Source organism: Aotus nancymaae, unplaced genomic scaffold, assembly GCF_030222135.1.
Source record: "Aotus nancymaae isolate 86718 unplaced genomic scaffold, 86718_ANA_hifiasm-v0.15.2.pri h1tg000032l_0, whole genome shotgun sequence".
NCBI lineage: Eukaryota > Metazoa > Chordata > Mammalia > Primates > Aotidae > Aotus > Aotus nancymaae.
Window position 1 is genome coordinate 15,201,888 of NW_026988445.1, and position 144,179 is coordinate 15,346,066.

Consider the following 144,179-nt stretch of genomic DNA (forward strand, 5'->3'; position numbering starts at 1 on the left):
ATACTAGAAATGAGTGTTTTTCCTTCCAATCTAGCCCTATCCTGTTTCTACATACCCCTAAGTTATAAAATCAGGTTCCCCTTAGAGATCTGTTTCCTATTCTGTAAGTAGAATGTATGTATTTGTTCAACAAGCATTGCCTGAGCAGCTTCACCTGGAACAGAGCACAAACTCATTTTCTCCCAGAAACTCCCTATTGGTCGGCATCTAGCATCCTGTCTGAGATGTTCATGAACATACACTACCAACTTGGTTGCTGGGAAAGAACTGGAGTTTGCCCAAGAGCCATGCCAAAGAACCAGAAACCCTACTCCCAATCTGAACACAGCTGTGCCTTGGACTCACGTAAGCTGACATCGCTCTATCGCCCAATCAAACCCAGGATTGGGGCCCCGTGGACTAGCAGGGGCGGTAGGCGCAGAGCAGTGGAGCAAGCATCTGATGGGGCAGGGTGAGTGCCTCGCCAGAGCTGGGTGTGGCTTTGTCACCTACCATTCTAGGATAGGCTTGACGTGTTTCATGGCCTCCTTCACAGCTACGGAGGCTCCCTCTGTAAGGTGCAGTGCAGGGTTAAGGGGTGCGGATTGATCCCAAAACAGAACAGAGCTGGTCTTGATAGAGGTTGGACTTCCCTAGAGCCCAGGATGTTGACACTGAAAAGCAGTCACAGGGCAGGGGTGCAGTTCAGGGCAGCTGGGCCCAGGTCAGCAGCAGCTCATGACCAGTGACCTCAGTAGCCTCTGATCCCAGTGACGGCATGACCAGTCTCCCCTAGGAAATGGGTTCCTTTGAACTTTTCAAAGGTATGAAGGAGAGCCTCCCTTTTTATGAGTTCTGCTGTAGGCAGAGGAAGTGGCTGTGTGCAGAGAGAGCAATTAGAGGCAAAGATTGGCAAGGTGCTCTCTGGCCAGGCATGCTGCAGCCTGCCAGAGATGGACGGGGTGTGGGCCAAGGCTCTAGTGCCCTCCTGTGGAATCTGGGCCGGGGAGGGGCTCCTGGACAAAGGCAGGAAGCCACTCCAAGGCATCCCCATTTGGGATGAGTCCACTTTGACCCCGCTAGCCGCAGTACTCTGGAAGACAGAGGCTTGGTCCAGCTCCCTACTCATTAGGTGTTGGGAGAAACCTCGAAGTAGCAGCAATATCAATTCTGGTGGTGGGACATGGTTAGTTCATTTTTCCCCCAGCAAGCCTGCGTCCCCAAGGGCCCTATCACATCCTAAAGCCGCATTGCTTTCCTGCAGGGATCTAGCCCGAGATTGACACATGATGTGATACATCCCACCAGTTGCCCAGGACTGAGTGTCCTCCTGGGAGGCAGGACTTTCAGGGCTAAAGCCCGAGCAAACCGGTCACCCAACCCACATGACCCTTATACCCCCAGAGAGAGACCCAGGGCTTCAAAGGAAACAAACTAAGCTACCCCTGTGGACAGAAGGCCTCTAGACCAGCCCTCCAGGTGCAAGACAGACCCAGAAGCATTTGAAGATTAGAGGTATGGAGCCTTCCAGACCTGTCCCCAACTAAACCACTGGTGCCAAGCCAGGCCTGGATGGTCCCCCAAGTCAGGCTGAGCTGAGCCTGGGCACTGAGCCCCACTCTCCTCTAAGCCAGCTGAGGTTGTGCCCCGTTCCACCCACCCACGCTCTCTGGGGTCCCAGGTCCCTCCAGCAACCCTTCTCCCAGCTGCCCAGGTAGGTGATCAGGTACGATGGGTATGTACGCCACCCAGGGTGATGTCCACATGGCACTGCCAGTTCTGCGCATTGGGCTATAAAGAATACTCTCGTGGAGTTTATTTTTGTGATGTCTCTCAGCCCTGGTTGGGTGGAGTGGGGTAGGGGGTGGGTGCAGTGTGAGCTATTTATGGCTAATTTTGTTTCTGCTGACCAAGAGACTAGGTGAGGTTCACAGAGTGCATCTGAAAAGCTGAGGGGAAATGGAATGGCATTTCCACTGGCCTTTTCATCCTACGGGTGCCCCAGCCTCCCCTCTGGGTATCCCAGCCCTATGCAGACGGAGGCTTCCTCGTACCTGCAGGCATTGGTCTCAGGCCTGGGAAATGAAGAGCGGGGAGAAAAAGTGAGTCGGAAGGGAGAAGAAAAGGTGGTGGATGGGTAAGGAGAGAGACGAGAGGGGGCCCCCGAAGCTGCCTCAGTGCCCCAGTAACGATGCTTCCCATTTCCTAAGTACCCCAGCAGCTGAGAGCTCTGCATCTATCAGCCACATGCTGACTCCCCAACATCTCTAGGGGCCAGGCTGGGTTCTGCCCCGTTTTTAAGTAAAAAGAAACTGCCTGAGGGAAGTTGAGCAATATGCCCACAGTAACACAGCTGTCAGTCTCACCACAGGGAGGTGTGACTGCAAAGCTCTCAGCAGCGATAAGATACAGCTTTCTGTCTTTTAAACTTCTGTTTGCAGAAGTACACGGTGAATCTCCATGCCAAGGAAGCTTTCTATCCTCCTAAACTGAAAGATCTACAGTCACTGAACTCATTAACAGAAGCACCTGGAGAGTCAGAAACCCTCGCCTGAAAGCTGGGAACGGCTGATGTGCGCCCCCTGCCGGCTGTTCCGAAAACAATCAAATAACGTGAGGCTGGCAGCCTGGACAGGGACGCTTCACAAAGAAACAAGAAAACGGCAGCCATGCTTAGACTGTGCTGGGTTTGGAATATGCAATTCTGGAGACGAGAGAGAAAAGACAGGAGCAATTCAAAACGGCCCGTTCCCTAAAGGAATGTTTGAGAGAGTGGTTCTGAAATGCAAATGGTCTTTCAGCTTGAAAATGTGCAATGGCTGGTAGATTCACAGAGCCTGAATTCAGAACACAAAGAAAAGACGAGAAATGAGATGGAATCCTTGACTAAAAATAGAAACAATAGCCATACATAGACAGACATATAGAAGATGTTGACGAAAACAAGAGTGCTTACTAGGAGCCAAGCACCATTCTAAGAGCTTTACCTTTATTATCTCATCTAATCGTCATAATGATCCTATGAAATAATACCAACTTATCAGATGTGGGAAGTAGGGCATACAGATGTAAAGCAACTTGTGCAAGGCCAAACAGCTAGAAAATAGCAGAGCTGGGATAGATACAGCAAACAAAAGGCAGGTAGAAAATGGATTACAGGTTGCTCTTATCCAAGGTGTTTGCAACCAGTGCAGTGGCATGTGCCTGTAACACCAACTCCTTGAAAGGCTGAGCTCAGGAGTTTGAATCCAGCCTGGGCAACAGAGCTAGACTCCCCCGCAACCCGCCCATCTCTAAAAAACAAACAAAAAAATGCCAGGCACGGTGGCTCACACCTGTTATCCCAACACTTTAGAAGGCCAAGGTGGGAAGATCACTTGAGCCCGGGAGTTCAAGATTGGCCTGGACAACATAGCAAGATCTCCCCAACCCACATCTCTACAAAAATTTTTAAAAAAATTAGCCAGGCATGGTGGTGCACCTGCAGCCCCAGCTACTCAGGAGGCTGAGGCGGGAGGATCACTTGACCCCAGGAAGTTGACGCTGCAGTGATCAAGCCACTGCATTCAGCTTTGGTGACAGAGCGAGACCCTGTCTCAAAAATAAATAAATAAATATGCTAGGGACCAGAAATATTTCCAATTTGAGATTTTTTTAAATATATGAGATATATTCCAAAGTCAAAATTTTAAAAAAGATACGTAATGAGGTATCTTGAGATTGAACCCAAGTCTAAAGACAAAATTTGTTTATGCTTTATATATAAATTCTTATAAGCACAGCCTCCAGGTAGTTTTATACAATATTTTAATAATGTTGTGCATGTCCGGGCACGGTGGTTCATGCCTGTAATCCCAGCACTTTGGGTGGCCCAGGCAGGTGATCATGAGATCAAGAGATCGAGACCATTCTGGCCAACATGAAGAAAACCCGTCTCTACTAAAAATACAAAAATTAGCTGGGTGTGGTAGCACACGCCTGTAATACCAGCCACTGGGAAGGCTGAGGCAGGAGAATCGCTTGAACCAGTGAGTCAGAGGTTGCTGTGAGCAAAGATCGTGACACTGCACTCCAGTCTGGCAACAGAGGGAGACTCTGTCTTAAAAAATAAATAAATAAATAAATAATAATGTACCTGATGTAAAGTCTTGAATACTTTTTGACTGATTTATCACATGAAGTTAAGTGTGGAATTCGCTACTTGTGGCATGATATTGCTGCTCGAAAAGCTTTGGATTTTAGAGCATTTTTGATTTTGGATTTTCGGATTAGGGATACTCCACCGGCCTATACTGCGGGAACAAATATGCTGCCTTCCGGCGTGTGGGAAGTGATAGTGGTTTCCAGGAGCGATGAGGTATTTGAGCTGCCTGTTGCTCCTTTTTTATTCCCATACCTCTTGGAACCAAAACAAACCAACCAGCCAAGCATTTGTAAGGCTGATGGCTAAGGTTGTTGTGTCTGGCCACAGTAAAGAAGTCCAGCCAACTCCCACTCCCAGAACAGGAATTTCTGACCCCTGCACCATGAAAAAACATCACCTCACCTCCTGAGCTGAGTAGCCACAGAGACAAAGAGGTTACCCTTAGGCTTGGGGCTCTTTCCTATACTTGTGGTTTTTAAAAGGAACTGGCATTCCTAGGCAGACAAGAATGCAAATTGGCCAAGGTACAGAGACACCTGAATCCTGTTCCTCAGACCCCAGGAGCCGCTGGCAGGTCACATTTCCCACTTCGTTTTCTGCTGTAAGACGCCATCGTCACTGCTTGCCTAACAGAAGTGGGTGAGTGAAGGGGGCAACGTTCCCTACTGCTGACCTCGGTGTGGTTCTAGTTCCTCCATGCCTGCTGGAGCATGGAGCTGAAGAGATGGAGGGAAATCACTGCGCAGCTTTTGGAGTCAATGGCAGGTGTTCTTGCATTATGGAGGGGCGCTGAAGACTCCCTGGACCCCAAGTCTCCACCCCAGTTAGAGGGAGGAGTTGATAAACCAGGGGTGGCTGCAGGGAGTAAGTTTCAACCTCAACACTGAAAATCGGCCCGGGGATCTTGGCAGGGCTTTAGCCCTCACATCTGCCTTCGGATGAGGGACTTCCAGCTGACCTTCTGACAGTGTCCCCCAGTATTATGCAAGGGCAGAGTTAAGCTTTTGGCAGCAGGCAGGAGCACAGAAGTGCCAGGGACATTCTGTTAACAAAGCACAAAGGGGAGAAGGAAGGAACAGGCCATTCTTGTCCACTGTGCAGACTGAGCTCCATTGTGTTGATCTGACATGACAGGATCTGTTTCATTAAAAATTCCCTCATCACCACCACTGTCAAAGTCAAATCCCTCCCAAGACCAGAACCCAAGCCCCACTATGGAGCAAGGATTCTGTGGCTCTCCAGTCTGTGGATGAAGCCTAAAGCTCCAGCAAAAACTCAACCGCCTGGATCTGCAAGCTGTGGGGAAGGGCAGGCCATGTGGCCATAACCCACCCACTCGAGGAATCGCTCCTTTCCACTTGTCTGGGCAGAGTGGGAAGGAGCGCCTCCAGAAACCAACGGGGAGGAAGTCTGCGGGGCTCCACTGTGCTGTGATTTATGGAAGCCTTTCAGGGCCAGAATGACACCACTTCCTGCTAATTCATATTCTCAGAGCTTTAAATCATGGTGACAGCCCCTCCAGGTGCTCTGATCAGTTGAGGGCTTCCGGGACCCCGCGGGCCAGAGCACCCCACAGCTGCACTGCAGGTTACACCCCCACCCGCCCCAAACACATCCCAGCTCCTGCTGCTCTCGGGCCCTCAGCTCAATCAGATAATCCACGGAGAAATGACCTTCTTTTCACTGATTTAGAAGCTCTCTCAACTGAAAAAATTACAGAAGTTAGAAAAAATAATTGACATTATGACTCACCCCACCTCCTTCTATTGCTAAGCTGCAAAGTAAACACCTACTACTGTAAACAGAATTAACGTTAAATCACTAAGATCTTTTGTTTAACAAATTCTGCGACACCACTGCAATCTTGCTGGGCTGGAGGAATTTTCTGATCACCCAAAGCATCTTGAGTGTCCATTATTTCCACCCCACCTTTAAATGTGGGACCAAACCTTTGAAGTATACTGCCTCTTGCAAAAAAAAAAGAAAGAAAACCACACACTAAAAAGCTTGATTATTTCTGAGGAACACCACAGTAGCTCACTCTCCATATGGTAGCTACAGTCAAAAGCACAAAAAACAAAGCAGGTAGAAGCAGAAATTAGGCAGGAAATAGAGCCCAAGCTGGTGAGAAATTGGAGAAAGTCTTTCCAAAGCAATGTGACAAGGAAAAGGGAAACTTGAGGTTGATTTTTTTCTCTGAGATCAGAGCCGTACTCCACGGTCAAAGTTAAGGTGAGCCCTGCAATTGTCAGGCAGTCAGTAAGCATTTATCATGTTTCCAGTACACGCCTGTCCTTGTATTTGGAATTAGAGGTCACCTCTGACTTTACCTAGGCTCTTCTAGAAAAAGAGATCCATCCTTACAAATTTAAATTATCCAGATTGCTATGTGGCTTTTCCTGTCCTGCTTCTTGTGACACAAGGGATTCTGTCTTTGAAACAAGGAGGCCAGAGATGTACTGTGATCCATAAATTCAACTCGGGATCAGACAAGAAACTCAGGATCCTGGGATCTTGGCCAGGACATGCCCTAACTTGCTTCATGTACAATGGGCTGTCGATTCACTGTTCACTCAAAAACTCCAGACAGGAAGTAAGGGTTGTGATTGATTTCAAAGCACAGAGCGGAGAATCACGCTGCCTGGAAAGCAGACCACAGGCATTGCCTCCCAGGGAGTTTGGTTCGGAGTTGTTTTTTTTTTTATTGCTTTTTAGGTTTTGGGGTACATGTGAAGAACATGCAAGATTGTTCCATAGGTATACACATGGCAGTGTGATTTGCTGCCTTCCTCCCCATCACCTATATCTGGCATTTCTCCCCATGCTCTCTCTCCCCAACTCCCCACCCCGCGCTGTCCCTCCCCTATTCCCCGCCCCACCCCGCCCTCCCCACAGACCCATTCTAATGTGATCAAAGCAGTAGCTGGGGAATAGGGCACTCTAAAAAGGAGGTATCTGATTAGGACTATGTGAATTTAAATTCTACTTCCACTTGGGAAAGTATGCATTTAAATCATTGACAGCTCCAAAATTCTAATGATTCTGTAAGCCACTGGAATTAGTAAGAGACTCATCAAACCAAGAATAATTAAATGACCAGCTGTGGGCAGTGTGGGACTTCAGACAAAGCAGAGGTCTGCGTAAGAAGGCACGGGCTTGGCCCTCTGTGGGGCAGGGCTGATGTTGGACACGAAAATGCACCAGCACCAGCAAAGGCACCACTGCCAGGGGATGCTGTGAGCCAAGATGCAAAGCAGAAACGAGGCCAGTAGGTTTCCCAGGACAGCGTGATCAGAGCGATTAACCCAGTGGTGAGGAAAGTTTGTTTGAGGGAATGATGGAAGGTAAGGTCGACTGAGATCATCAAGAGTCTAGGCACTGTGGGGATAAATAACGGAGAAATCCAGATTTTATAACAACTCTTTTACAAAGATTATTCTGGAATCAAAGTATAGGAAGGACAGGAGTGAAGAAAGAGGAAAGGCAAAGAAAGCTCCTGCTCGGCCTATGACATCACCCAGATAAAAGGCCTGCAGAACTGGAAGCAGATAAGAGAGGGTAATGGGAGAGACACCTCGACATCCAAAAGGTTGAGATTCAGTGTCTGGGTGATGATGGCAGACAGAAGGAAGGGTGAAGAGGATGTGGATGGGGTGAGCCTCTGTGTGTCCGACTAGCAGCTTCCACGGCTGCCACCCTGGTCATATCCAAAGTCCACCTTCAAATCAGAGTCTGATTCCTACAAGTGATGCAGGATGTCTTGCTCCTTAGTTCAGCTAAATCTGGGTTCTTATCTCACAACCAGGAAAAATTAGGCACATGGACACATTGAAAGGTGAGGAGAGCAGAATTTATTAAGCAAAAGGAAAGCTCTCAACAAAAAGAGGGGTCCTGCATGCGGGTTTTCCACCTCACAAATTGAGTGCCTGGCCACCACACATGAGTTGAAGAGGCCAGGCATGAATTCCTGATGGCTTCACCCCTTCTTCCAGTGCACATGTGGGCTCTTAGTCTGGGCCACTCCACATTAATTTCTCTCCCTTACTGCGCATGTGTTAAGGGACGGAATTTTTCACCGTGGGTATGTTTAGGTAAGCCCGCTGCGCAAAATGTCCTGGGCGGGTGAGAGGTTCTCCAGGGACCCTTCCCTATTTGCCTAGGCATTTGACTGTCTCCTGCCTCTAACACAAGTAGACAGGCCACTGAGACTAAGCCACTGAACAGCTGGGGAAAATGGGGCCTCTCTGGTGGCTTTTTCTTTGGGGTAAGTTTGAAATCCTCTAACAGAGACTCACAAGAATCGTGGCTTAAACAAGATAGATGCCTATTGCTGTCTCCTAATTGTCCAGACAAATAGTAAGTGAAGGCTGGAATGGCAGCTGCAGAGGATCTAAGACCCTGGTTCCTCTTTCCAGTTGCTCTGCCATCTCTACGGTGCTGCCCTTGTTGGCATTCTCCAAACTGGCTTCCCCACCCCCAGAATGTTCTAGGCAGCAGGATGGAGGATGGGATAGAAAAAGATCACACCCCTTGCTGTTAAGGATATGATCTAGAAATTACATACAATAATTTCGCCCACAGTCTTTTGGCCAGAACTGAGTATGTCGTGACACTGAGAGACAGGGGCATCTAGGAAATAGAGTCTTGACCCTAGGCCACCCAAATGCAAATCCTATCACTATGAACGAAGGAATGGATGGATATTGGGGCTCCACCTGGCAGTAACTGCTACCCGTAGCACCTCACCTAAAACAATACATCACATCATTTTCAAGTAGTGTACAAAGAATGGCCCGAGAAAATTGTGGTATTCAAAAACCACCTTTGCAAAAATTATAACAGTGAGAAAATTATGACGGTGAAAGAGATCTGATCTAACCAATCCCCATCTTGCCTTTCAAATTGCCTTTGGTCCTTCCTAGGCTTGGGCCAAGCTAACTTTGGGAGTTATAAACTTTAGTTTATAGTTTAAGTGATAACAGTCCTTCCCCAAAACTAAACTGCCTTTGTAAAACAAATAAAGGACCACCCAGTTAGAAGGATGTGAGAAGCCTGAATTCTGCTAAGATGTAGGTGTAAACAATTACCAGCCATTATTCCATAGATCACAAGATTTGCAACTTCCCCAATTACTCCTGCAGATAACGTCACTCTTGTAGAACCTAAGCTTGGTCTTTGGAGGTGTCCTTTCAGGATTTTACATTTCTCGTGACCAGATGATGGGACCTCGACTCTTGGCACAGCCAGTCCTGTGGACCCACCCAGAAGCAGACTCAGTGCACCAAGACTGTTTTCCACACCCTTATGATTGCATCCCCAACCAATCAGCCGCATCTGTTCCCCTCGCCCCCTGCCAGCCAAACAACCCTTGAAAAATCCTGGCCTCTGAATTTTCCAGAAGGTTGACTTGAGTAATAACTTCATTTCCCATATAGTGTGGCCAGCCTCATGTCAATTAAACTCTTTCTTTATTGCAATGCCACAATGTCAAAAATTGGTTTTATCTGTGCAGTGGGCAGGAAGAACCCATCAGGAGATTACAATGTCATTATCAGAAACAAGAGGAATGGGGAGGGGAGCCAGCAACTGAAACTGGATTATTCATTTCAGATTGTTTAATGGACCTCTGAAGGGACATTGGCTCGGAGAGCTGGCACTTTAGCTCAGGGGAGAGGTCAGATTTGGAAACCAAGGTGGCAGTCATGCTGGGAGAGACCAGGAATGTCCTCCAATGGTGAGAGGATGTGCCTTATCTGGGACTGTCACAGTACTGTGGATATGTTCTGAAACTGTCTCCCCAGAGACACCGGACATCCTGCTCTCCAGTAGTATTCCTTGTTCTAAATGACACTAGTGTTTAACCTTGGGGGAAAATGTGTTCCTCTTTCCTATTGAGTCTGAATTTGAAGACTTGATTGGCAATGACTCCTCCTCACTAGGTGAGCTGGCACCTTCTTGATGCCAGTCCCTTTTAGCAAATATGTACACACTGGTAAGGGGTAGAGGGGCAAAGACAAGGAAAAAGAGAAGGGCTGAGAACGTCCAGGTCACCTGCTGCAGCACAGGCTGGCTACCTTTTCTCTGGCAGTTGTTATTAAGAGCATTTTCCAGAGTCCTGAGATTTTCATCCCCATTCTTCAGCCACCCATTTCTTAAGAGTTAGCATAATAAGTGGATCCAGGGTTAAATGGACCGGGTACCAGCACCTCAATCTTGGTGGTAGAGATAGACGTCTGGCTTTTGGGAGTGAAGTTGGTTCTAGAGTATAAAGTGCTGCCAACACCCTACTCCAGGGCTGCTTAGAGTGAAAGAAAAGAAATCTTGGGACCCCAATATCACTAAGCCAAAGGGAAGAGTCAAGGGAACTGCTTAGGGCAAGCCTTCCATTCTACTCCTAAAAATGATAGCTACTAAGATTTTTTAAAAAAAATAGAGTCTTGATCTGAGGTCACCCAAATGCAAATCCTATCACTGTAAGGCAGCAATGGATGGATATTGGGGCTCCACCTAGCAGTAAGTGCTACCTGTAGCATCTCACTTAAAACAATACATCACATCTTTTTTTTTTTTTTTTTTTTTTGAGACGGAGTTTCGCTCTTGTTACCCAGGCTGGAGTACAATGGCGCGATCTCGGCTCACCGCAACCTCCGCCTCCTGGGTTCAGGCAATTCTCCTGCCTCAGCCTCCTGAGTAGCTGGGATTACAGGCGCGCGCCACCATACCCAGCTAATTTTTTGTATTTTTAGTAGAGACGGGGTTTCACCATGTTGACCAGGATGGTCTCGATCTCTTGACCTCGTGATCCACCCGCCTCGGCCTCCCAAAGTGCTGGGATTACAGGCTTGAGCCACCGCGCCCGGCCGCATCACATCATTTTCAAGCAATGTACAAAGAATGGCATACATACCTTCGTCACAAGGAATTTCCTTTTGGACAACAGACAGAACTCAAAGTCACCTCTCTGTTCACTGAGAGTGCCTCCTTTGGAGAGGCTAATCAAAAACTCAAAAGAATGCAACCATTTTGTCTCTTACCTACCTATAACCTGGAAGCTCCCTCCTCACTCCGAGTTGTCCAGCCTTACCGTACAGAGCCAATGACGGAGTGGGAAGATGACCTTCCCCTGGAGTCTAGACATCCAGCAGCCGAACTCCCCACTGACCGCCCCCAGCCAGACACCTCGCAGTGCTCAGACGTTCCTCCTCTTTCTCCGCCGCACTGTTCTGCTGTTCGTCTGCTTGTCTCTTCGTCTCCTTGTCTGCTTCTGGAGCCTGGGGTTTGTGGTTTATATGGGTACGAGATGGCCAAAAGGCAAATTTTGGTATGAAAACAGGAACGTCTGTCCTCATTAGGGCTTCAGGGTGGGGCCTTTGCCAGAGAACTGCCCTCTTCCACCCAGTGTTTCCCTGTCTCCTGTCCCTATCACTAGCAGATGCTGCCTACTTTTGTGTGTGTGTGTGTGTGTGTGTGTGTGTGTGTGTGTGTGTATGTGACAGAGTATCATTCTGTCGCCAGGCTGGAGCACAGTGGTGCGATCTCGGCTCATTGCAACCTCCACTTCCCACGTTCAAGCAATCCTCCTGCCTCAGCCTCCTGAGTAGCTGGGACTACAGGAGCGTGCCACTACGCCCAGCTAATTTTCTTTGTATTTTTAGTAGAGAGGGGGTTTCACCAGGTTGGCCAGGCTCATCTCGAATTCCTGACCACCTTGGCCTCCCAAAGTGCTAGAATTACAGGCGTGAGCCACCGCACCCAGCCTGCCATATTATTTTAATAGAGCAGGAAGGACAAAACTTAGAAGGTATTGGATACCATTTTCCAGGTTGACGGAGCATTGGTAAGACACCGTCAAAGAGAAACGCATCACATACACACGAAGAGGAACCATTCGTGGGTGGTATATACAAGGGCAAAATTAATCAGAAAGGGAACATACCCAGAATTTTTCATTAGAAAGTGTTGTGTAAAATCTCGAAAGTAGAATATTTCTATAAAATGTACTATCTATAGATCAGAAAGAGAAGACATAAAAAGACCTATTTTTAAAACTAAACAAAATGAAAATGGAAAAGCAACATTAATATTATATGTGGCATCAAATTAGCTTATTAAAATAAATATGAAATCTAAAATCATATTAACTTATTAAAAGAAATATAAAACCTAACAGAAAGACTAAAAAGAGGATAGAATACCAAATGGCAGTGAAGTTTAAAGCAACTGGAACTCTGATACACTGCTGATCAGAGTATAAATTTTTTGTTGTTATTTCTTTGAGAAACTATTTGACGTCATCTACTCACGCTAAACATATACTAAAAAGCTAAACATCTACTCAAGCTAAACCTGCACTCTGACCTAACAATCCCACCCATAGGTAAACACTCAAAACAAAATGAATGAGTGTGTCCCCGGAAAGACACACACCTGCGCATTCACAGCAAGTGTATTTATGATAGCCAGAAAACAAAATAAGTCAAGTATCTGTTAACGGTAGGTGGATATTTTCAGTCTCTTGGCTTTAAAGGCCTTCCATGATTTCCTATTGTTTTCTGATCAATTTTATTTCCTATTCCTTTTACCTAAAAGTTCACAGTTTCAAACAGGCAAGACTCCTCGGTCTCCACTGGATGAAACAAGGAATACGTAAGTGACCCTGCACATTCAGGCAGCTGGGTCAAAGGAGGGACAAACCGTGGGGGTTAGACAATGAATTGCCCTGGGCGGGTCTCTGCAGGTTTATCTGCCTGGAGCAAGATGTTTACATTTCAAAGGGTAATAAAACCTGGATCCTTTCTCTTTGGTTTGCCTTAACAATCCAGGGACACCGGTGCTGTGACTTAAAAGAGGAAGCAGCCAATTCACAAAAGAGTGAATAAACATATTCAAATCTCCAAGCTCACCAATACGGACAAAAAAATACAACACAGCTCGGTAACATTTTTCGTTTATCAATTTGGCAGAGTTTAAAAATTTTTTAACAGCCAGTGTTAGAAAGGTGCAGGTGAGCCATCTCACACACTGGGGATGGAAGTTATTTTGGAAATAAGTTAAACGCCTTAACTCACACACACCCATTGTTCCTTTTTAGAATTATCTAAAGGAAATATAGTGGACCCATGAAAAGATGGAAATTTCAAGAGGCTCATCACAGGGTTATTTGTGATAGAAAAACCTAACAGTCCAACAATAGGACGTTGGATAAATAAGTTATCATGTATCTATCCATTTTGAAATGCTGTTAAAAAGTATTTAATGACATGACAAAATGTTTATAACCTATTGTTTAAAGAAGAACAAATTATAAACAATATGCAAAGTATGTGAATATATAGGTAAATACTGTATATGTGCACATGCATATATAGTATCAAAGACAGAATTACAACACATTTTGTTATAGCTCTCATTGACTTTTACTGGCAACTCATGAATCAGGGCAGCCTCCATTCTACAGAACAGAATGAGAGCTTCCACCAGGCAATGGCAGAACCGTGGGTTTTGTAAGGTGGAAGCGAGGAACAGAACAGTAGGAAAAGGCTGATTGGTTAACATCAGGTTACTTCCGGTTGCTTTTGTAATAAGGGTTAAAGCAGAGGGGACTTCCTTATATACTGCTGACTCAGGAAGGCTGGAAATCTCCTGTTTTCAGGAAAACCTAGTCTGTTTTAGAAATCTATCTGCTTCCTTAGAGTTTTAGTTTGATTATGCGGCATTTAGCATGAGTGACTTCATTTTTATTTGGTCTGGTCTATTGGGGCATAGGTGCAGGAGTTCAGTCCAAGACACTGGCCACTCATAATTTTTCCTTAATAATAGAAAAACACTGGAAACCTATATTACCAAATTGGTGGGAATATGGGATATTTAAATTTTCTTCCTTGTGCTTATCTGTATTTTCTAAGTTTTCAAAAATGAATACTCATTAATGCTGGATTAAGAAAAAAATAAACATTATTATATTTAATAACACAAAGGAGCCAAGTGAGAACTGGATACAGCTTGGTGGTTGCCCAGTCAGGACACCGTCCCAAGCTGAGCTCCTCCCCAGCATCCCTCAGCCCCAGAGCCAGCCCTTCCTCCCGAGCCCCCTGTCCTGGGATTCTCAGGCCTTGAAAGCCACAAGTGCAAGTGTTTGGCAGGGCCCTAGAGTCTAGGCATATCCATTTGGTTTCCCAAGTGACCACCAGTTGACTGGTCAATACCTAGGATCTCTTTTCTTTAAATGCTCCATAATGAACATGACTGTACCTATCAATCATCATCCTAAGAAAACACCATTTTACCAAAAGAGAGAAGGGAGTGATTATCCCCTAAAGAAGGAACCCCTTAGGCCCCCTGTAAGTATTAATTGTCTCCTATACCTGCTTTAGAATGGCTTATTGAGATAAGCTCCCAGACCAAATCAGGGCCCTGAACAGTCCCCAAGACTAGGGGCCAGCAAACTATAGCCCAAGGGCCTTTTTAGAAATAAAGTTTTATTGAAACACAGGCACTCCCGTTTGTTAACTATTGTCTGTGGCTGCTTTTGTGCCGCAGTGGCAGATGCGAAGAGGTCACATGACCTGCAAAGCTGACATGGCTTGGCTCCGTGTCCTCACCCAAATCTCATCTCAAGTTGTGATCTTTAGCGTTAGAGGAACGAGGTGACTGGATCATGGGAGCGGACTTCCCCCTTGCTGTTCTCGTGATAGCATTCTCATTAGACCCGGTTGTTTGAAAGCGTGCAGCACCTCCCCCGCCCCCACTTCCTGCTCTGCCACGTGAAGATGTGCCTGCCTCCCCTTCACCTTCGACCATAATTATATGGTTCCTGAGGCCTCCCTAGTCATGCCTCCTGTACAGCCTGCAGAACTCTGAGTCAAGTAAACCTCTTTCCTCCATAAAGTACTGGGTCTCAGGTATGTCTTTATAGCAATGTGAGAACAGACTAATACAAAGGGTAAAAATATTTTCTATCTTGCTCTTTACAGACAAAGGTCACCAACCCCTGCTCTAGACAGTAGAAGGCTGCTGGGGCCTGTCTTTTGCCCAGACATAGGCCCTAGTAGTTTCCCCAACACTCACATCACCAAACCTGTCTGCTGCTTTTGGAGGAGAGGTATGGAGAGGTTAGGAATGTGAGGGAGGGGGACTTACTGGAGAAACGAGTGAGACAGAAATGAAGGCAATTTAAAGTCTTCAGAAAAAGAGAAGGGTAAGATGGCAACAGAATAAAAAGAAAAGAAAAAGAGAAGGCATCTAAAAAATGCATAAATTTATAAGAATATATAATTAGATATACAAAATTATCATTCTAACATAAAGTTTTAACTAATACTTAAATCAGAATACATCTCTTACAGGCCAACAGGCATAATAAAAATTACAATAACAATAGTAAACCACCTTGGATTTCCACAGGGCCTTTCTTTTAGTAAGTTCAAAGCCTTTCCTTCTAATCTCTCATCTACTTTTATAAAATTTATGAGAATTGTTCTCATTTAACAGATGAGAAAACAGGTTAAACTATAACAAAATTGGATTTGAGGTTTCTTAACTTCAGATGACCGTATGATTTTTCATCTAATAAACCAGTGCTCCTTTTGTGAGCAAATGGGGAGGGTGCAATTAATAATTACACCTGGACAACAGGTGTAAGCCAAAACTGTCCCATGCACATATTAATTCTCACTTTAATAGTCTGCATTCCAGACAGAAACTAAAATGCGGAGAGTTCTGTTTATATAATTTTCAGCAAGTCAAATATCCACAAACTTACTTCTTGGGAGTTTAGAATGTAAAAGACAGAGAAATGAGATTGTTGTATAGAAACTTCACAAGCCGGCCAGCTGTGGTGGCATGCGCCTGTAGTCCCAGTCATTTGGTAGGCTGAGGCAAGAGGACTGCTTGAGTTAGGACTCTGAGGTTGCAGTGAGCTATGATTGTGCCACTGCACTCCAGCGTGGGCGATAGAGCAAGACCCATCTCTGAAAAAAAAAAGAAACTTCACAAGCTCAGAATTCTAGGAAGCAGCTAAGCTGCCCACCTCTAGGCCTGGGGCCACAAAGCTATTAGCCTATCATCGACTTGTCATTAGGGCCAAAGCAGGAAGAGTTCTGAGGAGGAAAGAGAAGGGAGGTGGGAAGAAATATCTATAGCCAAAGGCACTCCGAAAGCCACAGCAATCCAGGCCTCAGTGGGGAGCCCAGGCCCAGATCTCAAAGCCTGTGTTCCTTGAAAAGGTGGCACAGTGGAAACTGATTATTCAAATGCTTCTCATGCTTTGGCAGAGAGAGGAAGGAGGGAGACAGGAGGGGAGGGTTATCATCAGCCTTTGTTGGTTATTCATCTTTCTGTCATACAGGAGACACCTCATAAATGTTGGATGAATGAATGATTGATTGAATGTATTTCCCTGAAGCAAACTTAAGCAATGGACTTATTAGCTTCAAATATTGGAATAACATTTGTAGCCACAAACCAAGGTTTCAGAGAACCCCACTACTTGTACTGGTTTCTTCCACTTCCGTCCAGATCCCTCTCCCAAGTCCTGTACAATTTGGATAACATAATATGTGTATAATTATATTACAGTGTCAATGCGATGATTTAAAGAATTAACATATATAGGTTGCTTAGAATAATGCCTGCCCTATCGTTACCATCATGTAAGTGGATATGATGATGATGGTGGTGGTAATAAAGGTGGTGGTTGAGGCAGAGGGGAGATGGTGATGGGGGTAACGAAGGTGGTGTAGGCGATGGTTGTAATTGTATTGACAGTGGTAGTGGTGATAAAATCCAAGCACCATAAAACAATTTCAAAAAGTCTAGCATACATGCACTTGGAGTCCCAGAAAGAATAAAAAAGGAAGAATAGGTTAAAGCTCAGTAATTCTAGGGGAAGATAAAGAAATAGGGCAGAAGAAATATCTGAAGACATAGTACTCAAGAATTTTCTAAGATTAAACTAAAACAACAAAACCACAGGTCCCACTTTAGAAAACCCTAAGTAGGATCAACACAAAGAAAAACACACCTAAACATTAAAGCCAAAGCGCTGAGAACTCAAAGATAAAGAGAAATCTTCCAGGCAGCCAGAAAAAAAAGTTAATTATATGGGGTAAAAAGGGATAATAATTACAGTTGACTTCTTGACAGAAATCATGGAACCCAGCAGCGTTGAAGAGACAGCTTTATAGGACTGTAAGAAAAAAAACCAGCGACCTGGAATTCTATACCAAGCAAAAATCTCTTTCAAAAATGAAGGTAAAATAAAGATTTTTTTTCTTCAAACAAGCAGAAGCTGAGATAATGTATTGCTGGCATGCTCTACAGAAATGTTCAATAAAATTCTTCAGGGAGAAGAAAAATAATACCAAGTATTATGTGGGATCTCGAAAAGAAGAAAAAAGGAAGAAAAAGAGTGTCAAATGTGCTAAATATATAGGTAAATATAAAAAAAAAGACAATATCGTGTTCTTTCTGATATAATTTTTTGTTACCTAAAGCAGGGATCATAAACTACAGCCCACAGGACAAATCCTGCCTGCTGTCTATTTTTGTAAATAAAGATTTTTTGGAACACAGCCCTCACTTATTTCTGTCTTCTCTATGGCTGCATTTGTGCTATAAGAGCAAAGCTAAGTAATTGCAATAGAGACTGTATAGAGTGAAAAATATTTACTATCCAGCTCAAAAAGGTTGCCAACATCTGGTCTAAATGTATTGTGGGGGCTGGGTGTGGTGGTTCACGCCTATAATCCCAGCACTTTAGGAGGCCAGGGGAGCTGGATCACCTGAGGTCAGGAGTTCAAGACCAGCCTGGCCAACATGATGAAACCCCATCTCTAGTAAAAATACAAAAATTACCCAGGCGTGGTGGGACATGCCTGTAATCTCAGCTACTCAGGAGGCTGAGGTAGGAAAACTGCTTGGACCGGGGAGGCGGAGGTTGCAGTGAGCTGAGATTGCACCACTGTACTCCAGCCTGGGTGACGGTGAGATTCTATCTCAAAGAGAAAAATAAAAAATAAAAGTAAATGTATTGTGGGATTTGTGGTGCATGTAGGTGTGTGATAACTACAGCACAAAGAAGGAAAGGCAGAAATGAAGGTGTCCCGCCGCACAGTTCTCAGGCTACACGTGAAGGAAGACTGGGGTAAGTGAAAATGGATGTGTAGACCCTAGAGTAACCAGTAAAAAATGATAATAGAACAAAGAGGCATGGCTAGTAAGCTAAGAGCCGAGATAAAGTCTAATTAGAAAAAATACTCAGTTGGGTGGGGTGGCTTGAGCCTGTAATCCCAGCACTTTCTGGCCTGTAACTAGATCTCAATACATTTAAAATGATTAAATTCATGCAAAGTATGTTTTCTGACTGCAATAGAATTAAATTAAAAATTAATAGGCCAGACATGGTGGCTCACTCCTGTAATCTCAGCACTTTGGGAGGCTGAGGCGAGTTTGACATGGCAAAACACAGCCTCTCCTAAAAAAACACCAAAATTAGCCGGGCATGATGATATTTTTTTTTTAGTAGAGACGTGCCTAACTAATTTTTGTACTTTTTTTTTTTAATAGTCCCAGCTCCTCAGGAGGCTGAGGCATGAGAATCTCTTGAACCCAGGAAGCAGAGGCTTCAGTGAGCCGAGATCATGCCACTGCACTCCTGCCTGGGCAACAGAGCAAGACTCTGTCTCAAAACAAAAGAAAATTAATAACAGGAAAAAAATTGATACTAGCCAGGGTTATCTATAGTCTGGAGAAACTGACTCTGGTATGCTGACAGGAAAATTGGCATAAACTTTCTGAAGGCAAATTTGGCTCTATGTACCAGGAACTCAAGATGCACATCTCTCTAATCCAGCCATTCTAGTTCTAGACATTTATGCTAAGAAAATAGCCATGGATGTGGATAAAGACTTCAGTACCAGATTGTTTAAGGCAAAGCTATTGGCCAGGTGTGGTGGCTCGCTCTTGTAATCCCAGCACTTTGGGAGGCTGAGGTGGGTGGATCGCTTGAGCCCAGGAGTTCGGGACCTGCCTGGGCAACATGGTAAAACCCCATCCCTACTAAAAATACAAAACAAAATACAAAAATTAGCTGAGTGTGGCCATTTGTGCCTGTAGTCTCTGCTACTCAGGAGGCTGACGGGGGAGGATCACTTGAACCCTGGAAGCAGAGGTTGCAGTGAGCCAAGATCACACCACTGCACTCCAGCCTGGCTGACAGAGTGAGACCCTGTCTCAAGAAAAAAAAAAAGACAAATCTATTGCTAGTAGCAAAAAAAAAAATTTTTTTTGAAGTATCTTAAATGTCTAATAATAGTAGATTGAATGTTTTGATATGTTCAAATAGAATACTACGTAGTGATTAAAAATATCTTTATGGAAAAAAATATTAGCATGGAAAAACATTCACCATAAAATGTTCACATGAAAGTAGATTATGAAACAATACACACGCTATATCCCAATAATGTGTGTGTGTGTGAATGTAGAAGGCTAAAGAGCATATATTTCTGTTTTAGTCTGTGCTGCTATAACAAAATATGACAGACTGGGTAATTTATCAACAATAGAAATGTATTTGTCACAGTTGTGGAGACTGGGAAGCCTAAGATCAAGGCTCCAGCATGTCTGATGTCTGCTCTGTGAGGGCACCTTGTGCTGAGAGAGAAGACAGAGTCTTCATGTGATGGAAGAGAAGAGTGGTCTGAACAGGCTCCCTCAAGTCCCTTTATGAGGCACTAACACAACCACAAAAGCAGAGTCCTCGTGGTCTAATCACCTCCTAAAGACCTCACCACTTTCTTAATGCTGTTACACTGGGGATTATCCTGCTGCCTGAATTTTGGTTTTGTTTGTTTGAGACGGAGTCTCATTCTGGCACCCAGCCTGGAGTGCAGCAGTGTGATCTTGGCTCACTGCAACCTCCGCCTCCTAGGTTCAAGCGATTCTCATGCCTCAGCCTCCCGAGTAGCTGGGATTACAGGCACGCACCACCACACCTGGCTAATTTTTTGTATTTTTAATAGAGACGAGGTTTCACCATGTTGTCCAGGCTGATCCAGAACTCCTGAGCTCAGGCCATCTACCCGCCTTGGCTTCCCAAAGTGCTAAGATTACAGGCGTGAGCCACCGCGCCCGGCTTCGACATGAATTTTGGAAAAGACACAATCATTCAAGCCAAAGCAATATCCTTATGTTAATTCCAGTTATCTCTGACCATGGAATAATGGATAATTGTAATTTTCTTCTTTGTGCTTCTCTGTACAATTCAGTTTCCCTCTACAATAAATAGGTATTGCTTTCATAATCAATGAAAATAAGTTGTATCTAAGAAAAAAGATTCTCTTGTTCCCAGTTTGGAATACATTTTATTTAAATTGACATCTATTGCCACATTATGCAGAGGTGCAGAGGTTCTGTTTCTTTTTTGTTTGTTTAAATGAAACAAGTAACTGTTCAGCAAGTGGCTAAGAATAACCTCTCCAGGTGGTGGGAAGAAGTAGGAATCAGGGAAAGAGAGAAAAGAGCTGCTCAGGGTCAGAAGAGGCATGGACAGCGCTGGGAGTGGGGTTCAGAATGCCAGGGTAGCTGCCAAGGTACAGAGAGAGAAACACAGAAACAGAGAGAAAAGGAGGGCGAGACAGAGAAAGTGAAGAGGGAGGGAGAGAAAAGAGCACGTGTGTGCTTTGACCAGCAGGCCAGGATGGGTCTGTTTTCCTCCCCTCTCTCTGCCCCAGCCTTGCAGGATCATTTGGAGACATTGCAGGACTAGCTTAGCTCTGCCTGAATCACCCCCCAACAGTAAACTTCTACCAACAGAGTCTCTCCTTTCGGCTAAAGAGTTGCTTTATAGATCTCACGGTTTTTCAGTTAACAGCCTCAGGATCCCCACTTCAGCTCCCACCTTCTCTCCCTGGGTCGGGCCTCCCTAGTCCTGGTTCTGACGCTGTCACCCTATTTCCTTCACTCCTTCCCTCCAGCTTTCTCCCAGATTCTTCCCCATGTGCATCTGCACCCCGCGTGCATCTGTACCTCGGCTTCCCAGTGCTCCATGTTCACTTGGCTCATCGCTCGGGCTTCAGCAACTCTAGTTATATAGGTTGATAATTCCCTATCAGAGAGCCACTCGCCCCTGAGGAAGAAAGGATAACTGGATCCAAGGGAGAATCCAGAGGTTTCTGGAAAATGCAGGAAGCAGAGCAGGCTGGAATGGAGGATAGAGGCAACTGTGAACACTGAACACATCATCTGTGCAGGCCTGTTCGTACTGACATGTGGCTTCACACCAAAAATCTGGGCATTGTAATGTCATGCTGTAAAGGAGTTTGTGTGCCTCGAACAACTACTCCAGAGATGTTTTATATGACAATGACAGAGTAGAGGAATCTTCTAATTTCTACCAAATTAGAGGGGAATTCTTCCTTCCTTCTTTCCTGCCTGCCTTCCTTTCTTTCTTTCTCTACTTCCTTTTCTTTCTTTCTCTATTTCCTTTCTTCTCTTTCCTTCCTTCCCCTCTTTCTCTTTCTTTTTCTTTCTCTCTCCTTCCTTCCTTCCTTTCTTCCTTCCTTCCTTTCTTCCTTCCCTCCTTCCTTCCTTCCTTTCTTCCTTCCCTCCTTCCTTCCTTCCTTCCTCCCTTCCTGACAAAAGGTCTTGCTGCATCTCCCAGGCTAGAATGTGGTAGCATAATCATGATTTACTGCAGCCTCAACCTCCCGGGCTCAAGTGATCCTCCCACCTCAGCCTGTCAAACTGCTGGGATTATAGGTGTGAGCCACCATGCCCAGCCTTTGATTCTTAATAGTGTCAGCAACTGAGAGATAGAGGAAAGGAAGCCTGTTTGGTGTATCTGCTGCCTCCCCAAAATCTTCAGCCTTTGTGGGACACTGCATCCCACTGTGCAAAACCAGAGGATATATTTTGTGAGCCCCAGAAGTAACTGTCTGGAATAGACATGCAGGGGCTTCTACTGTCATCTCTTATGCAACTGAGCTTCCTAAAAACTGTGGTGTTTATCTCTTCCATTGCTCAGCACTGCTGAGACTGGGGCTGCCAAAAAAAAGCACCCAGGTTTACTGCCCTTCAGAAATGACTGTCTGCTCAAGGAGATAAGCATATACCTGACAGAATGTGACAAGATATTAAGCAGAATGTGATCAGAATTATAGGAGTATATACAAAAGATGTGAACACTGAGAGAGGTGACTACAACCACCTGCTTTGTAGAGGAGATGACATTTAGCCTGGGCTTTGAAGGATGAGTAGGAGTTGGCCAGGAATGGGGAAGGGGAGTAAAACCATGGGGAAGTATACAGGTCTGGCATATTTACAGCAAGGTAACCAGAATATACTGGAGGCTACTAGTAGAGGAGATTGGAAAGGAAAGGGCCAGATTATGAAAGGATTTGTGTATTATGCAAAGAAGTTTATATTTGACCCTTGTTTTTTGGACAATCTGGCATTTAGCTTCATCATAAAATAAAGATCTCTCAATGCTTCACTTAGAAACTTCATCTGATCTCTTAAGAATAAAAAAATGACTTTCTGGGCTTTCTTTCTTTCTTTCTTTCTTCCTTCCTTTCTTTCTTTTGTTTTTAATATCTCGCGTATACTTTAACCACCATAAATTCAAGTTTTCTCTTACTCTGACATGAGTTGCTTAACAATGGAATAATTCATTTCTTTCTTTCACAACATTGCCCTTTTGAGGGTTTTAGGTTTTCTAAAACTCTGAATACTTTGGGCTATCATTATCCAGGGAAAGCTGAAGACACTCCAGAGCACAAGGACAAAAGAGAGCCTGTCAGAGCTCATTAAGCGCTCCAGCACCGGGGGCACAGGGAGCAAGAGAAAAATACAGAGTCGGAGACTGAGCTGAGTGCTACGCTGGGACCGAGTGAGGCCTGCTTCACTGGGGACTGGGGCAGGGAGGCCTTCATCTTGCTCTAAGCTCTGCAAAGTACCTCCCACAATGCTAAGTGGAGAGCTACTCAATAAAAATTATGCAATGCAGCTGGGCACGGAGGCTCACGCCTCTAAACCTACCACTTAGGGAGGCCGAGGCGGGTGGATTACCTGAGCTCAGGAGTTTGAGACCAGCCTTGGCAACATGGTGAAACCTCATCTCTACTAAAATACAAAAAATTAGCCATGCATGGTGGCAGGCACCTGTAATCGCAGCTACTCGGGAGGCTGAGACAGGAGAATCACTTGAATCCAGGAGGCGGAGGTTGTAGTGAGCCAAGATGGCACCATTGCATTCCAGCCTGGGTGACAGTAGGAGACTCAGTCTCAAAAAAAAAAAAAATACAATGCTTAATAAACTTGGTCTTCTCCTGATCCTCGTTCCTCTCCTCCTCCTACCACCACCACGTCTCTCCTCATTCCAGGTAGCTCTAAATACCATCTGTGTAATAAAGCCTCCTACATTTATTTCTCCAACCTTGGCCTCTGTTGACTCATGCATCTACCTGCCTACTCAACATCCCTGTGTGATCATTAACAAGCAGCTCACACTCTACAAATCTTGATTTCTGCATCCTTTATGTGGCAGACTATATTGACCAAAGATGGGCACAATACCTCCCATCCCACATGTCCTTCTACAGTGTGACATCGACACCTTCCCATCCAGGGCCAGGGTCCATGTCCCCTCCCTTTGAACTCAGACCAATCTTTGTGACTCCTTCAAGCAATAAAGGACAGCAGAAATGAGACTATGGGACTTCTGAGGCAATGGTATGAATATATCACGTGCTTAATCCATTGTTTTCTTGGGAGTCCACTTTTGGAGCCCAGCTGCCACGCCGTGAGAGAGTAAACCCCAACATGAGGAGGTGCAGGAGTTCTGGCTGACATCGCAGCTGGGGGCCCAGCGGACAGCCTGCATCCACAGCCAGACGTGAGTGACAAGCCTCAGATGGCTCCAGGCAGCCTCTGGGCTGCCCTAACGAATGCCACCTGCAGCCATCCCCACTGAGCCCTGCCCAGACTGCAATTGGTGAGCAAATCAAATGATTGCTGATATTTCATGCCACTAAGCGCAGGATGGTTTGTTACTCAGCAGTAGATAACTGAAACGCATCCACTGAAATCTGCTCTGGTAATAGAACCATTATCTACTCCATTGCTCGGGAAAAACCCCACTCTTCATCGCTCAGCAAATCCAGTGAATTCTGCCTTCAATTATATCCACAATCCAGCCATTTCCTGTTGCCTCCCTCCCCATCCCCTACAAGCCTCTATCATCTCTCAGGATGGGCAACAGCCCCTATCGGCTCCCTTTGTCCCCTACGGCCTGGTCTCCATGAGTCTTTAGCATCCTAGTGCCTCACGTGAGTAATTTTCTTGTGCCTTGTCCCTTAATCACATCAGATCTCACTCAGAATTTAAAAAAAGGAAAAATGCTTTCAGTGGCCGACAAGCCCTGTGCTCTGCCCTTCACAGCCTGGCTGACCCCACATGCTGTGATTTCCCTGCCCCGCCTGCTGTCCCTGCATGCGCCCCCAAGTATGCTCCCATCTCAGGGTCTTAGTTTTCTAGAGCGCTCTTCCCCCAGATACCACAGCCTTTGCTCCCCCTTCTCCCTTTTGGTCTCAGTACAAATGAGTCCTTATGGAAGAATCGTACATGCACCCTACTGAAAGCTGTGCTCGGCTTCCCTGCCCTGCCAGCAGGCCCGACCCCCTTACCATTCATTTTTTCACTGTACTTATCACCCCTGATGTGCTGTATATTTACTTCTTTGCCACATCTGTCACCTCCCACATGCAAGTATTGCTCCACAAGGTCAGGAAATCTGAGTTTTTACTGCTGCATCCCCAGGAACCAGTACAGCGCCTGGAGTTAATGAGCATGCAATGAGTACTTGCTGAGCATAGGTGAATGAATTACTTTGAAACTGACGCCAAAGGGTACAGTCAACACAGGTGAGTGAGTTAGAACAGTCCCACCTTTGTTCCTGCTCCCTTAGGATAGCTTTTCTTTACTTGACTTCTTTAAAAGAAAATCCATCAACAAGTTAATAACAAGGAAAATACTGAGGGATTTTCCTCACTGCCGGACACTTAGAAAATACTCTGCATGTTTCTCCTGCCTCTAGGCTTCCTGACATTCCTTGAAGATGTTAGATCTAAACAAGCACCTGAGACTTCACTGAACTAAATGCTGGTGAGTATAATCTTGATGAAGCTGCCTTCGAGGTAGAATTGTGTACCTCAAAGTTACCGAGACTTTCTGCTACTCTAGAAACCACTTCCTGTGTTAAGTGCAAAATATGCATGATTTTATCTGTGTTCAGAAAGAAAAGCCAGAAAATTAAATTACAGTGACAGTTTATCTTATGCACTAATGCACAGGACATTTTTTTTTTCAACAACTAGAAGACTTTAAAAATCAAATATAAAATTTATATACCATATAGAAAAATTTTAAAACATACATTGAAAAGTAAATAAAAATAATTTAAAATCCCAGAGGCTGGGTACAATGGCTCACGCCTGTAATCCCAACACTTTGGGAGGCCGAGGCAGGAGCTTGGGGCCAGGAGTTCGAGACCAGCCTGGCCAACATGGTGAAACCCCATCTCTACGAAAAATACAAAAATTAGCTAGGTGTGGTGGTGTGCACCTGCAATCCCTGCTACTGGGGAGGCCCAGGCAGGAGAATGGCTTGAACCCAGGAAGTGGCCTGGGCAACAGAGACTCCATCAAAAAAAAAAAAAACAAGAGTTCAAAGATAGGTAGAACCTTTACAAGTCTTCAACATTGTCTGTGGGGAGAAGATCTCAACACACACCTCAGGACATCCAGCTCCTCGTCCCTATTCAGCACAACATTAAATGACAATACCTTGGGTAGAAACACTTTCACTCTCAGAGTTTCAGTTTCTCTACCTGTTAAAATGAGACACAACTACAAAAGCTAGGCACGGATAAACTCTGTGGCTTCTCCCCTGGGGTACCAACATGTTAAAGCTTAGAAAATAGCAGACTATTTTCAGGTGTGGCATCACACTGCCACCCCTAGGCTCATTAGAGATGTCCTATAAAGACTGAAGCCTCAGCCCTAGATCCTAGCTACATTTATTCAAAAGCTGGATAGTTTACATGCTAGGGGGCATTCTTACAGAAAATGCCGTTCATTCATTCATTCATTCACTCACTCAACAATTATTCAGTGAACACCCATCCTGTGAAGAGCTAGATTAAAAAAAGAGTTAGAAAGACATGACTGATACTTGCCTTCAAGAAATGGTCTAGGGGTAGTAAGTATATAGGCAAGTACATGAGAAATTATGACACAGCCTGGTGGTTGCCATGGAATAGGTAAAGGACCACTGGAAAGTCACAGTGGGGCTGCCCCTGTGACCGTGTAGTCCATGAAAAGCTCATGGAAGAAATGACACCCTGAGTCTTGAAGAAGGATTAGGACATCAGAGCACAATGATGAGAGAAGGTTGGAGAAGGAGGATGAGATGCGAAGAAAGGACCTTTAAAGTAGAAAAAGCTTCCTGCACAAAGCCCACAGCATGACTGGAAATGATGAGTGGTTCAGAAGCGCCAGAGCAGGAGTGTGCCTCAGTAGCCAAGAAGGGGCGGAGTGGGATGGCCAGGCCTGGAGGTTCACCAGCTTCAGAGTCAGAAGAACCCAGGCTCCCCTAAACTCAACCATTCACTTGGGGGCGGGGTGAGGCAGGTGCTGAATCAGCCAGATTTCAACTCTAAGCTTCTCTTTACCTCTAAAATGGAATCATAAAACCCACCCCTTGCAGGGTTCTTCTAAAAATTAGAAAGAGAGCGTGAAAAGTGTCTGCCAAGTAGAAGACATTCCATGTGATGATAAGGTTATTGTTATTAAAAATTAGTTTGGAGTCAGATCACAGCATGGTAAAGAGGTTTTTTTATCCTATGGGCAGTAGGGGTCATGGCAGGATTTATACAGGGAATTACACAATTAAATTCACGTTTGACAGAGTGCTCTGTGGACCTGATTGGTACTTAATCTTGGAGCCCCCTGAAATTCTATCTAGGATATTCTGTGTAAATGCCTATGTGTACTTTATTCAGGGAGAGTCTCCAGTTTTCATCAGGTCACAGGCTCACTGGCTGAGCCATACAGGTTGAGAATCACTGACAAGAGGAAGAACATGTTGGGCATGGTGGGGTGGGGAGGAGGGGGGATGGAAAGAATGAGGAGACGCCATATTGTAACAATACTCAAGCAGACCTGTGGAGAGGACCACATGGGGAGGAACCGAAGCCTCCTGCCGACAGCCACGTGGGCGAGCCAACTGGGAAGTGGGTCCTCCAGCCCCAGTCTAAATCCCAGGTGACTGCAGTCTCACAAGAGGCTCCAAGTGTCTAAACATCCTCACAAGAGACTCCAAGTGAGAAGCACCCAATTAAGTTGCTCTAGATTCCTGATCCACAGAACTGTGTGAAAGAATAAGTGTTCATCATTTGAAGCCACTAAGTTTGGGAGTTTATTCTAGAGCAATAGGTGACTGATATATCCCTTTGAGTTACCACAACTCCATTCCTGGGCAACACTGCCTTTGGCTCATTTGAGAGTCAAGTTTTCATGAGAAGCTTCTTTGTAACATTTCTACTCACAGACCCTGGCAAACTGACCTCAGAGTCTAATTATTTTTTTTGTTTTTTGTTTTTTGAGATGAATTCTTGCTCTGTTGCCTGGGCTGGAGTGCAGTGGTATGATCTCATTTCACTGTAACCTCTGCCTCTCGGGTTCAAGTGATTCTCCTGCTTCAGCCACCTGAGAAGCTAGGATTACAGGTACAACAAGCCTCGCTAATTTTTCCTTTTTTTTTTTTTTTTTGTATTTCTAGTAGAGATGGGGTTTCACCATGTTGGCCAGGCTGGTCTCAAACTCCTGACCTCAAGGGATCCACCCATCTCAGCCTCCCGAACTGCTGGGATTACAGGCATGAGCCACCGCACCCAGCCAGAGCCTAGCTGTCAATCACTCTGCTCTACTACCTCCCACCTCATTTATGTAATAAGATCACAGTATACAGTGCTGTACAATACAACAAAATATTTTTCTATACATAGTCACACTTCACCTTCACAGGAACCCTGAGGCCGGAGAACAGTCAGTTTTGTATTTCTCCATTTTGCAGTTTATAAAACTGAGGATCAGAAAAATTGAAATTCTTTGCTCAGGGTCATACAGGTACTAAGTGGTAGCTGAGATTCAAAGCAGTTCTTCTGACTCAAATCCTAGGTTCTTTCTATAATTGTCTGCTTGGGCTGCCATCACAAAGTAGCACAAACTGGGAGGCTTAAACAACAAAAATGTCTTGTCTCACAGCTCTGGTAGCTGGAAGTCCAAGATCAAGGCATCAGCAGGGTTACAACCTTCTGAGGGCATTCTGAGAGAGTCTATTCCACGTCCCGCTCCTGGCTTCTGGGGGTTGCTGGCAATCCTTGTGCATCCCTCAGTCTGCAGATACGTCACTCCAACGTCTTGTCTCCACTGTCACATGGCATTCTCTCCTTGTGTGTCTCTCTCTTCCTCTTTTTTAAATTTTGTTTTGTTTTTCTGAGTCAGGGTCTCCCTTGTTGCCCAGGCTGGAGTGCAATGATGTGATCATAGCTCACTGCAACCTCAGACTCCTGGGCTCAAGCCATCCTCCCACCTAGCCTTCTGAGTAGCTGAGACTACAGATGCATGCCACCATGCCTGACTAATTTTTAAATTTTTAGTAGAGATGGGGTCTCAATATGTTGCCCAGGCTAGTCTCAAACTCCTGGGCTCAAGCCATCCTCCCACCTCAGCCTCCCAAATCGCTGGGATTACAGGTGTGAGCCACTGCACCCAGCCTCTCCTCCTCCTATAAGAACACCAGTCATACTGGATTAAGGGTTTACCCTAATGACCTCACCTTACTTCATAATTACATCTGCAGAGACCCTTTTTCCAAGTCAGTTTGCATTCACAGGTACTGGGGCTCAGGGCTTCAGCGTATCTTCTGGTGGGGGATACATGCAACCCATAGCATTTTCATAACTCTTATTTTCCCTTAGCGGACAATCTCTAGAGCATTGTTGGACTGGGCCTAGACTGAAATTCCTGGAATCACCCTGCTGGTGCCAGCTTTGTCACAAAGCACAGCCTGGGAAACGAGTGTTCCGGAAGAGTGTATCAGTCAACCCACCAGGGGGCACTACGTGACCAGAAAATAATCCCAAAACACAGTTTCATTAAATTCCATCCTGTTAATGAATTTTGTTTCTTAACCTCATTTCTTAAATTAACTCACACCTGTAATCCTAGCACTTTGGGAGGCCAAGGCAGGCGGATTGCCTGAGCTCAGGAGTTTGAGACCAGGCTGGGCAACATGGTGAAACCCCATCTCTATGAAAATACAAAGAAAAAAAAATTAGCTGGGCGTGGCGGTGTGCACCTGTAGTCCCAGCTACTCAAGAGGCTGAGGCAGGAGGATTGTTTGAACCTGGGAGGGGGAGGTTGCAGTGAGCCGAGATCACACCACTGCACTCCAGCCTGGGCAACAGAGCAAGACTCCGTCTCTGGAAAAAAAAAAGAAAGAAAGAAAGAAAAAAAGAAGAAGAAGAAAAGAAAGAAAAGAAAATCAGCATCTTCACATTTGATAGAGAGTCAGAGATTTCCTGATGTTTGAATCACAGATTTCCGAGCAGCTTTAAAACTCATTGTTCCCCCTTACGTAGCAGTGGATGGCTAGTAGCCCTACCAGATCCTTGAATCTCTCTGAAATGCCAGGTGGAGCTAAATTGAGGGGTCAGGAACTCCTCACTGGATCTGAGATTCAAGTGAGATCACACATCTAAAAATAAGTTGAAGAGCAAGATAGCCAACCTCTGCAGGGCTGGGGTCAATCTATCTCCGGGAGGTAATGTTCAACTCTAAGCAAAGCTGCACGAGAAATCTGCATTCAGCTGCTGCTTCCTGGCTGGCCCCACCACTCCCCGCTTCCTTCCTGTTCAGACACACATCCCACAAACTTGCCCCCAAACCCCACTGCCCACCAGGTCCCAAAGAGGCCCCAAGTTCCAAAGCCACTTCCCCCTCAAGTACAGTTTCCAGTTTCCTTAAAGTCAGCAGTAGGGAAAGACCTCTCTGTAACTGAAACAAAATGTGAAATTCTTTTGGGCGAATCAAGAAGGGACCTGGAAGGAAAACCCACAGGGAGCCTCAGTATCAGCCGTCCTGAGTCCTGCCCCTGCGTGGCAAATCTGTTCCTTGGGATTCTGGCATTTCACCTTAACACAGACTGCGCTTATCTGGGCTGATTAAAAGGCTTGGCATATTCTCTCCATGGTCATCCTTGCTGTGTGCTTATAGGGGGTGCCAACACTCATTTATTCATTTCACAGATGTTTGTTGGGCACCTAAAATGTGCCTGACACCGGGGCAGATGCTACAGGAGAAAAAAAAAGAAAAGAAAAACAAAGCTCAAGTCTCTCCCCTCACAGATTTTACATTCTCAGCTCAGAGGGCTCCAAACTCCTTGCTCAGCCAATACTGAACAATTCCTGCAGAATAGGGGCAGGGCAGGGGGAATAGATTTTTAAAACCAATGGAACAGATAATGCTTTAAGGAGGAAATCAACCATCTCAACAGGGAGGATCAAGGAAAAGTCCTGAGTTGAGATCCTCCCTAAGAAAGGAGGGAGAAGGCAGGGAGGAGAATGAAAGAGCAGGGGGAGTTGAAACCACCCTTTCTACCAGTTTTCAGAGGCAGCTGAATTTGGGCCACTTCCTCTGGATAGAAAGCCCTGGTTGGCTGAAGGAATACATAGATGACTCCTATAGGGAAAGGGAGTGACCTGCCCCTCCCCGCCAAAAAAAAAAGTATAGCTTAAAATTTAGCCCATAGTATGTTTCTAACACATAGATATTTCTAACAGAGAAATAACAGAGAAACATCTCCGGGCAACGTGTCCTCACTGCTCAGACATAAGGATTTTCTCACTCACTGCATTTAATGCTCTATTCAATCTCTGCTGTTCGCTCTTCCATTTTTGACAAGGGGCAGTGCCTGTGACCTTTAAGAACAGAACCATTCCTCAGCCCACAGCCGGATTTCTCTAAATGTGGGACCACCTTCATTAGAAATACATGGGGTCGGCCAGGCGAGGCAGCTCATGCCTGTAATCCTAGAACTTTGGAAGGCCGAGGCGGGTGGATCACCTGAGGTCAGGAGTTCAAGACCAGCCTGACCAACATGGCGAAACCCTGTCTCCACTAAAAACGCAAAAATTAGCTGGGCATGGAGGCTACTTGGGAGGCTGAGGCAGGAGAATCGCTTGAACTTGTGAGGCAGAGGTTGCAGTGAGCTGAGATTGCACCATTGCACTCCAGCCTGGGTGACAAGAGTGAAACTCCATCTCAAAAAAAAAAAAAAGAAGAAGAAATACCTAAATACCTGGGGTGCTTATTAAAAACTGTGGGTTCCTAACCCCTAGCGGAGATGGGACACGTGAATTTGCATTTCTAACCCGTCCCCCAGGTGATTTGCATGTGGTCTGCAGTTTGCGAATCTGTGTTAGTTTGCCCTCGTCTCTGGCCATGGCCTATACAAGTGCAAGGCCTTATTGTGCACTTTTATGATTTTAAATCTATTGGTGATGGAAAGTCTTGTAGCCTGAGTTGTGTTCCCCTCAAAATTTATATGCTAGAGTCCTAACCCTCAGTGTCTCTGAATATGACCTGGTTTAGAAATAGGGTCGTTCCAGTTTTAGTTAGTTGAGATGAAGTCATTAGGGTGAACTCTAATCTGATATTACTAATATCCGTATAAAGAGGGAAAATGTGGACACAGACACGCGAGTAGGGAGAATGCCACATGAAAATGAAGGCAGAGATACGAGCGATGCTTGCTGGGAACACAAAAGATGGCCAGCAAAGAACCAGAAACCAGGAGAGAGGCCTGGAACAGATCCTCCCTCAGCTCTCGGGGGGAGCAACCCTGCTGACACCTTGACCTCGGACTTCTGGCCTCCAGAACTGTGAGACAACAAATTTCTGTTGTCCCAGCCACTAGGTCTGTGGTACTTCGTTACAGCGGCCCTGGTATCCTAATACAGGAAGGTGACGTGGTACACCACTACAGCGTTTGACTGCATGTCTGCTGGCCTGGCGGCTAGTCCACACAATTTCAGGGAAAGGAAGAGAAAGTCTAATGACTCTGACCTAAATCTCTCCCTCCTGTAAAGTCACAGGGGACATCGATAAATCCAGGAAGCTTTTTCTATTAGGTCTCATTAGTCTTCCATTAAAAGGCACATTTCGCCAAGCTGATGGATGGAAATGGTATTGGCTACTGTCTGGGCCCAAGTAAGAAGCTGGCGGAACACAAATGAAGATGTCTGAAAGGGCAAGAAGGACAGTCTGCTAAGAAGTATGGAGGTGGAGGGTACGGTGGGTGGGCTATGCAGTGGGGAAATCCCCACCCCAATTTCAGAGTAGATTACATTTTCCTATGTGAAAGCCTATAATTCTGTACCAAAACTTCTCAAAATCAGCCCAGAAAGGGCTGCAAAAAGGCATAAAAGAACTCTTGAGGGTGACAGAAAAGTTCCATATTGGGATGAGGTTGAAGTTTTTGCATGACCATGTACATTTGTCAAAACTCATTGTACACTTAAAGTTGGTGAATTTTGTTGTATGTAAATTATACCCCAGTAAAGCTGATTAAAATGTTAAAATCAACCCATAAAAGAAAATTTCAGTTGGTGGTGTTCAGGAAGAATTTATTTTTAAAGGCAGTTGTTTTATAAACTGCCTTTGAAATAAGAAACCAGGCTGAAAACAGGCTGTTTAATTTGAAACACAGTATTGAAAATAAATAAGTAAAAAACAGATAATTCTATGGTATTTTTTTTCAGAATATGGGGGAAACATACAAACATAATTAAAAAGAAAAGAAGAACCAGAAAATCCTTTTTTTTTCTGAATATAAAACAAGAATTTAAATGACTCCGGTGAATAATCCCTGGGCATGAGTGCTGTTAAATGCAGAAACAGGCAGAGAAGCATCCCCACTAGAACTGATGAAGATTAGAAGGTGAAGGTAGGAAATTATATTACTGAACTCAAGAACTCTATCCACAACTCTAACAATAAGCCTTGGCTTATTGTTGTAGACTGTTACATCAAGCATTTTTAGCATATTCCTGTTAGATAAACAAAATCTATATGCTGGGGGATGACAAACTCAAAGACTTGAGTTTAATATTAGAGAACTGGATGTTAACTTCAGGACTGTTTTCTACCTTAAAGCTAACCTGAGCTTATGCTGAATTTATGGAAGCGCTCTGGGGATGTTTCCTACCGTAAACACTTTCTCATCTGTGTTTCCATACTTACTTGGCATCGCAGTGCAATAAAGAGCCTGGTTTGGATGTCCCCTTGACTGTAATATGAAGATAAGAAAAGCAACCTTGTCAGGTACTGTAAGGATCAAGGGAAGTGACATAAAGCACCCAGAACAGGGCCTGGCTCAACAGAGCATTGATTTCCTTCGGTTCCCTTACATTAAATAATTCAGTGCCTTTTGAGATCACAGCTCTGTGTGTTGGGCATTTTATACTGCATTTTTAAAAGGAGATGTGTCAGTTTGGTTTGGCTTGAGAGAGAAATTCCAACATTGATACATACTAGCTATGAAAACTGGGGCAAAATATGTAATCCATTTGGGCTTCTGTTTCTTCATCTGCAAAATGGGATAATACCTCCCTTAGAACTCTGTTGTAAGAATTGGGTTTTATAGTACATGTAAAGCACTTAGCACTATACCTACTGTTTATCAAGTACTCAGTAAACTATACTAGTATTAGATGATACTTTAAATAGTTTTATTATAACCTTCCCACAATCATGTGGTGACATATAAGAGCTCCTTTTTTTTTTTTTTGAGATGGAATCTCACTCTGTCACCCAGGCTAGAGTACAGTGGCATGGTCTTGGCTCACTGCAGCCTCTATCTCCCGGGGTCAAGCAATTCTCCTGCCTCAGCCTCCTAAGCAGCTGGGATTCCACCGCATCCAGCTAATTTTTGTAGCTTTAGTAGAGACAGGGTTTCACTATGTTGGCCAGGCTGGTCTTGAATTCCTAACCTCAGGGGATCCGCCTGCCTCTCCCAAAGTGCTGAGATTATAGGCATGAGCCACCAAGCCCGGCCAGAAATCCACTTAGAAATTTCCCATAAATCAACGTATTTACAATTAAGTTCATTACATTAAATTAAATCCATAGAGAGCTGCAGAGTTTTATTTCATTCATTCACTTATTCAACATCTTCTGAGCGATTGAGGGTTCACTATGTGCCAGATACTATTTTAGGCATGGGGATAGAGCAGCGAACAAGGCCAATGCATTGCCTGCCCTTATAGAGCTTATAGTCTAGAAAGGGAGCACACAATAAACTAATAAAGGATTGTATGTTACCTGGTGTTAAATGCTATGGAGTGGGCCATAGAACAAAGTAGGGGGCACATGAAGTGCTGGGGGGATGAAATGCAGAGGGGTTGCTATTTCATATAAGAAAAGAAAAGCGTCGGGGGCATGGTGGCTCACGCCTGTAATCCCAGCACTTTGGGAAGCCAATACGGGTGGATCACGAAGTCAAGAGATCAAGACCATCCTGGTCAACATGGTGAAACCCTATCTCTACTAAAATACAAAATACAAATAAAAATACAAAAATTAGCTGGGCATGGTGGCACATGCCTGTAGTCCCAGCTACTCAGGAGGCTGAGGCAGGAGAATCGCTTGAACCTGGGAGGCAGTGGCCAATACTGTGCCACTGCATTCCAGCCTGGCAACAGAACAAGACTGCATCAGAAAAGCAAAGAAAAAGAAAAGCCTCCCTGATGAGGTGCCCTGCGAACAGAACACATGAGGGCTGTGAGGGCCATGTAGACACCTGGGACAAGAGCATTCCAGGAAGAGGGAAAAGGCATATGCAAAAGTCCTCAGGCCAAAGGCTGCTTGATGTGTACAGGAACCGGCAAGAAGGCCTGTATGATCAGAGTCAAGAGAATGAGGGTGTGGGGAAGCAGACCATGGATGGCTTTATAGGCCATGTGAGTGAGATGAGGCTTTTGGGCAGAGAGTGGTCTTAATGGGATTTATAGTCCCCTCCTCCTCCCAACACTGGCTGTTTTAAAGGAGAATTGTTCTTTATTTTTGGTTTTGTTTATTTATATTTTAATAGGATTGCTCTAGCAGCTGTGTTGAGAAAGACAACACAGGGAGACAAGCATAGAAGCAGGAAGGGGAGGTAGCTGCAAAAGGCAGGGGAGAGGTGAGGCGGGCTGATGCAGGAAGTGGGGGACGGGAGGCAGGAGTAGCGAAAGCAGATTCAGGATGCTCTGACAGTAGAGCCTGCAGGCCTTGCTGATGGATCAAATGTGGGTGTGAGAAGTCAGGCAGGACCCCAAGGTTTGGCCCTGGAGTGGTGGTTAATATTGTCAACTGATTGGATTGAAGGATTCACAGTATTGTTCCTAGGTGTGTCTGTGAGGGTACTGCCAAAGGAGATTAACATTTGAGTCAGTGGATTGGGAGAGGCAGACCCACCCTCAATCTGGGTGGGCACAACCTAATCAGCTGCCAGAGTGGCCAGAATAAAGCGGACTGGCTGAGTCTTCTGGCCTTCATCTTTCTCCCGTGCTGGATGCTTCCTGCCCTCTAACACCAGCCTCCAAGTTCTGCAGCTTTCGGACTCTGGGACTTACACCAGTGGTTTGCCAGGGCCTTTCAGGCCTTCGCCCACAGATGGAAGGCTGCACTGCTGGCTTCCCTACTTTTCAGGTTTTGGGACTCAGACTGACCCACCACTGGCTGCCTTGCTCCTCACCTTGCAGACAGCCTATCATGGGACTTTACCTTGTGATCGTGTGAGTCAATTCTCCTTAATAAACTCCCTTCCATATACACATTTATCCTGTTAGTTCGGTCCCTCTAGAGAACCCTGACCCTGACTAACGCACCTGGCAAACTGCCATTTACTGAGATAGAAAAGATTGTAGAAGGCACTGTTTTGGTCAAGAAATCTGGATGTTTGGTTTTTATTTTGTTAGTATTAAGAAACCTAATAGACTTTCCTCCAAGTGGAAGTATCAAGTAAGTAATTATACATAGAAGCCCAGGCAAGCTAGGAATTTAGGAATCATCAGCTTTAGATCATTGAAAGCCTTAAGACTGGATGAAATGAATGGGCAAGTAAGTGACTGCAGATAGAGTGCGACACACTGAGCTCTGGAGTCAGACAGGAGGAGGAAGCAGCACTCCTGAGCTGGGGCTTGTACAGTCATGCAGAGAGAGAGAGAGAGACAGAGAGAGAGAGAGAGAGAGAGCGCGCCAGAGGTTTGCAGAGGGGTCCCTTCAAGTCTTCTACTGAGCAGTGCAGGCAAGTCAAGAAATATCTACATCTCTCCTACTGTGGTAGGCACTCCTACCCTGTGCCGGATAAAGAATCACCTGCGAATATTAGAGAAAACAATCTCCAGAACTCATGCACGGCCCAGAGAAACTCCTAATTCTGCCAATCACGGTGAAAACCTTCATAACTCAAGGACTTATTGAGTAGAATGCTACAAAGGGGCCATCCCACAAAAAAAGTGTAAAAGCAAGACCTGAAGCATCAAGCAAGATCTTTCCAAGGAACTTATCTCCACCCCAGAACAAAGCTCAAAAATATTTATAAAAATAAACATTTTATGTTCTTAAAGTAAACTTCTCAATGTCTGGCATTCAATACAAAATTATCTGGCTTGGAAAGTAGGAAAATATTACCTACAATGAGGAGAAAAGCCAATCAATATGAACAATCTCAGAAACTACTTAGATGATCAAGTTAGTAGAGATGACATGAGAACCACGAGTAGAGCATGTTCCATATGCTCAAGAAGCTGGAGGAGGGCCTGAGAGAATGAGTAATAAACACAGAAGTCAGAGGACCCAGATGCAGGTGCAGACACTGAATGGAACCTCTGCAGATGAAACGGCGATGCCTGAGAGGAAAAATACGCTGGATGGAATTGACAGCGGATTAGAAACTACAGGGAAGATGAGTGAATTTAAAGACATAGCCATGGAAATTACACAAAAATGAAAAACAGAAAAAGACTAACAAAAAATGAATAAAACCTGAGTTAGCTGTGAGACAAAATCAAGTAACCTAATATTTGTGCAGCAGAATTGCCAAAGGAAAGGAGAAGTAGGGGGCAGAAAAAATATTCGAAGAATTGATGGCTGAAAAAACTCCAAATGTGATAGCAACTATAAAATCAAAGACCAGAGAAGTTCAGTGGAACTCAAGGACAAGAATGTCAAAGAGAATCAACAACTAGGCACATCATAATGAAATCTTAAAACCAAGCAGAGATAAGAGACACATTGCATAAAAGGCATAAAGATAAGAATGGCAGTTGACTACTTATCAGAAACAAAATAAGCCAGAAAACAGTGAAACAGTATCTTCACATTAGAAAAAAAAATTGAAAAACCTAAAAACTGAAATTGAGCAAAAATAGCTTCAAACACAGAAGTAAAATAAAGACTTTTTTGGATATATAAAAGCTGAATTAGTCACCAGCAGATCTGCACTTCCAGATCTGTTAAGGAAAGCCCTTCATTCGAAAGGGAAATGACATCAAGGAAATCTCATCTGCACAAGAAAATAAGGAGTCCTAGATATGGTAACTACGTGAGTAAACATAAAATACTTTTTTTCTAGTTGTTTATTAAAAATAATTGGCTGAAAATGCAGTACATACATACAAAGTATTAAATATTATTCAGTCTTAAACAGAATCGAAATTCTGACACATTCTACAATGTTACATATGAAACTTGAAGGCATTATGCTAAGTGAAATACGACAGTCAGGAAAAGACAAATACTGTATGACCCCATTCATACGAGGCACTTTATCTAGAGAAGTCAATTCACAGAGACAGGAAGTAGAATGGCGGTTGCCAGGAACTGTGGGGAGAAGTGAATGGGGAGTTGTTGAACGGGTATAGAGTTTCAGTTTTGCGAGATGAAGAGTTCTGGAGATGGATGGTGGTGATGGCTGCACAACAATGAAGATGTACCTAATGCCACTGAACTGTACGTTTAAAGATGATTGAGATGGTACATTTTATGTGTAATTTACCACAGTTAAAAGGAAAAGAGAGAATTAGTAGCTTAAGTAAAAACAGTAACAACGTATGTGTGTGTACAACATATGTAGAAGTACAACATCCTCCGCACAGATGCTAGGGGAGGGTAGAGGTAAATGGTTGTGAGTTTCTTATACTCTGTATAAAGTAGTGTATTATCTCTTGGAGGTGGACAGTGATAAGTTAAAGACCTATACTATAAACCCCAAAACCACCATAAAAGTAACCTCACAAGAAGTTATTCTAAGTAACAGTAGCAGTCCCCCTGAAGCAGCAAGCACAAGTGTACACATATGTCAAAAATTATCAAAATGTATACTTTAAATATGTGAGGCCAGGGGTGGTGGCTCACACCTGTAATCCCAGCACTTTCAAAGGCCGAGGCAGGTGGTTCACCTGAGGTCAAGAGTTTGAGACCAGAGTGGCCAACATGGCGAAACCCCATCTCTACTAAAAATACAAAAATTAGCTGGGTATGGTGGCACGTGCCTGTAATCCCAGCTACTTGGAAGGCTGAAGCAGGAGAATTGCTTGAATCTGGGAGGCAGGGGTTGTAGTGAGCTGAGATCATGATACTGCACTCCAGCCTGGGCAACAGAGCAAGACTCTATCTCAATCAATCAATGTAGTTATGCCTATTATACTTCAATAAAGTTCTTTCAAATAAAAGCACAATGAGCTCCCTGGACAGATGAAAATTCCAGTGGTAGTCATAATGCCTTTCCACATACTTTCTCTTCTTTCTTTCAGGGACATAATAATATTGCATTTCCTGTCCTCTTTGAAATTAGGTGTTGCCTCGTGACTTGCTTCAGCCCATGAAATGTAAATACAAGTTTTCCTAGCAATTAATTCCTGGTAAGTGCTTCTCTAGCTAATACACAATCGGTCCTAATGCATAGCCACTCCTACCTGAGTGATGGTGGAGATGTGTTTAGATAAAACACATTTGGTCAGCGTGGGTCTATGAGGGCCCATGATGAGCGAGTCTCTGCTAGTGGGAGTGGACAGGTAGTCTGAGTGAGGAACTTTGCTGTGTAAGTCACAAATGGGTTGAAAGATCTTCATTACTGCAGTTAATCTAGCCTATTCTGACTGAATATTCCCTAGCAACAGAGGTATCTGATCACGGACATCGATTTGTTTGACAGTGGAAGGTAAACTGGCCCAGTGACCTCTGAGGTCTCTACTTTCTTGAAGATGTGAGTTCTATGTCATAGTCTCCACCAGCCTGGGTGTGGAATTGAGCTTCCATTTTCAAGTCTCCACTTGTATGTCCAGAATTTGGCTCCTTCTCAAGGTAACACCCAGGGATTGCTGAGTTCCCAAGTGCTCAGACACAAGTCCACTCATGTTCTTCAATTCTAGTTACCAAAGAAAGTCACCATTCCACTGAGGCTGTGACCATGCCCTCCACCAAGCCTAGCTCCAAGAATCCCATGCATCAAGCCCCAGGGTGCCTCACATTGGGCATTAGATGTAAGGTTCTGCCAGATCCTTCGGAATTGTCAGGGAGTAGGAAGGAAAGTATCAGATACTTGAAGGACCCACTGACCTGGAAAAAAGCGGGATCTCCTTTCAGCTCGAAAAAGTCCTTCTCCATAATTATATTTCCCTTAGACAAATCTCCAAAATTCCTAGGCTTTTGTATATCTGTTTTCACTGTCACAAACCTCCCCCAAAGAGAAAGGAGATGATATCTGGAGAAAACCACAAATTAATTTTGCAATAGTTTTTTCTTTCATGCAATCAGTAGTGCCTCAGAATCAAAGCGGTCTCTAAGAATATTTTGAAGAAATTTATTTTCATTCAAAGATCCAAAGTTACTGAGATGAAAAGAATCTTCCACAGTATCATTCAAGGATACTGAATGGCTCCTTCAAACCTCACCCTTGCATATTTCTTCTTCAAGTTGTGATACTGCTATTACATGTGCAAACTAAATGATCTCTTTGGGTGGTTTTTCCAAAATAAATAGTCTTTCCCAAAAGCTTACCTAAGTCTTCATTTTCCACAAAGTAGAAAACTACCCACAGCTTTGAAAGAGTAGCATAATTTGTATTTCTACCACCTTGTCCAGGTTTCGGGGATCTCCAGTCCAGTTTCAGTCCATAACGCTAACTATCACTTTCTTGTCCATAGCTGTATTTGGCAGGAAAAAAAAAACAAATCTAACGAATGGGAATGACTTCAGGTAATGCTGTTTTCTTCCCACTTCCTGGGATCACTGTCTTTCCTCTGAAATGGTTTTAATCGGAACCAATCTGTTGTACTCAGGAACCTAAATCAAACCTGACATGCAGAGAGCCGAGCGAGAAAGCAACAAAAGATCTGAGCCATTGAACAAGGAATATATACAAAACAATTTTAGGAAATTACAGCTCTCGCAACTTTTCAGCATGAGGCCTTCTCTGTAATTTAGAAAAAAGTGCATTTATTTGTTATTAGGATCGGAGAGAAGAGAAAAATACCCACCCAAATAGCCACTGGGGAAGAGGGAAGCTCTGATAACAATTTATGTGGAGGATGCAGCCAAATTGACTCAGAAAAAAAAAAATGTATGTACTGGCATTTTCCACACAATCCAGGTCACTTGGGAACTTAGCCAAGGATATTTTGAGCATTAGACTACCTATTGTGAACAAGGTTGGGAACTATGAGGCGCTACGTGGCCCTGATCAAGCTCAGATGGGCCAAATTATCAACCAAAATTCTCTTTCCCATAAATGTTTATCTCTACATTTCCCACAGAAGGGGATTCAAACTCAGTTTTGCTTCTGAAACCAAACTATCCAAAGCCAGGTGAGATGACTCACGCCTGTAATCCCAGTAGTTTGGGAGGCCAAGGAGAGAGGATGCTTGAACTCAGCACTTCAAGACCAACCTGGGCAACATAGCGAGATCCAATCTCTACAAAAAATTTAAAAATTAGCACGGTGTGGTGGTGTGTTCCCCTAACCCTAGCTACTCGGGAGGCTGCGGCAGAATTGGCTGGGCTGGGCTGACAGAACCAGACCCTGTTAAAAAATAAAAATAAAAATTCCTAAATTTGGAAACATCCCCAACCGAGGGCCAAGAGATACGTTTCACCCGTAACCCAGAATCCTGTAAAACGGGATGTGGAGAGGCTACTGTCTGTAGGCTTGTGATGACCCTTCAGCACCCGGGCATCTTGCACTTCTGTCGATCCGCCCACATCCGCTCAGCTCCACCCAAGAGGGCCGGGCAGTTGGGAGTGAAAGCTTAGCTTCCCAACAGGTGGATGAACCTGACTGCCACTCCCAGGGGTGCCTCTGGCCGGACAACTGGGGCCTGCTGCCTCCTTGTTACTCATTAACCAAGTTCTGGCCTCGATAGTAACAGCGTCAGGGAAGTTTATTCCCTGCTGACAGCCACAGATGATGAAGATGGACAACGTCTTAACTGAAACGGGCCAATCTGGCAAATGGACTGCTTTCCTCTCCAGTGCTGGCACCTTCCTCCTCTGTCCGGCAGCTGGACCCCACTGTCCTCAGCCCTCTGTCACCCCAAACCTGCCCACCGCCCGCCTCTCCCCGACCTTCCCTGCGGGAAATCCGGGTTCAACCCCCAGATCCCCCAGCCGCAGCTTGGCACGCCCGAGCGCACACCGCCAGGGGGCCCAGCCCCTGCACGTGCTTGCGCCGCGCGCCGAGGTCCCCGTGCGCCCCGCCCCGGCTTCCCCGTGCGCACGCGCAAACGCAGGCCCGGGCTGGCGAGGTGGGAGGGGGGCGGGCCTCGCGTAGCCCATCTCCTCCTCCTCCTCCTCCTCCCGGTCGCGGCCGGACTGAGGGCGGAGGGCCGTGCGCCTGCGCGGAGCCGAGTCCGGCTGGGCTGCCGCGGCTGGGAGGCCGGCAGTTGCCGTGGGGACCGGTCGGGCCCTTCCCTCCTCCGATCCCCCTCCCCAGGTCCTTCCCCACCGCGACGCGCCGGCGGACCGCAGACGAGAGCAGCCGGTGATCCGGCGAGAGGCGGCACCGCTCCCAAGATGTCGCAGACGGCCATGTCCGAAACCTACGGTACGAGGCCCGGACTGGCCGGGCGCGCGGGTCGGGCCTCGGGGGGCGTCGGCGGCGCTGGGCCGGGCCTGGGCTGTGGGGGTCTTGAGGGTGGCTGTGGCACCGGCCGGAGCCGGGGGACGGATCTCCAGGTGTCAGCGCTTGGGACTGGGATGGGGGCGCGGGACGCGGGGGGCTCGGGGTGGGGTAGCGGGTGCACGGGGCGCGGGCGGGGCTGTGCACAGCGCATTGGCGTGATTCGCCTTTTCAAGTTTCCTCCTGCTCTTTCTCCGCGCTTGCACTCTTAGCGTTTTCCCCTCAGTCTAATGTAAATAAGTGAAGGTTTGGAAAGCCAGCTTGATGTTCCGTTTCAGCTGCGATATTATCCCCAGCGAGCGGTGTGAAGGGCTTGGGGCGACGCCTGTGCTCCTCAAATACTCCAGGTTGACCTTTCCTGGTTTGGAATTCCTTGCTTTACATTGGGATTACAGTGAGGAGTTACTGATAGACTAATTCAGCTCTTCCTCCGGAGACCTCTTGCTTCGTTTATTTCTCCCTCTCTCTCAGTGGTTTTTAGCCTTTTCTGGATTGCATTTTGGCTATTTATAAACATGTCTTGTCTCTTGTCTCCTTAAGACCGTAAGCGCCTTGAAAGCAAAGCCCTGGCTGTTTAATCTTTGTTCCCCTGCAGCACCCAGACCTGGAGGTGCTCGACAAATACTGTTTTGAATAAGCGAAAGCTTTCCCAATGCATATACTGTGTTTTCTTTCTCTTTTATTTTTTATTTTTTATTTTTTTGGCCTTGCGTGGCAAGAATAAACAACTTGTACTTTGTATCAGGGTTGAATATTAATAGACATTTACCGGTCCCTAATCACTCTTTCAGATGTTAGTTTTCTCAGATTAAGACTTTGATTTGGAGTTTTACAATCCCAGAGAGACGCTCAAGTTCAAAATTGCATACCTCAAGCCAAATTAGTCCTGTCTCCATCTGTTCTGGCGTGCTGCTTTCCTTCCCTGCAACAAATACTGTGGAAGCAGGCACCTCGCTGGGAGGGCTGTAAGTACTGCAGAAACACCGCAGACACGGCTCTGCTCTCATGGAGCGTACAGTCTGTTGAGGGAATGCAGTATTAATCCAATTGTGATACTAATGAGTGAATAATTTAAAACCAGGCAAGAGTTCTGAAGAAATGTGGTCTGCGAAAGTGTGTTAGAAACAAAGTTGACCCAGACAGGGGTGTCAGGGAGGCATTAACCAGGCAGCACACAGAACATCTCAGGCCTGTGGGAAGGGCAATTCAAGAAGGGTGTGTTTTGAGCACCACGCTGGGGAGATGGATGAGGAGGCAGAGAGAAGAGGGCCTTGAGGAAGGCATCAGTCTGTCTCCTAGAAAACAAATGAAAAGAAAAAAAAATGAGAACTTTTGGAAGGGTTTCCATGCTGGGGTCACAGTGCATTTGGTCCACCTTAAGCGAGTGACTCCTGTGACTGGTACTGTCCTGCTCTTGGTGACACAGGGGCATGACATCTGTTCCTAGAAGGCTTAGGATATCTTCCGGTAAGTTGATGCCTTCATCAGGACAAGTGTTTGCAAATGCTTCTGCAAATGACAGTGGTCTGGTTCTTCCTGTAGAGAACCACAGTCAGAAATGTAAGGAAAACACTCTAGCAATTTTTGGTTACAACTTTGCACTTCTTTCAAGTGCTCTTTAGCCCACACTTAGTTTCTTTAACCTGAGTAAGGAGCAGGGAGCACTAGGGAAGGGTGGAATGTCCAAATAAGAAAAGCAAATGGGGGTCATGAATCAGTAAGAAAGGACTGGAACAGTTCAGGAGATAGAGCTTTTAATGTTTCATTTTTCGTAGACACAGTGATAACAGCTGATAAAATAGAGCATATCTTTGGCATCTCCACTTCAGACACAGTTAACTGAATTTCTGAGCATCACAGATTGACTGATTAAATTCTAATCATAAGGCTTTGACCATTAGTGTTCTTATTTCATGGTAACTTTCAAATATATTTTTACTTTTCAACTCTAAATTGAATCTTTTCTTCTAATAGAGGAAATTAATCAAAAACTGGTAGAAACTAATAAATAGAAAATGAGGCCGGACATGATGGCTCACACCTGTAATCCCAACACTTTGGGAAGCCGAGATGGGCAGACCAGTTGACCTCAGGAGTTTGATACCAGCCTGGCCAACATGTCGAAACCCCATCTCTATTAAAAATACAAAAAATTAGCGGGGTGTGGTGGCACACTTGTAATCCCAGCTACTCAAGAGGCTGAGGCATGAGAATTGCTTGAACCCAGGAGGCAGAGGTTGCAGTGAGCCAAGATTGTGCCACTGTACTCCAACCTAGGCAACAGAGTGATTCTGTCTCCAAAAAAGAAAAAAAAAGAAAGAAAATGAGTTTGAGAGAGAGCAAGCAGGACAGTTGAAGTTTGCCAAGCTAAAGTAAAAGTCACCTAGAACCAAGTCCTGGGCTGTCACTTTCATTTATCATTGGCCGTATTTATACAGCATTGTTTCTTCAAAGTGAAACAGTCAGGCTCCCTTCTGGACTTTTGCCTCTGAGCTGGTGAAAGAATGTTTGCCTGACCTTTAAACTCCTTTGTAGTCTGTGCTCATTTTCTCTTCTGTAAAAGGAGGCTCTGTATAGCTTGACAGAGAGATGAGGAAAATTAAGAGCCAGTGCATGAAATGAACTGGTGTGGTTTGGCTTGGTTTTGAAACAGGATCTCACTCTGTCACCCAGGCTGGAGTGCAGTGGCACACTCATAGCTCACTGCAGCCTCCACCTCCCCAGCTCAAGTTATCCTCCCACCTCAGCCTCCTGAGGAGCTGGGACCACAGGTGCATGCCACCACACCTGGCTCATTAAAAAAAATTTTTTTTTGTATGTTGCTGTGTTGCTCAGCCTCGTCTTAAACTCCTGGGCTCAAGTGATCCTCATGCCTCCACCTCCCGAAGTGTTGACATCACTGAGATCACAGTCATGAGCCACTGTGCCCTGCTGAAATGTACTGTTAATGAGCTACCTCTCATTAATATGCTCACTTAATATGCCTTTAACATATTAAAGCAATATTTCACCTTCCATAGACTGAGTAGCATTCAACATTTTTGTGGCTTTGAAGTCACTAACCACATGAAGATTGTACTTTATGTAATATCATGAAGCAAATTGAAATCATAGAAAGGTTTCAAATGAAACCTGTAATCTGAATATTAGAAGGAAGATTCTCCCAAATGTCATCAGATACACAACATTCTTAAAGCTCTGGCCAGTTAGTATGGCTTGGGACTTCCCAAGGAACTCTGCTTCAGCCATCTGAGACCTGGGAGATTACAAATTGGTTGAAAGTAATTTTGATGCCAAGCAGTGATGTTCAGAAAGGAGCTAGAAAGTATATGTAGTGGGAAAATGCCAGAAATTTCTTTCAAAATTTAAGTGCTGGGGCAGTTTGAGAGTGAGGAAATATCTAATACAAAATCTCTACATATTAGAGTTTATGCCATCTACAATGGGAATAATTTATGAAACAGAAGAATGTTAACTCAAATTGCTGGTTCTATGCTCATTTTTATAAAATATACTCTTAAAGTTTTTATTTTGTGCTTCATTTTGAAAACAGCACAGGATTAAAATATTTACTAAATAATTTTGGGAATTATCAGAATAGTTTCCTTGAAAAATATAGCATTGTAAGCTATTTGGGTTGAATTGTGTTCCCCAAAATATCTGTTAAGGTCCTGACCCTAGTACCTGTGAACATGACCTCATTTGGAAATAGGATCTTTGCAGATGTAATCAAGTTAAGATGAGGTAATACTGAATTGTGATGGGCCCTAATTCAGTGACTGGTGTCCTTATAAGATGAGGGAAACTTAGAAACAAATGCATTCAGAAAGAATGAGACGTGATGATGGAGGTCAGGATTGGAGGATGCATCTACCAGCCAAGCAGTGCCAAAGGATGACTGGCACCCGCCAGAAGCTAGAGAGAGGCCAGGAGGGATCCTTCCCTCTAGCCTTTAGAGAGAGCTTGACCCTTCCAGCACTTTGAATTTGAACGCCTGGCCTCCAGAACTGTGAGACAAGGAAATTCCTTTGTTTCAAGCTTCCCAGTTTGTGGTTCTTTGTGACGACAGCCCTAAGAAACTAATACATAGGCTTTGCTCGTCAAAATAAGATTCATGGGGAAATTTATGGATGACAAGGCAAGATGGATTGAGGAAGATATCCTTGGTAAAGGAAATAGCATTTCAAAGTCACGCAGTTCCAATAAAGTGTGAAATAACTTGCTGTTAGGGAAATCATCCCAGTCGCACTTCACTTTAATTTCATGAAAGATAGGACAGGTAAGCCTATCAACAAAGGGATCCTTTAACACCAAAACAAAGGACATTTCTTCAAGTTGAATAAATGTATGATTGTAACTGTTTGTCATTTTCTTTTTCTCTTTCACTGAAAGCTGGTGAACATTTCAGGTACCAAAGCATAGGAAACCTTGCACCAGTGCTTATCAAACTCATGTGCACAGAGTCCCCTGGTGTGTTAAAATGTAGATCCTGACTTGGGGGGTCAGGGGATCTGCATGTGACCAGCTCCAGGGTCATGCAGGTGCTGTTGATCCAGGGAGGCATGTAATGACTCCATGCTCGAGAACTTTGAAAACATGGTTTTTTTGGGGGAAAAAAAAAAAAAAGTTTATTATTCTTTCTCGTGGTCATTTGAACTGTAAAGTATTCCAATCCATGCCTGTGACTTGACTGCTGATGCTCTGATGACTGTAACATCTATATTTCCGGTCACACCCTTCACTCAAACCGAAGACCTTATTTACAGCTCCTACCTAACTACATTTGGGTGGCCTACAGGCATCTGAATGCAATATGTCCTAAACCCAACAAATTACTCATGTCTATACCTCTGTCTTCTATTTTTCCTGTGTCTGCCTAAAAGAGAGCGTTAGAGCCCATTTTTAATTCTTTCCCATCCTTACCTCCTGGGTCTATTTGGTTTCAAAGTCTTTTGAGCTGACTTCTTAACATGGGTTAAGTTACTGTTTACCCTAAAAGATGCAAAGGAAAGTTAAATTAGGGCCAGTTTGCAGGATTAAAAGGTAAGAAAATTGAGTTTCATTCCAAAGTTATTTGTTGCAGTGACTTGAGCCACTGTGCTGACTGTCTTGCAGCTTGCCACACAGTATCTGCACCACTGCCCGTAGGCAGCTTCCAGAGCACCTAGGACCGGCGTTCATGAGGATGCGAGAGCCTCCTGGGCCAGGATGGGGGTAGTTTTCTGCTTTAGAAGAACAATTTTGTGTGTATACATATATATATAATAATTATATATTTATTATTATTATATCAGTGGAAAGTAACAAAGAATCGGCCTGCTAAGTAACTGGCTTCTCCACATCAGCCTCCTCAGTGCATGTGATCCCAACGAGTGGGTCAGGAAAATCACAGACCCAGTCGCCAGCCTGAAGCAATTGTTGGGGAGTCTGTGCTGCAAATGTTAAATTTACAAGGGTCATGGTTCCACTGTGCCGATGTTTAATTCAGTCTTAGGTAAACCGCACTCCCATGGCACGCTGCAGAGTACCATGATTAACTTTCACTGCCTGTTCCACTTCCTTTGCTTCGTATTCTTCCTGCTCCTCCACAGGTCATATTCTCTTCCACTGCCCAAACCTTCCACCTCTCCTAACCAGCATTTCATCAAGGTTTCTACTGTTCACTTCCTCCCTGACCATTGTACCAAAACTTTTTGTCCATTGAAGTATATGTGATCTGTCCTCTGCCAGCTCCTCATTGCTGTTATCTGATGACCCTGGGGATAGTCCTTATTCAACAAAGTCATCTATCATATGGTCATGCTCTTTGCTCCAACTTTTGACTGATCCTGGGTGACTGCAGTGTCCTTGCAGAGGTCAGTCAACAACTCAACTCCACAGTTCTTTACTTTATCTCTAGTCAAGATGAAGTCGGGTCTATTTTGCTGCCTTTTCAGATACTTCCCTGGCTGCTCCCTGGACTTCGTCACCTATCCCATTCTGACCACTCCCAACTTCATCCAGTCTTCACCTTAAGAGCTTCAGGTTTCTGGTCCATCTCCTCCCTTTCTTCTTCTTCTTTTTCTTTCCTTTTCTTTCTTTCTTTCTTTTTTTTTTTTTTTTTTAGACAGAGTCTCACTCTGTTGCCCAGGCTAGAGTGCAATGGTGCGATCTCAGTTCACTGCAACCTCCACCTCCCAGGTTCAAGTGATTCTCATGCCTCAGCCTCCTGAGGCACTGGGATTACAAGTATGCGCTACCATGTCTGGCTAATTTTTGTATTTTTAGTAGAGAAGGGTTTCGCCATATTGGCTAGACTGGTCTCAATCTTCTAACTTCAGGTGATCAGCCCACCTCAGCCTCCCAAAGTGCTGGGATTACAGGTGTGAGCCACTGCACCTGGCCCCTTTTTTCTTTTCAGGCAATGAGCTTCTCCCTCTTCAGATAGGACACCCATGGCTTTTCCTTCCACCTCATCATGCTTCTTTGTCTTTCAACTACACACTCTTTGCACAGCTCCAGTCCTGGCTACCCACCCATCTGCCTTGCCTGGTGCGCAGACAGAGCTCCTTTTAGATTGAGATCATTGCAGATGTATGGTATCTGCTTCCAGCTGGGTACTCAGTAATACTTAGCAATCATTTTTCTTATCCTGGCCATCTCTCCCTTTCTGCACACCAGCTATTTTAGACCTTCACGTATCTCAAGTCCATTCTCACTCCCAGTAGATGACCAACCAACAGTAGATGTCAGGAAAAGATGCCGTGTCTGCAAACTTGCTTACCTCATCCTTAACCCTTTCCATGTCATCTCAGAAGAAGGAAAGTCTCTCTTGTTTAAAACTCACCCCAGCCTTCTACTTTGGACTCCATCTCTAAAGCTTCAGGTCCCCACTTCAGCCGTCATATCTGTTCTCTTCCCTCCCCTTTCCACTGGTAGCTTCCTGGCTTTGTGCCTTCCTCCTTTAATTACCTCTGTCTCTCCTTTCCCTCACAACTAAGCTGCTTATTATAAGAGCTGTCAGTACTTTTTGTCAACAGTGTCTTCCTTCATTCTTCAACTGACTGTAATTAGGATTTTGCCCCTGCCTGAAGTGATGTTGATTTCACCAGGGATGCTGATGATCAGTCAGTGGAGACTTGGCAGCCTTTATCTTAGCTTCTCTTTTCATACCCAGCCCTTATAAGAACTGCTTCCCAAAATCTCCACTGTGTTGGCTTACAGGTATTTTCAACTTAATCTCTGAGTTTGCAATTCATTCTTTTGCCTTAAAGTTGTTCCTCCTCAGAATCTTCAACATCTCTTATCTCAGTTTTCATAATCACAAACCCTAAGCCTTTAATTCCTAAAGAAGGAATCTTTCTTTAAATGACTCCATTCTACCCAAATTCTAATGCTGTATCACAGCACTTAGCCTCTTCTGCAAGGAAGTAAGACACATTAAATGGATCATACAGTCAGAGGCCATACATCTGTGATTTTTTTTCCTGATATTTGGAAATCTTAAAAGCAAGGCCACGGCTTGGGGAAGAAATGAGGAAGGCAGAGGTCACCTTGCTGAATATGGATTAATTTTCTTGAACACTCAAGGTCATCATTGACTGTCGACTGCTGAACAAAATGTGCTGTGCTATTATGGTCACTTTCTGGCTCATCCCCTGCTGTCCCCAGCTCACAGTCCTGTAGCTCACAGTCCTACTTTAGTATATACTTTTGATCTGCTGTGCTTTGGGGTGTTAGGTAATAGAGGCTGCTTGAAGTGAATGTAAAACAAGTCAGTCAATTCCAAATGAGGTGTCTCCTGTTGAGTTAATCTCTTTTGGCTTTATATTTGCTATTTCAGTGGCTTGGAGGCCATTTTTTTCTGGTCTTTATTTTGTCTGTGTTCCTGAATGGCTGACATTTGCCCAAGACTGAGTTCTAATTATTTGATACCTTTCCTATTACCTCATTTAACATTTCTCATATGAAAAGTTAAAAGTACATGAGTAGGATGTATCTGTTTTAGACTTTCTATCTTGGGGTGTGTGGTCTTTCCCTTCAAGTTTAGTTCATTCTGCAGGAAACCCTTATCAGGTGAATGTGATTATCATAAAGTGAGTTTTTTTGTGATTTTGAGCCCTCAAGTTAACATTCACTATAATAAACACCAAATCTAATTAAAGTAGGCACAGTTATTTAACCAGTTCACATTTAGTTATCTTATATAAACTACCTAGGCATTTTCCTTTCATTAATTAACTGTAATATGGCTATTCACCTGTTCCTGTTAAGCCTTTTTGTAGTTGTTAAGCACTGTATACAACATGTAAGACATACCACATAATATGTTGTATGTATGTCGTCCACTGATAAGCAAGGAAAAAGAAAAACACAGATTACAAATACAAAATAAACCCGTAAAACTAGTACAGATTCTACCATATTCTGACATGGAGTCATGGCAAGTGAGATCATCATTGCTGCAAACCAGCAATGATTTGCAGACACTGAACACTCTGAGAGAACATAGTGCCATACATTCCTGCCAGAATGATGTCTGTGAAATCTAGGTAATTCAGCACTAACTGAAACTCATGAAGTTAGTTGGATTTCGTCATCTACCAAGGAATAATTCATTGTCCTTTGCCATGCTTAGTTTTATCTATGTTATCCAAATACGTGTTATCACCACACAGAAAAAGAACTAATGGACAGCTGGCTGCTTATCTGCTGCTCCTTCCTTCTGGTATTGTTTCCTTCTTGAATCCTTTGCTAGTTCTTCCATTCTGGGGGCTGTGCGTTGTAAACTTAAGAGAGTCATTGTCTGATAATATCACCTTTTTTTTTTTTCAGTTAAGCTTTCTGTTTTGAGATCATTGTAGATTAATACACAGTTTTAAGAAAAAAATACAGAGCTCTCATGCACACTTTTCCTAGTTTTTCCCAATGTGAAAAGCTTGCAAAACTATTGCAGAATGTCACAGCTGGGATATTGATGTTGACAGATACAGGACACTTCCATCACCACAAAGATCTCTCCTATTGCACTTTTATACGCACAGACTTCCTTCCTGTTGCCACACCTTCCTTAGCCTTTGGCAACCACGAAATCTGTTCTCCATTTCTATAATTTTGTCATTTTAAGAATATTATTTAAATGGAATCTTGCAGTTACAATTTTTTTAGGATTGACTTTTTCAGTCAGTATAATTCTTTGGAGATACATCCAGGTTATTGCATGTATTAGCAGTTTAATCCTTGTCATTGCCGAGTAGCATTCCTTGGTATAAGTGTACCAAAGATTGTCTAACAATTTACCTGTTAAAGAACATCTGGGTTGTTTCCAATTTGAGGCTATTACCAATAAAACTGCCATAAACATTCGTATACAGGGTTTTGCATGACTCTAAATATTCATTTCTCTGAGATGAGTATCTAGGAGTGTAGTTGCTGAGTCATGTGGTGTGTTAAATGTTTAGTTTTATAAGAAACTGCCAACCATACAGTTAACATTTTACTTATGTTAAAATCTTCAGCTATAATGGTGGGTTTGTCTGTTTGTCCTTTTAATTCTGTTGGTTTTTGCTTGACCTATTTTACAGCTGTTTGGTGTGTATACATTCAAGATACCTATATCTTATTGGTAGGTTTACTCTTATGTATTAATAGTTATGTAATGGCCCTTTCTGTCTCTGGTTATTTTCTTTGTTCTGAAGCCTATTTTATCTGGTATTAATATAGCTGGCCCTGTTTTTCTTTGATTAATGTTTGCATGATATATCCTTTTCCATTCTTTCGGCAGCCCGTATCATTATAATTGAAGTGAGTTTATTGTAGACAGTGTATGCTTAGGTCATACTTTTCAAGTCAGCCTTTCAGTCTTTGTCATTTAATTGGTGTATTCATTTACATTTAATGCAATTATTGATATTGTATGACTTAGGTTTGCTATTTTATTTCTCTGGTTTCTTTTCCAGCCTGCCTTCACTGGCCATTTTTAAAGAATTCTGTTTGATTTATCAAGAGTGTTTTTTTTTTTTTTTTTTGAGACGGAGTTTCGCTCTTGTTACCCAGGCTGGAGTGCAATGGCGCGATCTCGGCTCACCGCAACCTCCGCCTCCTGGGTTCAGGCAATTCTCCTGCCTCAGCCTCCTGAGTAGCTGGGATTACAGGCACGCGCCACCTTCCCCGCTAATTTTTTGTATTAGTAGAGACGGGGTTTCACCATGTTGACCAGGATGGTCTCGATCTCTTGACCTAGTGATCCACCCACCTCGGCCTCCCAAAGTGCTGGGATTACAGGCTTGAGCCACGGCGCCCGGCCCAAGAGTGTTTTTGAATATATCTCTGCTTATAGCATTTTCAGTGGTTACTCTATGTCTTACTTGATATATACATAACTTATCATAGTTATATATATCATAGTTTACTATTGTCATCTTTTAATCCTTTCTTATTTTAATTGTCTTAAGTAATTCCTTTACATATTTTAGAATCATATAGATAATACTATTTTTCTTAAACAGTTAAACAGAATGAAGAAGGAAAGCCTATTGTATTTGCCATACTTTTGCTTTCCATGTTCTTTCTTCCTCTCTGATGTTCCAAGATTCCTTCTTTTATTATTTCCTTCATGTTTAGAGTAATTCCTTTAGCTTTTCTTTTGCAGGTAGATTTCTCGGTGATAAATTTCGTTAATTTTTTTTTAAATCAGAGACTGTCTTGATTTACCCTTTATTCCAGAAGAATATTTTCACTGGATATAGAATTCTGGGTTGAGAGGCTTTCTTTCTTTGAGCACTTGAAAAATACTGTCACTGGCCTCTGGCCTCCATTGTTTCAGATGAGAAATCTGCTGTTGAATTGTGTTTCCCTTACATAAATGGTATCATTTTTCTCTGGCTACTTTTAATATTTTTTGTCTTCAGTTTTCAGAAGTTTAATTATGATGTATCTTGTCATGGGCTTCTTTGCATTTCTCCTGTTTGGGTTCATTCAGCTTTTCAAATCTGTAGATTTATGTCTCTCACCAAATTTGAGTTTTCATTATTTCTTGGAGTGCTTTTTTCAACCACTTTCTCTTTGTCCTCTCCTTCCAGGACACCGCTGACATGAATATTAGATCTTTTTATTGTCCCCAGGTCTTTGAGGCTCTGTTTATTTCAGTCTTTTATTCTTTGATGTTCAGATTGGACACTTTATCATTTTGTCATCTAGTTCACTGATTCTTTCCTGTCACTTCTATTCTGCTGTCAAGCTCATCTTCTGAACTTTTTATTTTGGTAGTTTTATTTTTCAGTTTTGAAATTTCTGTTTGCTTCTTCTGTGTGTCTTCTAGTTCTTTGCTGAGACTTTCTAGTCCTTTGCTGACTATTTCAAATTTTTTCATTTGTTTCAAGCATGTTGGTGTTACTTGTTGAAACATTTTTATAATGGCTGCCTTAAAATCTTTGTCAGCTCATTCTAACATTTGTCATCTTGACATAAGGGTACGTCTATTATCTTTTTTCTTTCAGTTCAAGGTCCTCCTGGTTCTTGGTATGATGAGAGATTTTTCAACTGAAACGTGGACATTTTTATACTATGTTTTGGGACCTTAGATCTTTATTTAAATCTTTTAATTGGCTTCCACTCTTGGACACTACCTTAACACTGCCAGCATGTCTAGATTCTGGAATCTAGAAGTTCAGATTCCTCACTTGTTCCAATTGACACATGAGAAGAATTCATCTCATTACTGCTGGTTAAGGATTAGAATGTTCTGGTCCCCCTTTCCCTGGTGACCTCCACTGACACTGTGTCAGGGGCACAAAAATGCTCATTATCCAGCCAACAGAGATGAAAGCCCTAGCTCCTTACTTGGTCTTTCTGACACCATCTTTGTCGGGATATTGATATACTTGTTTATAGCCTTGCAAGGGTGGAAGTTTAGGCTCCCCATTTGGCCTTTGCTGGCATAGGTACAGGTTGGATCATAGTTTTTGCTGTGGTGCTTGGCTAGAATCGAGTCATTATTGTGTAAGAGTTTTTCTCTCTCTTGCTGTGCTGCCCTTTTTTTGGTCCTGTGGCTAGAAAGAGCAAGCTTTCACTAGGACTTTTTTTGTCTGCACTCATTGGCCTTTCTGGGTTGCCACCTTGTTCTGCTCCAAGCCTAGGAGGTAAGAGGCAAAAAGAACCCAGGGAACTTTGTTTCAAATCATTCCTTGGGCCCTGAAATCCCTGCTACACTGGCCTTCTTTCGCTCCACCCTTTCAGAGTTTTTTATATTTGTTTTCTAGGATTTTTTTTTTTTGAGATGGAGTTTTGCTCTGTCACCCAAGGAGTGCAGTAGCACAATCTCAGCCCACTGCAACTTGCGACTCCTGGGTTCCAGGCTGAGTAGTTGGAATTATAGGTACCCACCACCATGCCTGGCTAATTTTTGTATCTTTAGTAGAGATGGGGTTTCACCATGTTGGCCAGGCTGGGTTTTGAACTCCTGACCTCAGGTGATCCACCCGCCTTGGCCTCCCGAAGTGCTGGGATTACAGGCATGAGCCACCACGCCCAGACTTTTTTAGGGTTTTTAGTTGTTTCTTAGTGAGAAAAATAGGAAAAAGTACTTCTACTCCATTGTCCTGGAAGTGGAAGTCCACCTGGGCTTTAAGGGTAATTATTTTGCACATCAAATGTGACAGTGATAGGTCGTGTTGCCCCTCTGCTCAGCCCTGTGAGGATAGTACCCCATTGCCTTCTAACATTTGGAATCAAGACACCTAGTTTTTTTATAAGCCTTTTTTCCTTTCTTTCTTATTGCTTTTACAATCTTCATGTTTATTCTGCAGTTTCACAATTGTGTATTTATGTGTAGGTTTATCCTTATTTATTCTTCTCATGATTCGGTTATTTTTTTATTTGAACAATCCTTTAATCCTTTAATTTTAATTCTATAAAATTCTCAGCCATTATTTCTTTTAATGTGGGCTCTCTACCCCCATTCTCTTATTTTTTTAAATTCTAAAATTCCTGTTAGACCCATGTTAGATCTTTTCCTTCAGTCCTCCATGTCTCTTAAATTCTTTTATGTGTTCTGTCCTCAGCTCTCTGTAATGCCTACTGGTAATCTCCAGGTTCTATTCTGATTCACTAATTCTCTCCTCAGTTTTGTCCGTTTTGCTCTTTAACCTATCCATTGAATAACTGGTTCAGAGACAGTGCTCTGTCACCCAAGCTGGGGTGTAGTGGCACAATCCTAACTTGTTGCAGCCTTGAACTCCTGGACTCAGATGATCTACCCCCCTCAGCCTCACAAGTAGCTGGGATTACAGCTGTGTGCCACCACACCCAGCTAAGTTTTTTATTTTTATTTTTTTTAGGAACAGAATTTTGCTGTGTTGCCTAGGCTGGTCTTGAACTCCTAGGCTCAAGCAATCCTCCCTCCTTAACCTCACAAAGTGCTGATATTACAGGTATGAGCCAATGCGCCCAGCCTGGAATTTTTTAATGCTAACAAAATTCTAATAGCATTATTTTTAGTTTGATTGCCTATAACCATGCGAATATTATGAGAAGTTGAATAGGCTTCATCTCTCAGTGGTGATTAACATAGTTCTTAAGAAACAGGTGACAGAGCTAGGCCAAGCGTCAGTAAAGGAACACACTATTGGAGCTTAATTTGAGGAGGGAAGGTAGCTATGATTAGGGAGTGCTTGGTCTGATCTGGAAAAGAGTGTGGAGGTGACATTTTCAAAGGTGTAAACAGGGGAGCCAGGAATACAGAGCAGAGCCTTTGAGGCCACAGAAGGAGTCAGGCAGCAGTGGGGATTAACAGTGGTGGGTCAGGAGCAAGGGTGAGGAGTGGACTCAGCAGCTGAGTGAAAGAGGGAGAAAGTTGGTGTTCTAGTACACCTGAGCTCCTAAGCTATGCAGAACTACAGTTCTTTGCTAACAGAAAAAACAAAGTGAATTACTACAGGTAATACGAAGTTACTGATACTACATCATGCTAATTAACACTTTCCAGGATTTGGAAATCCTTTATTTCCACTTCATAAAAACAATATCCCGGATTAAATATATTACTATGTAAAGAAGAAATTATTCAGTTTGTCATTGAATCAGGCAAATTTCACACTTGAAGTGCTGACCCAAACTTGGCTTGAGCTGTTACAAATTACAGATGAGGGAATAGAAGAAAGACCACATAAATCTGCAAGTGCAGTTACCTGTATTTAAACAGAAGAAAGAAGTAGACTCTTCAGAGTCAGGCTTATCCTTTTGTACAGAAAACAGTTGAAATTTCTAAACTAAGTTTGCTTGCAACTGAATCCGCATATTTCTTTGGATAGTGGCTAGCAAAAGGATGAATTTTATTCATTCCAAGAGTAGTTTTCAAGTTCGAGCTTGAAAAGTAATTATTCAAAGAGCACAGTTTGGAAAACCACTGAATTAACATGTCACCCAAATACCTAGAATCCTTAAATGTGAAAAGGTAAGTCAACGTGTGTATTGTCATTTTACAAGATACTCAGTTACCTCTTTTTCCTGTTATATTAACAACTAAGATACTAACTTTTATGTTCATGATCTAAGAAGAAATTCATAGCACCATTTTGAGGTTATTTTCACAGTCTCTTTTTATCTTTCAGATTTTTTGTTTAAGTTCTTGGTTATTGGAAATGCAGGAACTGGCAAATCTTGCTTACTCCATCAGTTTATTGAAAAAAAATGTAAGTGACATCAAACGGTCATTCTTCTGTGCATGTCTCCTGAGAGTCCTCTCTTGCTCAGATTTGTTTACAGTAAAACTTACAACTTTTTTCCATGGAAAAAAGTAATAGTTTAAAAGTATTTTAAAGGGTTTTGTTATTAAACTTCAGTAATGTGATTTTTTTTATTAAGTTAGCATTTCAATTTAACAATGGTTCAATATATGGTTACTTATACTGTACATTTTCCAGATGCTAAGAGATCATAAAGTGATGTTGAAGATAGCAGAGGCATTCTCTGGCAGGAATCCCATTTCCTGACAGTGGCCAGAGAAGCTCTAGGCATACATTTTGGATAACATAACAACGTTTGATCCTTATAGTGGCCTTCTATTGTAGTTAAGGCAGTTGCTGTCATCAGTTCTGTTTTATAGGCCAGGAACAGAGCTCTTGACCACATATCCCATCTTTTACCATCCACCCTCACTGTTTTGGTAAGGGAGGTTGAATTTTTTATTTCAAACTATGTGAGACCTTGGAAAGCTGTAGAAGACTGTAGGTTTGAAAGGCCCTTAAAATAAAAAAATGCTTTTATAATAATGGAAAGAATTGTGGAGAAAGACCTGTCTAGTTAGTGGCAGGTGGGCAAAGGCTCAAAAACAGAATGTTTTATTTAGTTAAGTGCATCTTAAGGAAGTGTATGTCAGACACCGTAGGTGGGTAATAAGGAGAAAGAGCCAGTATAGGGTGTCTTGGCAGAAAGCTTTGAAGAAGAATAAAATTATAGGAATTTACTCTGCTACTTCCATTTTCATCAACCAAGAGCTTGTTGGAGCCTGTGTTTAGTGACATGGACCCAGTGTGGTTTAGTCACAGAACCAGTCCTTACTGAAATTAACAAGTGTTCATTCACTGGATAGTTTATTTACAAGTGGCCAAGACTTAGAAAAGAATACCCAGAGAGTACCAGGCCAAGTACCCAGCTTATATAATCATTCTCTCCTCCTCAGAGAACTCTCCTGCAGGGTCCTTCCCGCAACTCCTCACAACAGTGATGAAGGGAAGTTCTCTCGTTGTAACCAGGATGCCCCTGGCCTTTAGTTACTGACTTTTGAAGGATTTTACTCTGCATTTTGCCTGTTATTTTACTCTTAATGGAATTTCCATACTAGTTCTATACTGTCTGGGCATGAAACAGACTGGCATAGTCACTGTAACCATTTACCCTCTGCCCTGTAAATAATAAAGCCAATTGCCAAGTAGCATCCCTGATTTCTGGAACAATTAAATTTCGTTCTGCAGTTACAAAATGTAAACTAGTCAGTGGGCTGAATAGCTGTGATATTCGACTTTAGCTTATCTGTTCATCATCACAGAAATGTTCTTTCACAGGCAGTGTATTCCCGGTAGGTTTAGCAAAATACTTATTTTACCCGTCTCCTGCCCGTTCAAACAGTACTAATTTCTCCAACAAATTCATCCCAAATCATTACCATAGAACATACAATGAATGAAAACTCAGACACCTGTAGATTGCATAGTGTTTGGGGATGTGTTTGAGGGTGTTTTGTTTTGGGGTTGTTTGAGGGTGTTTTTTCTTTGGTTCAGTTTTTTTTCCGCCTTTTCCCTTTTTCCCTGCTTTTCCTTCCTTTCACTGTTATTTCTTTAGAATATTTAACCATTCAAATACAGTAGTTGGAACTGCCTCCACCTCATTACTTACTGAGTTGCAGACCTGTCACTGAACATTATGCCTTGAATGGTACCCTGGTATGTCAATAGTCCCATCTGTGAGATCTTAACAGTGCACAGTTGGATGCAATTCAGATATGGCAGGGGTACCTTCAGGCATAGGTTTTTAAATGTATGATTTGTTTAGGGGTTTTGAGAAAAAATCTTTATGTCTCTTTGAGAGTAGGGGCTGTGTGTATTGTCTTTAAAACTAAATGCATCTTCTCAGTGGGATGCTGGAGAAATGAATGGCTGGAGGAATGTCTGTTCTCCATTGATGTAACTCTTGGTTTAGTGTCACTTATTTAAATCTATAAGCCTGTTAATGTTCTAAAATTAAATGTGCTGTTCTTGTTTTTCTTTTTTAGTCAAAGATGACTCAAATCATACAATAGGAGTGGAATTTGGTTCAAAGATAATAAATGTTGGTGGTAAATATGTAAAGTTACAAATATGGGATACAGCAGGACAAGAACGATTCAGGTAGCTTTTCTAACTTAAAAAATGTTTGAAAATTGGATTTAAAATAATTGATGATATTCTCTCAATATATAATGTCTCACCCCCTCCCCAACACACCCCTTCCTTGTCCTAATCTCAGAAACTTCATTTTTGGAAACTTTGGTTGACAAGACAGCTAAAATTCAGGTTAGCTCTCTACAGCATGGATTTACTAAAGAATACAGTAGGATCTCAGAGCAACTGCATCCTAATTTGGAGGCTGGCCCCTTCTCAGGAGGATGTGGCACTGTGTATTGTACAGTATGTTTCTAGATTAAAATCAAAGCAAGAGCTTGTTTTTCTGTGTTTCTTTTTTAAAGAATTGTTTAAAACCTCTTGTGAGGTTGTGTTTTGTTTTACATTAGCTAGAGCATGTTCTGATGTTTGATACACACCCCACAAAATATTCTCTCCACACTTTTATTACAATAGTGTCATAATTGAGGCTCAGAATGACACTGCAAATGAGGTTACATGTTTAGTATTCTGTAACTTCTAAAGCAAGAAAATAGATTAATATTTCGTTTTGTGTTTTGCACAGATGCACAAAGTCAGAACAGATATTCATAGTTTTATAATTCAGTGAAATAAAATCCACCCCATTTGTAAACATTTCACTTAAAGTTGAGTATATATCATATATTAAATAATTGAAGTTCAGCTGGGCACAGTGGCTCACACCTGTAATCCCAGCACTTTGGGAGGCCAAGGCAGGTGGATCACCTGAGGTCAGGAGTTTGAGACCAGCCTGGCCAACGTGGTGAAACCCCGTCTCTACTAAAATACAAAATTAGCTGGTTGTGGTGGCAAGTGCTTGTAATCCCAGCTACTCTGGAGGCTGAGGCAGGAGAATCGCTTGAACCTGGGAAGTGGAGGTTGCAATGAGCTGAGATTGCGCCGTTGCGCACTAGCCTGGGCAACAAGAGCGAAATTCCGTCTCAAAAATTAATTAAATAATTGAAATGTAATAATTGCTTCAAAAATACCATAACCACCTTTAATCACCATTGCTTTTCTGGAAGCATTGATTAAACATGATGGATTCAATTAGACATTTATGTCTTTTCCCTCTCAGAACCCCACTGACATAACTATTGAGTAACTGAAATTCCATTAACTCAAAAAAGCCAATATTGGGAGAGTACATAATTATGATTGAGAGATTTAAAACAAAAAATCTTAAAGATAGGAAGTAGATGGTGCTCTGATAGCAGAAGGAGCTCCACCCTAAGTGCTATAATGGGGAAAGCCGTTTCTTCCTCCTGGGTCCCAGTAAAGGTCAGGATTTGGAAGCATCAGGTTCTACGGGAGGTGGAGGTTACAGAGGTTCATGTTTACACATGAAATAAGAGGGTCAGTCTTTTAAGTTGAAATGGGGCCTAGACTCAGGGTCATAAGACCCACCTGAGGGCATGGGGTCAGGTCTGAAAAGAGGGAAATGAGGTGAAAATGAAAGCCTCTTGTCCCCAACCCACCTCCCCCACCTCTTCCCTGGTCGCTGGCAGCCACGTATGTGTGTCCCGAATAGGAGAAATGCGTAGTCAGCAAGGAAAGGCTTGAAGGTACCAACATTTTGCTCTCCCAGTGAAACAGCCCAATCTCTATCCAGTCATCTGACAGTAAAACCCTCCAAACCAACCTGCTCCACCCACACGTAAAGAGCTTCTTTTAGACTTTTTCATTCCTTGCTCTTGATGATCAGGCAGCAGTTTGAAGAAAGTTTCTATAGTAAAAGAGAGAGCCCAAAGTAAAAAAGCTGGAACTTTCAGGGAATAAGAAAAACACACTAAAACCACAGTATCCTCAGAAAGAAGAGTAGAGATTGCGTTGAAGTATGTCATAAAAACAGTCACACTTAAAAAGAATAATCAGAATAATATGTTAAGTAAACTCATGTGAAAAATGGGAGAGATGACCCAAAGAATCATCCAGAATTAATCCAGAAGATGCGACGCCTGACTAGTAGGAGTTCCACAAGAGTGAAAGCAGAGGGAACAATAGAAGAAAATGTTTCACTGAAGGAATGAGATTCCAGGTTAATTGGCCCACCTAAGATCAAACGTAGTAAGGAAAAAGTCCACACCAGAGCATGTCACGTGAAATTTCAGAACACCAGAGAGGAAGTAAAGAAGATCTAGAAAGGTTCCAAGAGGGAAAAAGCAGCCACATATAAAGTGTGAAAATGGAATTGCTTTGGACCCTTCCACTGCAACATTGGAAGCTAAAAGAAATGGAAGCATTGCCTTCAAAACTCAGGGTGAAATAATTCATCAACCTAAAATCCTAAACTTAGCCAAACTGTAAGTATGTGAGTAAAGGCTGAATACCATCAAATATGCAAGAATGAGGAGGAACCCAAGATTATCTTTCTTAGAAACTTCTTAGAAATGCACTTTCTTAGAAAGTTCAGGAGGATATACTTCACCACACCAAGGACATGAACCCAGAAAGAGGAAGATGAAGCCAGCAGGGAGATCCAGCTCAGAATGGCAGAAGTCTAGGGGGATGGTGAGGGAAGACCAAGACAGCAGTCAGTATGTGATGGCACTGTCCTCCTGGGAGGACCAGGGGAACAAGTGAGGGGCTTTGTAAGTGAGCTCATGACGCTGTCAGAGCGGGGAAGAAACAGCTCTGAAATTCATGGCTTCCTAAGCCTTTTGTAGAAATGAGAAGAAAGAAACTGTAAGATCCATGAGTGTAAGGGTTTTTGAGTTTTCTGTTTTTTTCCTTGGTGCCCAGAATAGTGCCTAGCACATGGGGTGCAGTATGTGCTCTTTTAATGACTTAATTAAAGGAAACCTAGTTACTGGAAGGAGAGAACTCGCCTTGCCTGTGAGTAGGGCTCCCAGAGAGGAGTGAGGCAGGAGATGGCTGTGTTTAATTTCCAGACTTTTAGTAACATTTCACTTTAAAACTATACACAAGTATTATGTTGGTTAAAATTACTTTTGCAAGAAAATTTAACATCTCAAAGTAGTACTCTCGAATGTGTAAATTTGTACACTTGAATAATTTGTATAAGAAACCATTTGTCAAAAGACAGTGCTATAAAATAAATTTGTAAGTAAAATTGTAAGAAGTAGATGTGATATAGCTTATCTTGTAGAGAACTCTTCAAGGTTTGAGAATTCATTAGAATGATTCACATACCTCAGGAAAAACATTTTTACTGGCATTTGTCGGTTTGTTAGATAGGCATCAATTCCGGCACAGCCCAGTGGAGGAGGGTGAGGTACAGGGATGGGCCACCCTCCCAGCACCTCCATGCCACCACCAGCCCAGAAGCTCTCTGAACCTCATCCTTTTAGGTTTTTTGTGGAGGTTTTATTACATAGGCTTGATTTATTAAAGCATCGTCCGTTGATGATCAACTCAATCTCCAGCTCCTCTTTCCTCCCCAGAGGGCTGAGTGCACTCTCGCCACATGGCGAAGGCTCCCACGGCCACAGCCCCTGTCCCAAGGCTCTCTAGCCTGCTCCTCTTCCCGCAGTTTTACCTCCTTGGTTTACGAAAGACACCTTTATCACTAAGGAAATCACAGGGGCTTGGAGCTCTGTGCCAGGAACCTGGGACAAAGACCAAATATGTTTTTTTTTTTTTAATTAGGCCACAGTTAAGTTCTGGGAATATCTAGCTAGCAGAGGTCCAGGCCTTGTGCTAGGCACTCAGATCCTCTGGTGAGTGACACAGCAGAGCCCTGCTTCTTGGACAGGAGGCAGGCAGCCAACACAGAGACAGACAGAAAAAGAGCATCCCACTGAGTGGGATGGTGCCACCCAGGAGACAGCATGCTGAGATAGACAGGGGGTCCACTAGATGGGGGTGCTTGGGGAACGTTGCTGAGGAGATAGTGTTGAATGAAACCTGAGAGACAAGGAAAGCCAGTGGTGTGACAAGTCCAGATGGGAGTGGCAGGTGCTGGGAGCAGGGAAGTGAATGGGGCCCAAGGGCCAGGAACAGTGAGGGGGTGTCCTGGCATGGGTCTTGATGAGTTGGGCTGCTCTGAAGAATGGACTGTGACCCCACACTCAGGGACAGAGGTATGGACAGACACAGGATTTGTTTGGTGTAGGAGACTGGACTAGGCTGGCAGAGTGAATGAATGTGGAGATGGACAGAAGGGAGTTAGGGATGGACGTGGAGCTGATTGGCTTTAGAAACAGGGTGGGCTTTCGGAGTCCCTGGCCCGTGGGCGTCGGGTGTGAGCTGTGCCCCCTGCTCTGAGGGTTTGTGGCCCACGGCTCCTTCGCGGTCCCTGCCGCCATCGCTCACGCTCCGCGTCGTAGAGAAGATGGTGGGTCGGAACAGTGCCATCGCCGCTGGTGTATGTGGGGCCCTTTTCATCGGGTACTGCATCTACTTCGACCGCAAAAGACGAAGTGACCCCAACTTTAAGAACAGGCTTCGAGAACGAAGAAAGAAACAGAAGCTTGCCAAGGAGAGAGCTGGGTTTTCCAAGTTACCTGACCTTAAAGATGCTGAAGCTGTTCAGAAATTCTTCCTTGAAGAAATACAACTTGGTGAAGAATTACTAGCTCAAGGTGAATATGAGAAGGGAGTAGACCATCTGACGAATGCAATTGCTGTGTGTGGACAGCCACAGCAGTTACTGCAGGTCTTACAGCAAACTCTTCCACCACCAGTGTTCCAGATGCTTCTGACTAAGCTCCCAACAATTAGTCAGAGAATTGTAAGTGCTCAGAGCTTGGCTGAAGATGACGTGGAATGAGAAACAAATGTCAACCTAATAAAATCTTAGTTAAAAATATTTTTAAAATTCTTGGTAGTTGAGCAGCTCTGGGGGAATAAGGGCAAATATGCTTGTTATGAACTACACTGAAATCTACCAAAGTTAATGTTTACTTTGTGTAGCTCCGTTTGTCTATTTTATTTATTTTTCCCAGTGAAAAGTGTATTTTGATAGAGAGCTTGTCATTTTATAAACACACTATGAGTTACTGAAATATCACGGATTTTGTTTATTCCTGAAACATAGTTAAACTGTATATATGACATAGCTTATGTTAAAAATACCCAGTGCTCAGTTTTGGAGGATAGGAGAAACTGAAGGATGAAGAATGTACACTTTTTAAATTTTAGCTCATACATTTTGCTGTAAATCTGGAAATTTGATAGACTTGATTGTGTTTGTGAAAACTGAGCATTAAAGTTTTTGAGTGATCATTTTTCATTTAAAAAAAAAAAAAGAAAGAAACAGCGTGGGTGGTGATGCCCCTTCCTAGGCCAGGACGAGCCTGGAGGGTGGCGCCAAAAAGAGTTCTGTTGTGCATTTGTTAAATTGAATGTGTTTATTGGGCAGTCTCATGGAGATTCAGAGGCAGCGCTTGGATCTGAGCTGGAGAAAAAATTTGAGTCGAATGTTAATAGAAAAGAGAACCCAGGACTCAGCTCTGGGGAATTGCAATCCCAGCAGGACAGATTCAGAATGACAAGAGCCAGAGAAGTGGCTGGTGACCAGGAGGAAGAGTAGCAGAGTGCAGGGTGCAGAGACTGCAGGAGTGAGGACAGAGAAATGCCCACCATCTTTGGGTGCACAGAGATATGTGTTGGATGTGGGGCCAGGCATGGTGGCTCATGCCTGTAATCCCAGGACTTTGGGAGGCTGAGGCGGATGGATCACCTGAGGTCAGGAGTTCGAGACCACCTGGCCAACATGGTGAAACCTCATCTCTACTAAAAATACAAAAATTAGCTGGGCATAGTGGCAGGCGCCTATAATCCCAGCTACTCAGGAGGCTGAGGCAGGAGAATCGCTTGAACCTGGGAGGCGGAGGTTGCAGTGAGCTGAGATCGCACCATCACACTCCAGCCTGGGGAGCAGGAGTGAAACTCCATCTCAAAAAAAGTTGATGAAGAGCAGACTGTGGGACAGTAGCTGAGAGGATTGTGCAGCATATTTGTTTTGTTTTTAAAATGGGTGGTACTAGAGCCAATTTATTTTATTTTGCTAATGGGAAAAATCCTGATCTCCCGGCCCTTTTTTTTTTTTTTTTGAGATAGGGTCTTGTTCTGTTGCCCGGACTGGAGTGCAGTGGCATGATTATAGCTCACCATCACCTTGAACTCATGGGCTCAAGCAGTCTTCCTGCCTCAGCCTCCTGAGTAACTGGAATTACAAGTGTGAACTGCCACACCTGGCTAATTTTTTGTAGAGATAGAGTCTCTCTCTCTGTTACCCAAGCTGGTCTCAAACTCCTGGTTTTAAGCAGTCCTCCCTCCTGAGCCTCCTAAAGTGCTGGGATTGCAGGTGTCTGGCCACTAATGGGAAAAATGTAACAAAGAGGGAGAGATTACTAATGCAAGGGAGAACACGTATGACTGAAAGGCGTCTTCCTGAATGTGAGAGTGGGTATGACATACTGGGACACTCAGTTTCCCCTAGAATAATGGGGCAGGGACGCAGATGAGTGCAGGGCCGTGGTGACTATGGATTCCTGGCTAGGAGATAAGACTGTTTCCATCAGGGCACTTCCCTTTCTGCCACCCCAAGAGATGGAGAGAACTGGAAGAGATGGAGAGAGTTGTGACTAAGGGTGGCCAAGAGTGTGGGGTAGATGAGGAGCCCGCAGAGAAGCGAGTGGATTGCTGAGCCCCTTAGTGTCCATCTAGGGGTGGTGCTGGCTGCCTTCCGCCTGCAGACAGCTCGCCCTGCCGGGAATTCTCGAAGGAGACATCTATCAGAGAGCTGCATCCGCTGTGAGGGAATCTCCTACTTGTCTCAGTGATGTGATTTCAGGCAGAATAACTCCTCACACGTATGTTCAGATATCTTTGAGTCATTTCTCTGTTAAACCAATGTCTGTCCCTGTGTTGTGGTTTACAAAGCAAGCATGGGTATTTTTTTCATGGAAGGATGGGATACAGTAAAGGGTCTCAATTGGTTGAAAGTAAAACCAGTGTAATTCTTCCAGGTCCGTGACGAGAAGTTATTACCGAGGCGCGGCTGGGGCTCTCCTTGTCTATGATATCACCAGGTAATGCCAGTTCCCCATGGTGAAGGAGGCTGCTCAGTGCTCTGCAGCCCAAAAGCTGGTCTTGGTGAGGTGCCCTCCATGCAGTGTGTGCTTTGTGTGTCCGGAGACCCTGGTGTGACTGGCATCCAGGAATCCCCTTAGCCCTTCCATCTGGGGTCTCAGAGGTCTTCGAACAAGCCCTTACCACAGCTTTCCCATGTAGATAAATGTGTTTATAAGGTTTTAGGCAGATAAAGCACTCCATCCTGTTGCATTACATTTCTTCACCTGATGCTTGGACACTTTCCTTAAGGTTCACAAAGCTTTTTGTGTGGATTTGTTAGAAGTGAGTTGAGACAGGGTGAGGACACAGACTCTGGGCTGAGTCTGTTTGGTTCAAATCCCAGTTGCAGTCACTAGCTGGGTGGCGCTCTCAGGCCAGGTGCTTCAGCTGCCTGGGCCTCAGTTTCCTTGTCTGTAAGATGAAGTTAGTAGTAATCACATGATCCTCGTGAGGTTATTGGGAGGCTTAAATTAGTTCATGTAAAGCACTCAGATAGTAGCTATTAGTGACATATGGCAATTTAACTGAAATAAAATTTAAAATTCTGTTCTTCGATTGCACTGGCCACATTTCAAGTCATCAGTAACTACATGTGGCTGGTGACTACCAGCACAAATTATAGAACATTCTTATCCATGAGGAAATCCCATCCAGCAGCACTGATCTCAGTAGCACCATCTTAGAAACGTGTCATGTAAATGGCATCATCTGGGGGCCCTTTCTGGGTAGGAACCTGTCCGGTGAGAGGATGTCACTCAGCCTGTTCCCCCCGTCGAATCTGTGTCCCTGGAGCCAGGTGTTCTGAGAGGAGGCAGGCAGCTTCTGACTCAGCCCTCTCTGCACTTGCCCAGGCAGTGAAAGGCTCAGCCTGCTGAAGTGTGAAGTCATTAATCAGGCTAACAAAATACCATGAGAAGAACTCTGTCCTTAGACACATGAGGGCCAAAACCAGTAAGTCTGAGAGTTGGTCCTGGAGTCAGACAGCCTTGGTCAAGGCCTGGCTTTGCCACTGACTGCTGTGTGACCTAGGGCAACTTAATTAATCTCTCTGGGCCTTGGATTTCTCATGGGAAAGGGGAATAATGGCAGTCTGTGTCATGGAGTCCTTATAATCAATATTATGAAGTTCTTCAAAAGAAAGTGCTAGCACATTGCAAGGATTCATTAAGTGGCAGCAGTTAGCTACAAAGTCTTGCTGACCAGAGTCTAGTGCCTTGCACATGGTAAGAGCTCAATAGATATTTGTAAAATGAATGGAGGAACATCTTTTTCCTTTTGCCCTGTGATTGGGCAAACAAAAATGACAAAATGTCTGACTTACTGTCTCATTTTACTGGAAACAAAACGAAACAGACTCTATGGGTATGGTACATACTTGGTGCATTCATGATGTCTGAGTTGCTTAAAAGTGTTGGTGCAGTTACCCTGAAATGTTGAGAAGTGCTATGAGTAGTGAGAATGACTGGAAAGAGTTGCTAGTTTTATAAAATACATGTATTATTTTCACAATCTTATATTACGCAGCCGAGAAACCTACAATGCGCTTACTAATTGGTTAACAGATGCCCGAATGCTAGCGAGTCAGAACATTGTGATCATCCTCTGTGGAAACAAGAAGGACCTGGATGCAGATCGTGAAGTCACCTTCTTAGAAGCCTCCAGATTTGCTCAAGAAAATGGCAAGTGACCTTTTACTTCTGACTATTTTTCAAATGGCATATTTGAGGATAATAGCATTTCTTTGAATTAGAATTGGAATTTCGAGATTAAACTAGATTTAGGAAATGTGGAATTTCCAACTGTTTTTACTATAAATTAGATCTAGTTAGCATATTTTTAGTATATTGCATTCTGCCTGTAGAAGTTGCTATGATGATAAAAGCAAGGGCAGTAACATTATGTAATGACTTTTCAGTCTAGGGTCTCTGAATGTTAGAGATCTTGGGCTAAAGTGAAACTTATAACAATAATATTTAAAGGCACTAACCAAGTGATGTCATTATTTTTTTAATGTATTTTGAAGGAAAGTTGGTGAAATATTAGCCCTAAATAGAAAGGGAAGCAGAAGAGGAAATACTTGGCTTGTTGGCTTTATTTTACTTTTGCTGAATTTAAGTCATTTGGTTATAGGTGGTGACTTTGAAGCTTTTTTGAATTTCCACATAGGATACATGAAAATGCCACATAAAATTAATGGTTGCTTAATTAATGGATAAGAGAATGATTTAAAAAATTCAGACATTTTAAATAACTAATTTTTAGAACCAAAGACTAGAATATTCTAATAACAATATTTGATTGGCCTCTAGGATTACCAAATTATATTGTAACTTGACTAATTTCTTGCTAGGAAAATAAACATGAGAGAAATCCATATGCCATCATGACAGTGTCTAAAAAGCTGTTTAGAAATCAGAAGTTTAGAATGTCAACAGAGATGAAAAGGAATTTAGATGTCATCTAAATGAACTCATTTTTACAAGTGAGGATACAAGAGGCTAGAGAGGCCATGGTTTGCTGAGAGAGCAAGCAGAACAGGCCTTTCATCCACTCTGGTGGGTAAAAAGAGTATTAATGCCTATAATATCTCTCCGTGGGCTGTATGACAGATTGCAATATAGTCCCCTAAAAGGTTAAGCACTTGTTGATCATATTTGTGGTGACACTCAGATCATTTGAAGAAGGACATTGCGACTTTCCCTGAAATCAATGGCAGGGCCATTTTGGCAAGCTGGCTGCTTCCTGATGGGCTGTCATTCAGCTGGGGAAGCCTGGCTGCTTGCTCAGCCCCTGCCCCAGGTTAAGTGCTAGCACATGAGAGCAGTTACTTTTCAGAAAAGGCTAGAATTAGAACTTCTAACCTTTAAAAAACACATAATGATATATATTGATTTTAGACTTACAGAAATATATGGTTTTAGGTCATAAATTTTATTTTATCTGCTCTTCTAAGAGAATGCTACACAGGCTTTTAGTAAGTGAAAATTATGATCGTCTTCTAAATATGACTTTGTATTTTGTTGATGTCCATTTTAGAGCTGATGTTTTTGGAAACAAGTGCGCTAACAGGGGAGAATGTAGAAGAGGCTTTTGTACAGTGTGCAAGAAAAATACTTAACAAAATTGAATCAGGTAAAAGCGTTTCCGTTCATCAACTTTTCTTCTGCATATTTTATACTCTAGCTTAGTAAATCACCTTTTAATATTTTCAGAAGTAATTTAGTAAAGAATATTCTCTCTGTACCTGCCAACCTAAAATCACCACACATGGGTTCAAAGGTCATGTTCTCCTGGCTGAGGTGAAAGCACCCCCCTTATCTGGATGGTTTCCATGGTAATGAAAGCAATGGGCACACCAGCTCAGCTGTGGAAGGGCAGTCAAGGTTTTCAGGGAGTGTTTGCATTTAGAACCATAGTCTTTTTTGGGTCCTTCACTAAAAGGAGGAAGAGTAGGCCTTGTCCACTCTGTCAACAGCACACTAATTCTGTTGGGCCAGTGGTCAAATGTAAGGGAGTTACAGGTTCATCGTGTAGTGTTGGTAGTTGCAGATCGGGCATCATGGAACTATGCAGTCCAGAGTAACTTTATTTCTGAAGCTCACTGAGCATGCCTCAATTACAAAATGCCTCATTTTTGTATTTGTTGCTTCAGTAAAAATAATTTAAAATAATCCTGATGTTGGCAGCTGATGAAATACTATGTAGTTGTCATTTACTAAAATAACTAATTGTATGTGGGCATCACCTTTTGATTGATTCATTCAAACATCTGAATGCCTATTCTTTGTCAGATGGTGGGATACAAAAATGAATAAATCACACCTTTTGCCCACCCAAGAAACTGTCTTTCATGGGAGACAGTCAAAGGATAATTATAATGTCATGAGGTTGATACAGTAATTCAGACATGCACAGGCTTAGGGTAACATGAAGAAGGGGACCTACCCCAGCCAGAGGATGAAGGAGGTGTCAGGGAGGGCTTCCAGGAGAAGGTGTTACATGCCTCAATCTTTCAGAATATAAGGAAGAGTGACCTAGCTAGGGGAGTGAGGAGGAAGGAATAGCAGGAGAAAAGGTTGAAGAAAGGCAGGAGCCAGCCAGTCCTCATTCAGGATCTAGAACTTTATCTTGTAGCTTACCAATTCTCAACACTGGGTGAGCACTAGAGTCACTGGGATGCATTAAAAGTTCTAATTCCAGGCCCCACCACTGGAGACACTGAATTAATTGGGCTGAAGTATGGTGGAGGCATCAGCGTTTTTAAATGTTCACTTCTGCGATTCTAATGTTCATCTAAGATTGAGAACCACTGCTGCAGGTGGTGGGTCATCAGCAGGTTTGTGATGTGATCATGTTGTAACTTAAGATAAATCATGTTTGCAGGAGTTATATTGAAAACAGATTGAAGGGAGGGCAGGGCTAGAGGCCAAGATACCAATTATAAGGCATTTTTTAGTAATCCTAGTAAGAGATGACTGATTAATGCTTTAACAAGGATGTGGGAGCAGAGATGGAGAGAGAGATAGATCTAAGATATATTTAGGCAGTAGCATCTTATGACTCATAGGCCCACTAGTGGGATAGGGCAACTAACTGATTCTTAGGTGGGAGAGGGTGAGGACTAGGGGCCAGCAGGGGAGGAAGAACCAAGGATGATGCAGTCACACTGGGGTTTCTAGACAGAGATGCGATGCAACCAGAGGAGAAGCAGGGAGTGTGAGTGAAGATGGCTCTGTTGTGAACATGCGGCCTTTGCAGTAACACTGGGACACACACATGGAGTTATCTAGTAAGCTTGGGGAAGAGTTCCTGGCTGGCAGTGTACATTTAGGAACTATCAATATATAGGAACAGCTAAGAAGGAATGTGAACATCCAGAGAACAGTCTGTTTAAGGAGAGCAGTGATCAACAGAACCCTGGAGATGAAGGATGAGCAGAGGAAGAGGAATCTACAAAACGATGAAAAAGGAAATGGTTGGAAATGTGTGAAAAAATCAAGGGAATGTGGGTGTCACTTAAACCCTAATTATAAGCAAGTCAAAGGGGAGTGTTCATTATGTAATGTAATAGTAACAGAGGGAAGTCTCATAAACTAAGAACAGAGCTGAAAAACACACATTGGGATGGGGAATAGAAAGTTAGTGATCATCTTGATCAAGAACAATTTTAGCAGAATTATGAAGGTAGAAGATGGCCGGCTGTCCATAAGGAAGAAGTAGAGGGTAAGAAAGCAGAGTGTCCACTCCTCTCCTGAGGAAGCCCACGCTGGCACTGTAAGGTGCAAAGGGTTAAAGTTGGGGGTGTGGGTGATGGGAGAGATTCTAGCATGTTTAAATGCTGAGGGGGAAGAAGAGAAGAATGGGCAAAGAGAGGGCAGGGAAGAAGGAGGGTGCTGGGTGAAGTAGGAGGGAGGAGAGTCGGGCCCAGGTGGAAGAGTTGGGTATCAACAGAAGTGGACACGACACCCTTTTGTATTATTTTTAATCAGAAAGAAAAAAAAATTACTAAGCTTGGTACAAAAACCAAAACTGTAACATAAATCATTACAGTTGGCTTGCTGTTGAGTATGATTAAGCTCAACACATGTGCAGTTGTATTTACATGACCTTGCTGTTTTAATCTTGTGTCCCTTGAATGCATCAGAATAACAACTCATAAAATTTTCAAGATATGTTTTTTCTAAGATCATCAAAATCCTAAGTATCTCTAGGTGAAAAAAAAAGGGTATAAATTAGGATTCTGCAACCGTACTTTTAATTTTTTTTAAATGGGTAATACATTTAAAAACCATTCTTTTCTTCCCCTTTTTTATATAAAATTTACCATATGATAGACAACCACGCCTTGCTTTTTTACTATTATAAAACCCTTCATTACAAATCAGCATATAGTTTCTATATATACATATAATACATAATGTACACATATATAACACATAATATATATAATGTATGTGTGTGATGTGTAATATGGGTTGAGTATCCCTAATCCAAAATATTCTAAAATCTGAAACATTTTAATTGCCAACATCGCCACTGAAAGGAAAAGCTCATTGGAGCATTTCAAATTGCAGATTTTTCAGATTAGGGATACTGAACTGTTAAGTATAATGCAAATATTTCAAAATCTGAAAAAATCCAAAATAATTCTGGTTTCACATATTTTGAATAAGGATCGCTCAACCTATATTTCACATATGTGTTACCATAATTTATGTAACAAGAGTACTTTGGATATTTGGGTTGTTCCCAGTATTTTTCTATTATAAGTAATATTAGAGTAAATAATTTTATATATATGTATTTTGACATGTGCATGAGTCTGTGTGTCAGACAAATGCCCAGAAGTGGAATTGCTAGGTCAAAGAACATAAGCATTTGGGCTGTTGGTATAGAGGCTGTCACATGATGGACTTATTTCACTAAAGCCATGTCCACAGCATGTATTATCCTACTTGGACTTTTGGCCAGTCTGATAAGTGAAAAATGGTATCTTTGTAATTTAGTTTTAAATTAATTTATTTTATATAAATAATATATTCACATAATTTGAAATTCAAGAAGTATGAAAGAGTATGCAGTGAAAAGTCCCCATGTTACCACCCCCTCCTGTCCGTGGCCATCCAGAACGCCGCCTCTGCATCAACCATTCCTTATGTATCCTGCTGGAGATACTTTGTGCCTGTGCAAGCAAACATATATATGGTTTTTTTCCCTCTGTTATTCAGAATGGTTGGATATATACACAGTGTTCTGTACTTTGCTTTTTTTTTTTTTAATCTATTTTTGGGATCACAGAAACATAAAACCTTTTTTAAAAGAATACTTGCTTGGTCCTCAGGTGAGCTGGACCCAGAAAGAATGGGCTCAGGTATTCAGTACGGAGATGCTGCCTTGAGACAGCTGAGGTCACCGCGGCGTGCACAGGCCCCGAATGCTCAGGACTGTGGTTGTTAGGAGCCGTGGGAGAGCACACAGGTGGGTGCGGATACCTCCTTGCCCTGAGTTCCTGGCAAGCTGAAGTGCAGAGGCCTGTTAAAGCTTTGGGAAGCTGCAGTGTGAAAAAGAGAGGATCCCAGCCAGGTGCAGTGGCTCTAGTTCCAGCACTTTGGGAGGCCAAGCTCGGCAGATCGCTTTAGCTCAGGAGTTCGAGACCAGTCTTAATCACCAGCATCATGGTGAAACACCATCTCTACAAAACAGAAAAAGTTAGCCAGGCAGTGGTGGCCTGCACCTGTAGTCCCAGCTACTCGTGAACCTAAGACAGAAGAATCGCTTGAGCCTGGGAGGTAGAGGTTGCAGTAAGCCAAGGTCGCACCACTGCACTCCAGCCTGGGCAATAAAGTGAGACTGTCTCAAAAAAAAAAAAAAAAAAGAAAAGAAAGAAAAAAGAAAAAGAGGAGAATATTCCATAAGTTAATGTTGGATGTTCTAACTGAAATAATTTACACTCAATAGGAAATTCTCATGCTCTTGTTCAGAAAGAAAGGAAAGGCAGGCGGTGGTTGACAGGAGAGGGTGAGATACCCTGATGCCTTACATCAGTGAGGAGCCTTTCCTGGATTGATTGAGGTCTAAATGAATGTGCCTTTTGCAAAAACAGGAGGCCCATTTACAAAATTGACAAATGTCTCCTTTTAACTTTTTAAAGCTTCCTCTTTTTCCCCATTTACCACAGTGGACATTTTATTTATAGTCAACATCATATAGTAGGCACAGGCAAGTATTAAAAGATGAGATATTCCCGAATTCTCTTTTAGGCTTTAAGCTATATTTACTTTTGCATTTATAATTATGCAGATTTCTAAATTGTTCTTAATATTTTTTAGGTGTTCATACAGTGGCATTTGGGACACAATCGTTGGAACCTGAAGAATCTGAAGTTTTTTACCACCATCCTTTTCTACTCTGTATGGAAGTAGATCTTTATGGGGAAAAGAGGATTTGGGGTGTTCTGCAAGCTAGTCAAAGTGGCACAGCAAATCATATAAATCGAATTAAATGGACAACACCGTTAGATGTGTACGTGTATGTAAAAATTTTCTGTTCCATATTTTCCCTTTCTCTTTCAGTTTAAAACATGCTGTGTACGGTATGTCCTGTAGCCCAGTGCAGCTCCACAGCGTGGGATCTGATGTATGATATGACAGAATGTGGCACTAAATGCAGTTTCAGATTTTATTTTTTTTAATCCTATGAACTAAAATTGTCAATTATGAGGTGTGCTTTTCTCGTCATGTCGGTTATATTGCATAATTGGTTATATTTATGACCTGACATTCAAAGACTCTGGCATTGATAGCCAGCGTGTTTCTTATTTAATTCTGTTTACTACATTCTACATGGTGTTTACGTGACCCACACTCGAAGTACTAGATCAGTAGACATTCACTAACATACCAAAATAAAATGAAAAATGGAGTTTTTCCATGAACTTTGTACTGTCCAGCTCTGTTGATTTTAAGTCATCTTCATCCAGGTCAGCTGAGGAAGTACATCTGGAGTACCTGCCCTGTTTTAGGCTAAGAAACTAGCACTAAGGATGCTGGTACCTTTACCCAGCCCACTGAGCTACTAATTCTCTCAGCGGTTGATAAAATACAATAGACCATGTAAGCTGGGGCTGCTCATCCATTTCCAGTTTGCTGGTCTGTCTGGTCTCCCTTCTAGAAAACACATTGTACTGTGCTTTTTCTGGAATTCAGTATAATGGCACCACTGCTTATTTTTCACATCTTTTGTTTCCTGTTCATTTTAAGGAAACCTAACTAAATCCAGTTAATATTAAAAGGACACCACTCATTAAGAAATTTCTTTATAGCTTCTGCTGACTACTTAAATGCCTTACTACAGTTATCAAGTTGACATGTTTTTAATTCATGAGGTATATTGGGTATATTGAAGTATATATTGTATTACAAAGACTTGTTCTTATATTTTAAAATGTCAATGCAAAAAATATATGGTGGAACCTTTCTTTAAAGTTGAAATGCAGTATTAAAATTAAGTCTGAAAGTTTAAAAAGCTTTCTTCACCTTATATATGTTCTTCCACTGTGACTTTTTAGTTGAAGACTAGTAAATTAACTTTTAGTTAGAAGATGCCTACTGCTTTTGTTGTTTATTTTAATCAGCAGAGCAGAGACACATAAAAACTCTGGGAAGTGACTAGGATGAAAATATCAGTATGTATCTGTTTTAGTTATTTTGAGTTTTGCTTTTTTTATGCCTTGAATATTTTATTTCAAAAAGTATCTGAAGCAAATTCTCAGATTGAACTACTTCTTAGACCTCACCGTAAGAATGTTTTATTCAATGTCTCATTTATGATAGATTTGCAAGCTGCTCATTTTTGAACAGCTTTTTGCATGAGATAGGAGCATGTCTATTCTAACACAGCAGCTTATTCAAAAGCCAGAATTTTTAAAATAAGATAAATGTAAAGTTGTTTTATAAATGATCCTGTTAATTAAACCACAGACACCATATATCCTTCTGCATCCTTTGACCAATAAAAGTTGCTGGAGAACCAAACCATGGTGGTTCTTAATAAGGCTTTGCCTTCAGGGAGAATGAGGAGGGGAGATAGTTTGGTATTGTTCAGGCTAGTAATAAATGTTACATTTCTATTTCTCACAACTCATTAAGTTTTCAGGAAGCTCTTAATTTAGATTTCTAGGAAAGTAATTATTCAGTCTTCTATAAAAGATTATGAAGACCATTTAAACTGGAGATTGTAATTTATTCTTTTACAGTCCAGGATTTAAGTGAAAATGAGAACATCACAATTTGGGAATCTGTAATGGTTTTGTTGAAAACATTACTTGTGGCTTGTTATAAGAGTTGCTGAATTCAAAAACATTGATTCCTAGCAGATCAATAATAGTATTTAAGGAATCTGATGCTAAAATTAGAAACCTAAATGATTTGTAATTTATACTGTGACATAGCAGATGATGTTTCTTTATTTTCTGTCATCTTTTTATGGTTTTTGGAGAGGCAAATTAGAGGTACTTTTAAAAAACCTGTGAATTTTTAATATTTTGTGGTGCTATTTGTGAAGTATCTCTTTCCTGATCCGTCTAACTACTCATGTACATAAAATCTGAGTCTGTCCTACTTGGTGACTTGGTTACTTCCCGATTGTATTTATTTCTTTAAAGGGTTGTTTTAGAATTTTAGAGGAATTTATCTGAGAACACAAGATCTACCATTTTCAGTAGGACAAGTGATCAAGTTGTTGGCCACCACCCTCAAAGGTCAGAAAACTACCTACTGATAGAAAATAATGTGGTTAGGGAATCTGTTTCTTCTTTTAAAAGAGCATTTATGTACTTTTTTCCCTTCATATATCCCCCTCATTTTTTTTCTCTTTTATTTTTATTTTTTATTTTATTTTTTGTAGAGAGATGGTCTGACTATGTTGCCTAGGCTGGTCTCAAACTCCTGGCCTCAAGGAATCCTTCCATCTCAGCCTCCCAAAGTGCTGGGATTACAACAGGAATGAGCCACCATGCCTAGCCCACCCAGATTCTCCCTTTATATACTTGTAAATTTTTTATAATGGAGATTTTCAAATATACACAAATATAGAGAAAAATAGCCTTATGAGCCACTATATCAGCCGGCTTTAACAATTGCCTACATTATGCCATCTTGTTTTCTTTATATTTACGCAACCTTTTCATGCTATAGTAGTTGAAAATATTCAAGGCATCTGTCATTTCACCCAAGAATAGGTCAGGGCCGGGCACAGTGGCTCACGCCTGTAATCCCAGCACTTTGGGAGGCCAAAGTGAGTGGATCACTTGAAGTCAGGAGTTCGAGACCAGCCTAGCCAACATGGTATAACCCTGTCTCTACTAAAAACACAAAAATTAGCCGGGCATGGTGGTGGGTGCCTGTAGTCCAGCTACTCATGAGGCTGAGGCAGAATTGCTTGAACCTGGGAGGCAGAAGCTGTAGTGAGCCGAGATTATGCCACTGCTCTCCAGTCTAGGCAACAGAACAAGGTTACATCTCAAAAAAAATATTAAAAATTAAAAAAAAAAGGTCAGTATGCATCTCTGACAATAGCGTTTTTAAAAAATTTTATGAAATTTCTGTACCATTGGGAACTCACAAAGCCAAGGCTATTTATGTTTTTCATATCTTGCAGTCATATAAAGTTGTTTTTCTGGTATGTACTAAAACAGCAAAATGTGTCTCTAATGAAGCATTGGAGGCAGTGACTTCCCAGCATGTGTCCAGTTGTACTAGAAGTGCTGTTCCCTAACCCAGAGGCAGTTGTACCTTTAGCAGGGACACCAGGGTCATCAGCCTGCTGTACATAGCCAGCATGGCTTTGGAGGGTTGGTACCCCTTGTTGTACTGGTTTTAAAACACTCCTGCTGATGTAGTAACATGAGGTATATTTACTTTAAATCATCTCTACAGATTTGAAGATCTCATCTTCAAAATGCTCTATTTTGAAGAGGTATTTTTCTGTAAAGGAAACGTTTAACTTTGATGCATGCTTGTCGGGACCATCTGTAACTGTATATAAGGTGGGTTAAGCCATTCCTTTCTTTGTTTTTTGCTGTTGTTTGTTTTGTTTAGTTTTCTTTTCAGAGACGCAATCTTGCTGTCACCTAGGCTGGAGTGCAGTGGCACAATCATACCTCATCACAGCCTCAGCCTCTTAGGCTCAAGCAGTTCTCCCACCTCAGCCTCCCGAGTAGCTGGGACTGCAGGCGTGCACCACTCCACCTGGCTAATTTCTTTTTTTTCTGTTTTGTCTCCATGTTTCCTAGGCTGGTCTCAAACTTCTGGCCTAAAGCATTCCTCCCACCTTGGCCTACCAAAGCCTTGGGATTATAGGTTTGACCCATCACACCTCGCTCTCCATTTCTTAAACTTGCAGTAATTTCAGTGTGCGTCTTCATGCTGGAGGGCTTTGTCAGGAACCTTCTGTGGAAAACTCAGTGAAAACTGGATAAGCCTGTGCTCTCAAAACTCCTTTTCTAACGTCTTGATGCAATGTGTAAACTTCATTTTAAAGAAAACTAGAGTGAAGAAAATAAAGTCCTTCATTTTTGAGTATTTTACATTCTAAAATTTCATGAAAATAATTGTTTACTAAATATTTAAGGACCGAGTAATGACATATGATGGTAAAAATGCTTATTTCTGTATGCTTGGTGGGGAGCCCTCAAATAATTTTAAATTGAATAGGAAATTGTATAATATGATTGATTTTAGGTGGATCTACCACATTATTACCTTTTACAGAAAAGTCATCAGATTGGTTTGTGTAGCCATAAAGGTACTACCATGCCCTTATACTACTCTCACTTCCTGGGGAAAATAGTGCTTTTATAGGACACTCGTGCACATCTCTGAATGCCCCTGGCTTTCTCACAGTCTCTGTGGGGACTCTTGGGTTCCTCCCCTGGAATGCTCCTCAGCCAGCCCTCCAAGTCTGTTGAGCTGAAGGCCTGCTGTTCTTTGGGGTGCAGTGCAAAATTTCTCTGCCACAGTGCTTTCTCTGACCTCAGCATATGCAGACACCCAACTCTCATGATTCTCTGTCTAGACCTCCTTTCTTGGTATTGATCTCAGTGATGGTTCCTTGTCATTGTTTGTCTTCTCTACTGGGCTAAGACCTCCCTGGGACAGGGCTGCTTTGGTGTGCCTGATGCCTGGCACACAGGAGGGACTCCAGTGCTTGTGGAAAAGATAAGTGATCACAAAGCCAACTGTGTCCCTGCGTCTTTCCAGGTTATCTGGGTATCGCAGGTGCAGTCTATCCACTGCAAGATCCCACTTTGCAAAATTTCCAAACAGGCAGTTAAAACCCTTTCTGCTCACTTTGTTTTTGAATATTGACTACAGTACATGTTGTACCTTCCAGGATTGATAGCTTACTAGATTTGGGCTTTATGTTTTGTTGTTAGGATTAGTATTTCTTGGGGATTCTGTCTGTGCACTCTTAGCTGGCTCTTGGCACATCTCACAGCACAGCCTGTGAACAAGCAGTTATGCCTGCTGTGTTCTCCATTTTAGCAGGATTTGATATTGTAAGAATGGGGAGCTTAAGCTTGAGAGTTGTCAGATGCATCTGAGGATATAATTGTCCATAAACCTCTGATCTAAGGCCTAGCCATGATCAGCTGTTGTAGTATTTTATGATACCTCATAAATGATTAGGGGTGAACTATGTTGAATCTCTCACTTCTGTTAATTACACACTCTCAGTTACAGTTGACAAGTCCCCATGTTGAAGCAGAGGCTGGAGCTATAATTAGATCCTGGAAACTTAGTAACTCTGCCGCCTTTTCAAAGGAATAGAGGAATGGCAAATGGTTTTCCTACCCTAATTTTAAGACTCACTCTTTCACCTCACACTTAAATTCTGAATTCTATGTAGGCTGTTTATATGTGTTTCTGATTTTCCAAATTTCAGCCCTATCTGAACTATAAGAATTTGACTCCTGCACTTAGAGGGCTTCCACTGTAAGAATCTGCAGTTGCCGAGGGCCCCTTTCACTGCATCTCCCATCCCTTGTCAAAGTATAGGACTCAATGCCCACCTTTCTTTTCTTCTTTAAAAAGCATCATGTGTCAGAGAAACACTGGATAATATTTAGTTTAACAATAACCTATTAATAATACTATCCATTGAAATGTCTATAATAGTAAAACCTTGAAGGGGCATAGCATATTTTACAACTGAAGAGTATTCTTATATTTAGCATTGATTTACCCTTCAGAATGACCCATTGCAGTGGTCATAGCAGATATTAGGCCCATCTGACAAATGTGGGGCCCGAGCTGCCCAGGCAGGGGGCTGGCCCAACGCCATACTTCGGGAGCAGACAGCAGCCCTGGGTGCAGGTCCCTCTGCCCTACACAGTGGATAAGGAACATTTTATTATGAAAATTTCAAATATGCTTTTGTTTTAAAAACTGTAAACAGTTCTGATTTTAATTGGTATAGGAGTATTTTCCATTTAAAACAAAAAAGTTGTTTTTGAGACAGGGTCTCAGTGTGTGACCCAGGCAGGAGTACAATGGTGTCATAGCTCACTGCAACCTCAAACTCCTGACCTCAAGCTATCCTCCCACCTCAGCCTCTCAAGGAGCTGGGACTACAGGAGCATACCACCACCCCCAGCTAATTATTTTTTTTTTAGAGATAGGCTCTCACTATTTTGCCCAGGCTGGTCTCAAACTCCTGGGCTCAAATGATCCTTCTGCCTCAGCCTCCTAAAGTGCTGGAATTACAGGCATATGCCACAGTACCCAGCTAGTACTAAATTATCTGGAGTGAGGGATAAGCTTATATCATCATTGTGAAACCATGTTTTGATTTTTAAAATCTTGCAAGTTTGGTAGCTTGCTTTTTTGACCCTGCTTCCAGCAAATTGAATTCAGTAAAAGTATTACAGATGAGAATTACATGAGTGAAAACGCATGCCAATTGGTTTTCAGAATGCCTGTCACAGGCTACTTGTCCTCAGCAGTTAAAGCAGTCTGGTGCTGATACATTGTTGGTTAGATCTTCCTGTCATCAAGGTGAGAAGGTGCCTGTGAGGCCTTGGCAGGGAGGTGGTTCTCCACCCTATATGACTGAATCTGCCTTTCTAGCCACAGCAGTTAGTGTGTTTATTCTGGTGGCATTCCTGTGCTGTCTGCCAATAAACTATTGACCCACGCTAGCCCTCACCTGTGCTACTCATCTCTATTTTTTTTTTTTTTTTTTTGAGATGGAGTCTTGCTCTGTCACCCAGGCTGGAGAGCAATGGCCCAATCTCAGCTCACTGCAACCTCCACCTTCTAGGTTCAAGTGATTCTCCTGCCTTGGCCTCCTGAGTAGCTGGGATTACAAGCACTTACCACCACGCCCAGCTAATTTTTGTATTTTTAGTAGAGATGGGGTTTCACCATGTTGGTCAGGCTGGTCTTGAACTCGTGACCTCATAATCTGCCTGCCTCGGCCTCCCAAAGTGCTGGCATTACAGGCGTGAGCCACCGCGCCCAGCCTTCTATTTATTTAACTTAGTCCTTGAGCAAGAGTAGAAGAAAAACTTCATTATTCACTCATGAATTTAATGTGGATGCCATTATTCTACTACTGGCCATCCTCTTTTCCTCTTTTTTATTTCCAGGAGTAATCTTGGCTTTAAATGCTAGCCTGTTGCTCCAGATTTCTACCATCTGTATTATATTTTAGGAAGCATCTAGTGGCCTGAAGTTTAGGCACGGAGTCTGGTGTTTGTTCACAGGAACCTTCTGTGGGGATGATACTCTACTCTGGTTTGTTCCATGACTAGGTGACATGCAGGTTTGTTCCATGCCTGGGTGACATTACACAGCAAAGGAATACTTGAGCTGGGCTTCAAGGAAACATTTAGAAAATTTGATGGAGTTGAGAAGCAAATCCAACAAGAGGCGTGCAAGACTTTTTATTCACAAAACCTTTAAATCCTGCTGAAATAAATATAGGAAGACCCACCTAAACAGAGACATACTATATTTGGGGATAAAAAGACTCAATATTAGAAAGATGTTAATCCTCCAAAATTAGTCAATTCAATACAGTTTAATAAAACTGCCAAATTGAATTTAAAAATAAAATTTGACATGCTCACTTTAAAGTTCATATTTAGAAAATAACCAAGAAAAGAGAACAAGGTGAGCATCTGGAGACTTGGCCTCGCAGATATAAAATAAACTGTAAAATTATAATAAAACAATACTGTGAGCTCAGGTATGGATAGACTGATCCGTAGAAGAGCAGCATTTGGAAACCTTCCCATGTACCTATAGGAATTTTTTTTTAAATGATGTAACACTTCATATCAGTAAAGACTGTTCACCAGATGGTGTTAAATCCATCTGCTACCCATTTGATTAAAAAAGAAAAGTTGGGCCAGGCAGGGTGGCTCATGCCTGAAATCCCAGTACTTTGGGAAGCTGAGGCCAGCAGATGGCTTAAGACCAGGAATTCGAGACCAGCCTGGGCAACATGACAAAACCCCATCTCTACAAAAAATGCAAAAATTAGTCAGGCGTGCTAGTGCACTCTTGTAGTCCCAGTTATGGAGAGGCTGAGGTGGGAGGATCACCTGAGCCCAGAGAGGCTGAGGCTGCAGTGAGTTGTGACTGCACCACTCCACTCCAGCCTGAGCAACAGAGTGAGCTGGTCTCAAAAAAAAAAAAAAAAAGGAAGGTTGGATTTTTACTTCATATTCACAAATAATTAACTCCAGTTGAATTAAAGAGCTAAAATCAGAAGCAAGGTTTTTCTTTTAAACCATTGGAAGACAATATTGCATTTTTTATAATCAAAGCGTAAGTCTTTCTGAAAGTCACACAAAGTCCTCCATCTGTAAAGGAAACGTTTGAGATTTGAGTATACAAATTGATATTTTCCATAAGACAAAAGATAGCATAAAGGAAAGCAATGGGCTGTGATAAAATATTCACAAAATATCAGAAGATTTCTGTCAGATAGAGAGAGACCCTAAGAAGGTCAGTAAGACAAACTCACTTTTAAAAAAAGGCAGTGTGCTTTTCTATATTTTTTTCCAAAATAATTTTAAAAGATTGGCAGAGCACATAAGCAGACCACTCATCAAAGAAGTAAAGATAACTGATTAATAAGAACAAGATGCTAACATCACTAGTAATCAGTAAGGCCAGGCACAGTTCATGCCTGACTTTGGGATCCCTTGAACCTCCAAGTTCGAGACCAGCCTGGGCAATATGACAAAACCCCATCTCTACAAAAAATACAAAAAATGAGCTGGGTGTAGTGGCACGTGCCTGCAGTCTCAGCTGCTTGGGGGGCTGAGGTGGGAGGATCACCTCAGCCCAGGAGTTTGATGCTGCAGTGAGCTGTGTTTGCACCACTGCCCTCCAGCCTGGGTGACAAAGTGAGACCCTATTTAAAAAAAAAAAAAATCAGTAAAATGTAAATCATCGTATTCCTGATGTTGATATGTATGGCTACTTTTTAAAAAATGTTCAGTCATACTAGAGGTTTCTCAATAATTTTTTCAACATAACAGCTCTTGGCTTCATTCATATTCCATTTTTGTTTTCAATTTCATTGATGACTGCTTTTTTTCTTCCTTTGTTCTCCTAGATGTGGGTTTATCATTCTCTGTTTACTGTGGAAGCTCAGATTATTGATCTGAAATCTTCTTTCATAATAAAAGATTTCAGATCAATAAAAAAAACTGTTGCACTTGATACAATAAATTTCCCTCTAAACACTGCATTATCTGTGCCTACATATTTTAATATGCTATAATTTCACTTTTTTCCCCTTTAAAATATTTTCTGATTTCTCTTGAGAATTCCTCTTTGGTGGTTTGTGTATGAGTACATTGTTTAACTTCCAGGATTTCAGATTCTCCTGTTATGTTTCTATTACTGAATTTTAGTTCAATTCCATTATGGTCAGAAACATATTTTGTATGATTTCAGTTATTTTATGTTCGTTAAGGTTTACTTTATATGCCAGGATGTGGTGTTAGAGAATGTTCTGCGTGCCCTTGGAAGAATGTACGTATTATGCTGATGTTGGGTGTAGTGCTCTGTAAATGTCCATTACAGCCATTTGATTAATGATGCTCAGTTCTTCTGTCTTGGCTGATTTTCTGTCTATTAATTAGTTCTATTACTGTTAGGAGTATTGACGTCTTCAACTGTAATGGTGAATTTGTCTAGTTCTCCTTTCAGTTGTCAGATTTCCTTCACGTTTTGCCTCAGCACAATCTTGTCATGTTAGCCTTTTCCAGTAATTCCCCTGTCCACCATAGCCATCTGCTTCCTGTCAAAACCCTGCTTTCCTTGGGCGTACAGAGAATTCTATGTTGTATTGTTCTTGCACTGTCTCATTTTTTTAGGGGTGATGCTTGCCACACTTAGGTAAGTCCGGCGGGTTTTAGGGAGCATCATTATGCTTGTGCACTATGGGCACAGAAGCTTATATACAGTGAAGTTCTGCTGCCAGGTGTGTATACCTTTAAATATGCTGTGTCTTCTTGGTGAATTGACTCTTTTATATAAAGACCCTCTTTATCCCTGGTAATTTCCTTTGCTGTGAAATCAATTTTGCTATTGCTTTCTTTTTTGATTAGCATTTGAATGGTCTATTTTTATTTTTTATTTTTTTAATTTTTTTAGACAAAGTCACCCAGGCTGGAGTGCAGTGGTGCAATCTCGACTTACTGCAACCTCCACCTCCCAGGTTCAACCAATTCTCATGCCTCAGCCTCCCAAGTAGCTGGGATTACAGGCATGCGCCACCACACTCGGCTAATTTTTGTATTTCTTTTTGTTGTTGTAGAGATGGGATTTCACCATGTTGGCCAGGCTGGTCTTGAATTCCTGGCCCCAAGTGATCCACCCGCCTCAGCCTCCCAAAGTGCTGGGATTACAGGCAAGCGCTGGGATTACAGGCCTGGCTTGGTTTATCTTCTTCTGTCCTTTACTATTAACCTATCTGTATGGCTGCATTTAAAATGAATTTCTTATAGACATCATATAGCTGAATCATGTTTTTGAAAAATAATTCTGATACTGTCTTTTAATTGGTATATTTATACTATTTACAGTTAATGTAATTACTGATGTGTGTGGTTTCTTTTTGTTCTGTTTTTTGTTCTTTGGCTCCCCATTTCCTGTTTTCTTTTGGGTTATTTGAACCTTTTTTTTTCTTTTTTTTTTTTTTTTTGAGACGGAGTCTTGTTCTGTCACCCAGGCTGGAGTGCAGTGGTGCGATCTCGGCTCACTGCAACCTCCGCCTCCCAGGTTCAAGCGATCCTCCTGCCTCAGCCTCTGGAGTATCTGGGACTACAGGCACCTGCCACCATGCCTGGCTAATTGTTGTGTTTTTAGTAGAGACGGTTTCGCCATGTTGGCCAGGCTGGTCTTGAACACTTGGCCTCAGGTAATCCACCCATCTGGGCCTCCCTGGGATTACAGGCATGAGCCACCGTGCCTGGCCTAGTTGAACATTTTTGGTATTTCATATTGCCTATTATGATTTTGACTATATCTTTGTATAAAGTTTTGAAAGAAAAACACCAGTCTATTTAGAACCATTTTTATCACTTAAATTTAATTAGAATACAGAAACCTTCTCACCACGTGGGTCCCTTTACCTGCCCTCTTTCTGTTAAAGTTGTCTTATATATTGCATCTACATACATTGAAAACCATATCAGATGATGTTGTATTTTTTGCTTTCAACAATCAAACATGTTATAAAGAACTCAAGAGGAAAATAGTCTATTATATTTTACCCAGATCCCTACCATTTTTGTTGCTTTTCTTCCTTCCTGATCTTCTAAGTTTCCTTTTGGTGCAGTTTTTCTCTGAAGGACTGGCTGCCTTTGCCGTTCCTTTAGAACAGGCCAACTGCTGCCTGTCTTCTCCGTTTTCATGCATCTGAGAATGTCTTTATTTCACTTTCATTCCTGAGGAATGCCTCACTGGATAAGAATTCTGAATTGACAGTTATTTTCTTTCAGCACTTTAAGAAATCGGCCACTTCCTTCTGACTTCCACGGTTTCTGATGAAAATTCTGCTGTCATTCAAATTGTTGTTTCCCTATAGGTAATGCATCATTTTTCTCTGGCTCTTTTCAAGATGTTTTTTAGTTTTCAGCAGTTTATGATGTGTCTGGGCATTGACTTCTTTGAATCTGTCCTGTTTAGGATTTACTCAGCTTCTTGAATCTAAGGTTTCAGCCATCCTGGGATTTTTTCAGCCATTAATTATACATGTCTGTCAAGCACTGCACTCTCTTATCCATCTGTGACACGACTGTGAGACCTGTCGGTATCATCCCACAGATCCCCCTGAAATTCTGTTCGTTTTTCAGTGACTTTTTCTGTTCAGATTGGATGATTTTATCAATCTGTGTCTTTCTTTTGTCATTTCCATTCCATGGAGTCTATCCAGTGAATTTTTAAAATGTAATAGTATTTTTCAGTTCTAATATTTTCCTTTGGTTCTTCTTTATATTACCTCTTTACTGATAATTTCTACTTGAATATGTTTCAGGAGTGATTGCTTAGTTGAGCTTTTTTAATATTAACTACTTTAAAGTCTATAATGGCTTCTGTTGTCTTTTCCCATTAGAATTATTTTCATGGTTCTTTATATGCTGAATAATTTGGGATTGTATTGTAAACATTTTGAATGTTACATGATGAGACGCAGCTTTTGTTTAAGTCCTATAGAAAATGTTGATATTTTTGTTTTATTATAGCAGGATAGCAGGCAATTATCTGGTGATATTCAGGCCAAAAACTCCAACCTTCCTTCTGTGAGTTTTGGTCCCAATGTCACTTCAGTTTTCAAAGAGGAAAAGAGCGCATCAGCTCAGCCCCACGCTTGTAATGACGCAGCTCTACTCAGTGGAGATGTGCGAGGCTCTCCCTTGGCTTCCGGCTCCTACAGGCTTCCGCTGGCAGCCAGGGGGTTACCTGGGAACTTCAGCATGAGAAAATGGGGAAAAGGAGAGGGAAAGGGGTCACTTCCCTCACTCTCTGAGCTTCAGCTGTTCCTTCCCCTCCTGTCTCTCAAGCCAGGCTGCTTCTGGATCTCTACACCACGGTGCCCACTTCTGTGTTTTGGCCTGTCTTAAGGCCAGATGATACATGAAGAAGAAAAAAAAAAGGAAGACTCACCACCACTTTAGTGGTACTTGGAAGTCCAGTGTACCCAATCTGTGTGTTACTTACTTTTCAGAGTCCTCAAATAGCTGTGTGACACACTGTCCATATTTTATAGATGTCTTCAGTAAAAACAAAGCGGGGGAAATGTGTGCTTACTCCATCTTCCTGGAACTAGAATCTTCCCTAAGATATTAAGGGACAAAAATTGGAGAATGTCTGTAGTATTATCCAATGTTTGTGCAAAAAAAGTGTGTGCATGTACCTCCACAGAAAAATGCATAGGAAAAAGGTCTGCAAATTTACACACAAAACTTAAAACTGGTTTATTCTAAGCAGGGGAGTAGAATTTCAATGAGAGGAGGTTTGTTGTTGAAGGGAACTTTCACTTTTAACTCTATTTTTTTTTTTGAGATGGAGTTTTGCTCTTTTGCCCAAGCTGGAGTGCAGTGGCATGATCTTGGCTCACTGCAACCTCCTCCTGGGTTCAAGCGATTCTCCTGCCTCAGCTTCCCGAGTAGCTGGGATTACAGGTGCCCGCCACCACGCCTGGCTAATTTTGTATTTTTAGTAGAGATGGGGTTTTACCATGTTGGCCAGGCTGGTCACGAACTCCTGACCTCAAGTGATCTGCCCACCTCCGCTCCCAAAGTGCTGGGATTACAGGCGTGAGTCACCATGCCCAGCCAACTCTATACTTCTTTTTGAGTTATTTTAACCATACACTATTACTTTTGTAACTTTCAAAACAGTAAGAAGATGTGAAGGAAAAGACTGGGAAAAATTAGAGCTCAACTGTAAGTGTATATACACTATTTATCTTTTCCTGGACATATCTAATGTATCTTGTTAAATATTTACCTACTGAAAAATCCTTTTAGGAGTCAATATGATTATACATTTTCTTCAAGTCTTTTAGGTGCTAAGCAGAATTATTTCTCACAAAGTAGTCTCAGCCTGTAATGTTAATTAACTTTATTCACATTTTTCCAAGTAAATACAATATTAACTATAAGCTAAAAATGATACATAGTTCTTAGAAAATACAACCCCAAATTCCTGTGGCCTGGGCTTTGTGATTATATGTACCCTTTGTTCCAACCTCCAGCATTTTAAAGTGAATGCAGTGCTCAAAACAAACTTACAATAGCATAGGGAAACCTTCCCTAAATAAAGTTTTGTTATTATAAGAGAAATCTAAAAAGAGGCCTCTACTGTCTTCATTCAGGTGTCCAGAATTTCAAAAAGAAAATAGTATTAAAAGAGCAATCAATTTTTTTTTCCATCTCATACTAGCAGGCTTGAAGGAGGCAAATTTGGACCAAAAATCTAGACAGAGCTCCTTGCATAGGATCTGGTATTAAGCACACCTTACACCAAATAACTCCATATCCACCCTATAATACAAAAATTCATTTCAAATGCAAACATTTTGAAATTATATAGTAAGGACCTTATATGGGTCTGGTATTAAGTTAGACACGAAAGCAACTATAGCATCAAGCTACATAAATATTAGCACCATTTTTAATCTAGTCCAGTGAAATGTAAAACTATCCATTAAACTGATTTCTACTGAAGCAGTCAATAAGAAAAATCATTTTACTTCTGATATATGCTTTGCGCCTGCTCCTCTTTGCTGGTAATACTTTTGAACATTTTAAAGAAAGTACAGTCCGCCCTCTGTATCTGTGAGTTCTGCATCCATGGATTCAACCAAATATGAATTGAAAATATTTGGGGAAAAAAGGATGATTTCATTTGTGCTGAACATATACAGGCTTTTTTTCCCTAGTCATTATTCCTTAAACAATACAGTATAACAACTATTTACAGAGCATTTACATTGTATTCAGTATTTTAAGTAATCTAGAGATGATTTGAAGTATACAGGAGGATGTGTCTAGGTTATATGCAAATATTACGCCGTTTTATAGAAGTGGCTTGAGTGTCCGTGAAGTTTGGCATTCTAAGGGGGGCCTGGAACCAATGTCCCATGGATCCTGAGAGGTGACTGTACCATAACATTCCATGTACAAAGTCTGCCCAGTACAGCATTATCATCCTAAAAAAGGATAGCGGAAGACCCTACAGATTTAACTTACAAACTGTGCAGAATTCTTTTCTGGAAAGAATTATGGCTTCCAATAACAGCCACATTGATTGCTCTCTTTCTTACAATTTAGTCAGCTGAGTTCAAGTGACCTAATGTGTGTGTGTGTGTGTGTGTGTGTGTGTATACACACACACACACACACACCCTTCAAGTTGCTAGCAATTGATCTTTGATGAAACACAATGACAAAGATATTGCATATGAAGTGGCATAAATATATGCCTCCTACATAATATGCACGAAAGATCACCTTATAGCCTATTCTACATTTACTCATTTTTAAAATGAGTCTTTTAAAGATTCATTTAGTCAAATATTTCCAAGTAAATACAATATTAACCAAAAGGTACAACTATTAACTATAATCTTTTAAAGATGCATTTTAAAAATGAATAAATGTGCTTAGAAATTTTAAGGAGCAGAGTATCTATGTCACCAAAGGTGCCAAGTGTTTTAACAGCTCCTAAATAAGAGCAGTTAAAAGACAAAGAACCAATTCCTATTCACTTTTCCTCCCGTGGACTTAATGTCCAGCAGGGTGCTAGATATTATTGCTTCAATATTCTATTACTTTTATATTAAAAGCAATAACATAAAAAAGCAAAAGCACATTTATGACAAATTGTTTTAATTAAGAACTTGAAATCAAAAATTTAAAAAGTTTTATGTAGCATTTAAGTATCACTGGATTCTCAGTTTCAGACTTTTTCAACATGAAAGGTAATTTTTAAACTATCTCACTGTCTTGCAGGTTGTCCTAAGAATTAGAAACACGATTACAACCATATTCATTTCTAGAATGAAAAGAAAGAAGGAGACCATCAAATTGTAACAACTCCTACAATTTTCACAGGTTCAAAAGATAATTGTCCCTCTTTAAAAAAGGAAGAAACCCTAACCAACTAAGGCCTTGGACATAAGATAAAGGCTTACAATTCATACTGATTAATTGATGACTCATGCACTTTAAAAGTACTTTAAAAATCTCGTTCATTTGTCTTTCACCTAAAAAGAAGAAAAAATTGGCCAATATTTGCCTTCTAGGTCTTACCTCTGTCTGGAGTTTTAAGTAGTAAGTACATTAAATACAAGTCTGTTTTCTAAACAAGAGAAAAGTCTGGGTGTTCAAATCTAGAGGAAGTCGGGTTTCTAAGGCATTCCGTCAGTGTGGGGCCTGAAGCACTCTCCAAGGCTGTCTTTCCTAGATTGTCAGCTGCAGCACAAGCCTGAGCTGGATGGCTAACACCAAACATGCAAGAAGTGACTTTAAAGGAACAGTTTTCACAATCAGCTAACTACACCACACGTTAAGGTGATCTTTAGGTACTTGTGTCATTTAAAGACTTTAATAATAGTTAATACCAAAATTCACCAGTTACTAGCAAGGTTGTTTTGGACAACATGTAAAATTCCTTCTTTTGAAATATACAACTCAATGTATTAGGAGAGCTCTCTAAGGAAACCAATTCACCTTAAAACTACGCAAATATTTAAAAAGTTTTTTTAAAGCTCACGATACTTCAGTATGTGTTTTCAAAGCTTAAACAGTTATGATCACATGTGAAGGTTTTATAGGGAATGAAACCAATCTGTTCTAAAAATTGACTATGGTCTTCCAAAGACCCAGAGAAAAATATCAAGGTAATGTTCAGCCTCACGTCCACTCACACATCTTCAGGTGCCAAGCTGGCATAGGCAAAGCACCTTTCTTATCTCTTGTAAGGAATTTAGCACACATCCTTCTAGTAGATTCCTATATCCACAGGACAGAGAAGATGTCATCCATTTGATGGAAACCAGTGTTTTTTAAAATCATTTTTCTACCTCAAAAGCAAACATACTAAAGAGAAGGAGCACTATTTACATAAATTTGTGCCTATCCACACACCACCATTCTCTCCCATTAAAGTGCAGATAAGAGCTACTAGCTAGGAATCAAAGAGTAATGTATTTCAACCTTAAGTTTGAACACTGTACATCATCAAGACTTTGTTATTGTTAAGTGTTGTAAAGAAAAAGCAGAGAAAGTAGGGGTGGGCAGTCTGTCTAACAGGCATCTTAACACCGGTCCCCATCCCAGTGGAACAAGCAATGCCAAGTACTAAATGCAATTCCACACTGTAAGTTCGAAATGTCATTAAGAGGCAAAAGTCCACAGCAGGTGTATGCCAAAAGATCGAGTGTGACAAGGGACTGAATCCACAGTATGTGTCCTAAAAAAAAAACCTTGCAATGAAAAAGGGAGTCTTTGACTCAAAAGAAACTTCACTACTGCTCTACACACGTATTGTGTTGTGTGCACTTCATCTACCGGAATGTATTTGAGCTATTAAACTATTAAATAATAAGTGCCTAGATGCTCATTGGAAGAGAAAAAGAGACCCTCGCCCAGCCCAGATAATTCTTAAATATCACAGTCTACATGAAGATGCTGCTGAACTGAAATACAAACAAGTTTAAATTTTTCAGGAACTAGCAAAGTTCTAGTTTCGTTATACATGGAATCAGTAGTGTTGACACTCGTTTTTGACTTGATATTCTTTCACAAAGAAAACAGCACATAAGGAAAACGAGTCTTACGTTGTAGGATGGAATGGTCTTATAGCTACAGAATCTGGAAAGTTATTTAGAACAAGATGAAAATAGGCTCTACCTAAACTTATGAAAAGAATACTGAAGTATAAGCATCCGTCGCCATTTAAAGGCATTTGGTGTCAGTATCTTAAAAGACTAAGATGCTTTAAAACAAAACCCTTATAAGAATATCAAAGATTTAGGGAATTATCTTCATAAATAACCAAATGTCTATGGCTTCAACTGTCTGCCCTACTGCTGAGGTAGGTGACCAATATTCATCAAAATAAAACAATCTTTTACAAATTCCCTAAAAAAAACCTTGCATAATCAGTTGGTTTCTTAAACCTGTGTCCAGTTTCTTTTGATGGTTTTTGTTTTGTTTTTCCTTTTGGTCATTGACACTTTTTAAAAGAGGCTGTCCACGCAAGTGTTTCTTTAAGCTCTCGCTGAATAGCACCTCATGTATTCTGTCATCCACGGGTTCTCTGAGGAGGAAGCCTTCATCTTTCTGTTCTTCTCTACATCCACAGAGTGGGCACGCTGCCTTTGGGCAACCAGTTTCCTTTTTTCCACCTGTCTTCTGTTCTTGGCTCGTAATGCTGATTCATGAATCTAAAGAGAGTTCAAAATAAAAGGATAGTAACTTGAGTGGCTATGATACTAATGTTCAACAAAGGTTACCATGAAGCTGGCTATTGCCAGGTCACCTGCAGCAGGGCAGAGTCAAGCCCCGCCTCTCTCTAGAGTTCTTCTTTACATAAAAATTCCCACAGAAGAGCCATTCTCACTTGACGCTACTCTCATTTGATTCATTTCAGGGATAATGAAACTAAGCATCAGCAAATTAAATGTTAGACAGAGATGGTAAGCAACTAATTTGCATGTGCCTCTAGAACTGGCTCTGGAAATTTGTCCAAACTGCTTAGCATTAAGCATAAGTATTTCATTAGAGACTCATATACAGCTCATAAGAAGCAGGGGAAATAAAAGAACTTTAAATGTTTACCATCAGTATACCAAACACGTCTCAGGGGATTTTACCACCTAAGATGTCTTACACTACAGATAAATCCTGTTCAAATTAATCCTGTGGACTTGTCAGAGATCTTTTGTCAAACGGCAGCTTTGTTGTCTCAAATATCACTCCAAATAACACCATCTGCTAGGGTTCAGAAGTCTGTTCAGTGAAATTTTCATCATGTTATTTATCCAGAACTGTTTGCAGTTCCCCTTTCTGCTTCCTTAAACGCATCCTTTGCTTTAGGCTGTCGTAACGGTGTTAATGCTAACGTGCGTGTTTTGTGACTCCACACAAAGATCCTCTCATTTGAAATGTTTCCAGGCCTTGATACAGGGGGACAAGCTAAGGCTTAATCAGGGGAGAACTAAAGCTCCTGGGAGTAAAATGCATTCGTTAAGGATGAAGAGGGGAAATGCAGCCATTTGAATTTCATCAGAAGAGCAAAAGGGAGTCTATGGCAGATGCCAAGCAATCAATCAATCAGACAAACCAAAGATAAAGGAGTCAAAGTACCAGGTTACTGAAGCTGAAGGAAACCTAAACAGCTCAAGAGGCCAGTGGCAAATCCAGACAGGCCGTCGTCAGCCTTGGCTGTGCTGCTTCTCCTTACCTCTCGGCCCCCCAGGAACTTGCGAACCCCAACTCAGCAACTACTTTTTTGCCCAGCTTGGTGTCACTAAACACTTCTGGGTACCAGGTAACTCCCAGCCAAAACCCCTCACTCTCCAGGCAACCAACATGCAGGATCCTCCTTTGATTAATCAGAGGTTCCAAAGGTTTGGTGAGTTCCCCAGCCCACCATGCTATCCCCTAAGATCTCCCATGGGCCCAAAGCATCCAGTGGCCAAAGGACGTGATGCCTGATGACAGGCACATGGCCCCACTTGCCACTCTCAAAGGGAACACAGAACCACAAGGGCCCAGAGCAGACCTCGTGCACAGGAGCGGATGCACAGACGTTGTGAGTCTTCTGGCTTCCTGTATCCATCTGTTTTTCTCCCCAGCCATAAAGAGCAAATGGATGCTTGTTTTCTTTTATTTTACTTGATGATCTTTGGGGACTTGTGACTGCTTTCCTGTTTCCTCTAGCAAATAAGGCACTTGGTTGCTGTCGAGGCTCTGTCCTGGCAGGTGATTTGTCAGTCTCTCTTGTTCTGGTTGGTTGTTCAGGTTTCTCTTCTACATCTTTCCCTGGCAGTGCTTTTGGAAAGAGATAAATGAGATGAAAATATACTTTGAAATCAGATTTATATATAATTACTTTAAATATTTAGGTTGAAAAATCATAATGCTTAAGTCAGTAACATTTTCACTTATGGCTCAACTCATATCCACTTAAAGCAGAAATATAGGAAGAAGTTAGCATGGTAATTTTCAAACCATTTATCTCATTTTAAAATCAACAACAAATATACCAAGATTGAACCACTGCCACTCCGATTCTAAGATTTAGCATCTGGAATGTTAAAAGCTAGAGAGCACCACAGCCTAAGGGCTTTCTCCTCAATTCCCCAAGATAAATCCAATCATCTCAATTTTGCTTTGCTTCAGGGAAAGATCTAGATTTGTGGTCATCCTCCAGCAGCTGCAGAAGGTTGGTGTTTGAGTTACTCCACCCAAAAATGCTCCTTAGTCCCTCCGTGCTCCTCCTGAGAGATGTTCCATCTGAAAGCCCCTCTACAGCACAGGGAGTGGTTTCCATCGTTACCGCCTAGGTGCGCAGACAGGCATTCCCCATGAAGTGAGGGCCCAGTTGAAAGGGGGCTTCTGCAACACTTGCAATGGAAATGACTCCATGAATCAGGCCCGGGTCTGTACCACACTCCTAAATTCTGGGGAACCTCCGGTGGTGAATGTGGCTGCCCCACCTTGCTATCCTCAAATAGCAAGGACGCACTCTAAAAAATACCTATTCCCCTGAACTACCTTTTATGATTTTCCCATTTATTATTTTTTAAGCTTTTTTTTTTATGAAATCAGTATGATTCGGTATTAACCCTTTGTAAGCCTGTGTTTCCTTCCACCTACAGTTCCACTGAAGTAGGAGTTCCTGATGGGTCTAGGGCTCCATCTGAGGTGCCCTGGTTGTTTAGGCCATAGGAGACCCTTTTTCAGATGCTCCAGAGTTGTGCTCTTGGTCATGATTTTATCTTTCTGTTTCCTTTTTTAGAGACAGGGTCTTGCTCTGTTGCCCAGGCTGGAGTGCAGTGGTGTGATCATGGCTCACTGCAGCCTCAACCTCCTGAGCTCAAGTGATCCTCCCACCTCAGCCTCCTGGAAAGGTGGGACTACAAATGTGCACCACCACGCTCAGGTAATTTTTTAAAAAATTTCTTGTAGAGATGGGGTCTCACTATGTTGATCAGGCTGGTCTCAAACTCGTGGCCTCAAACAATCCTCCTGCCTCAGCCTCCCAAAGTGCTGGGATTACAGGCCTGAGCCACTGCACCCAGCTATCAGTGATGGTTTTATAGATTGCTATTACAAGGTCTTATCACCTCTGTAGGACAGAATTTCACCATTACTACTTTTAGTCGTGACTGTTCTCTTGTCTATTTCTACTTCCCTTTAAAGTTGAGGGCGATCAGAGATAGGGGAAGAGAGGCCAGTTAGAAAAACATACTGATCAGACCAGGTGGGAGGTGGTACCAGGAGGCTTTTTAACAAGGACCCTCCAACCAGGCACGGTGGTTTACGCCTATAATCGCAGCACTATGGGAAGCCAATGTAGGCTCCCATAGTGACTAACATGGTGGAACCCCGTCTCTACTAAAAGTAAAAAAATTAGCCAGGCATGGTGGCGCATGCCTGTAATCCAGCTACTCGGGAGGCTGGGGCAGGAGAATCGCTTGAACCCAGGAGGCAGAGGTTGCAGTGAGCTGAGATCGCACCACTGCACTCCAGCCTGGGCAACAAGAGCAAAACTTCGTCTCAAAAAAACAAGGTCCCTCCAAAGCTGACAGCCCAGCAACACTGCAGCAGACTGACAGGTGGACGGACGGACAGACACCATGAGGACCCCGGGAAGGACCATGTGGGTGCTGGGTTCTGCGGCTCCTGCAGGTGTTCGGAGTGGATGGTCATGCTGTCCTCTGACACAGGCCCCGCAAAGGATGAGGAAAGGGTGCTTGCCACCTCGGATGCAAGACACTCCTGGTCCCGGCAGCCGGACATTCAACTGGAGCTCAGAAAAGAAGATGGCATGGAGATGAAAGCCACGGCTCTCTTTGTGGACCAGGTCACCCAGGAGAAATGCAGAGCCGGAGGAGAGGAGGCGCAAACAGGCCCAGGGACACTGTTGTTTAATGAGCAGGCAAAGAAAGGAGAACCCAAGATGGGGGCAGAGGAAGGGTAGCAAGAGAGTAAAAAAAATAACAGGAAAGAGGCTGAGCAAAGAGTTTCAGAAAAGGAAAGCACAATTAAATCAGTCCAAATATTACAGAGAGATTGGTAGGATGAAGATGAAGAGACTCTGCCTTGGCAGCTCGTGGTCACTGGTGCCAGAGGGGAGGTGTGGGGTGGGGGAACCAGACCTCAGCTGGCTGGGGACTGAGCAGAGTAGAGCCTACCCATCCTAGTTCTGGCGGGCTACTGGACCCACCCTCCCCACTAAGGATGACCTGGAAGAGCTAAATGAAATTCAAAACTGGCCCCAGGCTAGCCATGTCTACAGGTAGCCAACATAAGAAACTAAAATCTTCTCAGGAAACCTTTAGGCCTCAAATTATTCCTAGAAATAACTTTTCCAACGCAACGACCAGTGTGCTGGAAAGACAACCAGGCACACAGGAGGGAAGGTAAAGAGGGGGACCCGGAGAAGCAAGAGGCCTGAAATCCAAGGTGTCTTATTCAGACTACGAAATAGCTGTGCTTATAGAAAGACACAAGAATGACCCGCAACAGGAGGAAAGAAAAGACGGACAATACAGAAAAGGTAAAACTTATCACCGTAACGTTAATATTTATAAAACTCTTTTGTAAAACTCTTGAAATAGTGGCTGGCACAAGAGAAGTGTACGTACGTGTGGTATTATATATATGTGTGTGTCTGTGTGTGCACGCCTATACACTCATTGGTTTTTGTTCACAGTTCGTGCCTCATAACTCCCATAGCCCCTGTTCCAGTCTTTCGTTATAATGTTGGGTGTGTTAAATCTCAGGAGCAGGCCTCCGAAGCAGAATCTCTCTGCTCTACTTTCCCCTGCCCAAGGCAAGACTAATCTTCCTGCCTTCTGATTGTAGCTGAGCTCAGGAGGTTCCTGAAGGCTGGTGAGAGGGGATAGAAGCTTCACACCCCTTTCCCCTTGTCTCGTCCCATGCATCTCTTCATCTGGGTCCTTTCTGATATCCTTTTTTTTTTTTTTCTTTTTTTGAGACAGAATCTTGCCCTGTTGCCTGGGCTAGAATGCAATGGTGCGATCTCAGCTCACTGAAACCTCCGCCTCCCGGACTCAAGCAATTCTCTCACCTCAGCCTCCCAAATAGCTGGGATTACAGGCATGCACCACTGCGCCTGGCTAAGTTTTGTATTTTTAGTAGAGACTGGGTTTCATCATGTTGACCAAACTGGTCTGGAACTCCTGACTTCAAGTGCTCCACCCACCTTGGCCTCCCAAAGTGCTGGGATGGCAGGCGTGAGCCACTGTGCCCAGCCTGTAATATCCTTTATAATAAACCGGCAAACGTTAAGTGTTTCTCTGACTTCTGTGAGCCAATCCAGCAAATTAATCAAACCTAAACAGAGGTCATGGGATCCCCAAATTAAGGCTGATCAGTCAGAAGTTCCCAAGGCCTGGATTGCGACTGGTGGCAAGGAGGGGCAGTCTGTGAGACGGAGCCTTCAACTGGTGGGACCTGACGCTGTCTCCAGGCAGACAGTGTTGGAACTGAACTGCAGTGGGTGTCTGCTGAAGAAGTGACTGCTTGCTTGCTGGAGGGGAGATAGCCCCACACATTTTGGGGTCACAGATAGCCCCACATATTTTGGGGTCACAGAAGTCTGTGTTGATTGTTCTTGTGTGACACCAGAGGAAAAAGAGTTTGAGAGTTTTTTCCAAACAATAAGTTTATGTTTCTAAAACCCTGTTTGAAAAAAACAGTTTAAAATAAAGACATCTTCAAACAAAAACAGCATTTCCACCATTAATGGTGGAAGATTACAATGTCCCTTTCTCAGTAATTGGCAGAACATTCAAATAAAAATAAATTCAGTCTCAATTTAGAGCTGGCAGTCCAATACAATAGCCATGAGCCACATGTGGTTACTAAATTCTTTTTTTTTTTTTGAGATGAGTCTCACTTTGTCATCTGGCTGGAGTGCAGTGGCATAATCTCAGCTCACTGCAACCTCCACCTCCCAGGTTCAAGCGATTCTCCTGCCTCAGCCTCCTGAGTAGCTGGGACTACAGGCACGCACCACCACACCCAGCTAATTTTTGTATTTTTAGTAGAGATGGGGTTTCACCATGTTGACCAGGATGGTCTCAATGTCTTGACCTTGTGATCCGCCCACGTCAGCCTCCCAAAGTGCTGAAATTACAGGCATGAGCTACCATGCCTGGCCTAAATTTTAATTAAGTAAGAGTAAATAAAATTAAAGATTCTTTTCCTGAGTTACACTAGTTATTGTTCAAGTGCTCAATAACCACATGGCTAGTGGCTACCCTGGTAGACAGTGTGGATGGAGAACACGCCCATCATCACAGAGAGAGCTGTACTGAAGAGTCTGATGTTTTAAATGCATTTAAACAGAATTAATAAACTTGACCGAATAGATGTATATAGAACACTGCACCCAACAACTGCAGAATATAAACCCTTATAAAGCATATACAGAACATTTATAAGAATCTGCATATCCAAGGCCATAAAGAAATCTTAATATATTTACAACTGAAATTATATAAAATATATTCTCTAACCATAATGTAATTAAACTAGATACACAAAAAAACTTCTAAAAATCCCTCCCAGTTTCAAAACTTAAAACCATTTCTAAATAACCTATAGATCAAAATGAAAATGCGGTTGCACAAAAATGTGAAGGTACTTAATGCCACTGAGCTGTGTGCTTTATTTATTTTATTTTTATTTTTTTGAGAAGGAGTCCCACTCTGTTGCTCAGGCTGGAGTGCAGTGGTGCGATTTCAGCTCACTGCAACCTCCCACCTCCCAGGTTCAAACAATTCTTCTGCCTCAGCCTCCTCAGTAGCTGTGACTACAGGCACCTGCCACCATGCCTGGCTAATTTCTTGTATTTTTTAGTAGATATGGGGTTTCACCATGTTGGCCAGGCTGGTCTCAAACTCCTAACCTCAAGTGATCCGCCTGCCTCGGCCTCCCAAAGTGTTGGACCCGGCCAAGCTGTACACTTTAAATTAGTTAAAGGAGGCTAGGAGCAGTGGCTCATGCCTGTAATCCCAGTACTTTGGGAGGCTGAGGCAGGAGGATCACTTGAGCCCAAGAGTTTGAGACCAGCCTGGCCAGCATGGAAAAATCCTGTCTCTACCAAAAAAAAAAAAAATTTTTTTTCATACAGGGTTTCACTCTGTTGCTCAGGCTGGAGTGCAGTAGCATAATATTGGCTCACTGCAACCTCTACCTCCCAGAGTTAAGCAATCCTCCCACTTCAGCCTCCCAAGTAGCTGGGACTACAAGTGCACACCATCACGCCCAACTAATTTTTGTATTTTTTGGTAGAGACAGGGTTCCACCATGTTTCCTAGGCTGACCTTGAACCCCTGGGCTCAAGTGATCTGCCTGCCTCAGCCTCCCAAAGTGCTGGGATTACAGGCATAAGCCATTGTGCCCAGTACCCCCCACACAATATTTTTTTCTTAGTGAGCCAAGCATGGTGGCACACAACTATGGTCCCAGCTACTTGGGAGGCTGAGGTGGGAGGATTCTTGAGCCCAGGAGGTGAGGCTGCAGTGAATGATGATTGTGCCACTGCACTCCAGCCTGACTGACAGACGAAGACCCTGTCTCAAAAATAAATAAATAAGGCCAGGCACATGGCTCATGCCTGTAATCCCAGCACTTTGGAAGGCTGAGACGGGTGGATCACAAGGTCAGGAGTTCAAGACCAGCCTAGCCAAGATGGTGAAACTCTGTATCTACTAAAAATACAAAAAATTAGCTGGGCGTGGTGGCACATGCCTGTGGGCCCAGCTACTCCAGAGGCTGAGGTGGGAGGATCACTTGAACCTGGGAGGCAGAGGTTGCAGTGAGCCAAGACCACACCACTACAGTCCAGCCTGGACAACAGAATGAGATTCCATCGCAAAAAATAATAATAATTAATTTAAAAAGTGGTTAAATAGTAACGTGTGTTATGTGTATTTCAGCATCATTTTTCAAAATTCCAAGTAGTGGTAATAGAGGGCATTCTTTTCTTTCTTTCTTTTTCTTTTGAGACAGAATCTGACTCTGTCACCCAGGCTAGTCTTAAACTCCTGACCTCATGATCCACCTGCCTCGTCCTCCCAAAGTGGTGGGACTATAGGTGTGAGCCATCGTGCCCAGCAGAGGGCATTCCTTTCTTAATTCTGGTATCATTGGGAACATTTCTCATTTCCTCATTGAGTACACCGTTTGCATTAGGGGTTTTTTGTTGGTTGGTTGGTTGGTTTTGAAACAGAGTCTCACTCTGCCACCCAGGCTGGAGTGCAGTGGCATAATATCAGCTCGCTGCAACTGCCACCTCCTGAGTTCAGGTGATTCTTGTGCCTCAGCCACCCAAATAGCTGGGATGACAGGTGTGCGCCACCACACCCTGCTAATTTTTATATTTTTTGCCATGTTGACCAGGCTGGAATATATGTTTTCTTTTCTTTTTAATATATGTTTTATTGCATTTTAGGTTCTGGGGTACATGTGCACATCATGCAGGATTGTTGCATAGGTACATGCATGGCAATGTGACTTGCTGCCTCCATCCCCCCATCACCTATATCTGGCATTTCTCCCCATGTTATCCCTCCCCAACCTCCCTACCCACCCCATCCCTCCCCTAGTCCCCTCCAACAGACCCCAGTGTGTGATGCTCCCCTCTGTGTCCAGGTGTTCTCATTGTTCAACACCCGCCTATGAGTGAGAAGATGCAGGGTTTGATTTTCTGTTCTTGTGTCAGTTTGCTGAGAATGATGGTTTCCAGATTCATCCATGTCCCTACAAAGGACACGAACTCATCATTTTTTTATGGCTGCATAGTATTCCATGGTGTATATGTGCCACATTTTCCCTGTCCAGTCTATCATCGATGGGCATTTGGGTTGATTCCAGGTCTTTGCTATTGTAAACAGTACCAAAATGAACATATGTGTGCATGTGTCTTTATAATAGAACGACTTATAATTGTTTGGATATACACCCAGTAATGGGATTGCTGGGTCAAATGGAATTTCTATTTCTAGGTCCTTGAGGAATCGCCACACTGTCTTCCACAATGGTTGAACTAATTTATGCTCCCACCAACAGTGTAAAAGTGTTCCTATTTCTCCACATCCTCTCCAGCATCTGTTGTCCCCAGATTTTTTAATGATCGCCATTCTAACTGGCATGAGATGGTATCTCAATGTGGTTTTGATTTGCATTTCTCTAATCACCAGTGATGATGAGCATTCTTTCATATGTTTGTTGGCCACATATTTGTCTTCTTTTGAAAAGCGTCTATTCATATCCTTCACCCACTTTTGAATGGGTTTGTTTGTTTTTTTCTTGTAAATCTGTTTTAGTTCTTTGTAGATTCTGGATATTAGCCCTTTGTCAGATGGGTAGAATGCAAAAATTTTTTCCCATTCTGTTGGTTGCAGGTTCACTCTAATGATTGTTTCTTTTGCTGTACAGAAGTTTTGGAGTTTAATTAGATCCTATTTGTCTATTTTAGCTTTTGTTGCCAATGCTTTTGGTGTTTCAGTCATGAAGTCCTTGCCTATGCCTATGTACTGAATGGTTTTGCCTAGGTTTTCTTCTAGGGTTTTTATGGTGTTAGGTCTTATGTTTAAGTCTTTAATCCATCTGGAGTTAATTTTAGTGTAAGGTGTCAGGAAGGGGTCCACTTTCTGCTTTCTGCACATGGCTAGCAAGTTTTCCCAACACCGTTTATTGAACAGGGAATCCTTTCCCCATTGCTTGTTTTTGTCAGGTTTGCTTCCTTATGTGGATACTACACATGAATATTAAATTTTATAAATTTTTGTGACTATTTTTAAAAATCATAATGAAAATTAGAAAATGAGTTTGAATAAAAATGTTACATGGCAAAACATACATGATGCAGCTAAAGCAGTTATCAGAGGGAAATTTATAGCCTGAAATGAATATATCAAAAGAGAAAAACAGGGAGCAAAAAAATCAATAATAAGCATCCATTTCAAAAAGTTAGAAAAGAGCAAAATAAACCTGAAGAAAATTAAAGTAACAAAAAAAGGATAATAAATTAATGAAAATGTATCATAAAGAGAATCCACAAATCTTAAGCGTGGGGAAAAATCTAAACCAATTCACAAACCTCTGGCAAGTCTGATCAAGAAACAGAGAAAAAAGTAAAAACAAAAATAAGTTTAAAAAATATAGCAAATTGGAGGGTTCAGGTTAAACATACACTGAAAACCTGTGCTTCATAGTCCCCTAAAGTTTATAGTCTCTTCCTCCCCAAATCCTACTAAAGTGAAGGAAGAAAGGTATAAAGCCACAAGGACAGAGAGCAAGGGAGGTGATGACATCAGGCAAAAGGCATCAATAACATTTGGAGAAAAGAAAAGGAGGTGAAGAGGTAAAAATGGCCTCACAGAACTGAGCAGGATCAATCCTAACTGCCAGAGGGGAAACGCCTCCAGGATAGAAGCTGGGCCCTAGAAAGAGTCATATGAGCCAGGTATGGTGGCTCACGCCTATCATCCCAGCACTTTGGAAGGCCAAGATGGGAGGATTTCTTGATATCAGGAGTTTAAGACCAGCTAGGCAACATAGTGAGACCTCATCTCTACTATAAATTAAAAACGGGAAAAATAGGTATGGTGACATATGCTTGTGGTCCCAGCTACTCAGGAGGCTAAGGCTGGTGGATCACTTGAACCTGGGCGGTCAATGCTACAGTGAGCTTAGATCATGCCATTGCACTTCAGCCTGGGCAATAGACTGAGACCCTGTCTAAAAAAAAAAAAAAAAAAAAAAATTAAAGAGTTGTATGAGGCGCCAGCTTCCTCAGAAGACTAGTGAAGTGGATTATCTTTTCCAGAAGTTCAGCATCAATCAGCACCCCAGCCCTCATGCTCTTCTGACTATAATATGGATGTGCTCCATTGAGAGTTGGGATCCATAGGCCCTCGCCTTGAACCTGGGCTTGGTGCCATTGAAAGTAATGGCAAAACCCGCAATTACTTTTGCACCAAATAATAACTTCCCCAGTGAGGGTAGAATGGGTGAGGAAGGGCCTGCAGAGCTCCTGAGGATAAAAGAGAAAAAGCAATGCAGTATCCTCAAAGAGAAAAAGCAATGCAGTATCCTCTCAGTCTGTCTCTGGACGCTGTCCTTACAGACCAGCCAGTGTGTTCTGAAGAAGGCCAGGCACAGGAGGAGGTCATGCATGTGAGTGTCCCAGCAACAGCCCAGCCGTGCCCCTCCGGCCTGGAGCCTCCCAGTAGAGGCTGTAGACAAGGTGTCTCACTGCCCAGGGCCAACTTCCAGCCCAGAAAACCAGAGCACCAGCAAAGGAGGACAGCAGGTGGGGGGCCTCCATATCCAGGGGTTCTGCATCTGCATGCTTATTCAACCATGAATTGAAAATATTTGGGAATATTTTCAATTAATAAACAGAAAATAATACAACAATAAAATGTAATACAAATTAAAAATACAGCATAACAACTATTTACATAGTATTTAATTGTATTAGGTATTATAAGTAATCTAGAGATGATTTAAAGTATACAGGAGGATGTGCACAGGTTATATGCAAATACTACACCATTTTACATAGGGACTTGAATATCCACAGATTTTGGTATCCATGGGGGTGTCTTGGAAGCAATCTCTCACAGCTACCAAGGGACAACTGTTTTTACTAGTTTTAAGCTACTAATTTTCAAGGTAATTTTATTACACAGCAATTGATACTTCTTTTACATTATTTCCCCTAGTTCACATGCCAGATGGTCGCCCCTCTTCAACCCAAAAGGCCTGTGGATTTCAGTCTTGAGTGGCAGAAGCAGGGTAGGCTTGGACTACCTTGAGATGACCCTAGGGACAGCAGAAGCCAAGGGTAACAACTTCCTGAAAACAGAATGAGCTGAAAGGCCTCATGGTAAAGAAGGAGACCTCTCCCAGCGCTTTCCTCCATCCCTGTTCCCAGGATGCTGGTGCCAGGCTTATTCCCCATGAGACAGGAGGCTGCAGATGCACTGTCTGGGCAGCTCACTCAAGAGATGCTGGCAGGTGTACATGTTTGGAGTCCCCAGAGGAACAGCTGGGTCCTCATCCAATTACAGAAAACAGGTATCCCCCATGCACAGAGCTCCTAAAAAGCTCTTTCAGGCCTTACTCTTAAATATGAGCAGACAGGCTAAGAGCAAACATCTGAGTACATCCTCTGTTAGTAAGGAAGAGAACTATGCAGAAAAAGACAAGGCAGGGAATGGAAGGCAGCTCTGAAAAGATATTTCTGGCCTTATTTTTTCTTTGTAGGTTAAAAGAAATCTGAAAACAGAATGCTATTTTTTTTTAATGTAAAGAACATTAGGGACCAGAAATAGATGATCTCTTGGGAATTTAAAACTAAGGTGAGAATTTAAAATTTCAATAGAAATATTGAAAGATAAAAATGAAGGGTTCTCCCAAAAAATAGAACCAAAAATTCTAAATTCCAATGTTGAAACATTTTTAAGTAAAAATGTTAGAGGTCTGATCCAGGAGGTACACCATCCAACTCAGGATAATTATAGAAAGAGAAAATAAAGCATATGGAGCAGCGAAAATTATTTTTAAACAGAAAAATAGGAACTATCACTGAACTGAACGAAGCTTCCAGAATGAAAAGGCCCAGCCAAATGAATGAAAAAAGACACACACAGGCACATCATAAAATTTTAGAACATCTAGGATAAAAAGAATCTCCCAAAAGCTTCCAACAAAACAAAGTGAAAACAAATATGGGCGGGGGGGTCACATACACAAAGCAGGTGTCAGAATGGCATGGCACTTCTCAAGACTACAACCCAAGGCTAGGATTCAGTGTAATCATAATGCCTTCAAACGCTGAGGTTTCCAATTGAGAATTATTTACCATGAAAAAATATCAATCCTGGATATAATAAAGGCATTTTCAGATATGCAAGGTTATAAAATTTCTAATTCCCATGCAGTATTTTACAGGCTTTACAGAGGATGTGCTTCCTCAAAAGGAAGAAATTGGCCAAGCAAAAGGAAGACCCAGACGTGCAAAGCAGGGGATCACCTAAAGGAGGGAAATGGTAAAGAAAGCCCAGTTCAGCAGCCGTGCCAGGTCTAGGCAGTATAAAATCTAGGCTGGAACAAGAGGATTGAGGGCTCAAAAAATAAAAAATGTCTCCAAGGGAAAAAACACATCAAACCAACAGAACACCTAATATATCTGACATGTGGCAAGTTTTCTAGTACTATTAGGCCATTTGAGGCATTAGTGATAGGTAAAATAAGTAAGAAATAAAAAACAGTGATAGGTAGCTTATTTTTTAATAATCCCATTACTGGAGTAGGAGCAAAAGAAAAATGAGCAAACAAAAAAGTGAAACAATTATTAATTTTAGGAAAACCATAAATTTTAACAAAAAAAAATCAGAATATATTACATGGCTCACCTGCAAATATTTACACAGCCATAATTCAAATACAGAACAGAGATTAAACAAAACAATCATACAGTTACTATTGTGGGGATATGGGGGAGAGGAAATGAGGGTTGGTATGTGTCTGGGGGTAGAATAGGGGAGGCAAAGCTAAGATCCCGAGCCAAATCTTCATCTACCATAATGGGAAGTCACAATCGAATAATGTTCACAATCAAAAAGCCAACAGATAAGTCTAAATGAAAAGAGGGTGGCCAATGCTGAAAGGACAGCGAAATCGAGTTAAAAGGGGCAAGGGGCATGGGTGGGAAATGCGGCAGGGTCATGTTTTGTCATTTTAAGCAAAATTGTTTACTGCACATGTAAACTTTGCTAAAAATAAAATCTATCCTGAAAAGAAAACGTGACTATGAAGTAAGGAATGGGAAACAGTCTAGACCACTCTTCACAGCATATTGGCAGTGGGAGGAAAAGAATCCCATGGTCCACAAGCACTTCCACCTCCAAACCCCAACACACCACACACACACACACACACACACACACACACACACACGGAATTTCCTAATAGCTTTTTAGTATCCATCCCTTAAATAAGAATGGGGAACCAGGGATCAAAGAGGCAAGAGGTGAAAGACTGTGCTGAAGAAACACAGGAAGAGAAGAAAGCAAACAAAAACTTCTAATATATATCAGCAGTAAGATAAAATCCTATATGCATGAATCAGGAACCAGATACTATGTTTTAAAAAGAAATATAAAGGGAAGGAAAGGAGTGACAGAAGGAAGAGAATGAACGCCAGCCCAGAAAACAATTCAAGAGCTCTTAAATTTAAAAGAATAATAGGATCCCTCAAATGGAAAATGTAATAAGAGACTTAGAAGATACAGCTGAGAATATCACCCGGAAATCAAAACAACAAAAGATGAAAATCTATAAAGAAAAACTTAGAAAATTAGAGGATAAAATGATAGTCTAATATCCAACTAAGGACTTACCAAAACAATGGGAAAAAAATAGAAAGGAAATCATTGCAGAAAACTTCTAGGAATTAAAAACATGAGTTTGTCTATAAAGACCCTCCAAGCGCCCAGCAAAGCAAAGGAAAACAGATCTAGATCAAGGAAAAATGTCAGAACACAAAGGCCAAAGAGAAGACCCTGAAAGCTTCCTGAAGGGAACACGTTTCCTACAAAAGATCCAGATCAAGAATCATAATGATGCAGGTCTGTAACATCAGCTGTCATAACACATAGGAGGAGATGCCTCCAGAATGTCTACAGACTAGAATTCCATGCCCAGCCACACTCACCAAATTGTAAGGGTAGAATAAAGCCATCTCCTGGCATTCGAGGAAAACTAACCTTTGAACCATCCTCTCTCAGGAAGCCACTAGAAGATGTGCTCCACCAAGAAGGGGTAAACCAAGAAAGGAGATGACATGAGGACCACACGACAGAGACTCAAACCCAAGAGAGAAGCCAAGAAAGGTCCTAGGAGGATGGCCAAGGGCCCTCCCAAGATGCCAACCAGCCAGCAGGCCACAATAGAGCAGCCACGTCTGACAGAAGTAGGTCAGGGGCCTGGGAGGAGTGTCTAAAGATGGCAAGAGTGATAGTGAACCTGATGTGTTGGTTATATTGTGAAAGAAAAAGGAGAATCATGGGAAACAGTATGGATCAGCTTTGAACAACTTTTTCCATGGGCACAATATTGTAGATACTAATTATGAATCCAACGAACTCTGAGGACTGTATTGAGCAGATGTGGAGCTGGCTCATGTGTGTGTGGGTGAGGAGATCAGTAAAAAAGAACTAAAACCAATAGATAATGTTAAAAACTGAAAAAAACAATCAAATGTCAATAAAAGCCATGTTACTTGGAGATACAGAAATAAATACCAAAGGAAAATCCAGGGTGTTATGTATGACAGGGGACTGATGTGCTTTTGTAACAAGTCAGATGGAACTACATGATTCTATGTGAATCTGTGGGTTCAAGGGAAGTAAAAACTTTTATGCCTTGTAGAAACTCAAAAGAGTGCTCATTGCTCTAGTATTTCAAACCATTCACTTAAAAGCCAGGATATTTAATCTTGTGCAAACAACACAGGAGTCAAAGGGCCTCTTACAGGTGGGAGCAAAACAAAAGATGCTGCTATCGTGAGTCCTGAAAGCAGAAACATCCTTTCTCCTTCCTGATGCCTAAACCAGAAACGTTAACAGGGAAGAAATAACTGGGAGGACGCTATCTCTAAGGAAACCAAAATAATCATGAACTCAGAGCTTACCTGAGCTGGTAAACACAGGCAGCATCCATATCACAATGCTGCCTAAAAATTGTATTTCTATTGCATGCAAATATTTGACAGCTCCACCACAAACAATAAAAGATGGGGCAGAGAAAAGCCCGTTTAGCCTGATAAAGTACATCTCAATTTAGCTAGCAGATCAGAGCCCACAGGAATAATCTGGAAGGCATGTTCCCTACCCCCTCCACCTTCTGTTATTTGCATTTCTAGCAGTGATCACTGAAGCATCAGGATTTGTGGGGATTCACAAGTAACATGATGATGGGAGGAGGCAACCCTGCCTCCGATGATGAGCTGAAAATAGCTGAAGATGGTACATACAACCAAGAGCGAAGCGACCTGGCTCAGAGCCGAAATTTCATCTCCTCCTCAGCCTCTCACAGAGAAGCCAGGGAGAGTCTGATTGGCTTGCAATCGGGTAAACAAAAATACATACATAAATAAATAAAGTCACTGATCCTGAGCTTCTGTTTCTTCATCTATAAAATTGAGATTAAAACATGGTCTCTTTTCGGATTGTTTTGAACATTAAATGACAACATACATATTCCTACATCAGTGACTGAATGTCTAACAGGCTCTCAATGCATGTTCCTTATTTTCCTCACTCCAGCCTCTTTAAAATCCAGGGATCTGGTGATGCCTGGCCAACGTTAGAGAAACAGGAAGGAACCATTGGTTACTCCAGGCTGTACTGAGGCTTCAGCTGGGTCCTCGGCACCAGCCTTATATGCTCACAGTCCCCAGCCCTGAAACCCTCTGAGCAGGAAAGACGGTGAAGGGCCAAGGCTGGAAGCACCCGCGGCAGCAGGAGCACTAGCGCTTTCGGATCTGGAGGAGCGAAGGAGGATGGGGTGGGATGGAATGGGAGAGAACCTAGCACTTACAAAGATGCTCCCACAGCCAAGTTATACAACACTCCACGTAAACAAACGCGAAATATTCTTTAAGGACAGCGCAGCGAGGTCGCGGAGTTAACACGGAAAACAATGACCCCATTCATCAGACAGAGAGCTTAGCTCTGTGGTTCTTAACCTTTTGGGTCACCTTTTAGAATCTGATGACAGCTGGGGCTCCTCTGATCAAAAATGGGCGCTTAGAAATAAGCAGATGGGACTCAGTGCTTAGCCAAGCCGGAGAGGCCCGCGAGGATAGAACCCGGACTCAGCCAGCTGCGCTTCAATTGAGTTCACCGCTGGCTGGACCGAAAGCCACCTAATTAAGGAAATAAAAGGTGGCAAAGGCTGCCCCTTCCTTATTTTGTCAAGAGAGACAGATTCTGCCTACGGAGCGGGGGGCGGTGGGGGAAGGAAGAGCCTGCCCCTAAGGGCGCAAGAAATAGAGATAGGAGGCCGTGTGCGGTGCTCACGCCTGTAATCCCAGCACTTTAAGGAGGCTGAATCACCTGAGGTCCGGGGTTCGCCACCAGCCTGACCAACACGGAGAGATCCGGAGTTCGAGATCAGCCTGACCAACATTTTTCTCTACTAAAAATACTAAAAGAACCAGGCGTGGTGGTGCAAGCCTGTAATCTCAGCTACTAGGGAGACTGAGGCAGGAGAATCGCTTGAACCCGGGAGGCGGAGGTTGCAGTGAGCCGAGATCGCGTCATTGCACTCCAGCCCAAGCGACAGAGCGAGACTCCGTCTCAAAAAAGAAAAAACATAGAGATTGGCTGCTAAGAGCTTCGAGCAAACCGTCCCTCAGTGCAGGCCCCTCGCGCTCCCCTCCGGACCCAGTACCTGGCAGAGCTGCGTCCTCCGCGTCCTCGGCCTCCACGCCCCCGGCCTCCGCACCCTGCTCCTCCGGGGCCCCGCGCGCCCGCCGTTCCGCCTCCTCCTGGGCCGCGGGCTCCGCGGGCGGCGGAGGCGAGGGCGAGGGCGGGGCGCACCGGGGCGCGGGGCCCCCGGCGCCCGACGACTCCGACGATGCCGAGTCCTCCGAGGAGCCGGCCGGGCCCCAGTCGTCCCAGAGCCAGGGCGCGTGCGCCTGCTCCAGCAGCCGGCGGCCCAGGCGGTAGTGCAGCAGCTCGCGGTAGCACGGCCCGTACTCGTCCCAGCGCGGCTCCTGGTAGCGCTTCATGTACTCGCTCTTCACCCCGCTTCCCGGGGACATGATGCCTCCTGCCGCCTCAAGCGCCAGCCGCTGCGCGCTACCCACCGCCTACGGGACCCGGGACACGACACAGAGGCCGCCCCGCCCCTCCGCCGGCCCTGCCCGCCGCGACGTTTAAACCCGGAGCCCCGCCCGGGCGGGTGCAGGGGGCGGGTCCCGGCGGGGGCGGGGCGGGGGCGGGGGCGGCCTGGACCGGCAGTGGAGGCGGGGCCCGAGCCGGACCCGAGCTGCTGGGGTCGGAGGGCGCGCCGCGGAGGACTGCTGCTCCGAGGGCTGAAGGCGGGCAGGCTGCGGGCTGGTCCCGCCGAGGGGCCTCGGGATCCGGGGGCTGAGCGGCAGGAGGAGCGAGGCAGGGGAGCGGCGGGGCCGGTGATCGGGTGGCCCCGGGGTCTCCGGAGGCGCCCCCTGAGCGAGGCGTGCGGACCCTCGGGACGGCCTTACCTCCTTCCCGCCGCGCCCGGCGGATCCTCTGCGCCCAGGCCCGAGGCGCGCGTGGCGTAGCAGCTAAAGCGCGGCTCGTTCTCCTGCACGCTTTCCTTCTAGGCAAGATGTCGCCGCGGCAGCCCGCGCTCCCGCGGCAGGCAGGAGGCGGAGGCGCCGCCTCAGTCCCGGAGCCTCCCCGCGCGCTCCAGGCCCCCGGCCCCCCGCCCGCTCCGTGAGGGCGGCTGCTTCCGTGCAGAGCGCGAGGCGCGGGGGTGCTGGCAGGCCTCCGCGGGCGGGCCTCCCAGTCCGAGGGGCCCGGGCCCAGGCCCAGGTCCCTGGCCCACTTATTCGAGGTTCCCGCGCTCGCTAGTCCCAGCAGACGCTTCCCCAGGCACATGTCACTCCGCAGGAGGCGTCAGTTAGGGGCAAGAGATGCCTCCTCTCTCTGGAGATGCGGCTCCCCCACCCCAGGCCGCGGCCGAGGTCGACACTCTCTGTCCCCATTCGAAGCCTCACCGCACCTCTCCTCTGTGTTCACAACACCTCTTACTCTAGTTTTAACTCCCTTTTATGTCTACACCCCCCGAATTCTTTCAGATATTAATCAAAACCATTTTACTCGCTCAGACACCCGTTTGCACATAAAACTTTGACAGATTACGTTGTACAGAAGTATACAATGTTGCCCATTTGTTACAGTTTCAAAAGTGGCCCCGCACTATTTTCCCTTTCTTCAAAAAAAAAAAAAAAAAAAAAAAAAAAAAAAAAAGCCTTGATACAGTAGCTGCAGAGAGATTTGAAAGGAAAACAACTTTTGGAAAATCAAAACATGTAGCAGTTAAAAAGCAGGCCCAGGCCATGAGCAGCGCTCATGGCTTCCGCATCGGCACTCCCACGACTTCACCTACTTTCTACATGTTCGCCTCCTGCTTCCCACCACGGACGCCCACTTCATCATAGCTAAATGATTCAGAGGTGGGTACTGACCCAAATGGGGCCGGTCAGACCGTCTGCTCTGAAAACTTGAAGTTACTATCATTAGCGCGGGATTGTGCTAATGGCAATTTTTTGGACGGCAACTCCAGGATACCATGCTGCTAATGAGTCCGCGGACGCCCTGATTTCTCCACTTCCCAACTTTATTTTCTGTTCCTTGACTTACATTAGGGACATTCTAATGCATTTTCCTTTTGTTTAAGTTGGCTGGAGTTGATTTCTGATGTTTGCAACCAAAGTAACCTTAATATATATTGAATAAGGTGGGGGAAATGGTTATATGTAATTCCGTGAGACATGGCAGGACACCATCCGCCTCAGTTTTTGCTGCATAATTCATTCCAAAACTTAGTGGTTTAAAACAGCTAAGAGTTATTATTTTTCATGATTCTGAGGGTTAGCTGGAAGTTCCTCCACAGTTGGATTTTGATGGAGAGACAGCAGGGCTAGAGGGTTCAAGATGACCTCCTGATATAGTTGGGATTATTCTCTCCTCCCAATTTGATGTTGAAGTTGATCCCCAATGTTGGAGGTGGGGCCTAGTGGGAACTGTGTGGGTCATGGGGCAGATCCTTCATGCATTACTGCCATTCTGCAATAATGAGTGAGCTCTCACTCTATTGGTTCGCATGAGAGCTGGTTGTTCAAAAAAAGCCTGGCATGTCCTCCCCTCTCTCCCTTTCTCTCTCCATGTGACATGACAACTCCTCTTCTCTTTCCACCATGATTGGAAGCTCCCTGAGTCCTCACCAGAAGCAGATGCTGGCACTATGCTTCCTGTACAGCCTGTAGAACCATGAGCCAAATAAACCTGTTTTCTTTATAAATTGCCCAGCCTCTGGTATTCCTTTAAATGAACTAGTACACCTCCCTCAAATACCTGGCAGTGGGGTGGGCTGTGGGCTGGGCTGTCTTGGTCACATCCAGAAGGCTGGACTGGCAACTCAAGGTTATCATCATCTCCTGCAGTCTCCCATTCAAATAAATCGCAAGGCTAAGAGTCAAGGGAGAGAAATAAACCTCCCTTCTGCATAAGGGAAGCAGCAAATTCACATTGCAAAAGGGATTGCATACTGGATGAAGGAATTTGTGGGCATATTTTACAATCTCCAACACAACACACACACACATACACACACACACACACACACACTAATATAAGGGCACTTTGGGAGGCCGAGGTGGGCGGATCACCTGAAGCCAGGAGTTCAAGACTAGCCTGGCCAACATGGCAAAACCCCATCTCTACTACAAATAAAAAATTAGCCAGACATGGTGGCATATGCCTGTAGTCCCAACTACTCTAGAGGCTGACAGGAAAATAACTTGAACCTGGGAGGCAGAGGTTGCAGTGAACCAAGATCATACCACTGCACTCCAGCCTGGGCAACAGAGCAAGACTCTGTCTCAAAAAAAAAAAAAGAAGAAGAATATATGGTATTATACCATTTTTTGTATAACTGAAAATAAGATTAGGAATGATTTGGGGGTTTTCTTTTTACTTGTCTCTATTTTTCATAATGAAAAGTATTACTTCATTCTAATATTTAAGCATGTTATCATGTCAGGATTTACTCACTTGAAAGTGACCAAAAAAATTCAAACCAGCTTAAACAGAAAGGATATTCATGGGCTCAGACAGAGGTAGAGCTAGGGGTTCAATCAATGTCACTGGGACTCTCTTTTCCTTCTCTTTGTCTTTGAGCTCTGCTTTCCTGCTGATGGCTGGCCTCTTCTCCCACTGGAAAAGGACTTCCTCCATATAGCTGGAGAAAGAATTGGTATTCCAATTATAGACAAAGATTCTTCAGTTATGTGCTCAGCTGTTGCCAGGGACATGAGATGATCTGATTGGCCAAGGCCAGGTCACATCCTCATCCCTGTAGCTAGGGACATACTGGTAGTCTGGGGTGGACAGCCTCACGAGAACCACAGGGGGACAGGGAAGAGCAGTGAGCAAATGAAGCAACATGTGTCCATTTATACATTTGCCTTCGTGTTAAAATAACAAGAACATGAAGAGTAAGACCAAACTGGGCAGCACTCATGTGGTGGGAAGGACTCCTCTCTGGGATATAATTGACTGTGTGTAGCTAGCTGTTAAAAATCTAATATAGTCATAAGCAGAACCTATAAGACTGTACTTCTAGATCAGAGGAGGTAAGCCTCCCTCCAGAGAATCCCCGGTTCATACAGCACTGAAGGACGGTCACAGTGGACGAGGGTGTCAATTCGTTCTGCAGATGAGATGAGGACCAATGAGCAGAGATAAAAGAACTATGGCAAATGTTACTGGCTTGGGACTGGTTTCTTAAGCAAGAGGGAACTTTTAGGAATGGCCTAAGGCAGCGGTCCCCAACCTTTTCGGCACCAAAGATCAGTTTCGTGGAAGACAATTTTTCCATGGATGGGGGGTGGTGTTGGGGGTGGTTTCGGGATGAAACTGTTCCACCTCAGATCATCAAGCGTTAGGGAGATTCTCATAAGGAGCGCACAACTTAGATCCCTCACATGCACAGCTGACAACAGGGTTTGTGCTCCTATGAGAATCCACTGCTGCTGCTGATCTGACAGGAGGAGCTCAGGCAGTAATGCCCGCCTGCCCTCACCTTCTGCAATGGGGCCCAGAACCTAACAGGGCACGGACGGTACTAGGACCCCTGACCTAAGAGGCTCACAGGAAAAATAGAAAATGAGGAGACACCGAGGGGACTCCAGAAACCAGGCTACAGGATCCAAGCATAGTCAGGAGAGGGAGGATCTGTCCCCTCAATTTCAGCAGACGAAGTCCTCGCTGGGATGCAGTGCTGGGTGAGGAGGGGCATCTCCCACTGATGGGGATTGGGGAGCCAACAGAAAGGAAGATCCGGCTGGGGACGTTGGCTCACGCCTGTAATCCCAGCAATTTGGGAGGCTGACGCGGATGGATCACTTAAGGTCGGGAGTTCGAGACCATCCTGGCCAACATGGTGAAACCCCGTCTCTTCTAAAAATACCAAAATTATCTGGCATGGTGGGAGGCGCCTGTAGTCCCAGCTACTCGGGAGGCTGAGGTAGAAGAACCGCTTGAACCTGGGAGGGGGAGGTTGCAGTGAGCCAAGATCATGCCACTATGCTCCAGCCTGGGTGAGAAAGCAAGACTCCATCTCCAAAAAAAAAAAAAAAAAGGAAAGGAAAGTCTGGAGCTGGACTCCTGAAAGATAACAGAAAAAGAATAGATATTTGCCACACAGGCATACAGATTCCACATGAGAAAAACCTGCTGGCGACCAAGTCTGGCCAGGAGCAGAACAGGCAGCCTCACAGGGACATGAAGGCTGTCCACCTCCAGGGGGTGTGGTGGAACTTCCCAGAGCCCTTCCACCCTAAGCCTCTGGCACTATCACTTCCTCAGCTTACCAGCCCATCCTGCCTCAATAAACTCTTCCTTCTGAGCCAGGGGAGGCCGTCCTCCAAGTGCTTCCTCGACTTCCCTCTCCCTCGCTTCTGAGAAGAAGCTGATCTTTCCATGTGGCATGCTCTGTACCCACCCCTCCTGGCTCCTCCCACACAGCGCTCCCTCCACTGCCCTCTTCTTCCCATTTGTCTCTGGATAGTGCCACTCTCTTTCTCTCCCCTGCTCCCCACTGCTCCTTCCAAATACAAACATACTCAGGAGACATCCCCTATCCACTCAATACTTTTTATGAATTCCCCTCCCAGTGTAGAAGCTAGAAAAAACAGATGTTTTTCCCAGCCTCCCTTGCAAATAGGGAGCAGTCGTGAGACCTACCTGTGCTCTCCAGGCACCCTATCCCCAGACTTCCATTCAGGAACTATGGTGCATAGAAATCAGGGCCAGGAGGATCTCTCTTTGACTGAAATGCCCATCTAAAGACCAAATTCTTGGAGCAGCAGTGGCCACAGTGCTGAGAAAAATGTCAGCATCTCGAGCTCATGGTGTCAGGGGTGGGATACTGCAGTTTCCAGTACCCAGCAGAGCAGCAGCCTCTGTTGTTCTTCCTTCCAGAGCACCAAACCTGGTGTTTCGGCCTTTCCAGAGAATCTCTAGGTATGTGTTTTCTCCTAAAATTAACAAGAGTTGATTTTTTTCTTTTTCTATTTTTTTTTTTTCTAAATGGGGCCTCATTCTGTCACTGACTGGAGTGCAGTGGTGCAATCACCTTCTCTGGGGACACTTGATTCTCCCACCTCAGCCTTCTGACTGGCTGGGACTACAAGCAAGCATCACCACGCCCAACCAATTTTTTTTTTGTATTTTTTTGTAGAGACAGGATTTTGGCATGTTGAAGGCTGGTCTTGAACTCCTGGGCTCAAGCAATCCTCCCAACATGCCAGGATTGCAGGCATCTCCTCCCGCTGTGCCCAGCCAGAGCCGGTTTCTGTAATGTGCATTTAAGCATTTTGTTTAATACATTGGACTGGCTTGCCTCCTTCCTCTTGACTTGGCTTCATGTCCCTTAGTAGTTTCCTATGCCTTCTCCTCTTTTTTTTTTTTTTTTTTGTGATGGAGTCTCACTCTCCCAGGCTGGAGTGCAGTGGTGCAATCTCCACTCACTGAAAACTCTGCCTCCTGGCTCAAGTGATTCCCTTGCCTCAGCCTCCCTCAGCTGGGATTACAGGCATGCACCACGATGTCTGGCTAATTTTTGTATTTTTAGTAGAGGTAGGGTTTCACTATATTGGCCAGGGTGGTCTCGAACTCCTGACTTCAAGTGATCCACCACTTGGCCTCCCAAAGTGCTGGAATTACAGGTGTGAGCCACCACGCCCAGCCTCTCCTCCTTTTTAAACTAAGGAGTCCCCATCCTTTCCTCATCTCTCTTAACATATCATCTCTGTGCAGGTGAGCACATGACAGTTGTTATGAATATCTCAGTGTCTGGCCTCTCTGGAGGTCCAGACCACCCTTTCAACTTATTAACCGTTGTATCTTGTGCACAGCTTGCCAACACCTCCACTAAGTGTTCATGTCTACCTTTTTCTTGTCTCCCCCTCCCCATCCTCCAACAATCCCTTTTCCTATATTCCTGATTTCTATCGATGGCGCTTTCATTCTCCCAGTCACAGAATCAGAATGTCGGAACCATCTCTGAGACTGGGTGCCTGACATGCAATCACTTGCAAGGGCGAGTCTCGTCTATCAGACCGTGGCTCACTTGTCTATCCCCTCCCTTATCACCTTGGCGGGGGGCTGACCAGCCAGTGTCCCAAGTGGGACATAGTCATAAACATCAAGCCCCTTCATTGCCCTGCAGAGAGGAAAGGCCAGATCCAAACTAAGGGTCTGCAGGCAGGGCCGGCCTAACCGAGCGGCCGCACTCACAGGGCCTCCAATCCACGGCCAATGGGAGCCACAACTCTGGTTTAGGAGGGAACTGTCAGAGCTCCCAGCTCCCAGGCGGTTCTAGACTGCTAAATGGAAGCAAAGAAAAAAATAACTTAAAAAAAAAAAGCCTACAACTAGTACTGTTTAACTCTCCTATTTCCCTTTTTGTCTACATGAAAACAGCCAAGAACTACCATGTAGAAAAATATATACGTGTAGGTACTGTTACATGGACAAGATTTAGCCTAAGCATTTGTTCTACTGGATTACTCCTGGTAATCACAATCTGATTTCTCAAGGCCATATTAGCCACAGGAAAAATTAAGGATATGTGTTGAAAACAGCAAACCATTTAGCCTGAGTTCCTTTCAAGAAGCCTGGGGAAATACTCCCAACCAGGTAGCCTGGACCCCGTTAATAGGAAGAGGATTGCAGGGCAAAGGCACCATCCACATATGCCACCTCCACGCAGAAGTCACGGCTACCAAGACTCCCACATGTATCATGGGCTTCTGGAATTCCACAAGAAAACTACCTTGAGACTCTCACTCACTGAGAAGAGGCAAAGGGAAGTTCTGGGCCAGTACCCGCCAGCCACAGACCCTAACTACAAGTTGAGCTCCTGGGAAGCTACTGAAGACCCCCATGTCTCTTCTCTGCCCTTCTTTCACCATGCTGCCTTTTGCCTACAAGTGACTTCTCCGAGCAACCAATGGAGTCTCTTCCTCTCCCTCTCCACTGCCCTCTCTCCCCTTCTCATCCTCTCTTAATTCCCCCTTCCCTCCCTCCATCGCCTTTTCCCTCTCTTCCTTTTTCTCTCTGCATCCCTCTCTCCTTCTCTCTTTTCCTCCCTTTCCCCTCCTTTTCTCTTTCTCTCTCTCCCTCCTTCCCCTCATTTATCATTCCCTCTCCCTCCCTTCCTCTTTTCCTTCCTTCCTCTCTCTTCTTCCCTTCTCCCCCTCTCTTTCTCTCTCCCTCTCTCTCCCTCCTCCCACCCCTCTCTATCCATCCATCCTTTGCCCCCTCTTTCTCTCCCCCACCTTTCCCTGACTTGTAAGTCTCACATCACAGTGCCTCTGCCTCCTTCCAGAACAATCTCCCTTCTCTGATGTTCCCACTCTTGGACCTATCTAACAAAAAAGCAAAAATCTCCCCCAATTACCTTGACTACCAGATAATAAGCCATCAAATCCAGAAGAACAGTGTGATTGCCATGGCGATTTTCAGAACAAATAATTCTATGTGCAGTCTCATTGGAAGCGCCTGCTTTGAAAGAGTGCCCAGACAACAATTCTGGCTGCTTTGCTCTATGGGCGCAGAATGCTGAGTCCAGAGTTGCCTGTTGGTTTGCATTTCTGAGAAAATTCTTGGTCCTGTCTACATGGACTCTATCAGTCTATCACATGCAGATCAGGATGCCAATCTTTTCATGAGGTTTCAGACTTTTCATGGGCAGATGGACATTCTACCATCCGCTTACTTAAGCAGCATAGAATAGCTGCACTCCAGCCTTTTTTTTTTTTCCTACTAGAGATTATAGCCTTCAACTCTTAAGCTGGGGAACAAGAAAATGGTTTTTATGGAAGATTGCCTAATGCATGTACTTGCCTCTTGGCTTTAAGGATTCTTGATTCTAAATTTTCCCTTGCATTCTAGCCAGATCATTAGAAAGCAAGGTACTTTAAGAATATTTCTCTGACCCCTCATGGAATTGCTTTTTCTGGGCCAGGCTTGGTGGTTCACACCTGTAATCCCAGAACTTTGGGAGGCCGAGTCGGGTGACTCACCTGAGGTCAGGTTAGGGGTTGAAGATCAGCCTCACCAACATGGTAAAACCCCGTCTTTACTAAAAAAAAAAAATACAAAAAAAAAAAAAAAGATTAGTCAGGTGTGATGGTGCACACCTGTAATCCCAGCTACTCAGGAGGCTGAGGCAGGAGAATCACTTGAACCTGGGAGCCAGAGGTTGCAGTGAGCCGAGATGGCGCCACTGCACTGCAGCCTGGGTGACAGAATGAGACTCTGTCTCAAAAATAAATAAATAAATAAAATTTTAAAAATAATTGCTTTTTCTGAATTGCATTTGGTGTTAAGGTATTGACTTCACTGGCGTACTCTACAAGAAACAACCAGACTAAATCCCCTTCTACATCCGTGCAAGACAAATTGTGTGACTCGGCCTGCCATTATCCCTTTGGTGAAACGCACAGGAGAAATTCTTCACAGTTCTCTATTGACAAATGCACTTGTTTTTTACCTTTGGACACTGCAGGGTTTGTATTGTGTTTGTTGGCCTGTTTGTTTGAATTGGGTTTTGAGGTTTTTTGTTCGTTCGTTTGAATTTGGTTTTTGTCTTTTTTTGTTTTTTGTTTATTTTTGTTCATCTGCTTGTTCGCTTTGACTGCTGGAATGTAGACAGCCAAACTTACGGCCCGCTTTTGTGCACTCACCTATCGCAATTTGTTCTATTTTCTACACTTACTTCATTCTTGCTTTAGTGTCCTCTCTTGCTGATTTTATTCGTTTGTATTATGTGCACTTCGGGAAGCTTACTTAAATTCTTTTTCAAATGTTTGAAAATTGCTATCAATTCTCCAGAATGAATGTAAAAACTATGCATTTAAAAAAATTCAATGAGGCTGGTAGGAGGATGTCATATAAAACTATACAGATGGCACATAGGAAGGTGACACAGCTCGGTACTTGTCCACTCCAGATCTCGTGTTGAAATTGACCCCCGCTGTTGGAGGTGGGACCTGGTGGGAGGTGTTTGGGTCATGAGGGTGGATCCCTCATGCATGGCTTGGTGCCCTCCCAGCAGTGATGAGTGAGTTGTCACTCTATTAGCTCATGTGGAAGCTGGCTGTTTTAAAGAGCTTGGCAACTCTCTTGCTCCCTCTCTTGCCATGTGGCATGCCTGTTGCCTTTTTCCCTTCTGCTACGGCTGTGAGCTTCCTGAGGCTCCCCAGAAGCAGACGCCAGCACTGTGCTTCATGTACAGCTTACAGAACCGTGAGCCACAAAAACCTGTTTCAAAATAATAATAATAATAAGTTACCCAATTTCTGGGGTTCCTTTATATCAACGCATAACGGGCTAGTTCACAGAAGGCAAGATATATTAAATTTCTTAATTGGAGGCCAAGCCTGGGCTCACGCCTGTAATCTCAGCACTTTAGGAGGCTGAGGCAGATGGATCACGAGCTCAGGAGTTTGAGACCAGCCTGGATGATATGGTGACACCCCGTCTCTACTAAAAATACAAAAATTAGCCAGGCATGGTGGCGTGAGTTTCTAGTCCCAGCTACTCTGGAGACTGAGGCAAAAGAATCGCTTGAACCCGGGAGGTGAGATTGCAGTGAGCCGAGACTGCACCATTGCACTCCAACCTGGGCGACAGAGCGAGACGTCATCTCCAAAAAAAAAAAAAAATCTTAATTGGAATTAATATCTAAATGTGTTTAGATTCATTTTGAATTGAGGAAGAATATAAAGGAAACCTAAGAATGGATACAAATTAAAATAAGAGCTTTTGTTTCCATTCTCTTTGTGGTCACTGCTATTAAGTTCTCAAGTGAAGGTAGAGCAAAGAATGCGAACGCAGACCTGTCACATCCACAGTTTCCCCCACGCACTTCTGTGAGGTGTCAACCAGCACTGAAGGTCACAGTTGTGCAGTCCGAGGGACGTAATCAGCACCCTTTCCCAATGTGGTATGTGAAATACTCAGCTTTGAAATGTTGTAATTGGACCAAAGAAGTGATTTCAGGAAACTTTTCACAGTGGGCATTTTTGTGTGGAATGAAGACAGGTGACCCCACTGTCCATGGCCTTGACACAGCTGCTGTGTTCCAGTGGGGATTCAATTCCATGCACATTAGTGACAGCTTGCTGTATGCCTGCCCAGCTATGCTGAGGTCAAGAAATGTAAAAGACACGGGTCTCAACCTTCAGGCTTTATTTATTTATTTATTTATTTATTTATTTATTTTTGAGACAGAGTCTTGCTCTGTCACCCAGGCTGGAATGCAATGGTGCAATCTTGGCTCACTGCAACCTCTGACCCCCGGGTTCAAGCGATTCTCCTGCCTCAGCCTCCCAAGTAGCTGGGATTACAGGTGTGTGCCACCATGCTGGGCTAATTTTTGTATTTTTAGTAGAGATAGGGTTTTGCCATGTTGGCCAGGCTGGTCTCTAACTCCAGACCTCAGGTGATCAGCCTGCCTCAGTCTCCCAAAGTCCTGGGATTACAGGCCTGAGCCACAGCACCGGACCCTTTTAGACTCATTTAAAGCTCAGTGGTTCCCAACTTTTGGGGGTCATATACTCCCTTGAGAATATGATCAAACTTATGGACTTGCCCAGAAAAAGTAAATGTACACACAAAACATTTGTCTGCCTATAACTCTCCCCCATGCTGGCTTATGGGTCCCAGGAAAAGAACCTTGGTCCTCTATTCCACAGACAAACAATACAGATGATGAAACTGAGGAACAGACCTAATAAAGAACTCGACTAAGATTACACAGCTCGTAAGTGGCAGTGGTGGAACTGGAGCTCAGGGATGACTGACTGGAGTTACAGTCATGTGAAGTTGGCCAAGGGGTAATTGGCCAGGTGCTCTGAGGCAGAAACTAGAGAAGATGGAGACTGTGCAGGCTGCCTCAAGGCAGAGCCAGACTGCCTGAGTTTGAATTGTGGTTTTTGTCACTAACTACGTGACTTTGGTCAAGTAACTTCTCTATGCTTCAGTGACCCTGGTCATGGAATGGAGATTGTAACAGTTCTTGTGAGGACTGGATAAAATTGCAGTTAATGAAACAGTGAGAACTGTGTCTGCATTGGATAAGCAATCAGTGAGCGGTAGCTCTTTTTATTGTTAAGCAGGATGACCCCAGTGCTTTGGGGATGGAGCCACATAAGGAGGAAGAATGACAAAGAATAGATGTATCCAGAGACACAAGCAGAGGACTGGCTTTGGGTCTTCGAACTGCAGGTGAACAGTAGTCACTAGTACTAGGTAATTTAGGACAGTGAGGAACGAAGGAAACTTGGACTCGGCAATGGAATAGTTTCAAAAATGAGGTTTTGCCAGGCATGGTGGCTCACGCCTGTAATCCCAGTATTTTGGGAGGCCAAGGTGGGAGGATCACTTGAGGCCAGGAGTTCAAGACCAGCCTGGGCAACATAACAAGACCTTGTCTCTTAAAAAACAAAAAAAAATATTACCCAGGCATGGTAGAGCATGCCTGTAGTCCCAGCTACTCAGGAGGTTGAGGTGGGAGAATTGCTTGACCCCAGGATGTCGAGGCTGCAGTGAGCTTTGATCACACCACCGCACTCTAACCTGAGTGACGGAGTAAAACCCATCTGTTTAAAAAATGAAGTTTTGGCTGGGCGTAGTGGCACATGCCTGTAATCCCAGCACTTTGGGAGGCCAAGGGAGGTGGGTCACCTAATGTCAGGAGTTCAAGACCAGCCTGACCAACATAGTGAAACACCATCTCTACCAAAAAATACAAAAATTAGTGGGATGTGGCAGCACATGCCTGTAGTCTCAGCTTCTCAGGAGGCTGAGACACAAGACTGGCTTGAACCTGCGAGGCAGAGGTTGCAGTGAGCCAAGATCATGCCACTGCACTCCAGCCTGGGTGTCAGAATGAGACCTTGTCTCCAAATAAAATAAATGAAAATAAAAAATAAATGAGGTCTTGATAAAGTAAGAGGATAAAAGCCAAATCTTGGAAGCTAAGGAATGTGTGAATAGTGAGGAAATGAATGTAGCTGGTATAAGTCACTCATTTAAAAAGTCTAATACAGAACTGGGCTTGTTATCATGCTAATCCCGTCACTGATAGATTAAAATAAATCAGGCCAGGCATGGTGGCTCCTGCCATAAAATAAGTCCCATAGACTGGGTGGCTTAAACAACAGAAATTTATTTCTCACAGTTCTGGCTGTGAAGGCCAAGAGCAAAGTGCCAGCCTCGTTGGTTTCTGGCGAAGGGTTTTCTTCCTGGCTTGTAGACGGCCCCTAACTTCCTGTGTCCTCACATGGCTGAGAGAGTTCTGGGATCTCTTCCACTTCTTATGAGGGCATCAGCCCTATCAGGTCAGGGCCTAAGTCTCATTCAACCTTTAACACCTCCTGACAGGCCCCATCTCCAAATATAGTCACATTGGAGGTCAGGGTTTCAACCTAAGAATTCTGGATTAGCGCTTCAACATATGCAATTCAGTTGATTGCGCATGCTTTGACAGTTTTGGATATCTCATTGAGATGTCCAAGTGGACTCAACTTCCGGAAACAATTAAGCTTAAGTGACCAAAAAAAGGGCACTTCTTGGCCGGGTAAGCTCAGGAGCACCTTTTCTTGGCTCCTGAAGTGAATCTCAAATGCCAATAGAATTTGTCTTCCTTGACTGTCCGTCTCTGTGCATCTCACCGCTCCCCATCCCCGCGGCCACCCCATCCCCGCGGCCACCCCATCCCGTTACTTTTGTTTCTGTCCCTGGTCCTTAAACAAGTTTGTTTCCAGTTCTGATTTGTACATGGCCAATAATGTATTCCCCAGTGGTGGCAGCAATGGTTAGGAATGTGGTTTTATGGTCCAGCCATTCTGTGATAGAGCAGGACGATGTAAATCTATTCTCTGCCATGTGAGATACAACAAAGAATTGGGTAAATAACCCTGTTCATTCGTCTGTCTGTCTATGAGTTCAAGTGAATTAAGAAAACATTTCATGCACACTGGAAAGGAAAATGATTCTCTGTGATATGGGCTGGCTCTGCTCTAAGCTACAAATTCTAGAAGTTAGATCTACAACAAAGAAGGACTGTCTCAGAAGTGTTGGTGGAAAGGAATGCACCAGATACTTCTAACTACTGATATCTCAAGAAATGGATTTAGGATTTTAGACTTGTAAGCTGCTGCTGCCTAGACAACTCTCAGTATTCGGGACTGAGTGGGGATTTCCAAAACTCTTATTAGTGGTTCTCAACTGGTGGTGATTTTGTGCCCTGGCAGCATTTGGCAATGTCCAGAGACATTTTTGGTTGTCACAGCAGGGGAGGGGATTGCTACTGACTTTGAGTGGGAAGAGAGCAGGGATGCTACTGCATACCCTGTAAGGCACAGGACGCTGCCCACAACAAAGCATTGTCTTGTCTAAAATAGCAATAGTGCTATTGAGAAACCTTGTTCTAGAGATATGTCCCTTTGTTTGGCTCTTGCTTAGGAAATTTTAAATTCTGTAAGAATTGGTTTAACTTGTAAAATGCAAATGATCTTTTGCTGCTGTAGTAAAATATACATAACATAAAATTTCCCATTTTAAGAAAGAAAAGAATTACCATTTTAACCATTTGTAAGTGTACAATTCAGTAACACTAAGCACATTTATATTGTTGTGCAAATATCACCAATGTCCACCTCCAGAATTTTTCATCATCTCAAACTAAAACTGTACCTTTTAAACAATCTTTCTCCCTTCTCCTCTGCCCCAAGCTCCTAGTAATCACTATTCCATTTTCTGCCTCTATGTATTTGCCTACTCTAGGCACCTCACGTAAGTGAAATCATCCAGTATTTGTCCTTTGTGTCTGACTTATGTCACTTAGAATAATGTCTTCTAAGGTTCATCCGGGTTGTAGCATGTGTCAGAATTTTCCTCTTTTTAAGGCTGAATAATATTGCATTGTATGGATAGACCACACTTTGCTTACCTATTCATCTGTCAACAGACACTTCGGTTGCCTCCGTATTTTAGCTATCGTGAATAATGCTGCAATGAACATAGATGTACAAATATATCTTCCAGACCTTGCTTTCAATTCTTTGGTATATGCCCAGCAGTGGAATCACTGTATCATATGGTAATTCTATTTTTAATTTTTTTTTGAGGAACTGCCATACTATTTTTGACAGAAACTCATGTCCAGGCTGGAGTGCAGTGATGCAATCTCGGCTCACTGCAACTTTCCGCTCCTGGGCTCAGGTGATCCTCCCACCTCAGCCTCCCGGGTAGCTGAGACCACAGACACACGCCACCACACCCGCCTAATTTTTGTATTTTTTGTAGAGATGGGGTTTCTCCATATTGCTCAAACTGGTCTTGACATCCTGAGTTTAAGCAATCTGCCCACCTCAGCCTCCCAAATTGCTGGAATTACGTGTGTGAGCCACCACACCCAGCCATTATTTTTATCTCCACCAGCAATGCACGAGGATTCCAATTTATCCAGATCCTTGTCCACACTGGTTAGTTTGTGTTTGTTTTTTTAATAGTAGCCAACCTAATGTGTGTAAGGTGGTATCTCTTTGTGGTTTTGATTTACATTTTCCTAATGTTAGTGATGTTGAGCATGTGCCTTCAGTGTTATATCCAAGAAATCACTGTCAAACCCAATGTTATGTACCTTTTGCCCTATAAGAGATTTAAAGGTTTAGGTCTTACATTTAGGTCTTTGACCCATTTTGAGTTAATTTTTGTTTATGCTGTTAGGTAAGGGTTCAGTTTCATTTGTTTATGTGTGAATATCCCATTTTCCTAGCACTATTTGTTGAAAAGGCTTTACTTTTCCCATTGAATGGTCTTGGCACCCTTGTCAAAAATCATTTGACCATATATGCAAAAGCTGATTACTGGGCTCTCTATTCCATTGGTCTATATGTCTGTCTTTTTGCCCATATCATACTGTTTTGACTACTGTAACTTTGTAATATGTTTTGAAATCAGGAAGCGTGAGTCTTCCAACATTGTTCTGTTCCAGATTGTTTTTGCTATTCAAGGTCCCTTAAAATTCCATATACAAAAATCAATTCAAGATAGACAGTTTGGATGTCTAGGTCTCTAGTGAGGCCGGGGAAGCTTTCTTGGATTATTCACCCAAATATGCTTTCCAAGCTTTTAGAATTCTCTTCTTCCTCAGAAACATCGATTGTTCTTAGGTTTGGTCATTTAACACAATCCAAGACTTCTTGGAGCTTTGTTCATATTTTCTTTTTATTTTCTTTTTGTCTTTGTTGGATTGGGTTAATTCAAAGAGCTTGTCTTCAAGCTCTGATTTTTTTTTCTTCTACTCTTCAATTCTATTGCTGAGACTTTCCAGAGCATTTTGCATTTCTAAATGTGTGTACAACGTTTCCTGAATTTTTATTCTTTTTTCTTTATCTATTTCATTGAATATTTCTCCCTTCACTTCTTGCATCATAGTTTGGATTTCCTTGCATTGAGCTTTGCTTTTCTCTGGTCCCTCCCTGATTAACTTAATAACTAACCTCCTAAATTCTTTTTCAGGTAAATCAGGGATTTCTTCTTGGTTTGGATCCATTACTGGTCAGCTAGTGTGATTTTGGGGGGCTATGGAAGAGCCTTGTTTTCTAGGGTTGGTTTTCTGGCTCCTTCTTCTTCGGATAGGCTCTGTCAGGGGGAGGGTTAGGGCTGAAGGCTGTTGTTCAGAGTCTTCTGTCCCTGTTCCCTTAATGTAGTACTCGCCTCCTTTTCCTATGGATGTGGCTTCCTGTGAGCCGAACTGAAGTGATTGTTGTCTCTCTTCTCAGTCTAGCCACCCAGTGCATCTACCCCCTTCCACCGCCACCCCCCGGCTCCGGGCTGGTACTGGGGGGTGTCTGCACAGTCTTTATGATGTGAACCGTCTATGGGTCTCTCAGCCGTGGATATCAGCACCTATTCCCGTGGAGGTGGTGGGGGCAGCAGTTGCAATAGGCCTGTTATTTTTCTTTTCTTTTTATTTGTCCCTGCTGTTATTGTTATTTTTCCTTCTGCTCATTACTTGTGGGTTAAGTTTTTTCTTCTTTTTCTTACTCCTTAAGACATAGACTTTAGGATGTGAGATCTTTGTTTTTAAATGTAAATGTTTAAAATGTTTGTAGCTATAAATTCCCTTCATAGCACTGTCTTGCTGTGTTTCATGTTTTGGGTTGTTTTGTTTTCATTTTCATTTGTTTCAAGATATTTTCTAATATTCTATGTGAATTGTTATGTGACTTATTTCTTATTTAAGGCATATTGTCTAATTTTCACATATTCGTGTATTTCCCATTTTTGCGCTTGTCATTGATTTTTGGCTCTATTCCATTGTGATCAGAAGCATTATTTTGTATGTAGCTTAATTTACTAGGTACAAAGTAATTTTTCCAGCATCACTCACAAATGACTTTTACGTATTCTAATCAATGTAATACTTTAATACAGATATCTCTTCTCGGCCTCTTGGCTAAGATCAAGTGTACTTTAATATAGATGTAATTAATATTGTCCTGTAGAGATACAAATGATTTGTCTAATAGAGAAGATAACTCCAAAGATTATTATTGCTGTATAGAACCTTAACCAATTTGGGTTATGTTTTGTTTTGTTTTGTGTTTGAGGCAGAGTTTCACTCTGTTGCCCAGGCTGGAGTTCAGTGGCATGATCTTAGCTCACTGCAACCTCCGCCTCCCAGGTTCAAGTGATTCTCCTGCCTCAGTCTCCAAGTAGCTGGGATTACAGGTGCCCACCACCATGCCCAGCTAAGTTTTGTATTTTTAGTAGAGACAGGGTTTCACCATGTTGTTCAGGCTAATACTGAACTCCTGACCTCAGGTGATTCATCCACTTTGGCCTCCCAAAAGTGCTTGGATTACAGGTGTAAGCCACCTCACCCAGCCTTAACCAATTTGTTTTTAATTTTGCAATCTTATTCCAGAATGCTTTCTATTAGTGGCTATAAATACTTCTATATCTCCTATAATCCTTTAAGCAGATTTCTCAACTTGCTGGTTTCCTCAACCATGAGTTAAATGAATCTTAGACATGTGTTATTTATTCTAATATATAAATAAGTGTAACGGAAAACAGGGACATCATTGGGGCAAATGAAAATATTTTTCAAAGTCAGGAGTAACTTGTTCATATTTGATGAATGGAAAGAATTTGAAGAGAAAAGAGGGTTAAAATTGTGGTAAATGGGACCTTATGCACAGGCAGAGGGCTTACTTTCAGAGTCGGACAGACAGCTATCCTCTGGGCCTGGAGAGAAGGAGAAAGTGGGTCTGCAAGAGCGAATGGAGTGACAGAGACACATCAACCTCAGATCTTTAGAATGCTGACATTATTCCATATTTCACCATGCTTTATTTTCAGAACCCAGAATTGGCAATCATGACAAAAATAACCGCACTGGTTAGAAGACAATCACTAGCATTGTGTGGTCAAGGCCAACCCTTTCATAACTGCATCCAGCCTGTGGGGCTGGTGCATATGAGCATCACACCCTGCAGCCTTTTGATAATAGAGAAGACGCAGCTAAGACACTGCAGGGTAAATCACGCTAACAATTAGCACAGGATTTTCCAAGCACAACAGATGTTCAAAATGGGTTTGCTATTGATGATGCAGTTGACTCTGTTTTGTCTCACATAGAAAAGAAAATGTCAAACATGGCCTTAACAAGCTTATCTGAAAGAAAACTTTGCCCTGAGACCCTGGGGAGTAATCTGTAAACACTTAGAAGGTCCTGCTTGATGAATGTCCTTGTTTATGGAGTGGGAGTGGTCTTGGACCTCACCAGAATGTCTAACAATGTGATTGTGGTGGGGGCTTTCCATCATGGAGTATCAACTTTACCTCTGGAAAGGCTGAAGACTGAGATCAGCCACTTGGGCCATTGACTACAGAGCCCCAGTAAGGACTCTGGACCCCAAGGCTTTGGTGAGCATTTCTGGTTGGCCATACTCCATGTCACACACACATCGTTGCTGGGAGAAGTTAAGACTGTGCATGATTCCAGGGAGAGAACAGAAGGAAGGTTCGTGTTTGGATGCCTCCTGGACTCTGCCTTATGCACCTCTTCACCTGACTGACTTTATTTTTTTTTTAATTTTTTAATTTTAATTTTTTATTTTTATTGAGACGGGTTCTCACTCTGTTGCCCAGACTGGAGTGCAGTGGCACAATATTGGCTCACCTCCATCACCTGGGTTCAAGTGATTCTCATGCCTCAGCCTCCTGAGTAGCTGAGATTACAGGTGCCTGCCACCATGCTTGGCTATTTTTTTTTTTTTTTTTTTTTTTTTTTTGGTATTTTTAGTAGAGTTGGGGTTTCACCATGTTGGCCAGGCTGGTCTCAAACTTGTGACCTCTGGTGATCTCCCCGCCTCCCAAAGTGCTGGGATTACAGGCGTGAGCCACCTTGGCTGACTTAATCTGTATCCTTTCACTGTAGTAAACTATAACCAGCCACGTGCATGGCTTACACCTCTAATCCTAACACTTTGGGGAGGCCAAGACGGAAGGGTCACTTGAGTCCAGGAATTTGATACCAGTCTGGGCAACATAGTAAGACCTTGTCTCGGCTGAAAATTAAAATTAAATAAAAAAAAAAAAGGCCGGGCGCGGTGGCTCATGCCTGTAATCCCAGCACTTTGGGAGGCCAGGGCGGGTGGATCACAAGGTCAAGAGATCGAGACCATCCTGGTCAACATGGTGAAATCCTGTCTCTACTAAAAATACAAAAAATTAGCTGGGTACGGTGGCGCGTGCCTGTAATCCCAGCTACTCGGGAGGCTGAGGCAGGAGAATTGCTTGAACCCAGGAGGCGGAGGTTGCGGTGAGCCGAGATCGTGCCATTGCACTGCAGCCTGGGTAACAAGAGTGAAACTCCGTCTCAAAAAAAAAAAAAAAAAAAAATCCTGGTGTGGTCACATGTGCCTGTAGTCCCAGCTACTCTGGAGGCTAAGGCAGGAAGACCACGTGAGCCTGGGAGACTGAGGCCGCAATGAGCTATGACTACACCACTGCACTCCACCCTGGATGACAGAGCAAAACCCTGTCAAAAACAAACAAAACCCTGTAACCATGGGTATTTCAGCTTTCAGTGAGTTCTATGCATCCTTCCAGAAAATTATCAAAGCTTAACAGTGGTCTTGGGAAGCCTCAAATTTGCAATTGGTGTTTGAAGTGAGAGTGGTCTTGTGAGCCACGCCCCCTAACTTTATACGTCTACAGACTAAACAAAAGCACACAGTCGATGTAGGAATCAGAGGTTGAGAAAAAATCATCTGAGGCTTGTGATCATATGACAAAGTTAAGATAGAATCCCTGTTGAAGAGGTCGGATACAACAACTTCTTTTTCGTGGACCTTCTGAAATTCAGAGGCTGCTGAGATATTGGTTCCTCTATATCTCTTTAGTCTGGAAAGATGAGAATGCATTTTAAGGTCCTAGTGAAGGTGAGTTTCCCAAGGGCAAGCATTTGATCTTGTGTACCTGATTTAAGCCCCTAGGATGATTCAGCGAGAATACTGCTGTCCATGATTCATAATAAACATGTTTCAAATATACAATTTAGATCTACAGGATGTTAAAAGAGCAAGAAGACTATAGCACAAGGGGAGTTATGGATTCTAGAACCAGCGGCCAGCGCCATATGCATTCCATGCTAGGATGTTGAAACACACTATTCTATAATAGCTGTTGCTGTTGCATAACACCTCTCTCTGCAGTGGAAAACTGTAATAGCTGGAAACAGTTTCTTAGCTCTTTCCTTTCTCTAGACAAATCCTTTGTTTTCTTAAAATGGAAAGATACATACGAAACATAGTGGTCCCAGTATAGGAAGAAATAAATGACTGTAGTCACGAAGCATCTACTAGAGTTCTGGGAGGCAGATTTTCCCTTTGGGTAAAGAAGAACTTTCTTAAAAGTTAAAAGACCAGAGCTATGATTGGCTGTTCTACCAGGTAGGAAGTGAAAGATCCTTGTTGAGGATTCAAGCCTTCAGTGGGCGACTGAATTAGACCAGTGAAGTAACTCAGGAGTTAGGAGCAAGCACTCTGCAGTCACACAGAGCTGGGCAGAAACCCTCTTCCCTACCCACTCCCAGTGTCACCCCGATTAGCCATCAGCCTCTGTAAGCCTTAGTTTCCAAACCTGAAAAAATGTGGATGGTGACAATATCTACATCACAGAGGTGCTATGAGGAGCAGCTAGATAACACACACTGAGGGCCTTCACTGTGAGCAGGCGGTTAACCAGCCTCCATTGATGCTAGTTAATTTCATTTATTTTATGCCCTTTAAAAAAAAAAAGCAAATGAGTCTTTTATTAAAGAATATCTGATAGGCCAGACATAGTGGCCCACGTCTGTAATCCCAACACTTTGGGAGACCGAGGCCAGTGGATCATGAGGTCAAGAGTTAGAGACCAGCCTGGCCAACATGGTGAAACCCCGTCTCTACTAATAATACAAAAATTAGCCAAGCATGGCAGTGGGCGCCTGTAGTCCCAGCTACTCGAGTGGCTGAGGCAGGAGAATCGCTTGAACCCAAGAGGCAAAGGTTGCAGTGAGCCAAGATTGGCCACTGCACTGCAGCCTGGGAGACGGAGACTAGGCCTCAAAAAAAAGAAAAAGAAAAAGAAAATCTGATCCATAAAGCTTAAACAAGTGTGCTATAGTTTGGATGTTTGCTCCCGTCAGCTCTCATGTTGGAATGCGATCCCCAGTGTTGGAGGTGGGGTCGAATGGGATGGATCCCTCCTGAATGGCTGGGTGCTGCCCTTGAAGTAATGAGTTCTCACTCTGTTAGTTCCTGTGAAAGCTGATTGGTAGAAAGATGTGGGCACCTCCCCTCTCGCTCCTCTGTCTTCTCTTGCTCTGTGATCTCTGCGCATGCCAGCTGGCGTTTGACTTCCGCATGACTGGAAGCAGCATGAGCCCTCACCAGATGCCCAGGCTTCCGGCCAGCAGAACCATGAGCCTAATAACCCTTTTTTCTTTACAAATCTCCAGATTCAGATATTTCTTTAGAGCAACACCAATGATCTAAGACAAAGTGAGATAGAAAAAGTGTTGTTTTAGATGAAACTGAGGTGAGAAGCCTCACTCTCTAGAAAGGTAGAGAAATCTACATGAGGTTTCTACTTCTTGTTCATCTCATCTGGATAAGGACAATGCCCTGTGAGCATTTTCTACTCGGTCAGTGTATCAGACGGGTGTATTCACCATCAGCATCTACAGAGGGCAATTCCAGATTTATTTCTCACCCAGACAAACAGCAGGCTCTCCACCAGGCAGTGAGTCAGAGATCCAGGACCCCTTCTTGTCACACGGTCATCCCGCCATGGCCATCCATGATCCCAGGGAGGAGGAAGGACAGGAAGGGAGGAAGGGGACACACCAGCTCTTAACATCCTCGGCCAGGAAGTAACATGCATCATTTTTAGATCTGGTCACATGAACTCGACTGAAAAAAAGGAAAGTGCGGGAGAGCCTGTGGGTTTACTCACTGAGCGCTGTCTCTGCCAAGGGCAGCCATCTGCACCTTCCAATGCGGGATGGAACCCCACAGTTTGGAGATTCTGTCTGGATGCGCTGTTCTACCTGGAACCTCCCTGTCCTGGTGTCAGGTGGGTGGGCTCTGACTTGTCCTTAAACTCAACTCTGGAATTCAATCCTCAAGACCCTGACCAGCACCAACTCTCCGGAAACACGGAGCACTTCTCCCAGATGCTTTTCGGCGCACACTTGCATTTCAGGAGTTACCTTGTGGAATCCCTGTTGTCTGCATTTCCCTACCAGACTGCAAGGTCTTTGAGGCAGGGACATGACATCCACTCAACATATACTGATGAAGCCCCTACTGGGTTCCTGGCACCCATGAAGGGATGGAAGATGCAGCATGAACAAGACCTGCCTTCCAGGAGGACACAGAACAAACAAGTGAAAAAGCAAGTAGGATAATTTCTGGGCTTGAAGGACATGTAAACTGGGGGAGAAGACTTCTGTGAAGAGGGGACATTGAGCAGAAACTGAAGCTGTACAAACCTCGCAAGGAAATGAGCCCCAGGCAGAGGTGACAGTGAATGAAAGACCTATGAGAGGAAATGCCACAGCGGCTAGGAGAGGAGGAAGGAGAGTGGTCAGGCAGTTTGTCATGGGACCCCCACGTCTTCTGATCGCCACAGCCTGTGATGTGTGTGACATTTGTGAGAGAGCAGGATTCAAGAGCTGTCATCCATGTAGTTATCCTCCCTGAACTTTATCCAACAGTTGTTAATTTCCAGTCTTGCAGGAGTACCAGCGTTTTCAAAGCAAATCACCACCTTAAGATCATGGCTGACATTGAAATGTACTGAGAATTCCTTATCGCTGAAAACTTAAAAGCAGAAAGGAAAAAGCAGGAAGAAGGCCAGTAGGAGAGGAAAATTTGTGAAAATATTTGAATTACAGTATTTTTAAAGAGTTATATTTTTCTGGATGTTAGTGCAATATTATAATGCAAATTAAAATGCATCTGGGTACAGCTAATTAATTTTTTTCTCCTTATCATCCACCTTTTTATTTTTTATTATATATATTGATATGGTTTGGTAATAGAGAGTAAAGTTTTCTTGGTTTACTTAATAGTCACCTCACCCACTGATGCTGGTTTCATCTTCTGGAATTCAGAACAGCACTGATCAATTTGCTTCCTTTGATAACCTCAGAGCCTTTCAGCTGTTGAAGACAGCCATATCCTATCTAAGTCATTCATTCCTAACATGAGAAGCATTCTGATGGACCATCAAATAAGCCTTTCACTTTAGCAATGAGGAAATGGAACCTCAGAAACCAAATCCATGCCCCTGAGCCCTGGCCAAGCTCATTCCTCGCATTCCCAGCCTCATCTTTGCTCCTTTACAAATGACCTCCTTGGTGAGAATATGGACATTTTCTTCTCTACTCCTTCTTAATTTTTTCCTGATTTGTATAATGTGCATTTTGTTGGTTTTCTTAAAGTAAAAAACTAAAAACATACATCTGTTTTAAACATTTAAAAGTTTCCGGCTTGGTGTGGTACCGCATGCCTGTAATCTCAGCACTCCAGGAGGTCAAGGCAGTAGGATCACTTGAGCCCGGGAGTTTGAGACCAGCCTGGGCAACACGGCAAAACCTCATTCTACCAAAAATATTTTAAAAGTTTGCTAGGCATGGTGGTGTGCACCTGTAGTCCCAGCTATCAGGAGGCTGAGGTGGAAGGATCCCTTGAGCCCAGGAGGTCAAGGTTGCAGTGAGTTGTGATCATGCCACTGCACTCCAGCCTGGGTGATGGAGGGAAACCCTGTCTCAAATAGTAATAATAATAATAGTTTCTTTAACTTTACTATGGTCTATTTGACTCCCCAGTTCTTTTTCACATGAATTGCCAAGATGTTTCCCCCATGGTTAAAAATCTAAATTCTAACTTGACATTTCTCCTGGCTGGCATTTGACTCATTGATCCGAGCTCATCATTCCAGGCCTGTCAAGCGTCTAAGTTGAGTTGGATCATTGACATACTAGCTTTCCCTATCAGTTTTGTATTATTTACAGATTTGACAGCAAGTTTCATATTTTTGAACACTGAAATTAAAGAATAGAATGCTTCATTCTCCAGGATAATATTGATCCAGTTTTTTTTTCTTGCATTATATGATTTATTATATACAAATAATTACACTCGCCCCCATGCAAATTTAGTGAGAAATAAAAATACAGCAAATCTTCAAAAAGGAATGTGGAAATGACATATGGGGTAGACATTTTTAAATCTGAGAACTCGAGGATTCTAACCACATCGCAGTATTTTTGAAAGTCCCAAGGTGGTTTTTTCCTTTTAAATTTACATTGTGAACAGATATTCCATGGTTGGAAGGGAATTTGGTGACTAAAATTTAACCTACCCCAAACTAAAATCTCTTATGCAGCCACATCAAGAGGTCCTCAAACATGACCCATGTTCTTGCCTTTAACGGGTTTTTCCTTTTATTTATTTATTTTTAAAATTGGTATATCATAGTTGTATATATTTGGGGGATACATGTGATATTTCAATACACGTGTACAATGTGTAATGAGCAAATCAGGGTAATTGGGACAGTACAGGTTTTTAAATGTAGTTGTTCAATCAATGGATCTTTCATCTGTCCAACTGTGCTACCACCCAGCCCTTATTTCTTTATTTTACACATGGAATTTTATGTCAAATGCTTTATAAAATGTTAAAATATACTGTCTATGGGATTCTTCTGAGGTATGAACCAAGCACCACCCTCTAAACAAGGAGCAGTGTGAGTTTGGTAGGGCCTGCTCCTCTGAACTAGCGGAGGTTCCTGGCAATCTCTGTATTTCTTCCTAATGTTCATAAATCACGGGCTCAGCAATCAACCCCGGGAGCTTTCAGGAAGCAATGTCGAGCAGCCCGACAGTTTCTTATGATCTACTCTATTTTCCTTTTCAAAAAATGAAGAGATACCTACCTAATTCTAATCTTTTTGGTGCTTCTGCCATTCCCTGTGATGCATTAAAAATCATCATAAAAAAAAAAAGCTTCCAAATTATATCCAGGAGCACAGAGCGCCATCAGAAAGTCCAGTTCTAGATCATCTGGGCCTGGAGTCTGCAGCTCGATTAAAACATCTAGCTCTGGCTGGGAGCGGTGGCTCACGCCTGTAATCTCAGCACTTTGGGAGGTTGAGGCAGGTGGATCACAAGGTCAGGAGTTTGAGACCAGCCTGGTCAACATGGTGAAACCCTGTCCCTACTAAAAATACAAAAAAATTAGCCAAGTGTGGTGGAGGGTGCCTATAATCCCAGCTACTCATCAGGCTGAGGCAGGAGAATTACTTGAACCCGGGAGGCAGAGGTTAGAGTGAGCAAAGACCGTGCCAATGCACTGCAGCATGGGCAACAGAGAGAGACTCCGTCTCAGAAAAACAAAAACAAAAACAAACATCTCACTCTGCACTCTGCTGTCACCTCAGAGGAAAGCGCAGGATGATGGGCCTGTGGGAAACTCCAGACTCCATCGTAACTCATGAAAACTTCTCTAGGGATAGGAATTGACAAAGAAAACTGAGTTCCAGCGAGTTCTCCACGCCCAGTGCTAGTTACAGCTGCAGACATTTTCAAACCAACCAGCTGGGGTCCTCAGGGACTCAACTTTCCCGTGGGGCTCCCTCAAGGGCTCAGATGGCATTCCCTGGGCAGCAGGCCAGGGCAGATTAGAAGGTAAATGATACCATGGCCAGATTCAGACTCGGCTATGTGTCCTCCTCCCTCAATGTCCAGTTCTGGCTAATGCACTTGCCAAGCCCAGCGTCATCATGTACCACGGTTATAAATAGCTCCCTGCTTCTCTGCAGTGGCTTAGGAGCCTTCCTGCACACACAAGAAAAGGACACTGACCTGATAAAAAAGGAGAGAATCTTTACAGTTCTTTTTCAGCAGGCAGTTTGCATGAAATGGAAGTAGCAAACCAAGCCCATTACAGAATCAAGGATTTTCAGATTAATTTCCTTTGGGATTCAGATTTGGGGTTATATGACAACAATGGCTTAGTCAGCATGCGATGGAAAAAGTCCTTAGAGGTTGGGGAACTAAGTTTCAGGGGGAGGTGTAAAGAATTGAGATGCAAAATAGAATATTAATATATGACTTAGCTCCTAAAGACGCTGATGACCTAATTTGTTTGAGAAGCTGGAAACCCTTTCTACGATTTCTTTCTTTTTGTTGTGATACGGAGTCTCCCTCTGTCGCCCAGGCTGGAGTGCAGTGGTGCGATCTCACTGCAACCTCCACCTCCTCATTAGTTTTGTATTTTTAGTAGAAATGAAGTTTCACCACGTTGGCCAGGCTGGTTTTGAATTCCTGACCTCGCCCGCCTCAGCCTCTCAAAGTGCTGGGATTACAGGCATGAGCCACAGTGACCGAACTATTTTTTATTTTTTAATTTTAATTTATTTAATTTAAGAGACACGGGGTCTTGCTCTGTCCCCTAGGCTGGAGTGCAGTAGTGCAATCATAGCTCACTGCAGCCTCAAACCCTTGGGCTCAAGTGATCCTCCTGCCTCAGCCTCTGAGTAGCTGGGATTACAGACCTGTACCACCACATCTGGCTAATTTTTTAATTTTTGATTTTTGTAAAGACAGGGTCTTGCTATGTTGCCCAGGCTGGTTTGAAACTCCTGAGCTCAAGCGATCCTCTGGTCTCAGCCTCCCAAAGTGCTGGGATTATATGAGCTACAGGCATGAGCTAGTGCACCAAGCTTATTCACATTTCAAAAAATAAAATTGGAAGCATGCTGATTTTATGATGTAATATGCTGCTTTTTTATAGAATATAACATCACAGTCATTTTCCCATATCACTTCCAAACCTTTGAGTATATGCCTCTAGTGGCCACACAGCAGTACATTATACGCTGCAGGCCATAACCCATCGTGCCAGGCTGTATCATTACATGGCCCATCGCTTCCTACTCGGCTCAGGATTAGCACAAACAGCCCACACTCACGTCTTCCTATGCACATCTTGGCTGCCTCATTTATTATTCCCTTCAGATAGATTTCTGAAAGTAAGATCACAGAATAATACATTTTTATGGCTTTGGGTTTTCATTGTCCAAATTGCTTTCTAGAAACATTTCCAATTTCCATCCCCACAGCAGTGTGGGGGAGGGCCCACCTCACTGCCGTTCCTCAGCACTTCCCAGAGGTCTGTGTTTGGTTCTTAAGGGTCTGCCAATCTGATTTGTGATTTGTGACAGGGCTGACTCAGCTGCTTAGATGATCACTACCTTGATCACTCCTAGTGTTAAATTTTTTTTTTTTTTTTTTTGAGACGGAGTCTCGCTCTGTCACCCAGGCTGGAGTGCAGTAGTGTGATCTCGGCTCATTGTAACCTCTGCCTCCTGGGTTCAAGTGATTCTCCTACCTCAGCCTCCCAAGTAGCTGGTACTACAGTAGCGCGCCACCATGCCTGGCTAATTTTTGTATTTTTAGTAGAGCGGGGTTTCACCATATTGGCCAGGCTGGTCTCAAAACTTCTGACCTTGGATCTACCTGCTTCAGCCTCCCAAAGGGCTGGAATCACGGGCGCGAGCCACCGTGCCCAGCCTGTGTTAAATATTCTTTATGTGTGTTGATTTACGGATTTCTTATTTTATGTTCCTGGTGCTTCCATATATTATTTACCTTTAACTCTTATTTGTTTACATATGTCCTTTGCCTGCTTTTCTATTTGGGTCTTTTTAAGGTTGATTTTATGGTTTCTTTAGGTAGGAATATATTAACTGTCTCTCAAATTGTGGCAAGTATTTTCCCCACGGATTGTTTGAAGATGAATTTGGTGGCTGGTTCTGTCAGTCCCGCCGCCTCTGTCTCAGGCATGGGGGATGTCTTCATTGAATAGAGCTATCTAGGACACTGATATCTTTCTTGAAACGCAGCCTGAAGGGTAGTGGGCAAACTGATGTCTAATGGGCACTCGAGTCTGCAAAATTCCCTCTACTGGATCAAGCACCGAACTGACTCATTTGCCAGGCCTTTCCTTCCGGGCTGTCAGCTGTGCACGAGGCCCACACACGCCTCCCCCAGCACCTTCTACGGCAGCCTTACTAAATGCCCCACTGCTTAAGGTCTTAGGCAGCTCCTTCCCAGGGAAAGCCAAACGCCTTGGCAGGATACAGAAAGCCTTTCCTGCTCTGGCCTCTGCCTGCCTTTCTACCCTCATCTCATCCAGCCGACGCTTAGCCTAAGCTCCAGCAATGCTGTGTTGCTCATCCACAGATCTCTGGGTGAGAAACCTTCTATCCTCAGTATATTTCCCTATGAAGCTCCTGCTCCACATCCAGGGCTCTCTAGAAGCTGTGCCCCTTTCCGGAGGTCTCCCTCTGTCCACACGTACCTCTCTCCTTGCCCTCATCACAGTGGCATGTACTGTTTGTTTCTGTCCTGCCAACATGCTGTGGCTGGCTGGGGACCTGGAACTGGGTTTCTTCTCTCCGTAAAGCCCACTTGCACATAGTAGGCATGTAATGCAAATTTGCAGAAGGAAGGAGGGGAGGGAGCAGAACGGATTGCTCCATGTCTGTATAGATTTTGGTTTATGAAAGAGTGTTTGTGGCCGGGTGCGGTGGCTCACTCCTGTAATCCCAACACTTTGGGAGGCCGAGACAGGTGGATCACTTGAGGTCATGAGTTCGAGTCCAGCCTGACCAACATGGCGAAACACCTCTACTAACTATACAAGAAATTAGCCGGGCATGGTGGCACATGCCTGTAATCCCAGGTACTCAGGAAACTGAGGCCGGAGAGTCCCTTAAACCCAGGAGGTGGAGGTTGCAGTGAGCCGACATTGCACCATTGCACTCCAGCCTGGGCAACAATAGTGACACTCTGTCTCAAAAAAAAAAAAAAAGTCTGGGCGCGGTGGCTCACACCTGTAATCCCAGCACTTTGGGAGGTCGAGGCAGGTGGATCACAAGGTCAGGAGTTCGAGACCAGCCTGGTCAACATGGTGAAACTCCATCTCTACTTAAAATACAAAAATTAGCCATGTGGTGCCGCAGGCCTGTAATCCCAGCTACTCAGGAGGCTGAGGCAAGAGAATCGCTTGAACCCAGGAGGCAAAGGTTGCAGTGAGTCAAGATCGCACCACTGCACTCCACCCTGGGCAACAGAGTGAGAATCTATCTCAAAAAAAAAAAAAAGAAGAAGAGTGCTTTGTGAAGTGTGAGTCCTTCTACACATGCAGGGCATCTTAGCAGCTGTTGGCAGCAGTGGTCATATTAAGGTTGTTACTATCATCTACTTTAAAATTAAAGTAGGTACCATCTGTAAAGTCTCACACTGAGCCGGCAGAAAAACACAACCTTCATGGAAGAAAAATCATTCTTGAAGGGTGAAATTTCTCACTTGGCAAGAGAAATGAATATACGAAGCCAGGGTGGATTGTTTTCTAAATGCACTCTCTGTCTAGGGTTTCAGCAGCCACCAGGTGTGAAAGTCAAGGAGACCACACCATCTGCTTGATAATTCTCTGGGTGGCCTGTGATTAGATCTGTATATGACATGTCACTCACATTTTACAGGCACAGGATAGTGTGTGCACCGTAGCAACGTCACAAGAAAACACCCTGACAGGGGCCAGGCAGGAGCATAGCCTGCCATGCTAAAACACATTTCTTTGCGGTGTTGAAGGTGGATCTGTTGGGAGGCTCCACCACTCACCACCTTGGAGGGCATCAATGCTGCATCCTGGGTTAGCATCCAGGGTCCTGCCTGCCAGCTCTGCAGGGGCCACCGCCTCACTACCTGCATCCTGCGTGAGTCACTGCTCTTTGCTGAATGCTGGAGGTGCAGGGGAAGTTCATGAAGGGCCCTCCTCATCTTGTCCCGGCACCAGGCCCTTCTGAGTTGTTTTTTCCTTTAGGCAGCATTCCCTCTAGGGCTTCCTTATGCCAAGATCTGAAATGCTAATTGTCAGAGCCATCCTGGGAAGATCTCCCAATTCCAGGAGTCAGGAGGCCAAGACCTGGGGCCACAGCAGCAGCACAAGCCCAGGGACCTTAGCAACCTAGGCTCTGCCGGGGATGGGACACTTCTGTTCCCTGGAGCAGCCATTCACCAGCGTTCATCCACTTGAGTGCCCTCCGGGAATTGGGTCACCTGCAGGATCCAGGGGTCCTGCCCAAGCTGCTGACTGGGTGGAAGCCCAGGAATCTGCATCTTCCCAACCCCCACAGGGGACCCCGCTGAGGCGACCTGAGGCCCAGTCATCAGGAAACAGCACCGTCACTGGGCTGACACACACAGTCAGCAGCAGGTGGGGAAAAGAGCCTCTAGCGTATTAGGCGGCACTTAAGCCACCACATTCTGGATCAAAATAGACACCATCTCTCCCCCTACATTTATCAGGTCCCTCCCCACCCCTTGCATTAAAGAATGGTTCAAACCAGAGTGGTTTCTTTTTTCCAAAAAGGAATTCATGTTGGTATTTTTATTTGGATTACATTAGAGTTCTATTTTAGATCTGGGAGCATGGGTAACTATAAAACTGTTGTTTTTCTAGGAACAGGTCATACTTTCCTTTATTTATGTGTATATTTATTTATTTTAGGGAAGGATCTCACCATGTCACCCAGGCTGGAGTGCCCCTCTGTGATAGCCTGCCCAGGGGTGCCAATGCCAGGCTCATCCCCAGCCCTTCCAGTTCTCACTCCAGCCTTTCTGGCCCATCCAGAAAACATTACTGGAATGCAAGTCAAAATGGCATTAATAGAAGGACCATCTTAACCCATCAGAACAGGCTCAATCATTATCAGATGGTTTATTATTACTATTAATCACTTTGGATTGTTTACTATTAGGGCAGCAAGTTACATGCAGTCCAGCTATTCAGGGCACCTTGACCTGGCCAGAGGGCATGGAATTCCTCCCCACCCCCAGGGATTCGTACAATGACAGGTTGGCAAGTGCGGTGCAGCAGACAGTGGGGTGGACGGCTGGAGGGAGGAGGAGGTGCTCAGAGAGCAAAAGGATACAAGTTCAAAGCGGAGTTTTGCCTCAAGCAGGCTCAGAAATGTGTACCTGTGGAACTGGGACAGGTCACCGGGGGATTAAAAGAGAATCAAGCATTAGTTACAACCTCCCTGAGCACAGCCGGGTGCCTCGTGACTGAGGCCTGCTGGCCTTGGCCTGGATGCTGACCCTTTCCCTGGTGTCGGGAGGCAGAGAGGTTTTGAGGGGGCCACAAACCCCCAACACCAGTAAGGGAAGCCCCAGGGAGCCACTGCCCCTCTCAGTGTGTGAATAAGGAAGGGTTGGGGCTGAATGCTCTCGTAGGTCATTCCAGCTTTAAGGTTCTGCGATTCTGGGTTAGAGAGATTATATGTGTGTGTGTGTGTGTGTGTGTGTGTGTGTGTGTGTGTGTGTACACACTTGAGACGGTCTCACTCTCACCCAGGCTGGAGCGCAGGGGTGTGATCACAACTCATGCAGCCTCACCCTCCCAGGTTCAGGCGATCCACCCCATGCAGTCTCCTGAGTAGCTGGGACCACAGGCAGGCAGCACCACACCCAGCTAATTTTTGTATTTTTTGGAAAGATGGGCTTTTGCCATGTTGTCCAGGCTGGTCTTGAACCCCTGGGCTCGAGTGATCCACCCGCTTTGGCTTCCCAAAGTGCTGGGATTACAGGGGTAAGCCACTGCACCCGACAGAAATTTAATATTAATTGATAATTTTCGCTCAAGGCCTGGGAGTAATTATAGGCTAGGGGTGACTCCCCAGCAAAAATCAAAGTATCATACAAGTAAAACGGAATGATTTACCCTCAGAGTTCACCATCAGGCAACATTGCTAGTGGAAAACTTTTTTAAAGAAATCTGTCTTGGAGTGCTCACTGTGGCAGCACATATACTAAAATTGGAATGATGCAGGCAAATAAGCATGACCTCCCCGCAAAAACAATAAACAAATAAATTTGTCTGCAAAGCAAATCAGATGGGAAATGTTGCCTCAATCATTCATGAGCGACTGAATGAAAGACTGCCCAGGAAGGAACTGCTAGGACCCACCTTGCCAGTGCTTGACATAGCAGATGCTCAATAAGTTTGTTTTTTGAGACAGGGTCTTACTCTGTAGCTCCGGCTGGAGTGCAGTGGCGCCAACTCACTGCAGCCTTGACCTCCTGGGCTCAAGTGAGCCTCCCACTTCTCAACCTCCTGGAACTACAGGCACATTCCACCACACCAGGCTAATTTTTTTGTATTTCCTGTAGAGATGGGGTTTCACTATGTTGTTCAGGCTGGTCTCAGTAAGTGTCTTTTAAGTACATGGACATACATAAAATATACCTAAACTACTATGTTCATCAGAGATTGCAAGTTCCCATCCAAAACCATTCTCCTTTCTTCCATCTTCATTGAACCCCCATTTTTATTTGAGCATATGCACCCCTAGAATAAAAATTACTTTTCTTAGTCATTGAAGTAACATATGGTCATATGACCAAGTTGTGACCAATGAGATGTAAGTGGCAGTGTCCCGTGGCAGCTTTCCAAGTTTTCCCTAAAAGACAGCTGCTCATGTCCTTTCCCTTCCTCCTTCCTTCTGGCTGGAATGTTTGTGTGATGCCTGGACCTGTGCAACCATATTGGACCAGGAGGCAACCAAATGACTCGAGATCACGCACAGCAACATAGAAGAATCCTGGGTATCTGAGGACTCTGTGGAGCAGACTCACAATTCTAGCCCTGGACTACCTGCCAGACTTTCATAAAAAGGAGAAATACATTTATATCTTGTCACTAACAGTGTCCCTTACTCACAGCTGCATCTAATCCAAACTGATGTACCATGCCATTAGGGATTACGATATCCCTAATCATCTGACACTTTTCCAATAAAACACAAATAAATGGATCCCTGGCCATAAGATTCCGCATTATAATAGCTAGCATTCATTCCTCCTTCGACTCTAAACAACAAATTGTGATTATTACCATTTCCTGTCTGTCAAATGAGGAAACCGAGACACAGAGAGATTGCCGAAGCTTCTGTGGCTAGTAAATGGTTAAGCTGGGATTAAAACACCATTTCTCATGCGCATGTGAGGATTCAGTGAGAGTGCACGCTTGCCGCTTTATTCACTCATCTGTGCCCACTGACTAGAACAGTGCCCAGGAGTATTTACTTACCAAATAAATGCCACAGCAATAATGCCCATTGTCAAAAAAAATGAAGAAATATAGACAAACCATTTTCCTATAAGAACGAAAGAGAAAATGTGAGGCTTATCTTGAGTCCTGCCTACAGCTATAGAACTGGGTGTTAGTGAGCAAGAGACGACTGTTTGCACACTAAATACCAAAATACTGTACTCAGAGCTTCCCTGGAACCTGAGAGCTCAACCCTGCAAAAAAGAAGCCGATTTTTCTATAATCAAGTTCTACTTTTGTTTTGAGCCCCTATTTTCTCCCAAGAGCAAATAATCTTGTTATTTCCATATCAACTCCATTAAATGATTAACGATGAAGTTGTTTCAGGATTTAAATTCAGATATTCCCCCACCCTCACCCCGCTGTGCTCTGGCGATGTGTGGCGACTCTGGGAGACTCCGGCAATGCTGCAGTTTTAGGGAGCAGGTGCTGGCCTCAGTCCTCCTCTGCCTGCGTTGCCCTTCTGCAGGGTCTTCATCCCCTGCCTCCGAATCCTTCTGCTCTGGAGGCTGAGGCAGGAGGATCACTTGAACCCAGCGGTTTGAGGTTACAGTCTCACTCTGTTGCCCAGGCTGGAGTGCAATGGCGCAGTCTCAGCTCACCACAACCTCCACCTCCTGGGTTCAAGTGATTCTCCCACCTCAGCCTCCTGAGTAGCTAGGACTACTCAGGATTAGTGGGATGCCACCACATCCAACTAATTTTTGTATTTTTAGTAGAGACGGGGTTTCACTATGTTGGCCAGGCTGGTCTCAAACTCCTGACCTCATGATCTACCTGTCTCGGCCTCCCAAAGTGCTGGGATAACAGGCTTGAGCCACCGCACCCGGCCAAGTTAAACAGATCTACTAAGTCTCAGAAAGCACCCTGGGGTGAAGCAAAAACAACAACAACAAAAAACAAGAAATCCTAAAGAAGCCAAGCTCCTCTGGAGCTGTAAATTCCCAG

The 144,179-nt window shown here is 43.5% G+C and overlaps 3 protein-coding genes across 4 annotated transcripts; 2 read left to right on the forward strand and 1 right to left on the reverse strand.

The window, feature by feature from the left end:
- Positions 1-42,069: 42,069 nt before the first annotated feature.
- On the forward strand, positions 42,070-76,265 carry RAB4A (RAB4A, member RAS oncogene family). Of its 2 annotated transcripts, XM_012459842.3 has the most exons (8): positions 42,070-42,328; positions 56,992-57,072; positions 59,151-59,265; positions 66,216-66,278; positions 67,846-68,000; positions 69,358-69,453; positions 73,163-73,299; positions 74,151-76,265. In XM_012459842.3, the coding sequence occupies exons 1-7, from the start codon at positions 42,298-42,300 to the stop codon at positions 73,276-73,278; spliced, it is 657 nt and encodes a 218-aa protein (XP_012315265.1). In that variant the 5' UTR covers positions 42,070-42,297; the 3' UTR covers positions 73,279-73,299; positions 74,151-76,265. The 2 variants fall into 2 exon arrangements, with proteins under 2 accessions (XP_012315265.1, XP_012315266.1); XM_012459843.2 differs by lacking the exons at positions 42,070-42,328; positions 56,992-57,072 and having other exon boundaries at positions 59,175-59,265; positions 67,884-68,000.
- LOC105722341 (mitochondrial import receptor subunit TOM20 homolog) lies at positions 60,044-64,467 on the forward strand. Its single transcript, XM_064383577.1, has one exon. The coding sequence runs from the start codon at positions 63,575-63,577 to the stop codon at positions 64,010-64,012; it is 438 nt and encodes a 145-aa protein (XP_064239647.1). The 5' UTR covers positions 60,044-63,574; the 3' UTR covers positions 64,013-64,467.
- Positions 76,266-87,956: 11,691 nt separating the features above from the next.
- CCSAP (centriole, cilia and spindle associated protein) lies at positions 87,957-110,014 on the reverse strand. The gene is made up of 3 exons (XM_021677347.2): positions 109,589-110,014; positions 93,642-93,910; positions 87,957-92,301 (listed from the first exon to the last, which is right to left on the reverse strand). Exons 1-3 carry the CDS (start codon positions 109,959-109,961, stop codon positions 92,125-92,127), a joined length of 819 nt encoding a protein of 272 aa, XP_021533022.2. The 5' UTR covers positions 109,962-110,014; the 3' UTR covers positions 87,957-92,124.
- Between the last annotated feature and the right edge of the window lie 34,165 nt (positions 110,015-144,179).

What these genes read in the sequence shown, in the direction of transcription:
- CCSAP (XM_021677347.2), bottom strand. Translation starts at nt 109,961, where the DNA reads ATGTCCCCGGGAAGCGGGGTGAAGAGCGAGTACATGAAGCGCTACCAG. An exon ending in GGAGGACGCAGCTCTGCCAG is followed by an intron (nt 93,911 to 109,588) that starts GTACTGGGTCCG and finishes TCTTTCCAAAAG; the next exon opens with CACTGCCAGGGAAAGATGTA. An exon ending in CATCCGCTCCTGTGCACGAG is followed by an intron (nt 92,302 to 93,641) that starts GTCTGCTCTGGG and finishes AACTCTCTTTAG; the next exon opens with ATTCATGAATCAGCATTACG.
- LOC105722341 (XM_064383577.1), top strand. Translation starts at nt 63,575, where the DNA reads ATGGTGGGTCGGAACAGTGCCATCGCCGCTGGTGTATGTGGGGCCCTT.
- RAB4A (XM_012459842.3), top strand. Translation starts at nt 42,298, where the DNA reads ATGTCGCAGACGGCCATGTCCGAAACCTACG. An exon ending in GGCCATGTCCGAAACCTACG is followed by an intron (nt 42,329 to 56,991) that starts GTACGAGGCCCG and finishes TTTATCTTTCAG; the next exon opens with ATTTTTTGTTTAAGTTCTTG. An exon ending in CTTGTCTATGATATCACCAG is followed by an intron (nt 66,279 to 67,845) that starts GTAATGCCAGTT and finishes TATATTACGCAG; the next exon opens with CCGAGAAACCTACAATGCGC.